The sequence below is a fragment of the Rhinolophus hipposideros genome (assembly GCF_964194185.1).
Source record: "Rhinolophus hipposideros genome assembly, chromosome: 20".
Taxonomy (NCBI): domain Eukaryota; kingdom Metazoa; phylum Chordata; class Mammalia; order Chiroptera; family Rhinolophidae; genus Rhinolophus; species Rhinolophus hipposideros.
In genome coordinates this window covers 8162216-8306394 of record NC_138066.1, presented here as the reverse complement: position 1 = coordinate 8306394, position 144179 = coordinate 8162216, and the positions used below count along the sequence as shown (strand labels likewise).

The 144179-nt window shown below is 41.8% G+C and overlaps 3 protein-coding genes and 1 pseudogene across 4 annotated transcripts; all 4 read right to left on the bottom strand.

Moving 5' to 3' along the window:
• Positions 1 to 6675: 6675 nt before the first annotated feature.
• LOC308488408 (peptidyl-prolyl cis-trans isomerase FKBP3-like) lies at positions 6676 to 7377 on the bottom strand (annotated as a pseudogene). Its single transcript has one exon. The product of its transcript is annotated as a peptidyl-prolyl cis-trans isomerase FKBP3-like (transcript).
• A 19054-nt stretch (positions 7378 to 26431) lies between these two features.
• LOC308488405 (myosin-13) lies at positions 26432 to 76813 on the bottom strand (the record flags this gene model as incomplete). Its single annotated transcript, XM_081028076.1, has 39 exons — positions 26432 to 26490; positions 26893 to 27027; positions 28437 to 28532; positions 28635 to 28739; positions 30652 to 30822; positions 31118 to 31243; positions 32747 to 32950; positions 33031 to 33339; positions 34103 to 34227; positions 34901 to 35066; positions 35444 to 35627; positions 35992 to 36188; positions 38355 to 38473; positions 38558 to 38684; positions 40973 to 41362; positions 42352 to 42442; positions 42564 to 42709; positions 43669 to 43845; positions 45430 to 45672; positions 47168 to 47423; positions 48890 to 49026; positions 50150 to 50273; positions 51580 to 51697; positions 56388 to 56475; positions 56571 to 56644; positions 58499 to 58808; positions 59561 to 59731; positions 59850 to 59999; positions 60728 to 60846; positions 63538 to 63676; positions 66984 to 67087; positions 67189 to 67287; positions 67385 to 67448; positions 69289 to 69381; positions 70387 to 70498; positions 70588 to 70615; positions 74453 to 74609; positions 74695 to 74838; positions 76610 to 76813. The coding sequence occupies 39 exons, from the start codon at positions 76811 to 76813 to the stop codon at positions 26476 to 26478; spliced, it is 5817 nt and encodes a 1938-aa protein (XP_080884202.1). The 3' UTR covers positions 26432 to 26475.
• A 25427-nt stretch (positions 76814 to 102240) lies between these two features.
• On the bottom strand, positions 102241 to 129222 carry LOC308488406 (myosin-8-like; the record flags this gene model as incomplete). Its single annotated transcript, XM_081028077.1, has 38 exons — positions 102241 to 102390; positions 103403 to 103498; positions 104057 to 104161; positions 104353 to 104523; positions 104614 to 104739; positions 105722 to 105925; positions 106595 to 106903; positions 108191 to 108315; positions 108413 to 108578; positions 108663 to 108846; positions 109948 to 110144; positions 110272 to 110390; positions 110722 to 110848; positions 111244 to 111633; positions 111724 to 111814; positions 111898 to 112043; positions 112122 to 112298; positions 112390 to 112632; positions 114311 to 114566; positions 116089 to 116225; positions 116323 to 116446; positions 116809 to 116926; positions 117014 to 117101; positions 118731 to 118798; positions 118908 to 119217; positions 120127 to 120297; positions 121431 to 121580; positions 121695 to 121813; positions 123025 to 123163; positions 123358 to 123461; positions 123553 to 123651; positions 124262 to 124325; positions 124454 to 124546; positions 124637 to 124745; positions 124846 to 124873; positions 127652 to 127808; positions 127890 to 128033; positions 129019 to 129222. The coding sequence occupies 38 exons, from the start codon at positions 129220 to 129222 to the stop codon at positions 102241 to 102243; spliced, it is 5808 nt and encodes a 1935-aa protein (XP_080884203.1).
• Positions 129223 to 137108: 7886 nt separating this feature from the next.
• On the bottom strand, positions 137109 to 137720 carry LOC308489281 (peroxiredoxin-1-like; the record flags this gene model as incomplete). The annotated part of the gene is made up of 1 exon (XM_081030163.1): positions 137109 to 137720. The coding sequence occupies one exon, from the start codon at positions 137718 to 137720 to the stop codon at positions 137109 to 137111; it is 612 nt and encodes a 203-aa protein (XP_080886289.1).
• Positions 137721 to 144179: the final 6459 nt, after the last annotated feature.

Below are 144179 nucleotides of genomic sequence, written 5' to 3'. Positions count from 1 at the left end.
GCAGGTCTGTGCATCAGAAAAGAACTTTCCAGATCTGGGGAGTGAGAAGGGGACAGATCCTACCACAGGGTGCTACTATTAAAATACCGTAGATGAGGCAGGCTGAAGATGAAAGAATCATAGTAGGAAATTTCACAAAACCTACTAGGCAGAGATCAATCTTAACCATGAAAGGAAGAAAGAAAGAGAGGAGAGCAAAGCAGAAAAGAGCGACAGGGGTCTGAGTAGCATGTGTCCAAGCTGCTGAGAGAGAAAAGGGTGGTAAAAGAAAAGCCTTAAAACACTATCAGGACAGAAAGAGGACCAGTGGTAATGAAAGGGACTCTTACAAGTGCCTGGAAATAGGCTGGAGATGATTGTACAGGCAAAGGCTTAAAAAAGCTTTGTTCTTCTGACTGATAAGGAAAGTCACTGGTCTGCAGGAAATAAGGAGCTCTGTGTGTGTGCCTGTGTGTGTGTGCGCGTGTGTGTGACAAAGAGAGAGAGAGAGAGAGACAGAGAGAGAGAGAGAGACAGACAGACAGAGAGAGACAGAGATTGAGGGGTGGGGAGCATTCTTTCACCCCAAATGCAGGATGATTTTCAGTGTCTATTCTGTATCTTGCGCCTGCCTGAGCGAAGGAACTGGAACTGCCCCCATGAAATATCCATGATGAAGCCAGGCCCAGGGGTAGGAAGGTGGGGATGTCACGATGTGCCTGAATCACAGCACACAGTTTTCTGTGAGCAAGCACAACTCTGCTGGACCAGCGTCTGGGCACTGAGCCCCTGCTTTGGGGTCCCAGAGCTTACCAAGTGGGAGTGTGGATGCGACAGGGAGAAGCAGGGACTGCTGCAGCCCTTATATCCTGCCCCAAGGCCCTCTGGGTAAGACAGAGAACTAGTGAACATGGTACCCCAGCTGTCCTTTGTGACCCCAAAGGCCATGTGGGTCGTATGGTCTGGCTCAAGTGACTTCTGGAGAGTGACCTGAGGGCTGCAGAGAACATGAGGCTGGGATATTCTACGTTTCTTGCATCCCTGCTATGAGAGTGGCAGTGTAATGAGGTGCTGAAGAATCTGGGCTCTGGAGTCACTTCCACGATCAAATGCAGGCTCCCTCCCTTTTTCCAGGCTGGCTTTGGGCAAATTGTAACCTCTATTTCTGCATCTACAAAATGTGCACAGTAGTGCCCCCTCATGAAATTCTAGGGGGAGTGAAAATCTTACAAGGTATAGTAAGCACTTAATAAATATAAACAATAGTTGTTATTATTATTATTGCCCTTGGGGGTTGTTTGGCAAGGAAAAGACACACATTCTTTGGAATATACCATTCCCCCTTTTTCCTTAGTTTCAAGGGCAATCAAAGTTTTTCGGTACATGATGAAGTCTAAGGACAGACCCTAAAATGAAGTCCCAGAGCTCCAGAGCTCCCAGCTGTCACTTCCTTCCTCCTTTGTCCTGGGTAGTAGTAGTTAGTCTCTTCAGGTGGTGTAACCCTGGGTTAATAAGTGCCAGGAGGTGTGCCTGGATATAAACAAAACTAATTTGCCGCTCTTCTCCAGAATTTGAATAGCTGAGTGACATTAGTTGGGTGATCTGGGCTTCAGTGCCTCCCCCCCAACGGCACCCCCCACCCCCGCTCCCCCTTGCCCCACCCCAGGCACTTTATGATGAGGAGAAACTAATAGTTCTCCAAGTCCCAGACCCCAGGACGTGCTGCCTTCAAGGCTCTGCCCAGCCAGAGGAGCCCTTCTCTTTCTCTGCTCACTGCTTAGTTTTTTCCTGGTCCTACAGAGGAGGCATGGGCAGGGCGGTTGATTTGCATAACATTTGAAAACAGAATTTGGGCAGCTCTTGTAAGATGCCAAGGGTCCTGTGAAGGGCACACTGCTAAAGAGGAAAAAACAAAAGGAAATATTCTGGGAATTCCCAATTTGTTCTTGGCATCAGGAGCAATCCTAATGTACTAGGAAGTTTCTCTCTGCACCCCCATCCCCTCCACCCACCCGCCCCCTTCCTCCTAATACTTCCTGAAGATTGCAAGTGCTTGGGGCTGATGATTTTAATCTGAAACAAGCCCCAAGTTGTTCCAGTAGTTAGTTCCCTTAGGTTCACCTCAGGAGATAACTTTTGTAGAGCAGGTGAGTTCAGATGGGGAGCTCAGCGTGTGTCTTAATCTCTTGGAATGTGTTGGCAGCCAGAGCCCTTTGGGGACCGGGCATTCCACTGTGGGCCTTGCCCGTGGCCTTGTGCTCATTGATATTCCTTGGCTTTGCCTGCGACTCCCTAAAGATGTTAAATGAGGCAATAATGGTAGCTAGGTCTTTGAAATGTTGTGAGGATTGAACGAGTATATATACAAAACAGGCGTAGCACCAGTGCCTGGCACATATTAGCACTTAATAGATATTAGTTATTTTCTTTTTACTTTCGTTAAAAGTAAACACATCTTTGTAAAAACACATTCTTCCCAGTGCCCCATGGATCCCTTTTGGAAGAACAAATCTTTCCACTTTATTCTTTGAGACTGCCTAGTGTTATTCTTGATTTTTTTGCATTGCCTTATAAAATTTAGAATTAACAATTTGTTAACTTCTGCCAAAATAAAGAAAGGCCAGGGGGATGGGCAGGTAGGGAGAGAGAGATAGAAGGAAGGTGGGAGGGAGGGAGTAAGGAAGACATTCAAAAGGCTGTAGAAATTTGGGAGGAATTGATACCTTTATACTATTGAGTCTTGTGATCAATAAACATACTATATCTTTGTTTTAGGTCTTTTTAAATAGCTCTAATGATAAAGTTATTTTATCTGTACAGGTCTTATATATGCTTTGTTTTATTTGCTGCTAGGAACTTGAATTTTTTATATTCAATTATAACTAGTATAATTTAAAAAATCATTTTCTGCCTGTTTAGTGCTGGTATACACAAGTACAGTTGACTTTTGTATTTTGATTTAAAATTTTTTTATAAATAATATTTTTGTTTTGGATTAATTTTAGATTTAAGAAAAGCTGCAAAGATAATACAGATAGTTCCTGTATACACCAATTTTCCCTGATGTCAACATCTTGCATAACCGTGGTACATCTATCAAACCTAAGAAATTAACAGTGAGACATTATTAATAAATAAACTCCAGATTTTATTTGGATTTCACCAGTTTTTCCAATAGTGTTTTTGTTGTGGGTGTTGTTGTTACAGGATACAAGCAAGGATATCTCATTGTATTTAGTGTATTTTGAGTTTTTGAAAATAGCTATCTTGCTAAACCCTCTTATTGATTTCAATTTACCGATTCCTTGGAAAATTTTATGTGTATCAGCAAATAAATGCAATTTTGTTTCCTCCTTCCCGATCCTGGTACTTTTAATTTCTTTTCCCTGCTGTATTATATCAGGTAGGACTCTGATTAATAGAAATAATGACGGTGGGTATTCATGTCTTATTCCTGATCTTAAAGGAAAAGCTTTCAACAAGTCTGATGTTTTTATAAGCCTTTGTGTTAGAGACTCTTTATCAGATCATGGAAATTCCCCTTTACTCCTAGTTTAACAGGAGCATTTTTTAAAAATGGTGAATGGATGTTGAATTTTATCAAAGTCTTTTTTCTGCAATGATCATATGATTTTTCTTTTTTAATCTGTTTATGTATTCATTTTCTAATGTTAAATCAAATTTACAACCCTGGAATAAACCCAAGTTTATCCCAGGATATATTATCTTTCTTATACTGTATATTTAGTTTCCTAGTATAATTTTTAGAATTTTTTGCATTTATGTTCACATTCATGGTTGAGATTGACATATACATATATACATATATATGAAGTATGTATTTATTTATATCAAAGATTGCTCTGACCTCATAAAATCAGCGGGGTGCTGATGGTGGTATACCTTCTTTTTTTTGTTTTCTGGAAGAATTTGGATAAGTTTGGAATCATTTCTTCATTAAATGTTTCACTCCCATGAGTGTCCATAGCCAAGAAATATGAGATCCCTGAGTGTCTCACAACCATCTTTACCGCACTATTTCTTTTCAGAGTCTTAGAGCACCTCTCGTGAATTACACTAATCATTCACAGTAACCTGTAGAGCACATGTTTGTCTGGTCTCTCCTGGCTTTGCAATGCTGGAGGCAGTGGGGTGACCCCCGGTGACTTACTCCAGTATTTCCTTGGTGGAAAAGGAATTTTTGTAAGCTTGTGGGATAAGTGGTGGTTGGCAGAGGTGCCCATGAGCTTGTTTTTTGGGGATGGGGAGGAGATGGAGGACATACAAAGCCAAGGTATAGAGCCCCAAGCACCCAGTATGGGAGCTCAAACATCCAAAGCCATTCATTGGAGTACTGGCTAGAAGGAGAATCAACAGAAGTGTGGACGACAAGCAGTGGTCCTTGTTCTCCGCGGCCTCCTTCTTTTCCCTACTGGCTGGCTGAGACATTCTCAGCATTTTCCGTGATAGGGAAACCTCCACAGCCATTTGTTTGGGAGGACAGGGTGTGACATTCACAGGGAGGCTGGTCAGGGCACATTCCAGGAAAGGAAATGAGAGAAGGTTTCCTTTTCCCTTTTCCTATATTATGCTCTGGGGGTGTCTGCCTCACTGGGGGCAGGTTGAGGTTGTTCTAGGACAGGAGTGGAAAGAGCTATCTGCTTTCCTTTCCAAAGCTTTGGCCACAACAGGCCCTTCGAGGTTTAGTTAAAATTCCATGCTAGTGATTTTCATAAGTTTTGTTCTCCAGATCTCTTTATACATTAAAATGATTGAGGACCCCAAAGCACTTTTATTTATGGTTGGATCCTATTTATTCATATTTACTGTTTTAGGAAAGAAACTGAGAAATTTAAAAATATTTAATTTATTCAGAATAACAATAATTAACCCCTCAAATTAACATAATCTACTTTTATGAAAAAATTATTTAGAATAACTATATTTTCCAAAATAAAAAAATTAATAACTGACATTGTTTTACAAGTCTGTAAATCTCTTTAATTTCTGGCTTAATATAGCTAATTCTCATGTCTGTTTCAGTATTAAATCTGCTGAAATAAGCTTTTCTTTCTTTTCTTTTCTTTTTTTTTTTTTGGCTAAGCTATGTTAAAAAAAATTCAGGTTTACACACATATGTGGTTGGAAAAGAAGGAATATTTTAATAGCTTTTCAGATAATTGTGGATTTCTTTTTTGACTGTTCAGTAAAATAAAAACTGGTAAATTTCTAAAAGTTAGTGCAATGTAAAAATCTAAAACCATATCATTAAACTTTTCAGACTCTGTTACATTAAAGTCCACTGGTCTGTCTTGCACTTTGCTTTTTTTTGACATTGAATATTATTTTATATTAATTTCAGGGGGACAGCTTAGTGGCTAGACATTTATATAATTTAAGAAGTGATCCCCCTGACTAGTCTAGTACCCACCTGGCACTATACACAGTTATTACCATATTAGTGACTGTATTCCCTATGTTTTACTTTACTTCTCCATGACTATTTTGTAACTACCAATTTTTATTTCTTAATCCTTTCACATTTTTCAACCTGCCCCCAAGTCCCTCCCATTTATCACCCTAAGAAATCTAGTACCCCTCTGATACCAAATAGTTATTAAAATATTATTGACTGTATTCCTTATGCTATACACTGCATCCCCATGACTACTGTGTAACAACCAATTTGTACTTCTTAATCCCTTCCCCCTTTTCATCCACCCTCAAGTCCTCTCTCATCTGGCAACCATCAAAATGTTCTCTGTATCTATGAGTTTGTTTCTGTTGTGTTTGTTTATTTTGTTCTTTAGATTCCACATATAAATGAAATCACATTGCATCTGTCTTTGTCTGACATACTCTCCTCAGCACAATACTCCCCAGGTCCATCTATGACACCACAGATGACAAGAACCCATTCCCTTTTATGATTGAGCAATATTCCATTGTACTATCTCCTCTTTATCCATTTATCCATCGACAGACACCCAGGCTGCCTCCACATCTTGGCCATTGTAAACACTGCTGCAATGAACATATGGACGCACACGTCCCCCTGAAGTAGTGTTTTGGGTTTCGTCAGATAAATACCCAGAAGTGGGATTACTGGTCCTTCTTTGGCTCTTGTTATAGTCTTTGTTTTAAAGTCTATTTTGTTTGGTGTGAGTATTGCTACCCCAGCTTTTTTTTTTCTTCCAATTTTCATGAAATATCTTTTTCCATTTCTTTACTTTCTGTCTGTGTGTATCTTTCAATCTGAAGTGAGTCTCTTGTAGGCAGCATATGTACAGGTTTTGTTTTCTTATCCATTCAGCCTTCCTATGTCTTTTGATTGGAGTATTGAATCCATTTACATTGAAAGTTATTGTTGATAGATATGTGGTTATTGCCATGTTGTTCATTTTTTTTTGATGCTGGATAAATTTTTATTGAGCCTTTTAGTTTACAACATGAGGTAAAAGGAAAATGAGTTCTCCTTAAACAGTATTTTATGTAGTTGTAGTAAAATATTTTAAACTTCAGGGATTTATAACGGATTACGGTTTTTAAAAGTTGAGGGATCAAGTAAACAAGTTCTAACTTAGCTTCTTGAATCTTTCAGTTGACTTTTCCCTTACCACAGTAACCAGGTGTAATTATTTACATAAGTTTATTCAAGGCCATTTCTGATGTCTTTAGATCTGAAGCATTGCTATTTCAATCAATATCCACTAATTCCACTTCAAAAATGAGTTTTGCATTTGGTGGAATTTTGGCATCAGGCTGTCCTTTCTTTCCATAAGGCCATTCTTGTTCAATCTCTAGTCGAGCCTTTTCTCCTTTACTCATCGTCAAGAGTGCTTCATCCCATTCTCTGATAACTTTGCCTATTCCAACCTTAAAACTTAAAGGCTTGGCATTTTATTCTTCTTTCAACTCGTTTGAATATTGGTATCAAAACAGTTTTGTCCTGTAGTGTTCCTGTATACCAGCAGTGAACAACATCTCCCTTTTTGGGGTAGTTGGTTTTATCCCCCTTTTTAAGAACAGATTTTGTGTATTTTGGTGGACCCTCATCCAGAGTCTCTTCAGACTTGGTTTCTTTGGCTTTATCTTCATTAAGCTTCACATTTTTCACCTGCTCGGACACTTTACTTATACTTTCAGTACCCTTGAAATGCTTACTTTAAAAAAGATGGTTATAGGCTGTAACCAAATGGCTATAACCAAATAGGATGTAACCTTGTTAGCTGTCTTGGCCACATTTTTAATGTTTCCTGATAACTTATATTCTGCAAGAAACGAATCTGAACCGTGGCCCTATAGAAATTTGATAATGTCCTTCTTGGGTAGCTGCTCTCTGCGCAGCTGCTCCAAGGTCCAGGCCCGCTGTGGAATGGCAGCCGCCATCTTCCCCTGCTGCCTCTGCTTTTGTTTATATTTTTTATCTTAAGTCCCTCTAACATTCCTTGTAATACTGATTTGGTGGTAATGAACTCCTTCCTTTAGCTTTTTCTTGTCTGGGAAGCTCTTTATCTGTCCTTCGATGCTAAATGAAAGTTTTGCTGGGTAGAATAATCTTGGTTGTAGGCCCTTGCTTTTCATCACTTTCAATATTTGGTACCAGTCCCTTCGGACCTGCAAAATTTTTTGTTGAGAAATCAGTTGACAGTCTTATGGGAGCTTCCTTGTAGGTAACTATTTTTCTCTTGTTGCTTTTAAGACTTTATCTTTAACCTTTGGCATTTTAATTATGATGTATCTTGGTGTAGGCCTATCTGGGTTCTCTTTGAGACTCTCTGCACTTCCTGGGCTTGTATGTCTATTTCCTTTGCCAGATTAGAAAACTTTTAAGTCATTATTTCTTCAAATAGGTTTTCAATTCCTTGCTCCTTCTCTCTTCTCCTCTGGTACCCCTATGATGCGAATGTTGTTATGCTTAATATTGTCCCAAAGACCCCTTAAACTGTCTTCATTTTTTTTTTTTTGATTATTTTTTCTTTTTGTTGTTCTGTTTGGGTGTTTTCTGCTACTTTGTCTTCTAAATTGCTGATTTGATTCTCTACTGCATCTAATCTACTGTTGATTTTCTCTTATGTATTCTTCATTTCAATTATTGTAGTGATTATTCCTGATTGGTTCCATTTTGTGTTTTCTATCTTCATTTTTATGTTTCCTATCTATTTGTTGAAATTCTCCCTGAGATCATTGAGCAGCCTTTATAACCAGTGTTTGGAACTCTGTGTCTGGTAAGTTTCTTGTCTCCATTTTATTTAATTCTTTTTTTGGAGCTTTGTTCTGTTCCTTTATTTGAGACATGTTTCTTTGTCTCCCCATTTTGGTTACCTTCCTGTGTTTCTTTCTATGTATTAGGTAGGGCTGCTATGCCTCCTTGTCTTAGTAGAATGGCTTTATGTATTAGGTGTCCTATGGGGCCTAGTGGTTTAGTCTCCTGGTCACCAGAGCCGAGTGCTCCAGGTGTGTCCCTTGTGTATTGAGCCTTGGTTGCAGTTTGACTTTGGGGCTGATTGGTTTTGAGGACTGGCTGTGACTGCAGTGGAGGAGCTGTTGTGCAGGGGCTGACCCTACAGAGGAAGATTTGCTTTAGCAAAGCTCTGGTGCCTGCCCAGTCCTTCCTTTGGGTTTGTCATCCTTGGAGGCAGCTGGATGATGCTCTGGCTGGGACTGAAGCTGGCCACCAGGTGTCCCAGCCCTGGGACCTCCTGAGAGGGAACCTACTGCAGGTCAAGTTCAGCCACAGCCAGTGACTTGCCCAGGGCCACCTGGTGTGAACCACAAAGCAATTTGAAGATGGTCACTGCCCACACTGGGCTTGGAGGTGCCTCAAGAGGCCAAGCCACAAACAGGCTGGTTTTCACTAGTGCCAGGCTTAGGGATGTTCAGTCAGACGTGTGGGACATGCTGAAGCCAGATGCTGTTTGTTTGGGTTTTGTGAACCTTTGAGAGATTTTCGGAAAATCTGCAGCATGAGCCAAGACATTTGTTTATACGGGCAAGCCACCCGAAGTGGCATGGGTGTGTCTAAAGTTGGGTGGGGCAGGGTCTCAGGAAATTACCAGGGTGGGATGAACAAACAGTGTTAGCTTGGTTGATGGAGACTCAGATATGGTGGCCACCTGCATCTGCACTCTCGGATTGGGGAGGGCTCAACAAAGAAACAATGGCTGCTGCTAGCTCCTCCATCCAGGAGAAAGCTTCCCCTCCAGACCTTACCCTGGAGCCAGACAACTCAGTTTCTCCCCATATGTCCTTGGCACCTTTCCAGCTGCTGCCCTAGTATTGGAGCTCAGAGTGAGTGAGTCCATTAGCAAGTAAATCCATGAATGGGTCCTTTAAGAGGAGTGCCTAGGACTGCAGTTGCCCCTTGACTCACTCAGCCACAATCTATGCTGGTTTGCACAACCAGAAGTTATGGGGACTTCCCTCCCCAGGACTGAAACCCTGGGCTGGGGAGTCTGGTGTTAGGATGGAACCCCTTGCTCCTCAGGGGTGGGGACCTTCACAGCTGAGATACCCCTCCCAATTATTAATGGTCACACATGGGTGCAAGACCAGCTCATTCCGCATGTCTGCTCCTCCTACCAGTCTTGAGGTGGCTTCTTTGTATGTCCTTAGTTATAGGGTTTTGGTTCAGCTAGACTTTAGGCAATTCTCAATGATGGTTGTTCTGTAGTTTAGTTGTAATTTTGATGTGGTCATGAGAGAAGCTAAGCACAGCATTTACTCTGCCATGTTGACTGGACTATTTTGTACTTTGTGTGCATCTTTTACTCATGGATGATTTTGTAACATCATGCATTGGTCATTGGGAAATTATTGGTTCACTGAGTTTTGCAGATATTTCAAATGTTAACACATTTTAATATACAGTATAATATAAAAATCATTTATTAATATCACTACCATTCTCATCAGAAATGTCTTTAAGTATTGGGAAGCTATCAATCGCTTTCATGGTAGAAGATACAAATTTTTCAAAAATTCTAGTTTTTCATTTGAAAGCTCAAATTGTATCATTGGCCACAAGTATTATTATTATTATTTTTATTAAATATCATTTGTTTTTCCTTAAGTGATAAACATGCTTCGTTCACTTTCAAGACATGGTCTGCAAAACACACAGTTTGTAAAATCTAGCCTTATAATAAAATAAAAATGGTGTTTCATGAAAAAAGTAGCTGGTGCAGCTTGTAACTCAATTGCACAAGTGCTTTTACTCAAGAAAATCATCATACTTCAGTTTGCAGAAGTCCTTTTGTATTCTTTCAATTTAATCACACAGAATATTTATAAAAAGTATTCAAGGATTGTGGTTTAATAAAATTAATTATTTGTACTGCCTCATTAAGGACATACTTAAGTGAAACTGAATTTTGTGTTTTCCGAGAGTATCTGGCAGAGAGGAATACGAGTACAATGATGCCACTCATTGTTTGGTAGTGCAGTTTGGTTCTACTGCCTTGATGTGGGCTATGGCATCAATAATTTACCACTGCTTTTGTACAGTGTTTTGTACAGTGCTTTGTACACTGTTGACATCAGTGTCAATGTCAATACAGTGAAAAATGGAAACGATGTCTTGGAATTATAATGAAAATGGTTTTGACCTTGCAGACCCCCTGAAAATGACTTCAAGACTTCCAGAGGTCCATGGAACACACTTTGAGAACTGATACACTATGATATCAACTCAACTGGACCTAAAAATATTTGATAATTCCCAAAGAACAATAAGCCTTCAAGATGATGATGATGATGATGATATCTGCCATTTATTAATGCTGACTGTATGCCGGGTCTTGTTTAATCACTCCATATGAATTGTCTCTTTTAATTCCCACAACAGACCTGTGAAATGGACTTTATTATTTTTATTTCACAGATGGGAAAACAGGCTTGCTATACCCAAGACCATAGCTAGTAAGTTGGGGACCTGTGAACTTTATGTCATTGGTTCTTCTGAACAACCTGTGGGGAAATGAAGGCAGGAGGGTTGGTCATGGGAGAAGTGAACTGAGATGCAGTCACGGCAGTGGTCTCAGCTGATTCCATGGGCGTGGGGTGATAGGGGTGGGACTCTCGAGTTGGTATGGTTTTTAGATTTGAGCAAGGGGATTGTCATTTATCTCCTCTTTGTCCGGTCATTGGATACAGACTGCCCTGGGTAAGGGAGTATGATTCTGGGTGAGGTGGTTTTCTGGGGTGGAGGGCAATTCCTGAGGAAGGACTTAGCTGAGAGCTATCAGCCACCAACAGTCCCAACAGTGGTAGTAATAAGTGCCTGGTTATCTCAAAGGAGGGCTTGGAGGAGTGCCACAGCACCCACTATAGGGCCTGAGGCTCAAGATGTAGTCAAGTGTCTGGCTTTCAATTAAGGGATTCACTTCTGGGAAAAAAAGATAACTGGGATGATAGATCTATAGGAGCTCCAGTAAAGGCAGCTGGCTGGAATTCATGGAAGAGGAGATTCCAGATTCTTCAAGGTAAGAGAGGTCTTAAAACCACCAGACCCAAGCTGCCTAATGACAGAATCCCTTCAGCATCACTTGAAGAGATGCCCTTCACATTCCATCGGAACTACTAGGTCATGTGGACTTGTTTTGCTGTTTGACATTGGGTAAGTCAGTTTCCTCATCTTTAAAATAGAAATAATAATATAACAACTCACTTCACAGGAGTATTGGGAGGTCGAAGGGAGATAGGGAGGATTAAATCATTTTGTAAATAGTGAGCTCACCTGTTGCTGTGCTAGACAATGTTAGAACATTCTTCTTTACATTGAGCAGAAATCTGGGTCCTGTAACTCTTACCCACCGGTCAGTACCCGTCTTCTACTCTACAGCAGTGGTTCTCACTGTATGTTCCCAAGACCAGCAGCATCAGCATGATCTGAAAGCTTGTTAGAAATGTAGATTCTCAGGCTCCTCCCCAGAACTAGTGAATCAAGACCTCTGGAGGTGGGGCTGTACTTTAACAAGCCCTCCTGGTGATTCTCAGACACAATGAAGTTAGAGGACTGCTGATCTGGAATACAGTTTCTCAAACTGTGGTGAGAGATTTTTTTTCTTCAACCCATGTGGACCTACTGGGCAGGACTATGTAGCACCCATCTCGCACTGTATACCAGACTCCCAACAGCACTTCTGCAATACTGACGATGTGTCCTATTCACTGGTATGGGTCCACTGGATTCACAGCAATATCACATTATTTGAAAAGCTCCCAAACACTCTTCTGTACTTATCCCATGGGAGACCATTAACAAACAGTTTAGAGGTGGGCACTGGACTCTGGACCACATCGTGGATAGAATTGCTCCGGATCTGTGCTCCTCAAATGGGATGTGCTCACGAGTCACCTGGAGATCTGGTTAAGGTGCGCATTTGGATTCAAGACATCTGGGAGGGGCCTGAGATTCTGCCCAGGGGATTCTGTTGCTGGTGTGTATGTAGAATAGCAAGGCTCTAGACTAGAGCAATGCATAGCACATTCTACAATATCTCTTTCCTCTTCAGTGTCTACCTAAATATTTGAAGCTAGGAATTGTACTTGCATTTCCAGGCCTCTTCTCAAGACTAAACATGACCAGTTCCCCCAACTGTTCTTTAGGTAGCAATGTTTCCACACCCTTACCCTCCAATCCAGCCTGCCCCTATGCATACTACCCACTCCCCGCCTCTCAGTTCAGGCCATCTCTTTTCTCTTTACCTCTTTCACCTCCTCCAGCCATTTGGAACTATTTCTTTCAGTATTTCCTGGGCTGGCTCCAGTCCCGGGAGGATTTTCAGATCAGTCCTGCTTCTGGAGAACTCTCGCGTGAGCTGTGTATCTGCCCAACCTGGACTCATGTCTTGGTGAGTCTCCTGTTCCCACCTCCCCTCTCCAAAACCTCCTGCCTGCCCATCTAGCATCACCTGAATTCAACATCAGTAACCTGGGCTTTCCTATCTCCATTGCCCCTTAAAGCCACCCTCAGGTATTTGAGGGACTGGGAGAATAGCACAGAGCAGAGAGGTGTCCTTCCTTGGCTGGGGGGAGTTGTCTCTCTCAGCAGGCCAAGAGGAAGTAGCTTTTATGACAAAGTTGACACTTTTGTGACATTCTTCACAAGGCCCCCCCATCCCCCTCATCCCAAACTCTCCTCCTCCATCTCACAGGACTTCCCAGAGCCCATCCTACTCCCCCAGAGCCAGCCTTCAACTAAGGCTTTGTTTCAGAAGATCCCTGTAAGATGCATTTGCTGGGAAGGAGTAGAAGTAAGCCAGCTGCACGCCTTAACATCTCAGCAGGGATTCATCTATCAAATTAGTGAGTAGTTTGCCCAGCCTCAAGGGCATACAACTCAGGGCTAGATAAGTTTAAAAAAATTATACAGAGCTTTACAGGGAAATGAACACTCAAAGAGATTAGAAACTCCATTTCATTACCAGGATTGTGGGCTTGTCTGACATATCCATAGATTTTCATATGGCTATGATCAGTATGTATATATTAACTTAGGCTTTTTTCATTTGACTTTATTTAGTAAACACATTAATATATACATCTCGATGTAGCCAAATGTTGTTTGTGCTTTTGCTTCTTAAAGTATATACATAACTCTCGAAGTATACAAACCCTTCAAGTAATCCTAAACTAGCATGGTGGTTGCAGGTTCGGGCCCCAACACTTACTAGCTGTGTGACATTAGGCAAATTCCTAACCTCTCTTAACAGCTATACCTGTGAAATGAGATAAAATAAGATTTTCCAGCATAGAGGTTTTTTGAGAATTTAAATGAGATGATCATGTAAAGTTCTTGAAACAATACCTAGCATATAAGAAATGCTCAGTTAAGGCTAGCTGCTGTTATTATAGTTATTACCAGAAGGCATTCAGGCAGTCCTCTATTACTAAGCACTTGAGTTATTTGACTTATTTTATTTTCAAAAATGCCATTCTGAATGTTCTTTCTTTCCAGAAACCTCTAGGGACTGCCTCATCAATGCTAGAAGATTCTAAGGTTATGAAGAGAGTGTCCCTTGATGGAGTTGGCAGTTGAGTGGTGGAGAGAAACCAGGAAATGAACGGGCCTGGATAGGAAATGTTGTGTGTCTGCAGAGGGATGGGAAAGAGCAAACGAGGCAGGTGAGAATCAGGAACTACTTGGAGGAGCAGTTGACATTTGAAGTGAATTTGGAATATCTTTGAGAGAAAGGCACGGCTGACATTTGTTATTTCCTTCACTCCTGCGTTCTGAGTGCTTAGAACTGCTCGTGGCACGTCACAGGCCCTCAGTGAATTCACTGTTCAATGGATGAGTTGTCTGCTTGCTCCTCAGAGGGAGCAATGGCTCTGCAGTACCACCAGCCTGCTGTGAGCTGTCCCTGGATTCAGATCCCAGCCTTGTCCTGGTTTGGGTCCAGATGTTTTGTCTGGCCCCACCCAGACCTCTCCTTCCTGACTCATGGGACAGGAAAATTCTGACTGTAGGGCAGTGCTTCTGAGCAATGATTTCTCCCTGCTCCTGTCAGCAGTGAGAGGCCCTACATGGAATTCAGGTCATTGTGGGGGAGGAAATGATGTTATGTTATGAGAAGTAAGACTCTTAGGAAGTGTTGAAGGATAGGGGGTGTCTGCTGGGTCTGAGTGCCAGCGGTTCAGTGAGTGAAGAAAGATATACCATACATAATCCTATATTTTAGAATCTTTTGTTCACAATGGTGTCTCTTTTGTGGGAAAGAGGCAAGTGAGAATAAGTATGGAAGGAAGGGAAATGCAAACTGGCATTCCAAGATAGCCCACTTTGTGCCGGGGAGTTTACAGACGTTGTGTGGATTTGTTCACACTCTGACTCTGTGGGAATGCATGGCCAGCCCAATTCCAAAAGTGAGAAGCCGGCTCAACAAGCCCACAGAAACATGCTAGTGAGCCCCCATAGTGAACAGTTGGTGCTTCCCTGTCCCCTTACCCCCCTCCCCCCACTGGTTCTGGGAAGAGAAACTTGACCTAGTGGGAGGAAGTGGAAACATCCCTCTGAACTCTCAGTTCCTGGAGTTTGGGTGGGGTTGGTCCCTCATGACTCAGACCTGACCTCTTAAAGATCCAACCTCTCCTACCACCTCCTGACCATGGGCCCAAGCATCCCGGGCAATCAGAGCCAATGAAAACCAGCCCTGGGACTTTTGCTGGAACTCCTACGGCAGAGAAGTTGTTTTGTTTAGGCTGCTAGCATAAGACGGTAAGATATGGGACCTAAACTGGCCATTTTATAATCCCAAAGGGGCAGGCTTCCTGGGAATAAAGTTAATATAGAGGAAAGAAAGCAGAACTGTGGAGGAAAGAAAGAGAGAAAAAAGAAATCAACCACATATCCATGGGTCCAGTCAGCCTCACGATTGACTACTCTGCAATTTTTATTTGGGTGAACCAATAAATCATCTTAGACACTTGAAGCTGACTTTCTACCACAGCTAAGTGAGTTCTTTTCTTTTTTTAAAAAAAGATTTTATTTTTTATTGGGGAAGGGGAACAGGACTTTATTGGGGAATAGTGTGTACTTCCAAGATTTTTTCCAAGTCAAGTTGTTGTCCTTTCAGTCTTAGTTGTGGAGGGCGCAGCTCAGCTCCAGGTCCAGTTGCCATTGCTAGTTGCAGGGGGCACAGCCCACCATCCCTTGCAGGATTCAAGGAACTGAACCAGCAACCTTGTGGTTGAGAGCCCACTGGCCCATGTGGGAATCGAACCAGCAGCCTTCGTCGTTAGGAGCACGGAGCTCCGACCGCCTGAGCCACTGGGCCGGCCCTACGTGAGTTCTTATAACCAGGGAACAGCAGTGGAATTGGGAGGTGAATGGCACTTTCCTTCCTATCCTTGCCACTTCCCGGCACTTTGCAGGATGTAAATCCGCAGCCCTGAAAAGTCCTCTCAACTTGTTGCCTTGAATAAGCTGATCTAGTAGGACTGGTAGGAGGTTGGGGGATGGGCTTGGCCCTGCATGCCCCACTACCCCTATATACAAAATTGCAGATTTGTTTTTACTTGGATTTCATTGGTTTTACTTAGTGCTGTGTGCTGGTGAATGTTTAATGAGCAAACAAATAAAAAAGCCTTGTTTCATCGTGTTTGCCAATTTCTCTGGTGTGAATATTTTCATCATGGTGTGTTTCAAGCTATCAACATGACACCACTGAATGGGGAGATGGGACAAGAATGAGAGTAACAGACTGTTAGATGGTATTTCCGCCATACATATTTATTACTTGTAAACAATCTCAAGAGCAGAAATAATAATAAAATGTAGTAAATAATTAGGAAGTTATGAGTTTTGAATTATTATTCCCTTTGTTTTTAATATAATTTATCTCATTGTAAGTTTATATAAATTAGCTTTTAATAATGTTTGTGTATAACAACTGGCTTACAAAACTTCTTTTCTAAAAAAAGATTTTTATTAAAAATATAGCTAATATACAATATTATATTAGTTTCAGGTATACACCATAGTTATTTAACATTTATGTACCTACACAAATGATCACCGTGATAAGTCCAGCAACCATCTGACACTGTACCATGTTATCACAATATTATGAACTATATTGCCTATGCTGTACGTTACATCCCATGGGGACAGAGCCAGGAGTGGAGTTTCCAGGCTCTTGGCCTCACGTGGAAAGGTGCTCACTTGTGTAGTATATGGCCATCAACTGTGATTGGATGGCCATCAGCTGTGGCTAGTTGGCCGTCAGCTGTAACCAGTGAGCCATTGGCCACTAATATAACTGCTGTGGCTACACTAGCAAAAAATGAGGGCTAGCAATAAGATGGTGGCTGAGCTAGCAAGAGCGGATTGCAGAGAGGCGGATGCCGCCGGTGAGAATATAGTGATATGACTCCCCTACTTATGGCTCCGTGGGTGTTCCTTTTTGGCCTCACCATGTCCTGGGTTCTTATGTGGGGAGTGGGACCAGAGACCCCGCCTGTCACCCTGCACGACACATCCCCATGACTTACTTGTTTTATACCTGGAAATTTGGACCTCTCATTCCCCTTCACCTTTACCCCCCTTTTTAAAAGTTTCAATTACAGTTGACATTCAATATTATTTTATATTAATTTAATTAATTTAAGGTGTTCAGGATAGTGGTTAGGCATTTATATAATTTAAGAAATGACCCCCCTGAGTAGTCTAGTACTCCCCTGGCACTATACATAGTTATTACCATATTATTGACTATATTCTCAATGCTTTATTTTACATGCCCCTGACTATTTTGTAACTACCAATTTGTACTTCTTAATCCCTTCACCTTTTTCACCTTGCCCTCCCAAGTCCCATCCAATCTATCACACCAATGAATCTAGTGCCCACCTGACACCATACATACTTACTTATTACAATGTTATTGACTGTATTCATTATGCTATACCCTACATCCTTATGACTATTTCATAACAACCAATTTGTACCAATTAACCCCTTTCACTTTTTAAACCCCCAATCCTCCTCCCATCTGGCAACTATCAAAATCTTCTCTATATATCTATGAGTTTTTTCTGTTTTGTTTCTTTTGTTCTTTAGATTCCACATATAAGCAAAATCACATTGCATCTGTCTTTCTCTAGCTGACGTACTCTACTCAGCATAATACCCTCCAGGTTCTTCCATGCCACTACAGATGGCAAGAACCCATTTCCTTCCATGCCTGAGAAATATTCCATTGTACCAGGTCTGACAATTAAGTTCACAAACTTGTTGCAACGATGTTGCTAACCTTTTATTGATGTCAGAGAGATTATTCATTAAGAATTTGTACAAACTGGACAGTTAACCAAGTTTACTATTTGGAAGTGTTGAAAAGGCTGCGTGAAAATTGTAGACAACCTGAACTTTCGCCAACAATTCATGGCTCTTGCATCACGACAATGCACCAGCTCACAGGGCACTGTCTGGGAGGAAGTTTTTAGCCAGTAAACAAATAACTGTATTGGAACACCCTCCCTACTCACCTGATCTGGCCCCCAGTGACTTCTTTCTTTACCCGAAGATAAAGAAAATATTGAAAGGAAGGCATTTTGATGACATTCAGGACATCAAGGGTAATATGCTGACAACTCTGATGGCCTTTTCAGAAAAACAGTTCCAAAATTGCTTTGAAGAGCAGACTAGGTGCTGGCATCAGTGCATAGCTTCCCAAGGGGAGTACTTCGAAGGTGACCGTAGTGATATTCAGCAATAAGATATGTAGCACTTTTTCTAGGATGAGTTTGCGAGCTTAATTGTCATATCTTGTATATCTGTAACACCTCCTCTTTATCCATTCATCCATCGAGACACCCAGGCTGCCTCCACATCTTCACCACTGTAAACAATGTTGCAATGAACATATGGATGCACATGTCCCCTTGAAGTAGTGTTTTGGGTTTTCTTCAGATAAATACCCAGAAGTGGCATTACTGGGTCCTTCCTTTGTCTCTTGTTGTAGCCTTTGTTTTAAAGTCTATTTTGTCGGGTATAGGTATTGCTACCCCAGCTTTTTTTCATGATATATCTTTTTTCCATCCCTTTACTTTCAGTCTGTGCGTGCCTTTCAATCTGAAGTGAGTCCTTTGTAGGCACCATATATAAGGGTTTTGTTTTCTTATCCATTCAGCCCTCCTATGTCTTTCAATTGAAGCATTTAATATATTTACGTTGAAAGTAATTGGTGATAGACATGTAGCTATTGCCATTTATTATTCATATTTTTTATTTTTTATTTTCATCTTAGAGAAGTCCCTCTAAAATTCCTTATAATACTGATTTGGTGGTGATGAACTTTTTCTTGTCTGGGAAGCTCTTTATCTGTCCTTCCATTTTAAAAGAGCTTTGCTAGATAGAGTAATCTTGGTTGTAGTTCCTTGCTTTTCATCACATTGAATATTTCGTGCCAATCCCTTCTGGCCTGCAAAGTTTCTGTTGAGAAATCAGCTGACAGTGTTATAGGAGCTCCCTTGTAGGTAATTAACTGCTTTTCTCTTGCTGCTTTTAGGATTCTCTCTTTGTCTTTAACTTTTGCCATTTTAATTATAATATGTCTACGTGTGGGCCTGTTTCGGTTCATCTTGTTTGAAACTCTCTGCACTTCCTGGACTTGTGTATCTATTTCCTTTGCCAGGTTAGAAAAGTTTTCAGTCATCATTTCTTCAAATAGGTTCTCAATCCCTAGCTTTCTTTCTTCTCCTTCTCCCTATGATGCAAATGTTGTTATACTTGATGTTGTCCTAGAGGTATCTTAAACTCTCCTTATTTCTTTTGTCTTTTTTTTGTTGTTCTTTTCTGATGGGGTATTTTCTGCCACCTTGTCTTCCAAATCATTGATTCAATACTCTGTTTCATATAATCTGTTGGTGATTTCTTCTAGTGCATTCTTTATTTTAGTTTTTGTGTTCATTTCTGACTGGTTCTTCTTTTATGGTTTCCATGTCCTTTTTTATGCTTGCTATCTCTTTGTTGAAGTTCCCATTAAGTTCCTTGAGCATCCTTATAACCATTGTTTTCTACTCTGTATCTGGTAGTTTGCTTGCCTCTATTTCATTTAGTTCTTTTCCTGGAGTTTTTCACGTTTTTTTCATTTGGGATGTATTTCTTTGTTTCCTCATTTTGGCTGCATCTGTGTGTTTATTTCTTTGTGTTAGGTAGGTCTGCTATATCTCCCAGTCTTGGCTGGGTGGCCTTATGTATTATGTGCCCTGTGGGGCCCTGGCACAATCTTCCTGGTCACCTGAGCTAGGATGCTGGAGTGTCACTTGTGTGTGCCCTCCTGTTATAGGTGAGCCTTGATTGCTTTGGCATGTCAGTGGGTGAGATTGACCCTCTGGTTGATTGGCTGTGGGGTTTTGTCATATCCACAGCTTATGGGCTGCTGTGTGAGGGGCTTACTCCACTGAGTGGGATTTGCCCCAGGGGGCTCTTATGCTGTTGAGACAGCCCTTTGGACATGCCACTTGTGGGACTAATTGGATGCTCTGCTGTGGTCTGAAGTTAATCCCCAAGTGTGTTGGTTCTGGGGCCTCTTGTGAGGGACTCTGGTGCAGGCCCCGGTCAGCCACTGCCTGTGACTAGCCAGGGACTACCTGGTAGAAGCTGCAAAGCAATCCATGGTTAGTTACTGCCTGTGCTGTACCTGGAAGATGGTGGGAGATGCCATGCTGCGAACTGAGAATGGCTGCCACCAGTACCGGACCTGGGGGAACACCACAAAAAGCCAGGGCACCCAGAGGCCTGCTGCCACCTGCCAGCTCCCTTAAGGTTCAACTGCTGATAAATCCTCATGTGGTACACGAGTTGGGTGTGGCAAAGTTTCAGGGACTCACCAGAGTGGGAAGAGTCATACTTACCAGGTTAATGTAGACTCTGGTGTGGCACCAGTGCTGAGCCTGGAGTTACTCAGGAAAAGTCTCAGAGCATGCTAAGGCCAGTTGCCACTCACCTGGGGTCCATGGATTCCAATAGTTTTCCAAGAGAGTTCAACGTGGGCAGGGCTCGCTGCTCCCCAAGAAAGTGCCACTGTTGTTGGGGGAGTTTGGTGGTCAGGATCCCAGCAGAGCTCACCAGATCAATTCAGTTCATATTTGGTCATGTGGCCAGATTCAACACAGGAAAGATGGCGTCTGCCTGTCAGATGGATGGGAGGACCCCATACAGGGAAAATGGTGACTGTCCCTCCAGTCCTCACCTCAAAGCCACACAACTCAGTCTCTCCCAGTATGTCTCAGATGTCCCTGGAGTCACTGTCCCTCCACAGGAGCCCATGGTGAGTGCCTGCGAGTGAGTGAGTTTATGTGTGGGCCTTTAAGAGTATGTCTGGGTTTCCCGCAACCTACCGCCCACCTACACGGTCAGAATTCCCACTTTTTCACAGCCAGATGTTGTGAGAGCTCCACTTGCCAGCACCAGTACTCTGGGGGAGCCTGGTGTGGGGCTGGAGTACCTTGCTCCTCTGGAGGTGGACCTCCGCTACTGAGATATCTGTCCCATGCTAACCACCATACGCAGGGGTGGGGTGAGCCCGTTCCATGTCTCTGCCCCTTCTACCAGCCTCAACGTGGCTGTAAAAAAAAAATACATATCCTTGGTGATAGAACTTCTGTTCTGCTAGGCTTCAGATGGTTCTCCAGGTTGATTGTTCTATAATTTAGTTGTAATTTTAATGTGTTCAGGGAAGGAGGCAGGCACAGTGTTTATCTACTCCACCATCTTGGATCTGTAGATCCAGTTACAATCTTAAATGAATGATCTGTGGGGTCAATAAGGACCTATGTCAAACAACCTCTCCTAGGTCACCAGTTTATTATAAAAGGATCTAATTCAGGAACATCCAGATGGAAGAGAGGCATAGGCAAGGTATGGAGAAAGGGCTCTGAGCTTCATGCCCTCTTCATGTGCTCACAAACACAAAAGATCACAAAATTTCATAAAAATTATAATTGGCTTTTGTGAACTGGTGTGAGCTGATGCCAGTACACAACTGAAGCTACGTAGATCTCAGAGGAAATGACTGCTTCTTCCTGGGCTCAAAAACTATGAGTGTGAACTCTGGTTTAAATAAAATAAGGGACTTGGAAGCAATCCTAAAATCTTGATTTTGATGAAGGTCTGTGCCAAACTGAAATGTACAAGGAAACTGAATGTGTCATTAACTATCTGAATGGGATTTATAACATGGAATTGTCCACATGCTACAGTGAGGTAGCACTCTTACTTTGCATGGTTGTCTGGTCCTGCTCCATGGGAGGGGACATGGAGCAGTGAAATAGATGTCCTGGGCAGAGGTCCCATATAAGTTAGGGTGTCAGCAGGAAATAGATGGCACACTTAAATTAGCATAATATGAGGAGTGTTTAAAGAAGGGACTTTACAAAGATGTGGGCATGGGGTGAGGTGACCAGTTACTGGAGGTGGAGAGGGCTGGGGAAGTGGGATGTCTGTTAGGAAATGGAACCTTTGACTGCAGGGAGGGACACAGGGAATAAACACCCTTGACCTCAGTCTCCTTCCCTCTGTTCTTCTATCTCAACTCCCCACTGGCTGGGCCCAACCAAAAGCCAGAGGGCAAGGAGGCCTACTGCTTCAATCTCTTGGGGCACTGAAAAAAGTTGGAAGGGGTCTGATGGGTCAAAGGGCACAGGTCCTGACCTTGGGTATCTCTCTGTGGAATGGACACCCTGATCCTTTATCTTGGGTCTTTGTCTTGGGCTTGTTGGAACTGCCATGCGCCACCTTCATCTCAGAGGCATTTAGTTCTGGCCACTTTCACTGCTAGGGGCAATAGGCAGTTTGTGGAGGTGCACTGCCTTCTCTTCCATCCTGGCAGAAAATCCTAGGATGAGGAGAATGAGGTCTGGGGAGGAGACCCTTGACCACGGTCCCACCTTCCATTACCAGGGCCATTCTCTCTGCCCAGTTGGTCCTAGCCCACCATCTCGAGATTATGCAGGGTCCTCTTTCTTCTACGGACATTCAGTTGGGGGAACCCTGGCCTGGGAGCCAGGAGACCTGGGTGTCTAGTTCTGACACTATATCCTGAAGGTTACCCGATACTGTCACTAATCTGAATTTTCTCCTCTGCAAAACCAGGGGCCTGGGCCTGATGATTATGATTCCCAAACATCTCTGTCTAATGTCAAGATTTTAGGAGTGTAATCTCTAGGTCATTTGCATAATGAAAAGCATGTCTTTCCACAGCCAGGAGGTGGCAGCAAAGCTCCTCTTTGAAAGGGCCTGTAGGCCAGGGTAGGCTCTGCTCTCCAAGTCCCGGGAGCTCAGAGTCCAGTTTTGCGCCTAGGTTTCACTGCTGAATAACAACAATAATATCATCACCAGTTTTCTTATCACTATTGTTAATAAAACAACCAAAATGCCATCTCCGGTTTGGGCAGTACTGCATAGTTGAGGAAACCTGCACAGTATCATAGGAATCTTTCAACAACCCCATTGTGTAGACAGGTAGTCAGCTTTCAGCCTCATGCTGAACCTGAGACATCCTCTGACTTACCGAGGCCTCCTGGAAAGTATGTTGTGCCAAGGCAGGAACCCGAGCTTTGGTCCTGTGTACTCTCTATCTCACTGGGTGGGAGATCCCAGGCAAGATCCTCTCTACCTCCTGTTCAATTTAGAGGGGCCAGGGGTACCCCACCAAAGAGCCTAAGAGCTGGAATTTGGCTTGCAGATGCTGGGGAAGAACACGCAGGACAGGAGTCTCATGTTCACTCCCTTCTCTTTCTTCCAGTCCTCAGGAAAAACAAATTTTATTCTCATCAGGGCATACTTGATGTCTAGGTATGAAATATTCTCATTCATTCATTCATTCATTCATCATCTCCATTCAATAATTGGGATTCTTAAATAATTAATGGAATCCTGGCTTCTGCCTTCTGTTTGTTTATTTATTTATTTACTAAATTTTATTGGGGAACAGTGTGTTTCTCCAGAGTTCAAGCTGTTGTCCTTCAATCTAGTTGTGGAGGGCGCAGCTCAGCTCCAAATCCAGTTGCCGTTTTCAATCTTTAGTTGCAGGGGGCACAGCCCACCATCCCATGTGGGAATTGAACCAGCGACCTTGTTGAGAGCTCACGCTCTAACCAACTGAGCCATCCGGCCGCCCCTCCGGAAGCTCAGTGGCAGCTCATTGTCTTCAATCTAATTGTGGAGGGCACAGCTCACTGGCCCATGTGAGAACTGAACCAGCAACCCTGTCTTTCAGAGCTCGCGCTCTAACCAGCTGAGCCAACTGGCCACCCCCAATAATTGGGATTTTGATGCGGTATTAAAACACTGTTATGAACTATGAAGGGTACAGGAATGTTTTTTCTCTTTTAACTCAGAGATCTTTTAACTTTTAACTCTTTTCTCTTTTAACTCAGGGCTGGGATGTCGAGGGCCAGGTAAGTCAGAGACACTTGGGGGTGGCTTCTTCCTCGGGATCCACAGGTAATTTGGGGGGTACTTGAGCAGATGGAATTCAGACCTGTTTTTGTCAGGGAGTAGTGATTCCATAGGAATTTTTATGTTTTTTTTTTATATAACCTTCAATTGCCTGGTGTATTAACTCCTCAAACCAGAGGAAGTCCCTTAGAGACACAGCAAAAGCCCCCGACTGTTGTCCATCTGGACCTGTCTTACACTCTACCTATGTCCTGAGGTCATGTTTCCCCCTCCCCATTATGATAACAGGTTGCCAGAGTGCTAACTATATGCCAGGCTCTAGATCAAGGGCAATTCTTCCATATTCTTATTTACCTCTCAAAACAACACTATAAAGTACATTGTTATACACCATTTCACATGCAAGGAAGCTGAAACTTAAAGTTGTGAAGTAATTTGCCTCAAATCACAAAGCTAGTGAGTGATGGGGCAGGACCGGGACCCAGGCAGGTTGGCACCCAGGGATTTTACCAGTACAGCACACACCACACAGAAGGAAAACCCACCACTGTGAGACTCTGTGCTGTATGGCAACTTTGAAGAGCTGCCCTCTGATTCCCTGCTCAGCATTGGGTAAGCTGTACCCTGTCTGCAACATGTCTAGAAAACGAGGGTATTAATACCTGTCCGATCTCCTGGTACATTTGTTGGGGGACTGAAATGGAAAGGAGAAAAACAGACATGGGACTGCTTAACATCGTACACAATTTTTCTTTGTATACGAAGTGGCATTATCACTCTTATTGGGAGAGCAATGTGGAGTGGCAAGAGGGCTGGACTAGGGACTGGTATCTGGGGACTTTGAGAATGGCTTCAGTTTCCTTGCCTGTGAAACTGAGGAGCATAGATCATTGTTAATAGACTTTTTCATTCCTAAAGTTTAGCAATGGTGATGATGATGGTGGTGGTTGTGGTGCCCATGGTGGTGATGATGATAGTGAGGATGGCAAAGGTGAAGGTGGTGCTGATGATGGTGATAATGGCGACATCAGACATCTGAGGTCACCTGACCTCAGAATCATTTCCTGCCACCATCACTGCTGCCAGGACTCCTCAACTTTCAGCCCCATTGTGTCAAAGGCACTTGGTGTGGGCTGGTGATGAGATGGAAAAGGCAATCTAGAAGGCCAGACAGAAGGGATGATCCAAGATGTTAGAGGACAGTGTACTTATCTCATTGCCTAGTACATTGTAAGCCAGTACTTACTACCAGTCAATGATTGTATTGAGACATAATTCACATACTGTACAATTTGATGGCTTTGAGTTTACACACAATGATATATCCATCACCATAATCAATTTTAGAACATCTTCATTACCCCCAAAAGAAACCCTGCACCCTTGTCACCCAACCCCCTCATCTGTTCCAGTGAAGCTGTAATTTTTATTGTTATTTCTGCTTTATAGAATAAGAAAATTGGGCTCAGAGAAGAGAGTATCTTGCCCAAGGACACACAGTTGGCATGTGACATCAGGATCCCATTCAGGTTTCTAGAACCCACAGCTCCTGCTCCTGACCACACAGGTCAGTTTGAAGCACGTCAGGTTCAGAGAATGTGTGTAACCAACCCAAGGCCACACAGCTACAGCTATTAATGATCAGCCTGGGACTTAAATTTAGTCTTGCCTCCCAAGCCTGTCCTTATTCCAACCTGCTACATTCCCACCCCTTCAGGGTAAGTGAATTAACATAATGAGTATCAGTGGGATGTTAGGGTCCAGGAGTGAGCCCTAAAACTAGCAATTTCTTTTTGAGTGCCTAGGCCCAGACTCAGTCTAGACTTTGGAAGTGAATAGCTCCCCAGGTCCAACTGTTCCCTTCACATTTTGGCCCTGAGCACCATGAGATGGATCCAGGTAGGAAGAGAGGAGTGATCCCAGACAGAAGGAGAAGCAAGGCTTGCAAGATAGGCAAGCCACAATCCAGTCTTTCCCAAAACACCTGCCCTCCGAGGAGTGCATGCATTTGAGAGTACCTACCACCTGCTCAGATGTTATGGGAGCTGTGGGTGGGTCTCAGTGCAGACATGATCCCTAAGAGGGGTGGGATGGAAAATCAGAGATGTTTGGTGGAAAGAGCCCTGTGTGGGAGTCTGGGATATTGGGGTCTAGTCTCCACCCTGCCATGGACAACTACAGCCAGCGTACTTAATCTATCTGAGCCCAGTTTCCCTATCTGAAAATTCAGGGAGAAAATGGGTAACTGAATTTGAAAGAATCATGAGTTCCTAGGAAGAAAACGTGCTATAGTTATCTGAAAGGTTCTTTATTTTTAAATGCCTTGGAAGCTGGTACTTTATCTGGCAATGGGCTGGATTTCCACCTTTCTGCATGCGGCCAGGAGTCTCCACTTTCATATTCCTTACTTTCTTTACGGGAATAAGAGATCAGGCAAGGATCTAAAAACCACTCCATGGAAGGGGAAATGGACCACAATAATAAACACAGTACAGCTGAGTATCTGAGTAGTTAGAGGAATTTATTTCTCACAATATCTTCTCTCCACTCTCCCAGAGGTGCCCATGGCAACGGGCATCAGGAGGGCCTCACTCTTCCATCTTCTGTGGGAGAAAAAAAATTGTACACAGGATTTGAGTCAAACAAAGGTGAGGCTGAATATCATCTTCAAGTGGGGCAGCAGGACAGGCTGCAACGTCAGATAAATATTAAGGAATGGCATTGTAAAAACAAAGCAGGTAAGCCCCTGGAGAAGGGAAGATGCATTCCCTGGAAAGCAGGGCCTTAGTTATTGGGCAGAGCCTCCTGCAACAGGGAGGGATGAGTTAATAAGATGTGTGGCTTCTGGTCCCTCTCTGTTTGTTCTCCTGTGAGCCTAGAACCACAGGGTCCTGGCTAAAGTAGTGACATTTGTGAGTGGATGACCAGCATCAGGGAAGAGGCATCCACAGACACCCTCTCTTGGTCCTGGGCTCAGGACTTCTGGGGAAGTAGTCTGCTCTCACCTGGCCCCCCACATCTCGGTTCTTGACTCTCAGCTTGTTGACCTGGGACTCAGCAATGTCGGCCCGCTCCTCAGCCTCCTCTAGCTCGTGCTGGACTTTCCGGCACCTGGACAGCTGCGTGTTGGCCTGCTCCTCCTGAACAGAAGATGAGGGGTAGGAGGTTGAGGAACCTCTACTCTGTCTCTGAGGCCCTCAGTCCCTGCAGGCCTCTGGGGAACTGGAGAACAAGGAGAGCTTGGGCTCCAGACCTGACAGTAGAGGACAGAAAGCTGAGCTCTCAGCACCTGCACCTCTGTTCCCTTACACCCCTCCTCTATGCTGTCTTTCCCACTGGAGCTCTTTGAATGAGACTCAAGTCCAGAGTCTTTCCAAGGCAGTTGGAGGTGTCAGGACATATGGCCCAAGTCCCCTTTGCCTTATTTCTGCACCAGCACCATCTGCCTGTGACCAGGGCATTGTGTGGGTCTATTTCACCATGAACCAAGGGTTCCTGACAAAGGTGACCTCCTAGGCAGTCCTACTGTGACTGTACTAATGCAATGGACATGAAACTCTCCCGACATGTAACCAGTTTAGGTCTGCCTCCTTGAAATCAGGATGGAACCAACCAACCTCCTGGGCAGGGAAGAAAAAGGACAAGGAGAGAAGCCATGTGTTGTCCCTTATCTAGGGCAGAGTCCCCCAGTTTTGTTCTTCAGAACACTAGTCCTATGGGATGCTCTGCATATAATAAAAAGGTTCCCAGGTCCATTAAGGGTAGGAAATGCTACATTCTAGAATGCCTCTTCCACTTTGAAGAGTCAATTACATATGCCCTACAAAATCTGAGAAATCCTGAAGGAAAGCAGTCACTTCAGCTTTGTTTAACCCAGCATTTCCCAAACTATTTCTTTTCTGTAAAAGAAAACACCGCCGCCCTGCCTCCCCGCCAACTCCCAGCCCTGGTTTCCTGCTAACATAACCTCAGACCTAGTGTGTCCAGAAGATTCTTTGGGAAATGTTGGTTTTAGCTGATTCCATTTTCTCCCTGTTGGTTTCCCCTATTTGATCAAGGGCAGATGAAAAAGATGAACTAGAGTGGTGGGAGTTAGGGAGAGCTGAAAAAGGATGAAGTGGTGGGGACCAGGGAGGAGGGGGTGGGCCGGGATGATGTGAACCAGGGTGGGGTGTCTAAGGTCAGGTCATGGGGCAGGGAGGGCTGGCGGGGTGTGCCTAGGTGATCTGAGTCAGGGTGAACCGAGGCTGGCAGGTGGGCTAAGATGCTTTGGGATGGGTGAGGTGAGATAGAGGTGGGCTGCAGGAGTGTGAAGGGAGCAAGGGGGTCGGGCCATGTGGGATGAGGCAAGCAGCACAGAGGAGGTGATGAGGCAGGATTGTGTAATACAGACCAGGGGAGAGAGGAGGACAAGCATCCTTGTGTTTATAGCCTGTGAAAACTCAGGCCTCAGGTTTGTTTTGTGTACTCCAGGAAACAGGAATGCACTCTTGCTCAGGGCTTGGGGACACGCAGGCCAGCGTGGGCTCCTGGGATTTCCAGTACTCACGGCCTCCTCAGCCTGTCTCTTGTAAGACTTCACTTTAGCCTGAAGCTTGTCCACCAGATCCTGGAGCCTGAGGATGTTCTTGCGGTCTTCTTCAGCCTGTAAACAGAACAGCAATGCCAGGGGCTCCCTAGCCCACTGCTGAGTCTGACAAGGTCTGATTGACAGATAAAGTGTTCACTGAGGTTTTGAGATCTCTACCTGGTACATCATTTCCTTGACTTTTCTCTCGTATTTGTGGGCCCCTTTCAGAGCTTCAGCTCCTCTCTTCTGCTCAGCATCAAGCTCATTTTCCAACTCCCGCACCTGGATGTGGTGAAAAGAACGCAGAATTCAAGTCAGATCTCCCAGGCTTCTCTCGTGGTCTCATGTGTCTGTCATTTTAGGGTGAACTCAATATCCTCTAATTATAGTTTGCAAAAGTGTCTCCTCCTAGGGCTCAGAAACCACATTTTATTCACAAGACTTCTTAATAGTGGCTTTGCACAAATGAGAACAAGATGCCCCTTCTTTGGGCAGGGGCAGCCCCAGGCGCACACAGCTTGGTTATTGGGTCGGACTTTGCAAAAGATGTCCCTTCCTCTCAGGCCACATAGCATGGTGAGGCTGTGCTTCAGCCCCAACTTCTCCCCACAAGTGAAACTTGCACAACTCTTCATGGTGGCCTTGATTCCTGATCAAGTAAGGCAGCAGGGGTCATGGAGAGAACCTGGGCATGAGTTTCTGTATATTTAGGCTGAAGATTATAATTCCTGCCCAAGTTATCTCAAGGTGGGGATCAAATTAGACAAAGGATGTGGAAGTAATTTTTAAGTGATAAAGCGCTACACAGGTGTTAATTTCATAGCTGCTTCCACCTTTCCTGACGTCTTGAAGGGAGAGGATACCACCGAGAACTCAGCTCACCAACTCTGGCCCCAACTCCATAATCCAGAGAGAGCCAAGAAATGTGGGTGGCGGGCAGCCACCCAGAATCCCAGCCACCACAGATAGGGCACGCCTCGGCACTTGCAGACTCACCAGATCAACTTTGAAATCTACTAGTGGAACAGGCTAACTCTGGGCACTCTTTCAAATAAGACTCCCACCCCTCACCCCCTGCCTCACGGGTCCTGGGAAGCTTCCTTCCATCAGGTTCTATAAGACATCTGTTTCCCTGGGAGTGCTCTCTAGGCCTCTGTAAAGTTTATGAAACCAAAGTAACTGGGCAGCTGGGAATTTGAGGACTTTCAAGGTTCCTCACCATGCAAGGGGGAGGCTGGCTGAGGGCTCCCTGCCAACCCAGAAATCAAAGAGGGTGGTATGGGATCTAGTCGCTCCCTTGAGGGTGAGATCCATAAGGACAGGCCTAAGCTCATTTTAATAGAATAGGACTGGGAATAATTAAAAATAAGCATTTAAATAAATTTTTTGGTGAGCTCTAACTTCCCTGGTGTTTGCTTATTACTCATGCCTTGTAGATTTTAGCCTTCACATTTAAAGTGTATAAGTACTGGTGATCAGTCGTTGGGAGACTGGCATAAAGAATGACTGTATTTGGGTCTTTCCTAGTGGGAAAAGTGGTTTCCTTCTCTGCCTCCTCTTTCCCTCCCACTCTTTCATTTGCTCTCTCCCAGTTACAACAGAGACATTCTGACAATCTCCTCTGCAGAGCCCTTCCCCAAAATGTTAACTGGTAGTAGAGCCCATTCTGACAACAAATGAAATAAACCATCACAGGTCTAAAGGGGAAAAACAAGGGTAACAGAAAACAAAGGGAACGATCAGCAAAGAAACTAAACAACTACAAAATACCTTCCCAGGTGAAGCAAAAGCAGGACAGTCCTGTGTGACACATTGACTTTCCTGGTGAATTGCACTAGCCTGGAGGAAGTGCCAATCACTCTCCAGGATGCAGTGAGAAATATACCGGATTGCAGATTGTGTTTGGAGATTAGGAGACCTGGGTAGGGAATAAGACCCAGGAGGGGGAGAAGGAGGGAGACTACAGATTTCACATCTGTGGATTTGTGTGTGTTGGAGAGTAGGGGCCAGCAAAACTGAAATGGGTGGGAAATTTGGCTCCCAGGGAGTTTGGTAAGTAGTCCTCAAACTAAGTTTGCAGTCTACTCAGTCAGTGGCCACTTTCCCACCATCTAACTTTCCGGATTGTGGTTCTGCCTGAGGCTGCTGAACTGGATATCACTTTTAGAGTAAGAGTCCTCTGTAGCCACTCTACCCGGTTCTCCAGTTTCTGGATCTGCTTCTTCCCGCCCTTCAGGGCCAGCTGCTCAGCCTCATCCAGACGGTGCTGCAGGTCCTTCACCGTCTGCTCCAGATTCTTCTTCATCCGCTCCAGGTGGGCACTGGTGTCCTGCTCCTTCTTCAGCTCCTCAGCCATCATGGCCGCCTGGTAAAGTTCACAAAAAATATCAGTGGGCTATCCACCCCTCCCTACCCAGACCATACAGGAGATGCTCTTAAGGTTGGCACTGTGCTGACATGTGCCTCCCTCCCGCAGCCAGCCATCACTGAGCACGCCTAGCCCTCCTCCCCACTTTGCCTCTGCTCATTTCACCTCTCCAGGAAGCCACAACTGACTGCCTGTGGGTCTTGTGGAGATAAAACCTACTTGCCATGCCCTGGTTTAGAAGCCCCTTTCATATCTCCCAACGGCCTCTCTGAAAAGAAAGAACAGAGCTCACATCCGTGATAGCTTTCTTGGCCTTCTCCTCTGCATTTTTAGATTCTTGGACAGAGTTCTCCACCTCTGCTTGGCACTGGGCTATGTCAGCTTCCAGTTTTTTCTTGATATTTATCAGGGTTGTGTTCTACAAGAAAAATTAGAGACCAGAACTATAGGTTATATTTGGACACTTAAAACAATTGGAAGGGAGAGAGTTGGGTGGGGAAGGATATAAATCACGATCATGTCTCATTTCTTATTTTTCACATGGGGGGATTTGCTATTATAGATATTGTTTCATTTTTGACCAAATTGAATGTCCCGAGACAGACCCAAAAATTGCACATAAAATAATTGAATAAATGATCAAGGTAGACTTTCAAATATTTGAGGAAGAATAGATCATTCAACAAAAGGTATTGGAACAAGAAAATGATTGATAGATATAACTATATCAAATGAAAAATAATTCTAATGATCAAAATATACCATAAACGGAATGGCAAGAGTGAGGTCAAACTGAAATACATTTGCAGTGTATATTACTGAAAAAAATATTCCCTTCCTTAACATATAAGACAAATCAATAAGAAAACAGGGCAAAAAGTACAAATAGATAAGACACACTAGAAGAAATACAAGTGACAAAAAAATATGATGAAATGTTCTGCTTCATTAGTAATCAAAGAAATAAAAATTTCTAAGATGTATTTTCAACAATAAAATTGGTGAAGATTAAAATAATAATAGCTCAGGTCTTTGAGCATTTATAGGAAAGAGCTCTTATATAGTTTCCCAGTGGGATTAATTATTGGGACAACCTAATTAAAGATCAGTTTACAACATATTACAAGTTGTAATAGTATCTTTGCTGTTTTGACTGTGAAGTTTTACTTCTAGGAATTTTTTCACTTACAGGAATATTAGGAAAATAATAACGGATATATGTGCAAAATTAGTTATAAAGAAGTTCATCATAGCGAGCTATTTAATTGTGGGGGGAAACAACGTAAAATATCCAACCAGAAAGAATTGATTAAATAAAAGTGCCATAATACACAACTGTAACGGACTACTTTTCTGCCATTAAAAATAGTCATAGAAGATTAAAGATGTAGAAATATGTTCATGACACACAGTTCAATGAAAATAAGTTGCAAAAACTTTGATCACATTTTTACAAAAAAATATATTTATGCACAGGGACAAGGGCTTAGAATGAAAGATCTCAAAATGTTAACAATAGGTTTGGTATTTTCCTTCTATTTGTTTGCTTGTATTCTCCATTTTTTTATAACAAGGAATTTTTTAAAAACTTGGATAAAAATAATTCTTTGGAAAGACGATCCTAATTTTCTAAGATTGTGGCTTAAATGTTACAGCCTCCATGAAGCCTTTTCCAGCCCCTTTGTGCAACAACCCACCCACCCTTCTTTCCTCTGATTTCCCCACAACGTACGTGACCTTTTATCTGCAGATGGAAGAAAGCTCAGAAACCTGTCCGTCAAGAGTCAAAGTTATTCCAAGTACGAAACTAAACCAAACTGTCCTGACCGCGGGTCTGGGAGGAACAGTGGGTGCTCTTTTCCATGTGCCACTGTCCTCCCTGCCCCCAGGAGGACCTCAGGTGGAGGGAGGACGAGCGCACCTGGGAGTGCAGGAGCTGCACGCGGTCGCTGGCATCCAGCAGCTCCTGCTCGGACAGCCTGCGGGTCCGCTCCGTCTGCTCCAGGGCCGCCTTCATCTCCTCCAGCTCCTCCAGCAGGAGCCCATTTCTGCGCTCCGTGATGGCCAGCTGCTCCTTGAGGTCGTCATTGTTCCTCAGGGTGTCGTCCAGGTGCAGCTGGGAGTCCTTCAGGGAAAACCAGCAGTGAGGCCCCAACCCAGGACAGGCGGAGGGCCCACCCAGACCCGCCAGAGGCCACGCCTCACCTTGAGCTGGCCCTGGACTGCGCGCAGGTGTTTCTGAGTCTCTGCCAACTGGCGGCTGGAGTGGCTCAGCTGTATCTCCATCTCGTTGAGATCTCCCTCCATCTTCTTCTTCAGCCTCAGCGCGTCATTCCGGCTCCGGATCTCCGCATCCAGCATGCTTTGCATGGCTTCTGCTGCTCGCTGGCTGTTTCTTTTCAGCTGCTCCATTTCTTCATCCTTCTCAGCCACCTTGCGGTCAAGCTCGGATTTTGCCTGGCTCAGCTCTAGTTGGACACGCAAAGTCTTGCTTTCTTCATGTTCCAGGGAACCCTAATAAAAAAGCAAAGGAGCGACTGGAAGTGCTGAGGATAGCCATCTTCTTGAAGAGGTATTTTCATGTCCATTATGATAACAGGTGTATGATAATACCCATTTTACAGATGAGTAGAACAATACTCAAAGAGGTCAAACCATTTGCTTCCAAATGTCCCTACAAGTAATGAAAGTGGAACCGAAACTTTATTATTAACAATAATGTCTTGAGAGGGATAGAGCATCTTTGAGAATTAATGAAAATTTTATCGAGTGTGTCTGTTTATATGGAGCCATAAGTCAGGAGCCAATCTCTTCTCTAAAATGACAGAGCAATTGCTCTTCTGTTATCCTGACTTATGCAAATTTCCCCAGAACCATCTCAGTCACCCGCCCTGCACTGGCCACAGTTGATTATGACATCAGGACACTGCACTATTTTGACTGTGCAGAATTCCCAGTAGCCAAAGAGGATTGTGTGCAATTGAAGGCTTCGGAGCCAGCTCTTGGGATGTTTGATGAATGATTTCTTGCTTTCTGGGAGGAAGACATTGAGGACATAATGAACAAATTTATTTTTAAAAGGGGGGATATGGTTGACTAGAGGACACCAGGAAATGAAGCAGCAGAACAAAGCTGTTTCCCCCGGGGCAGCTAGATGTTCTTCCCGAAGGAGCTTCAGTGCCCCCTGGAAGGAAGCGCCCCCAAACGAGTGTCCTGGTTCCCCTCCTTCAGGGTCCTGCCCTCCTGAGCTCCTGTGTGTCACATCTAAGACACTTGCCTCCGCCTCTTCTAGGGCAGCCTGGAGATCTGCCTTTTCTTGCTCTACTTGCTTCTTGGTCTTTTCCAATTCCTGATGATTCTTGCCAGTTTCTGCAATCTGCTCGGTTAGGTCAGAAATCTCTTCTGCAAAGGACAGGCTTGGATTAGGCCGTCGCAGTGGGTTTTGTTTGACAGCACAGGCATTTGCCAGGCAGTTTAAGGACTGGCGATTCATTCACGACATTTATATAGGAGACAATACAATGTGTGAAGTCCTTTGGGTGAGGTGTCGGTGAGACACAGGTGGGTTGCTTCACCTGAAGTATGCAGAGAGACTGGTGACAAGAGCACTGTATAGCCCCCAAACTTCAGCCCCCAAACTTCTCTCTGGTCCAGAGAGGACCAGAGAAAAGAACTGTGGAGAAAATCCATAGAATCGTAGTCTTTTGGAACTAGACTTTAGGGGCTTTAGGGGGCATCTGGTCTGGTTTAGTTTTGAAGGTCAGGAGTCTGGGGTCCTAAGGGATTTACTGATTTGCCCAAGGACACAAAGCCACATAGAGACAATCCATGGAAATCTTTTTTCTTTATCAGTGAACTTTGCAACCCACTGTGCCCTCCGTTTTCAACAATGGGACTTTGCTGCTACTATGCCTTACATCAGGAGGGTTCAGGCTCGGGGTAAACTGAGTAGATGTGAGGATTTTGTGGGGCGGTGGGAAGGAGGAGGGGTTTGGAGGTGGCTGTGGTCACATGGGGGAGGGGTGACCGGAAGAGAAGGGGAATATTCCACACCTGTGGTGGGGAGAGAGCTCACCTTGCAGATTTTTATTCTCCCGCTTCAGTGTCTCTAACTGATCCACCACCTCCTCATAGGCATTTCGCATCTTGAAGATTTCAGTACTAAGTGACCTGGACTCTTTCTGAGCTGCTTCCAGTTCAGCTTGACTCTCATCCAGCTTTTGCTTCCATTCTGCAAGGACCTAGGAGATGACAAAAGGATATGTGAGAAGCAGACAGGGCCAGGGGACGGTCAGGAATGCCAAGGTTTTACCCTTCTATCCTTAGGGACAAGAAGAGGCCTCATTCTAGACCAGGGGCTCTAAACTCTGATATCCCTACAGCGATCTGCTGTCTTACTAAAGATGTTTTAGTCTCAATGTAAGATGAATTAGCTTTAACCAAAATTAAAATTCCCTTTGTAGGGACTGTCACAAAAGTAAAGAGACATTGCAAATCCCCAAACCTCCCCAAACTGGGACTTGAGGCTCTGACTGGGTGTGAATTTCACACATGTATGTGGGCGTGAAAGATTGTCACTTTCAGTTCCACTCCGATCAATCGATCGGTAGGGAAGAACCTTGTCAAAGTTCTTCTGCTTCTTGTCCAGGGTGGCACAGGCTGTGTGGGCCCGTTCCAAATCCAGCATCAGGTCGTCCACTTCTCCTTGAAGCCTCTGCTTGGTTTTCTCCAAGGAAGCACACTTGGAGGTCACCGCCTCCGTTGTTTCCTCTGCTTCCTGGAGCCTCTGGGCCAGTTTTTTCCTAAGGGAACCAGATTTATTTTTCTTGGCAAAGGTGAACTATTTTAGAAGTATCAGGTGAGAAGAGAAACAAACAGTCTACAAGGGATTGGAACTTGATAAGACCAAGACCTAGAGTTTGATGAATGGAGAGGATTTAAGTAGCATCTGAAGAATCCCAAAGTGCTTAGTGGCAAAGCAGGCCACCAAGGAGGCACCAAGGAAACCAGGTGAATGGACAGTACCACACAGGAAGGACAGGGAGACCCTATCTGAATGCTTAAAAACCCCAAAAACCTGGGAAGAGAGATCCTCTAGGAAGAAGTCTCTGTTCCTTCACTTGTGTGTTAGGGTCACCTCTCCTACCGTAACCTGGGAGCCCGTACTTGGCCTCCTCCAGCTCCTCTGTGCGCTGGATGGCGTCTGTCTCGTATTTGGTCCTCCACTGGGCAACCTCGCTGTTGGCCTTGGACAGCGCCCTCTGCATCTCAGCTTTGGCTTCCTGCTCCTCCTCATACTGTTCCCGTAGCAGGTCACAGTCATGGCGGGAGGACTGAAGGGCGTGGGCCAGGGCGTTCTTGGCCTGCAGAATTACAGTGGTGACAAATTGCAAAAATGTTTGGCCATTTTCCAAGTTAAGGTATTTTCACTTAAACCAGCATTTCCCAAGTTGCATCATTCCCATGCTGCTTTCACAAATTTTGCTATTGCTGTACAGCATATCACCTGTTTTCTTTACTTAATTTTTTAAAAAGTTGACTCCTTTATTATATTTAAATATATTTATTTAAAAAGTAAACTATTACATTATAGTAGATGGGAAAACATTAACATTTGCCACAAACACAGGTAAGCATAAGAATAAATGCAATGGGGCCAGCCTGGTTGCTCAGGCGGGTAGAGCTCCATGCACCTAACTCTGAAGGCTGCTGGTTTGATTCCCACATGGGCCAGTGGGCTCTCAACCACAAGGTTGCCACTTCGATACCTTGACTTCCACAAGGGATGGTGGGCTGCGCCCCCTGCCACTAAGATTGAACACGGCACCTTGAGCTGAGCTGCCGCTGAGCTCCCAGATGGCTCAGTTGGTTGGAGCACGTCCTCTCAACCACAAGGTTGCCAGTTCCACTCTCACAAGGGATGGTGGGCTGAGCCCCCTGCAACTAGCAACTGCAACTGGACCTGGAGCTGAGCTGCGCCCTCCACAACCAAGATTGAAAGGACAACAACTTGACTTGGAAAAAGTCCTGAAAGTACACATTGTTCCCCAATAAACTCCTGTTCCCCTTCCCCAATAATAATAAAAATCTTTTTTAAAAAAGAATAAATGCAATGGAAAAAGCATCGTTATCACCTTTTTAACTAGGTACTTTTCTGCTGTGGCTCTGTGCCCGAGACCTACTCTCTATGTCTTAACAGGGAAAATAAGAAAGTGCTAGAGAGATGGTATCCAAATCGAGACTGTGACCTTATGTAATCAGAAGAATTGAAACAAAATTAGAAAGGGAATAATTCTCTCACTATTTGATGCAATGTTATGGAATGCTATGATTATGAAAAACCCAGAAGCATCTTTTGGTGTCAACAGTGGGCTGTGTCCCCACACTGGCGAACTCTACGTGAGCTGTGCCATTTCCACGGCTCTGCCTCCTCTTCCTGAGCAGGGCAGGACATGCCCAGAGGCCTCCATCACACACTCTTATCTGGTCGGGACAGACAGTTTAGCTCTCATCATTATAGTCAAAAAACCCTTTCTGGTGCCACCATCAAAGAAAGTTTTGTCAATTAAATGCAGTAATTCATGCATTTCATCCTTTTTAAAGATACAAATAAACAACAAACTTTGCCCAAGAAGGAAAACTTAGTCACTACTGTATCCTGGCCGAGGACATTCCTGCTCCTATAATGGCCTTCTCATTACTTGATGAGGATCTGGTTCTCACCACTCTCCTCGCCTCCCTGCTCTCCACATCCACCAAAGAAACGTACCACGTAATAGAAAGATGGGAGAGAAACATAGCACTTGCTCTTTTTTACATGGTGCTTGGGAAAAGTCCAAAAGATTGCCCTGTAAGTCTTAGCTAGCGCATGCTAGCCTCAGAATTACAATTATACACTTTTGTGGACTCCTGGATTCTCATTCTAATGCTTGAACACACACTGGCAGCATTCACTAAGCCCCCACAGTGTGTACTACTGTACTGTGCACTATACTACCTGTTTACTACTACAGTGGGGAAAAATTATTCTTGCCCTGTAGGAGCTTACAGATCAGTGGGGAGACCTGGACGATAAACATAAATATCTAGATATTCCCAAAGTTCATGTTTATGCAGCTGTCCCAAGGGAGCCCCTAAAACCAGAAGGTCTTTTTGGAGGGAGGGAGCCTACAATTGGGTGTTGTAGCAGGTGACACAGAAAGTGTGATGAAGAAGAAAGAGGAGGACTTTTTTTAGGGGCTGGGATGAATTTCTGGGCAGAGTGAAAGAATACACAGGGGCCAGAGATGGGCAAACTGGTGCAGCGATGTGGGTGGGGACACACGTGCCCGGAGCGGGGAGTTTATCAGACCACTCTGTGGGGGACAGAGGAGCCCAGAAGGTGGAGCAACCTGAAAGGATTTTCCTTCTCTGAGGAAGGACATCCAATACCAAGGTCCTCTAACCTCAAGACTACCACACTCCCACTGCCTCCAGGCAGCTTCTTGGGTACTATCTGACTTTGCCATGCCAAGAAGAAGTGTCCCTACCTTGGTTTCTTCTTCCAGTTGCCTCTTAAGCTCCTCCAGCTGCTGGGTGAGGGCCTGCTTGCCTTTGGTTAGCTGTGAAACCAGAGCCTCCTTCTCTTCCACTTGGTGGCTCAGCTCCCCTACCAAACAGGGGTGGCCCCCATGTCAGGCTGCAGCTTGCCCTCTCCCCTGGCCCCTGACCACAGCGCCCTGCCCATCCTCACCATTTTGGGTCTGCAGTCTTGCCTTCTGCATGTTCAGATCTTGGATTAACTGCGTCTGTTGGTCTTCCTTGGCTTTGATTTCATTAAATTGGTCTTCCACAGTCCGGCACATTCTTTCCAGGTTACTCTTTGAAAAGAAAGTCCACATGCATGAGAAAAATAGGTTCCTGGTGTCCAGTATTGAACTGGACAGTTTGATAGGTTAGCTTTTTGTCAGATAAAATAAAAACAAAAATACGAAACACATAAAGATCAGTTTAGAAAAAGACGAATTTCAGGTTTGCTTTATTTTTTTTTCTGTTTGCTCCTTAATCGCTAATAGCCTGGAACCTCAGCTTTTGGGAGATGAGTATTTAATGACTGGTAAACAAACCTTTGAGAAGGTGCCACTCAAAGGAACCCCAGGATCTTCTTGTAATACAAGTAATTCTATTGCCAGGTGAATAATATTCCCTTCTGTTGTATCTGTTTGCAAGCAATAGATTCAGGTGACAGTGTTGAGCATTTCATTTAGTTATACAAAAGTTCCCTATGGTGATGGTGGCATGTAGCGTCACCCACCGTGACCTCTAGTTGGCCTGTATTTTCATGAAGTTTGTTTAAAAATCTCATATATGTTATAGACCTTTTCCCTCTCCCTCCCACCCCGCATCCCATAAAGTAAATATAGTACGCTTATTTGTCCTTAGGCTGCAAAGTGAGATGGTAGCAGAAGAGACAGGGATACTAGATTGAAAGCAAGTCCTCAAGGAGCTTAGGATATCTTTGAGAAGACAATCTATGGACATGAAATATATGGTGATGGAAGGAGAACTGACTCTGGGTGGTGAACACACAATGGAATTTATAGAGGATGTAATACAGAATTGTACACTTGAAACCCATGTAAGTTTACTAACCATTGTCACCCCAATAAGCTTTAATTAAAAAAGAAATAATTAAATTGGGGGGAGTTGCAAAAGGGATGGGGGGACTCAACAAAGAGAAAAATCAAAGGATACAATGACTTAAAAAATATAGGGCAATATAAAGTACTTCTTACGTGGGATTTAAAAAGTGAGACCCGAGAGCATGAACCAATGGTGCAGATGGGGAGGGTGTAGGGAGGCTTGGTTATAGGCGCAGCATGTGGGTGATGCTGGGTGTCTTGTAACTCAGCCAACCCCACAGCCTGTTTTGGCTTGGCTTGCTACAGGGGAGAAAGGGGTTGAGGGTTTGGGGAAAGGGAGGAGAGAGGGAAGGAAGGAGGGAGGGAGGGAGAGAGGGAAAAAGGGAAAAAGAGAGGAGTAAAAGGGAGGGAGGGAGGGGAAAAGGAAGGAGGGAGAGCAAGAATACATACAGACATACTTCTTAGGGGAAGGAAAAGATGAGACAGCCAGAAAAATAAACTATAAAGAAAGAGAAAGGATTTTGTAACCAGGGAGTGAGGAAGAAATCAAAAGAATGAATGAGCACTGTGAATCCAGACGCTAAAGACAGAAAGAGGGTCCACAGAGACCAACTTAATTCTCTGATCCATGTCTCTCATTCCTTTTCTCCATGGACACCCTGACCTTCTGGGCAACCTTCTGTAGGAAGTGCACGGCCCCACATCTGGGGTCTCCACTTCTTGCAGCCCAGCTAAGCAGCCCAAAGTACAACTCTGAGCTCCCCAGAACAAAGGCAATGCTTGAATCTAGGAGCATACAGTACAATCTTTGCTTAGAAGTCACACACGGAGGCCAGTTTACCCAGAAGCTGCTGAAGTTGAAGCTTCTATGCCCTTATTTGCATGGTCTCCCATTATGCTGGGAACTGTAGGCTTCAGGTGGGGAGGCGAAGCCAGTCACAGAAAGAATTTGTTTCTAGGTGGGCATTTCTGGCCTAAAGAGGTCTCAGAAGACAGGAACCACAGTCTCCAAGGTGCCAGTAATTTGTGACTTATTTGTCTCATTCTAAATAAATATTTACTTACATGCTTAACTTTGTATTCATATTTTATGTATATTTTCTTAAAGAGGCCCTTTCCTCCTAAGTTTTATATGTTTCAAGTGCCACAAAACCGGGGTCCACCCCACTGTCAGCTAGAACCTTATATCAGCTATGCCTCGCAGAGACTAATATTGTGGACTAAGAAGGTTCCGTGTAGATAACCATACCCAGCAAGGCCCGTTGGTACAATCCATCCACAGGTTTTGGTCTAGAAAATGCTAGATGGATTGGAAGCTTTCTGAAAACCTCTGGAAGGATGACGAGACCTCGAATCATAGCAGATCATTACATCAAGTTTGACTGACTTGCATGAATTTGGGGAACTGGGAGTGGGGAAAGTTTCAGGTTGGAACATGCAGTGAGTTTGGGGCATTGAATGACACATGCCCACTGGGCAGGTGGATATGGCTGCCTCACATTTGCCAAGTGCAGAGGGTCAGGTACCTTCGATTTGGAGATGGTCTCGATGTTGCTGGTCAGGTCATCGATCTCCATCTTCATCTCGCTCTTCTCCTTCTCCAGCTTCTGCTTGACCCTCTGCAGGTTGTCTATCTGCTCCCCGAGCTCAGCTACGCTGTCCGCGTGCTTCTTCCTCAGGGTGGCCGCGGTGGCTTCGTGCTGCAGGGTGGCTTCTTCCAGGTCCCTGCGTAGTTTCTGGAACTCAGCCTCCCTCTTCTTGTTCATCTCAATTTGGACTGAAGTTGCCCCGCCAGCTTCTTCCAGCCGCTCGCTGATCTCCTCCAGTTCTCTGGCCAGATCTGAGCGCTGCTTCTCAATCTTGGCTCTGAGTGTGTGTTCTGCTTCAATCTCTTCCTCCAGCTCCTCTGTGCGGGCCTGAAAGGGTCATTGTATCAGGAATGTTATGGGGAAAACAGCTCACCTTGGGGAGGGGAGGGTGGTGAGGGATAGGATGCAGGCATCATAAAGTAAAGAATACATTGTAACATTAAATTAGTGAAAAAAACTTGGCAGCAATCTAGATGTCCATCAATAGGGGAATGGTCAAATTAACTGTGAGGGAGCTATGCTATCTAGGAGTCCATGAAGCAGTTAGATGTCAACCCATGTCTGCCATGGACAGCTTTGCAAGACACAATGCTACATGAAAGGAGCAAGCTGCAGAATGACAGTCTCAGTGTGATAATATTTTTATATCCGTATACTTATATATTTTGTTTTTGTTCCTTTATATTTTTATGTATATATAAACATACTGTGTGTAACATATATGTGACCCAAAAATGTATACACATTTTAAGAAAGGAAAAATCTATATTAAAATTGTAATACTCAATATATACTAATAACAAAAGATGAATACAAGTCACATTTGACTTCTGCAATTACAAGAGGTGTTCAAAGTGGTTACTATTAATGTCCACACACTACTGCTTGAGTAATGTTGACCACCTTAAGATGTGTATACATTTTTTTGCACCCCCAGTATATATCATATATTTTTGGGGTGTTAATTGGGTACATAAATCCATAGCAAAATATCCAGAAGAATTCACATCTGACTGAAACTGGTAGTGACTTTTGAGATGATGGTGAGGGCACTGGGCTTAGAGGGGTGGTGATCAAAACACCCTTTTCAATAATATTCAGACTTATTGATAATATTTTAATTATTTTCAAGGAAATCTATTTATGTGTTACTTAGAAAATTAAGTTATTAATTTGAAAAAACAAAAGGAAGGACATGGCATTCTCTTCAGCTCCAAGGGGAAGTGGAAAAGAAGAAGCTAGAAACAATAGAGGGGAACAGGGAAAGGAGGGCTGGCAAAAGGGTTTCCAGGGTCGGGAAGGTTCCACACTTTCACCTGCAGTTCTTTAATCTTCTTTTGTAACTGCAAACTGTGAACTTGTTCGTTGTCAATTTTGGTTTGTAATTGACTAATTTCAAACTCCTTCCTGCAAACAGATATATATATATGTGTGTGTATTTAAAATAATATGAAATACAAGCCTTTTAAAGGGGAAAGTTGGTTTTGGGGCTCAAACACAGAGGTGAAAATGAAAATGAAATATCTACTTCTTCAGCTTCTCCTCTACTTGCTGCTTGTCATTTTCTAGGTCCATAATGGATTCCTGAGACATTTTCAGATCTCCTTCCAGCTTCCTCTTCACTCTCTCCAGGTCAGCCCGCAGTTTCTTCTCCTGCTCCAAGCAGCCCTCAAGCTGGGAAGATATGGGTGGGAAGGTTGAGACCCTGTTGGTGAAATGAGCTTGCCCGTCAGCCCATTGCTTTCTTGGGTTCCCTTAAGGTGTGACTGTACGTCTCTGGCCCCAGGAGGGAGCAAGCAAGTTCTCCCCTGTCTCTTCATTCTACTCTCTTCTAGCAAAGGCTACCATAAGGGGCTGGAGCCTCTTTCAGCTGATTCCCACTTGATCTGTCCTGGGCCATATTCCCTGTAGAAACATGGTGCCCATAGGTGCATGCTCTTGGGCTTCTCGAAACAGGCACTGCTACAGTTGTGCCTATGAAGGTCCAGACAGCATGTGATCGCTCCTCTCCTATTTTTCCCATGCAACTGCAGGGAGACTTAGGCAATGAATGTGTGTGTGTGCATGTGCACACATGGAGGGGGGATGGATGTAGGGGTGGAGCACACCTGCTCTGACCTCAGGAAAATTCAGGCGACTTGGTAAAGTCCTAGCCACCGTTGTCAGTGAAACCTGAACACTTTGAACCTGCCTCTTACCTCAAGAACAAAATGCAACGTGAAGGGGGAAGGGATGATAATTTTCACCGTCACAAATGGAACTCACGTTGAACAATGTTAGAACAGACCTGGAGCTTTTGGAACCCAAAGGCCCTAGAAATGGATGCTAAGTTGGATGACGGTGATGACATTTGCTGCTAACCGTTTTACTAACACTCTCTACGTGCTGAGCTTTCCAGGGGAACTTCCAAGGCAGCGCTGGCTGTACCCCCCTTTCACAAGGTGGAAACTGAGGTTTCAGAGTTTAGGTGGCTTGCTCAGTGTTCCAGATGTATTTGGAGTGGGCTGAGAGCCCAAGTGAGTGACTCTGATTCCAGAGTCTGAACGCTCCACCCCTGAGCCTTGTATAGATGCTGCCTTGCATGAGCCCCCGCAAGCAATACGTGTTAGAGCACAGCAGTCAAACATCCTCACGTCATCTACTTGCTGCTCCAGCTTGACGTTTATTTTGATGAGACCATTGACTTTGTCTTCTTCCCCTTGAAGGTCATCCAGTGTTTGCTGATGGGCGTCCTGCAGAGATTTCTTCTCCTTGCTTAGTTTGGAAATGGTTTCTTCAAGGGCTGTCATTTCTTCAGAAAGATTCTTTACCTGGGAAAATATATGGGATGTTGAAACAATGAAACCGGAAGTTTCCAGCAAAGGCTGTTGATTATTTTATTGAAGGACACCGTTGAATGCACAATTGCTGGCTCTGCAGAGCAACCCATCCATCTATACTCATCATAACACATCCACGGGCATTTGTTTGTTGGGTTGGCTGATGGGGGTTTAGAATGAGGCAGGAAGGAGAAGGAGAAGCATGAGATACTCTCAAGAAAATCCAGAATGGGAGTCCTGTGTTGTCAGGAAGCAGGATAAGGGCATCAGACACGGAGATTTAAAGCCTTAAAGTGAACTTTCCCCGTGTACAACATCCTTCCAGGTCAGAGGTTGCTAACTCTTTACCCATAGGCTGAATCTGACCACAGACACCTTTTCTTTAGTCCTCATACTGGTTTACAACTTTAGACGAAGTTGTCAACCTTGAAAAGCACGAGATTTCACATGAAATCCGGATTTCTGGCTTAGAGAAAGTTGAAAGTGCTGGCAACGGGGGTTCCCATTCCCACCTGGTGACAGTTGGCTGGAGCTGAGTCGTGGCTGCCACTGTGAACAGGGTGAATGCTCTACAGTTTGCCACAGGCTCCGCCCCTCCCTGTTGTCTCCTTCCACCACTCCCAGTTGTCCATCCAACACCGACTGAGTCATCTCACACCTGGCCGACCTCATCCTTTGCTCCACCTCATGGGCGACCATGATAAAATGAATCATCTATTGTGTTCTTCATTTAGTTTTGTAAAATACTGACTATGGTGTGTGCAAGTCATTTTAGTCTTCATGTGGTACCATGCTGTATGTTTCATTTTCTTACTATGCCCCCCACTCAGTACTAGGCCTTTTATATCTATCTTGTGCTTTGCGCGCACAAACCTGTTTGTGCTGTGTAGCACTCCCTGGTGTGTATCCACATCTCACCTCTCCATTCCCAGTGTGGACCCCCATACTGCCTCCAGCTCTCCCTTACCACAAGGAATGCTGCCATGAACACCCTTGTATATGTCCCCTTACGGCCTGGTGGGGAGATTCCCTGGTCTATACCAAGGAGCAGAAACACTGAGTTGAAGGATATATGGATTCTTAATTCGACTAAGTATTTCCAGATGGCTTTCCTGAAGGCTGCGTCAGTTTATAGTCTACCAACACTGCACGAGGGTCCCTTTACCCCCAGCTCCCTGCCAGTCCTTACCACTGTCTAGCTTTCTGCCTCCTTCCCCACCCATCTCCCTCATCTGTCTGGCCCCTGGAGACATTCTTGTTTACTCTTCCTGTGTCAAGTGTGGTGAGAAACAAAGATGAATAGGACTCAAGGATCTCCTGCTTTGTGGAGGAAGGGCTGGGACTGGAAGTTTGTGGTACAACCAGGCTGGCAGGAGAAGGATGGAGCAAACCTGCGTGGTAGAGAGGAAAGCAGAGGACAGAACTTGATGTGGCCAGGGCACCCATCTACCTACTCTTGCCTCTTACTTCACAGCAATGTTGGGTTAATGGGGGCACTGCCATGGTTGTCTCCTCCTTACAGAGAGGGAGTCAGGATCATTCAAAAAACTGTGGGGATCCCTTGGGTTTGCCCACCTTGTTCTCTGTGGCATGCTTCTCCTTTTCCACTTTCATTAGGGTCAGCTCCAGGTCGTCAATGTCTCTTTTGAGAGAAGAGCAGTTATCTTCCAGGTTCCTCTTCTTGGCAACCAGTTCAGAATTTACTTCTTCCTCCTCTTCCAATCTCTCATTCAGCTCCTTGACTTTTGCTTCCAGTTGAATCTTGCATTTGATGAGGCCCTCACACCGCTCCTCAGCATCCATCAGGTTTTCCATTTCCTGAAAGAAGCGGAGCATTTTGTCTTGATCAGCCTTTTGATCAACCTTAGCTAGGAGGGCAGGGCTATACCCCCCAAAAGCCCATGAACTAGACCTAAGGAGGGGTCTAGTGTACACATACACATACGCACACACTTATATATCATCCACATACTTTTTTTGTTTTAACCATGAAAGAGATCATCTACTTAATCAAAATTCACCCAAAATAATTTCAAGCAAAGGCATTCATGAAGTGTATAAAGCCTCTGCAATCTGGGAATTCTGGACATCTGGCCATCTCACTCTTTCTACCACCACCAGCTGAAAAGTGACCCATCTCCTCTAGGTTATCAAAAGCTAAGTAACATTTTCAAAACATTACTACCTTCTAACTTTCAACAGAAAAGTGCTGCCTTCATCTCCTTAGCCCTGCCTCCTTGAGCCATAGAACAGAAAATTCAAAGTCAACAGGAATAAGTGATTAAACAAATACATATCCCAGGAGACTCTGTAATGAGTCTTTAGGACAGACTGAGATTAGTTTTGAAACTTAATTGGGTTATCGCTTCTCGTACGAGAGTATCGTAAGAACTGGACACACATTTCACGGTTATGGATGAAAAGATACTGGCAAGACTAAGCATGTGTGTACTGATTATGTGCTGTGTGCCGGGCATTTTACATGCATGGACTCCTCCGATCCTTTCAGCAACCCTGTGAGGCGGGTACAATTATTATGCCCGTTTTACAGATGAGAAAATGGAGGCACAAAGAAGATAAGTAACTTGCCTGAGGTCACACAGCTATCAAACGGAGGATCTGGGATCTCAACCCAGTGATCTGGTTCTAAAAGTTGTTCTGTTGCCTGCTATGCTTGGGAAAGTGCTCCTAATAAGCACACTATACTGATTGGGAAAGTGGAAAGGGGAGGATAAAATGCTTTGCATATCAGGCGAAAGGTAAAGGTATTAGGGAGTTTATTAAAAAGGGCAAATGATAAATGCCTTAACTCTCTGAAATGGTACTATTACACAGCCAGAGTGTTACACACTGTATATATGGCTTTGTTGCCTCTATTCCTTTGATTGAAAATGCATATCTTTAAAGCATTCTTTGACTATAAGCATGTCACTGAAAATCATATGTAGAAAATTACTCTTCTACTGTGAATCGTTTAATTTTATGGTTTATTTTTATTTACATGATTTTTAAAATACTTGGTGCATTCCTGACAGCTTTTATTATGATGATACATACCACTCATACCTACAGCAAAATAGATCTAACTCTGCTATGAAAGACAGGGAGAAATCAATCAGGGCTAACAGAAATTGACTTTGAAGACACACGCTCTGGTTCCCCTAAGCCCAGGGCCAGGTCTTCCATTTACCGGTTAAGGTGGTGAGGCAATACTCTGTATGACCACTGGGTGGCACCAATGCCCCTTGAATAGACACCTGATGAGGCCTCAAGGTTGCTCCTCCTTTTCTATTCTCAAGAAGAAGGTACTTACAGACTGGACCTGCAGCTGGAGGTCATTCTTTTCCTGCAGCAGGGACACCATTTTCTCCTCCATCTCCTTCCGACGAGTCTCAGACTTGGCCAGCTCATCTTTGGCCTTCTCGAAGTCTTCCTTCATGGTGGCCATCTCCTTCTCCGCCTCTGCGCTCTTCAGCAGGGGCTTGATTTTGAAGAACAGGTTCATCCAGGGCCAGTGCTTGACGTTCATAAAAGAACGGATGTTGTACTGGATGCAGAAAATGGACTCCCTGTACATCCATTAGGACCGGGATTAATGAACCACAGCAAGGTCTCGTTTCCACCCCACACCGCCCTATGGACCTACACCCTCCCCGGGTGGGTGGGAAGGAGGTACAGCGAAGCTGTGCAGATCCTGTGGGCTCCAGAGGAGGTTCTGCAATGGGGGCAGAGGAAACAGCACGTGCAAAGGTTGGGAGGTGAGAGGGGGCACGGGCCTTGTGTGGATCTCCCATTTACCTAGCTTCCATGATACAGCAGTTTTTATGTTTCACAGTATTTTGCTACATGATCTCCCTCTTTCTGCTCAAGTGTTGGTGTGTACCAGAACCTGTGTTTAGTCCACTGGTCATCTCCCAGACGCTTGCCCTAGTAGAACTGATCTATTTTCTTCATTTTGACTGTTGTCTATGTCCCAGTGACACCCGTACACGGTTTCCCAACTCATCCTCCTCTGTAGCTTCATATCGCATAGCTCATGTCTACCAGAAAACTTACTTTTCTTTTCTTTAAACTGGCCCCTTCTTGGGGATATTTTTGATATCTGCGCTGGCTTCCGTTCACTCCACCAAGCTAGTTGCCTGGGAGATGGTCTTGACCAATACGTATTGGCGGCCCATTACGGCAACGACAATGTTAGAGCTACACAGGGTATCAGGGCACTGTGGAGGATGGGTTTCCATCCAAATTCCCCTCTCCTTGAAATTCCCATACATAACCAGCCATCAATGCTGCTATTCATGCTGCTGAATTATTGAAGGAATAAAACTCTTAAATATTCCTTCAATCTATCACTTCCTCTCTTACCCATCGACTGTTTCCTAATTTAGGTCCTTATCATCTTTTATTTGGACTTTTGCAACCACTTGGTCTTGGTCTCTCTTGTCCTCTCAGTTCTGCTCTCCTGATAGCCCGGGTGACTTCTCTGAGCTGCAAACCTGATACTCTCACTCGTCTCCTTGTACACCTTCCACAGCTCCCCCATCAACCAGATGATCCAATACGGGCTCATTAATGTGGTACAGGGGTGCCTTCACAGCCTGCCTCTCGATCCTTGCTCCAAACACTATGACCTGCTTGTTGTTCTCCCTCTCCCAGGCCATGCAAAGCTTATGTCAGAAAGTTCTTTTTTCTTGCTGACCCCTTCATGCCAACTCCAACCCCCAGCCAGGTTGGGGACTCATTCTCAATAGTCCTCCACTGCCCTGAATATAACTCTGACATTGTACTGGTCACAGGCATTAAAATTCACTATGTACTTGTCTGCTTCCCACTCATTGTGAGCTCCTGGAGGGCAAGGTTCATTTCTAGCATATCCCCAGTGCTAAGCAGAGTCCCCAGCATGGTATTCCTGCTCCGTAAATGTTGGTTAAATGGCTGAACAAGAACATTAATATCCCAAGACTAAAATCAGGAAGTGACGAGTAGCTCCTACGTAGGAAGGGCAGGGTAAGGTGGAGGTGAGCGTCTGCATCACCTTCTCTCCATCATCTTCTTGAACTCCACCCGCATCAGGTACCCCCGGCACAGGGCCTGCGTGCGCGTCATCAGAGTCACCAGCTTCTCATCCCTCATCTCCTCCAACAGTCCCAAGAGCCCAGCTTTGAAAAACACCTGTGTTAAAGGAGAGACAGCCCTGCTTTGTTCTCAGCAGATGTTCAACAGTGGGCTCTCGCGAGAGCCTGTTTCTGCCCAACCCCAACCCTTGACCTTTGAGTCTTGGGTTGGGACTGGCAGCCATCTGGCTCCCAGGACCTGCTTCTCAGTGTTCTGGTCTCTGCAGCAGCCCCCTCTTATGTTTTGTTGCAAAGCATGTTCCAGGTCCTACCAACCCACATGGACATAGTCTAACAGAGCTCACATTCAGGAAGCAAAGTGAGTCCAGAAAGTGACCTCAGACTCAATTGTGCCCACATTAGGACAGATTCACAGACTTATGCCTTCTTGTCCTCCTCCTTCTCTGCCCACCTGAGAAGGCTGGTCCCACCTCAGGCCTATTCACGCATGTCCACACTGGCAGAGCTTCCTCGGCTCCCTTGATGTTCCAAAGAAGCAGGGTACCCTTGGTGGCAGCAGGCTCCTCCCTGGAGGGGTGGATGCCCCCAGCCCCAGCCTGTCCCTTTTGGGGACGAGGAGCTTCGGAATCAGAACAGAATTAGAAGCCGGCCTTTGCCACTCACCATCCATGTGACCATGAGCAAGTTTCTTGTCTCCTGGGATCCTCCATTTCCCCACCCTCCCAACAAACTCCTGAGATCAGTATCACCTTTATCACCATCAGGTTTTGCGAGGATCAGTGAAATGTGTATAGAGGGCATGTCACAGAGCTTAAATGCACACGTGCTCAATAAATGGTAGACATTTTTATGGGTTATAATTATTCTTCTAAGGTCCTCATTGTCCATGGAATTCTGGGTTCTCTCTCTTCAGCTCTTTCATCTCTTTTAGAATGTCTTTCCTTTGCTCCCTCCAGGACACCATGTTTCCCATTACTCTCTTTTACGGCTGGTAAGGCTCCGCCTTTCAGTTAAGCCTCTAGACTCTTCAAAACCAACATGGAGATGGAGCTCTCTGTACCCAGATATAGGGATTCCTCTACCTGGGCTACTAGGCAAGGGGTAGCCAGGTTGACCAGGCAGGGAGAGAGAGAGAGACCCATTTCCTCCAGGCAGCTAAAAAGCAGCACAGGGCTGTGGTTACATGGGGTTGGGAGTATCCCTGCTTCACCTGTTCTCACCTTGGTGTTGCCAAACCTGTACTGGTCCCGGTCCACATCGATGGAGTTCAGAAGCTTCTCAGAAGCATTTTTACTATCAATAAACTGCCCCTCTGGAACGGCACTGGCATTGAGGATCCGGTACCTGAAGAGGGAGTATGGTGGGTCACTTCCGGGGCCTGCGGGCAGCTGGGTGTGAGGGGGAGAAGAGCCTCTGGCTGCACAACCCTCTCCTGAGGGCTGCACCCTGCTTCTCACTGCTCAGACCCAGGGTCTTAGAGCCCTGTGGGAGCCCAGCCCAGTCATCCTGCAACGACCCAGGCCAGAAAGGCCACGTCCTCCCTTTTTCCATGGGTAAGGCTCCGGCAGGAGGAGTGGTGTCAATTGTACTTGGGGAGGGAGTGGGAAGCTGAAGGAAGACAGACTCCAGAGAGCCACTGTGGCTTAGGTGACGAGTCTGCCGACAGTTGGCCTGGCACACAGGAAGCTGCGATGTCACCCTCACGAGAGCTCTGCATTGGGAAGCTACATCAGGCCTCACATCTACATTATGCCCATCATCGGCCTGATAGTGCGGGCTAGGCTGGTGGTTTCAGTTAAGGGACGCAATTCCCCAAACAGATTCACCCCCTGAGAAAATCCCCATACCCGAGGCCAGGCCTTCTAGAAATTCTCCCTCTCTATCCTTAGGAGGAAATGGCATATTGTACAGCTAGTCGGACAGAAGGGGAATCTAGGGATTGCTTCTAGACAAGCAGGTTGTGGCATGAGAGAGAGAAACATAATAGAAGGAAGTCCAGCTGAGTGCACAGCTGGCATTTTGCTTTCAGAGGAACTGGTTCTTGTTGACTCAGCAGAGCCTTGAAATCAGTTGTGACCTGCAGACCTCTAGCCCTCCTGCCTTTGCAGGGTCCTCTCCCCTCCTCCACTCCAGACAAAGCCTGGATTTGTGGACCCAGATAGCAGGTGGGAGGAGATGTGGTCTAGAACAGTGGGTCTTCACGGGGGAAGAGGGGTGATTTATCCCCCAAGACATTTGACAATGTCTGGAGACATTTCTGATTTTCACAGCCTTTGTGGGCGTGAGGGGTGACGGTGAGGGGTATGATTTGCTACTGGCATCTGTGCGTAGAGGTCAGGGATGGTGCCCCAAACCTACACAGCTCCACAACAAAGGACTATCTGGCCCCAAGGTCCGTAGTGCTGAGGTTGAGAACCTCGGGTCTAGAGTCTCAGTCAGGTCAGAGGGTTTGGGCTGAGACCTTGGAGCCACTTCGGCAGGCTTAGCACTCACTCTGGGTAGGAGATCACTCCCCCTCCCACAGCAAAAGATGAAGCCCGTGACACCCTGCGGGGTCTGTGGACCCACCACACACCTAGCCCAGGGAGCTCCTGTGGAGAATGCCAGACGTGCCCTCAAAAGGAGAGACTGATAAAGACAGGTGACCTACCGCTGTTTGAAGTCCGCATAGAGGATCCGGCTGGGGAATCCTTTCCTGCAAATCCGGATGCCCTCAAGGACCCCATTACAGCGCAGTTGATGCATGACCAAGGAGTGGTCCATCACGCCTGGGAAAAGAGTGTCCCGGGGTGTGTCGGTGGCTCTTTCATTGTTTTCTTTGATGGTCAGGGCACCTGGAGACACTCTGACACACCCAGACTAGCGTGGAAAGGGTTAATGCCAACTCTATGGTTGGGAATGGCCGGGGCCTGCCTCCAGTCTCACAGTACAGACAATCACAACCTCTCGAGGCAACTCTAACACCCCATCACCATGGGAATAAAATCCAAAATATTGATCTTTATCCTTGACTCTGTAGCTAGGCGCCAAGGGAGGGCAGAATGAGTGTGAAGTCCCCTTTGGGCTTCCCATTAGACATAATAATTTGAGATGCCCTCTGCCTCTACTCAAGGATAGGGACGTGAAATCTGCAGGCTGTGCCTTTCGTGGTGGAGGAGAAACAGAGGGAATAAGGAGGGCTGTGGTAGGGGGTGGAGGGGGTTGAATGCAGGACAGTCATCTGCTGGCTGTTGAACACCTGCTGTGGAAAGCAAGGAGGGAGCACTGTGGCTGGGGTGGAAGAAGAGAAGCCAGAGAGACAAACCTCCGTGGGGGAAGCAACATGGTCACTCTTAGTAACCATCGTGGATCAGGCACACATCAAAAGCAGACTGAGAAAATTCTGTCTCGTGGCTGTGTGAGGGGTTGGAGGAGAGGTCTGTGGATACCTAATGACTTCTCATTTGGGGTTTCCTAAGTTGCTGGGGAGGGGCTAAACTTGGCTTTGATTTAACCTCATGGAAACTTCTAGAATGCTCACAAGTTCCCCTGGCTACTGTGAGGAGAGATGATGATATGCTTATACATTTTTCAAGATTCTGCTAAAGCTGCGCTACTGTCTGATCCAGAAGGTATTGACCACACATGGCTATTTAAATTTGAATTCATTAAAATGAAAGATTTGCTTTCTTAGTTGCACTAGCCACATGTCATATAACTAGTGGCTACCATACTGGACAGTGCAGCTATAGAATATTCCCATCATTTCTGAAAGTTCTAGTGGACAGTGATTCTCTAGAGGAAGAAATGATTAAAAGCAAGGGGGAAAATGCATCAGAAATTCAGAGAATCACTGATGTGAGAGAACTTTAAAATTCATCTAGTCCCGCTCCCATTATTTCTCGGATGAGGATTATGACAGGTTCAGACCTCAGCTGTGCCATTTACTAGTCGTGTGAACTTGCACTTTCTATGCCTCAGTTTCCTCATTTGTAAAATAAGGCTAACGACAATCTCTACTTCATAAGACTGTTGAGGATTAACTGAGTCAATACGAGTAAAGAACTTAGCCCCTGACATGCAGTACAAAGCGTATTAGATTGTTGTCCTATTGTTGTTCTTTGTTTGATGTACCAGGCATGCTTACAGACATGGCAGCGGCCTCTATCTCCACAAGGGCCAGGAGCAGAGAAAAAAAGGTGTAGTTAGAGGAAAATTGACCATTTTAGAGACAGAAGAAAACTTAAAGACTATCATTTTATGATGGGGAGATTAGAGCTGCCATTCTGCTTGCCCAATTTGTACACTCAGAGGGGAGAATTTTTCTAGTTCCCACAAAGCTATCCTACAACATGGAAGGACACTGAAGGAGGCTGAGACTAGATAAGTGCCTTGCGAGGGGTAGCAGAGCTGAGACTGGACATTCTTCCCTCTTGGCGTTCTTCCTGTTCTGCAGAATTCTGGGTTGAGTTCTCTTAGTGTTCTCCCTACATCCCTCCCAGCTCAGGCTGAGATGGTTTCTAGAAGGTTCATAAAAAGTTCTCCTTTGCCTTTGTACCAACATGCAAAACTTCTAAAAAGTTCCCTGAGCTATTGCCTCATCTTATGTTACATTTGCTGCAGGATTTTTTCCCTCTTTATTGCCCAATTATTTATCATTTCCATCCCACTCCTTTCTCCAGTCATCTCAGCCTTCACGAGCTGAGATGTTATACTAATCATGTTTTTTATTTCCTGTATTTTATGATGCTTTGACATCTTGGGACCTTGCTGGCTTGGGAGAGACTGCCCTTCCCAGAGCTAGCCAATTCCTAGAAATAGCAAACTAGTCCCCTGCAAACACACAGTATTTACACGCAACCCAAACAGCCCAGAGCTCACGTCCGCCAACCACTACCTGTACCAGGATCTCACACTCAGGGCCAATACTCCTGTGCCCTGATCACAACAGGGCCAGGTACCAGACAATGAGAAGAGCCGCTGCTCCCCAGAACCCACTGAAATTATTCACACTAGCCAATCTTAAACCTGCTCACACTGCCTTGCCCATCCATCCTATGGAAACTACAGCAAAGGCTCTTGTCCACGGTTCTCCTCATTCCCCCAGACTTTGACCGACACTGGTGCTTCCCTAAGTGGCCCGGCATGGTATGATGGGCCTTTTCCTTTTGGGCATGATGAATAACAATCTTTTCAATGGCAGTTATCTCCTGATCTGTTGGCCTCACCATAATTGAATAATAAGAAAACTTATATTTTAAGGCAGCAGTGAGTCAACCATTGGCCAGTCAACAGCATGCATTTGGCAGGACCCAGGCTGCCACAGAGGAGGTGAGAGGACTGGAGCCTGAGCCCTGTTCCTGAGGGGCTCCAGCTGGCAGGAAGAGAATCTGTACATGTGAACCCTGGAGGAGAGTGGGAGAACAGCTACAAAGCACCAAATGTGCCGGTGGGTGAGACAGGGGGCTTTGCAATCCGATCAAGAGGCCATGATTCCAGTCCCAGCTCTGACTGCTCTGGGGTGAGGCACTGAAGTCTCCATAGTCCCAATTCTGTCTTCTAGAAAATGAGGAGGTCCTATTAGGTCTCTTCCAAAGGATCACTCAGGCTCCTGTATCAGTGTGTTAGTCTATTCCCAGAAGTGAAAAAGAAAATAGAGAGAAGCCAGAGCAAAGAAGACACAAAACGGAGAGGAAGGGTCAGAGATGTCACCGAAACATGCCTTCCAAAAGGAAAAGCAAACCAATAGATGACCAAAAATGCTGAGGCCCCTGGAGGCACAGTTTGAACCCACAGAGGTTCAATTTATCCTCCTGTCACCTGATACTCACAGGGCATGTACCTTATATTCATAGAAGACTCATGCTGCATGCACGTTTGATTTGTGCAAATATATACTCAACAACAGTAATGGAAATTGATTTTCTTTATGACAAAAACACTGCCATACAAGCCATCGGTGTTGTCTGATGCTTAACCAAAGAAACACCTCTGTTCCTACACCGAAGGAGAACTTGGCTGTGCTGGGATCACCGGGAGAAAGCGCAGCCTGCCCCAGACATTGGGGGTCAAAACAGCGCAGCTGGTTTTTGCCTTTAACTTAGACTTTAGAACCTAACTTCCATTAAATAACTTCCATGGAGAATAAATTCCTATAAGTAAAGTAGACCAGGTTGTTTGGAGAATGAAAGTTTCTGGTTTCAAGTAATAGTAACAATACTAATAATTCCCATATGATTATTCTCACTATTATCATACATAATATTATTCTCATAATAATAATAATTATTATTACAACTGACAGCCAACATTCACTGTTGTTCACATAATCGCCCTGTTTTAAATGCTTGACATGCCCTCATTCATTTCATCTTCACAACCCTCTAAGGCGGGTGAAATGAGTTAATATTTATAAAGTGAGTAAACACTTTATAAGCACCCGTTAAATAAATAAACGAATAACTAAATGAATGAATGAATGAATGAATGAATGAATGAATGAATACGAGGTTTTTGCTTGCTTTTGTAGAGCAGAAACCTGAAGTACTTGGCTTAGGTCCCATGGGTAGGAACAGGTGGAGCTGGGGTTTCTTTTCTTGACCACCTAACTGCTCTGCTCACTTGTAATGATGTCGAGGCAGGACGTTGACTCATGGGCCAGAACCCCATGATTGGGATAGAACAGCTTGGCCAGAGGAGTGAGCTACTTTGTAGCTGCAGCTCTGTGTGACAGTGTGTCCTTCTCGTTGTGACAAAAGACCCTGAAACACAGCTGCGCTCTAAGAATACTTTTGAATCCAGGACTGGGTGGTGGTTAAAATTCTATTGCACTGCACAGTGTTCTCTCTATATGTGGTCTCATTCTCAGTTTTCTCATCTATAAAATGGAGATCATTACTCTTAACTTGCAGAGAACTATTGTAGGCAGTAGAGATAATATGATAAAGTGACTGACATACAGTATAGGCTCACACAACAGTTGTTATTGATGCTGTTTTTCTTATAGAATACCTGAGACAAATGTTTGCCAAATCTAGTGGTTCTTCATTTTGGGGGCAAGGGAACCCCAGAGCCCTTTAAGAACCTCATAAAAGTTATGCATCTAATGTGTCTACACACTTACATACAATATTTTGGATATGATTTCATATTAGGGGTGCCAAATAAAATAAAAGATGCCCAGATAAATTTAAATTTCAGATTAACAGTGAATAATTTTTTAGTCTAAGTATATCCTAAATATTGCATAAGTCACACCGAGACCTATTTCGTTGTTTATCTGAACTCAAATTTAATGGGGTGTCTGGTATTTTTATTTGCTAAATCTGGCAGCCCTACTTCATAGACTTCTTAGAGAAACGATAAAGACTATAATGCTTTCCTCGGGGAAATACACGGGCATATACACGCACGCACATACACACGCATGAGTGTATGCACACATTTCAGGGAGTCCTGTTCTGATGGATTCTTACTCACCAGGAGTCTTGGTTTCATTGGGAATCAGACATCGTACAAAGTGAGGGTGAGTGCTCCTTAAGTTGGTCATCAATTTGTTTAAATTTTCCTGGGACACAAAGCAGAACAGGCATATTTACCTTAGCAAATGCTATTTCACTGGGCAAAAACACAATTGAACACGGAAGCTGCCAAAATACAAACCCTGAACACCGCTGACACTGTCTGGAAAGAGGAGCCCTTCTTCTTTCCGCCCTTCTTGCTTCCCCCAGAGTCACCTGGAGACAGACAGAGACGGGGTATCAGATGCAGCCCCGAGGACACATCGGTAGCTTCTTAAACCACCTCTTCCCAGCCCCGAAAGTTTTGGTTTGCTTTTGACATAAGAGACCTTAGGGTTGTTTGTTTTTTGTTCTAAGTGCCTCCAAACTACTCAGATTTAGCAACACTCATCTTTGTCACTGTGGAAAGGGGTGGGGTGGGATGTGGGTGGCATTTAACTGGGAGTCTAACTTCGATTCCAAGGAGAATCTTTTCCTGTAGAAATCAGACATGAAGTCCCACTGAATAGGTGACAAGATGGAAACATTCCTCCTGATGACTGTAGCTTCTTTCACGAGTTGTCTCCTTTTAGGCCTGAGTCCCTTTATCTCTTAATAAGGAAGTGACTAAAAGTAATACAACTGAAGTTTCTCAAGAATATTCTATGGGTTTTTTGTTTTTTTTCTTTTCCAAAAGAAACAACTGAAGTTGCCAACTTAATTTGGAGTCAGTGATATTAGGTCTACTCTTTCTGAATGGCTCCGTTTCAGATTTGGGTTCTGATACATAATCAAGATTCACTCCTGGGGGAAATGTCATGTCTCAGTTTCCCCTATACTCCCCTCATTCCACTCTCCTATTCCTAGGGTCTAGCAGGAATGTGTGTTTGGGGGCGGGGGTGGGGAAGAGAGGCAGGAAAGCCACTTCCCCAGATCCACACTGACATAGGGACTTGTATTTAGAGTCTTGGTGTTATCCCTAAGTGAATTTACGCAATACACTTACAAAGAAACCTTGATTAGATTCAAACAGGGTGGTAGTTACCATTCAAGTTGAAAGTTGTGCCCAGTTTTTATATTTCACTGCTCAGAGTACACTAGGTATTAATTTTTTTAAATGATCTAATTATAGAATGAATGATTATATTGCATTTATTTTCAAATTAAAGATAATTTGTTAAATTTATGCGTTTAAGATAGTCCACGATTTTTAAACCCTATTTGGTAATTATTTAAAAATATGTATGTGAATAACCTTAAAAAGTGATACTGGCTTATGCCGTCACCTGGGAAAACAATCTAGAAGTTCCTCAAAAAGTTAAACAGAGTTACCATATGACTCAGCAATTCCACTCCTAGGTCCATACCCAGGAGAACTGACACTGTATTTCCACATAGAAACTTGTATACAAATGGTCACAGCAGCATTATTCACAATAGCCAAGACATGGAAACAATCCAAATTTCCATCAACTAATGAGTAGATGGACAAAATGTGTAAAATCCCTACAATGGAATATTACTAATATATAAAAGGAAGTGAAGTACTGATACGTACTACAACATGGACAGACCTTGAAAACATTAGGTTAAGTGAAAGAAGACAGACACAAAAAACCTTACAGTATATGATTTCATTTATATGAAATGTCCAGAATAGGCAAATCCGTAGAGACAGAAAGCAGATTAGTCATTGCTAGGCTGAGGGATGGGGGAGGGAGAAGTGACTGCTAATTCACAGCGTGAATGAAAATGTTCCTGAATTAGATAATGATGATGGTTGTACATAAAAACCATTGGATTTTCTAAAGGATGAAGTTTATGGCATATGAATTATATCTCAATTTTAAAAAGCTATTAAAGAATGTGGTATTGATTATCATGTCTACTGAGAAGTCTTGTTAGCTCCAAAGACCTCAATCTCTTAAGGAAAAGGAAGACTAGGAGAAAGAAAAATGGAGCTCAGAGACAGATAAATAAATCAAGCTCAATCCAAAGCTTGCGTTTGACTACTGGTTCTTTATAAGCACCTTTGGGTTATAGGTAATTCCACAAAGATTTCCACAGATTAAGAGAAAAAAAGACTTTCACCTGGTTCTGCACCAGCATAGTTGGAAAAAAGGAAGGACAGCAGTTTCAGTGAAGACTTCTGGTACAGCCCGACCACGGTCTCGTTCAAGGGGTCTTTGTTCTTGTCAAGCCAGCCGGCAATGTTGTAATCCACGGTGCCCGCGTAATGCACCAGCGAGAAGTGGGCCTCAGCCTTGCCTTTGGCAGGCTTGGGCTTCTGGAAGTTGTTGGACTTGCCCAGGTGCTGGTCATACAGCTTGTTCTTGAAGGAAGTGTCCGTGGCCTTGGGGAACATGCACTCCTCTTCCAGGATGGAGAAGATACCCATAGGCTAGAAGGAGGATAACAGACTACATGTCAGCATTTAATACCAGAACATTCCAACGACTCCATTGTCTGCAGGAACCAAAGACAACCTCCTTGGTGCTAGTGCTGGGTTACTAGGAACATTGGAATGCAAGTGCTGTGAGAGCAAGTCTCCTGGTCTGTTTGGTGTGATGACAGAACAGTGTTACCTATAATATGTGCTTAATTCACATTTGTTGAACAAAAGAACATGAAATGAAATTATGTACATATAAATGTGGCTCACTTTGAGCAATAGGTTTACAAAAATGTAAAGGTATGTACATAGACATAAAGTAATATTTTAAACAATAATGTCTGGATTTCTCAGTAGTCACCTGAGGAAGATACGTGCATTCCAACATGACCAGTGCTCAAAACATTATTGGAATTCCTTTTTAAAAAGGTAATGTCATCTGTTGTTTTTGTAGTAACATTTCCCCAAAACCCCTACTGCTCTGTAATCCCTCCTCCTTAGGTCTTTGGACAAGTCAGAAAGGTATGAAATGCTACAGTACCTGCTCTGTTCCCATCATATTCTTGGGAAAACTGATCTTAACCACCCATTCACCTTTCTAGGTGACCGAACAGATTCTGGGTGTTTTCCAGACACTTACCCTGTATGCACAAGGGGATCTCGCTATCTAAAGGCTCACAGCCTGGGAGCGGGGTTAGAGGCAGCAATGATGGTTCCAACCAAAAAAAAGCTGTACCTGGGAGGGGCATTTATTTCTCTACCTTCTCAATGAGCTCGATGCAGGCAGCCAGGTCCATCCCGAAGTCAATGAACTCCCACTGGATGCCTTCCTTCTTGTACTCCTCCTGCTCCAGCACGAACATGTGGTGGTTGAAGAACTGTTGCAGTTTCTCATTGGTGAAATTGATGCACAGCTGCTCCAGGCTGTTGAACTGGGTGTTTTAAGTACCAAACAGTTTGAGTGGGTTTGGAAAATGCAGTGGGGATTCAGCAAAGCAGATACACAGTGGAAGGGTCTTTTTAGGCCAGCCATTTAGCCAAACAACTCACATCAAAGATCTCAAAGCCAGCGATGTCCAAGACCCCGATGAAGTACTGCCGGGGCTGCTTGGTGTCCAGCTGCTGGTTGATACGGGTGACCATCCACAGGAACATCTTCTCGTAGATGGATTTGGCCAGAGCGCCCACCGAGTTGGTCACCTCGAATTGGAACTCTCAAATTAGTGTTTTTATGGTTGTATTAAGTCAAGACATATGAGTCGACATCTTGAAGGTTCGAAGCAGTTGGAAATTGACAATTTCATATGGCGCAACCTCACGTGAAGTATTTCCTGAGGCATTCCCCCAGCTCATGATGTTCCCCTTTCTCTGAGAACTATCCCATTTACAAAGATAGTTTTCTAAGAATCATGGTGATAGCACATGACTCTAGCCCCTGGCCACACTTAGTTGTACCAGAGGTGGACATTTGATCCAAGTTGGGTTCAAGAGAGTGTCTCTCCTAACAATTTGGAATTGGGCTCAAAAGACACTGGCCTCAGTCGCAGGGTAAGCCTGGAGCCATAGAGATATAAACTTGGGAGCTATGGGGTGGCTGTGGGCAGGAGAGGTGGAGAATGCTTATCTGCCTAGTGAGGACACACAGAGAAAAAGAGTGACGATGTCCTATAAAGCTCTAGAGAAGGAACAAGAGAAAGGCTGCCTGGCTCCAAGGGCTCCTCAGTTCCTGGCTCCAGGCCCTCATGACACCCAGCGGCGCTCCGTGCTTTACATCCCTTGGTTTACCCTTGAGGCCTAAGAATGAATTCCCTCTGAATGCTGAAGCCAGTTTCATTTCTAGCTCTGACACCTGCAACCCAAAGAGCTTTAAGATGATGGTGAAAACAACATAACACCTGAGTTGACTGGATTCAGAACATCTCCATTACCTGCTGGACATTTTGCCCTTTAGTGACATATTCATTCCCAACCTTCACTCTCGGACAGCACAGGCCTTTGAGCATTTCTGCAGAATTCAGACCCATCAGGTATCCAGCTTTGTCAGCCACTAAAGGAAGAAGACAAATGGCATCACACAAAACCAGCAGTTGCTAAAGTGTCCAGTCAGGCCCCTATGTTCTCCCAGGATTGTTTTCTATAATCCTTTTGGGCAGCAGGTTTGGACATGTCCAGTGAAGCTTCAATAACATAGTCTGGGGAATCCAGGTTTTCAAGAACTTTAATTTACCTTCTTGATGCAATCTTTAATTATAGGTTGATCTACAGCTGTTCAAAAATACACTTACACAGTCATATTGTGGTCTAATTCTATAACACAATGGTGGATAAGTAAAAGCGGCATCATTTGGACAATTAACATACGTTAGCACCTTCCTAATTTATGCAAGATTGTGCTAATAGCGGAGAGAGAAGTACAAAACCTCGACTCAGCCCTCCAGTGTTTGGAGACGGTCAAAAGTCGTTGAATGTGAGCAATTTATAGTTCACTGGGAGTTCAGTTGACTTTGGGATGAACCTGGCTCCCTGCACTGAGTTCATTAAAAGGTAGAGAAATGCCGCTCCCAGGGCAGCTCCTTCTTGGTTGGGAGAATCACCTTATTGTTGGTTAGGGAGACAACTTAATAAAAATCCAAGGCAGTATTAATTAAGTACTTAATAAGAGCCCAAATGAGTACTTTACTCTTTGCTCAAATGAATCCCTTTTTCTTGCTATGTTCATTTTGGTGGGTGGTACCATTATCCTTCTACTCACTTAAACTTGAAAGTGCGGTGTGATTACATGTGTCCTTCTCACCTCTGACGTGCCTGCATTCAGTCGGGCACCAGATCCTGCTCATTTCACCTTCAAAACAGCTGGCATCTCTAATGTTCCCAAGAGTTGTAGAATAGTAGAGGGGCAGAGAGCCTGGACTCTGGAGTCAGAGTGCCTGGATTCAAATTTTGGTTTCACTTCCTTATGCCTCAGTTTTATCATTTGTAAACTGGGGGGGGGGGTGGCAGTACCCCATTGCATGGGTTGTTGTGAAGTGGGCCTGGTGCAGAGAGAGGACTCAGAGAATATTAACTTGGATTGGTATCATCATTGGAGGAACTCAGGCCTGGATCACAGCCCTCTACTTCCCCTTTTCCAGGCTCTTCCTGCTCCTAAACCCTGAGCACAAGGCTGCCAGGTCTGAAAAGAGCCTGAGACCCCGCTGTGATATAGGTCAATATGGTCTGCTGTTGCTGAGGAGCCTGATACATTGTTTTTCAAGGTTCCACGCTCTGGTGAGCCTGACTGCTTACGGATTAATTCCCGGTGGTCCCATGTACTTCTCCTGCTACTTGGAGTGTCTGTGGCTTTTGGTGCCCACCACAGACATTCTAAACCATTTATCCTGGCCCTCAAGGCCTTCCCGAACTGATGCCAAAATAATCACTTTTTATTCTCATCTTTTACAAATCTATTACACCTATCCTCTTCTGTAGCCAGTGGACCACTCTCCGAGCCTCAATCCCCATCACATTCCTTCCTCTGCCCCCTAGTTCATGACGTTTCTTCTGGCTAGACTGCCCTCTCACCCACACCTTTCAGAATCCTACCCATCCATCAAAGTCCATGTCAGTGCCCCCTTTCCCCAGGAAGCCTTCCCTGATTACCCCAATCAGAAGTGCTTCCTGCTCTGACACTGAGTTTCTCTCCTGTTACAGAGCATGCACCACGGGGATAGGCAGGATTCCCAGACAGTCCCCAATATTTGCACTTTCTGGTGTATTTACCCTGTATAATCCTTTCCACGAGTGCGTGCGCGTGTGTAATCTGTCAATGTCATAGGATATTACTCCTGTAATGAGGTTACTATTCAGTTGACTTTGAGTTAATAAAAAGAGATTATCCTGGGCAAACCTAACCTAATCAGGTGAGCCTTTACAGACAGTAATAGAGTCATATATGTTTTCCAGGCCTTAAATTCAAGGCTCTGGTTTCCTTTTACCATATGGGGTTCAAGACACACTGCTTCACACAGTGTGGGGATATTATAAACAGTAGAATTATTAGGGACAAACCAGCCCTATGAAAGTTAAATCCCATTTTACTGATGGAGCTTGTAAAATGCAGTGCGAGAGACATGAAGCCTGATGAGCAGGGCATATGGTGGGTGTGTCCTGCTGCTGTAAACCCCTCCCACTGCTCTCTGCTTTATTTCCAGGCCTCTTGGGGATGAGACAGAGGTGGATGGTGAGATCATCCAGACGAGAGTTATGGGGAGGAAGATTTGTATACCAGGCCTGGTTCAGGGTCAAGTTCAACAGATATCAGAGTGAAAGGGAAAGCATTGGGAGGAAGAAATGTAGCTGCCACTTGACCAGAGGCTTCATCTTAGGTCTGGGTGATGAGGCACGTATAATGGATATTAATAATGATATGCACAGAGAGAAAGTGAAGTTCACTTAACCGTATCCTCAGATAAAAGTCCACCTTAAAATAACAGGTAAACTGTGATGGTTGAGAGATAGGAGTGTGGATGGGGATCATTCATTTATGAGAAACAGGCCTTTTATTTTTCAAGGATTCACCAATATCAGATTCCTTGGCAGAGTGAATAAACTTGACCAGAGCACGCACAACGAGCTTTGGACAAACCAAATTCCGTTTGTACAATTTTCAAAGAGCAGCTCTTGAGATGAACATCAAGTTTATCTCACACATGAACACAGGTGGAAAGTTAAGTCCCAGTCCCTTTCCCGACATGCTTACCTTCGGTGCCGTCTGGCTCTGCCTGCTCCTCACGCTGCTTCTGCTTGAATTTCATGTTCCCGTAATGCATCACGGCCCCTGTGAGCTTATAGATCCCAACTTTCTCTTCAGAGCTGAAGCCCAGGATGTCAATGGCATTCTGAGAATTTAAAAAAGGACAGGGATCACAGCAGGACTCAGGGATCCAAATGCAGCTTTCCCTGGCAAAGACCTCATCATTTTTGTGTATCACGGGGGATAGCGTTTGTCCACATAAGTGGATGACTGGGGTGGGGTATGGTAAGATAGAGGTTCAAAACTATTTCTTTAATTTAATGTGCTTGTATGGGTGGGTGGAGATTATGGGAAGAAAATGGGAATAATCTGTTTTCTTCCATCTGATAAGAACTGATTTTAATCCTTCCCCACTGTACATAGATTTGGGGGCTGTTTCCTGATTGAGGCCATTGGGAGCCATTCATTGATACTGGGGGAAGAAAGTCTCACGGGTAGTGTCTGAGAAATAGTGTCCTACAGCTTGACAGGTTGGCACCGTAATCCAGGAATTTTAGTGTTGTTCAGAATCGAGACAATATGGCATTGTAGAATATTAGAACTGAAAGGAAAGATCATTGAAGAGAATACCATCATTTTTCAAACGAGAAAGAAGCAAACTTTCCCCCCGTTTTCTTCCCCCCAGTTTTTAATGAGATATAATTGACCTATAGCACTGTATTCATTTTAGGTGTGTAACGTAATGATTTGATAGATGTATATACTATGAAATGATTACCACAATAAGTTTGGTTAACATCTCTCATCTCATGTACGGTAATTACAAATTTTATTTCTTGTGATGAGGGCTTTTAAGATCTACCCTCTTACCAGCTTCCTTGCTTAAAATAGATTTAAAAAATTTTTCAATTACAGATGACATACAATATTATATTAGTTTCAGGTATACAACATAATGATTAGATATTTATATAACTTATGTAATGATCACCCCGATAGGTCTAGTACCCATCTGACATCATACATAGTTATCCTAATATTATTGACTATGTTCCCTATCCTGTAGTTTACATCCCCATGACTGTTTTTATAACTGGCAGTTTGTACATCTTAATCCCTTCCCCTTTTTCACCCATCCTTCCAAACCCCCTCCCATCGAAATGTACTCTGTATCCATGAGTTTGTTTCTGTTTTGTTCAATAATTTTGTTTTTTAGATTCCACATATAAGTGAAATCATATGGTGTTTGTCTTTCTCTGTCTGACTTATTTCACTTAGCATAATATCCTCTAGGTCCATCCATGTTGTCATAAATGGCAAGATTCCATTTTCTTTTATTTCCAAGTAATATTCCATTGTATATACGCACGACTTCTTTATCCATTTGTCTATTGATGGACACTTAATTGCTTCCATATATTAGCTATTGTAAATAATGCTGCAATGGACATAGTAAATAACGCTGCAGTTCCACTTCTGGGTATTTATGCAAATAAACCAAGACACTAATGTCTTTTTAAATTAGTGTCTTGGTTTATTTGCATAAATACCCAGAAGTGGAATTGCTGGGTCATATAGTAATTCTATTTTTAATTTTTTGAGGAACCTAAAAGAAGCAAACTTTTGCAGACCCACTCTGTGTGTTAGGCTTGGGGTTAGGCACAATCCGTGTATTATCTCATTAAGTCCCTATGAAGACATTCGAAGTGTACAGATTTGTCCAAATTTCCAGGGGAAGAACTGGGGTTCTAAGAGAGTAAGTAACCTGCCCAAAATCATATAGGCAGGATGTGATAAGACTGAGACTTTTGCTAGCACTGGTGAGTTCAAAGATTACAGCAGTTGCTGATTTGATTTTATAACCACTTGGCCCATTTTCTACTACAAAGATTTCAACTAGAAAATCCTTCTCTGGAGTATATATATTGATTATGTAGCCTGGTTTGCAGCCTGAGCCTAAGCACTGTCCCTTGGTGGAGTTGAAACCTATCTGGACATGTCTGGTGAGCTGGTGGGGCAGACTCAGTGGGTCAGGGTCAGCAGGATGGTATGGAAGAGTGAGGCACTCTTGGCAGGGCGCCCCCTTTTGGGGGTGAGGGGAAGAGTTCATGCCAGGAAGTGACCAAGGGGAGGAGAGATTCTGAGGCGTGGCGGCTCCCCTGGAATCCAAATCCCACCCCAGCAGATGCATATCTGTGTATTAGGGAGGGATGACTGTAAGTTAAAAGAGAAAGAGCTTTTCTCTGAAAAGAACCAGAGGACGCGTTACTGCCTGGGGAGCCTCTTGGAGAACGCTCCCTTGGAGGGAGCAATCCCTTTTCACTTGACCTTAAACCTTCGCTCAGAAGAGGCCCCACGGGAGGGAGGAACAACAGCAGACCCTGACAGCAGAGGATCTGCAGGGAGGACCTGAGACAACTCTGAGACTTTTAGAATTATGCAGGAGGGCCTTTCTCAAGGGCTGCAGCCACGCATCGGTCGTTAACCTGCCCTTTCTGTACTCATCAGTCAGGAAAGGCTGGGGAAATCTGTTAAAACGTATAATGGCTAGACTGAAGTTGACTGAAGTTTATTTGATCATGAACGTTTCTACCTGCTTTAAAACAGTGTCACCTGGAAATGTCACAAACTGAAGGCCAAGAAGATGGGCACTGGGCAGTGCCCCTCGGATGTTGGAAGAGCCCCCTTTCCAGAAGGTCTTGCAGCTTCTGTGAGGGCAGAGCTAGCAGGGATGGAGATTAATTGCTCAGAGATGGTGTATTTTAGTTAAAAATGCACACTCTGGGGTTGGGAAGACCTGGATTCAAACACTCTCTCTGTCATTTACAAACTCTTCAAGCAAATTAAGTATTTTTTCTAAGATCCCGTTTCCACTTTTATGAAGTGGGGGCCATAGTGGTGCCTATCCCAGAAGGGATAAACATTTGAGGCTAAAATGAGACAGTGCAGGTGAAGGCACCTACCTTAGTTCCTAACACGTGTTAGTGTAATAACTTAATGAACTGAGTTATTGTTATTGTTATTGATACTCCCCAGAGCTAAAGGCCAGAGTCCTGCCAGGCCTGCCGAGCTGGGAGTCTGATATGAGCCTTAGGTGGTAGGCAGCAGGAAGAATGTGTAGCTGCTACATAGTGTGTTGTTTGCCCCCCTTTATACTTTTCCACATTTTCTACATTTTCTTAAAGAATCGTGCAGATGGTTTTGTAACCTGAAAACTTCCAACAAAACCTTTAAAAACCTTATACATGCAAACATTTGCTCTAAAATGCTAGAGAACAGAAGTCTTGTTTTGGAGAACTTGGGGAGCGGTGCAATCTGCTAATTCTCTGAGAGCTTGGGTCTCATGCTGCAGAGCCCTGGATCCTAGTTTGCTCATTAGATCGCTAAGGGGCCTCTCAGTTCATAAACGTGATAATTCTATGCTTAAATAAATAAGTAAACACAATGCTTACATCAGTTGCCAGCAGTTCTTCACTATCATCAATGCCGGCCACGGTGACCTCTCCTTGGCTCACAAAGGGAAAGTCAAAGGGATTGGTGGAAATCAGAAGCAGGTCTGTGAAACATGAAGATTGGTTTAGTGCCATAGGCACAACTTGGTCGTTTTTTTCCAATCTGACTGCTTCGGAAGATAAGAACAATGTTCTAAGAACTTACCAATTAATTCTGGCTTCTTGTTCGACATGATTTGGTAAAAAATGTGGTAGCTTCTCTCACTGGATAATTGAAATGTCACTCTGGATTTTTCTAAGAGATCTAAGGTAACAAAAAAAATAATGTGATTTCAGGTTCCAAAGAGATACATGCCTTTGTGGACAAATAACAAGGTACCAAATAGAGTGTTTGGACTCACAGGTTTCAATGTCTGCCGATGCCAGTTTTCCTGTAGCTCCAAAGTGAATTCGAATGAACTTCCCCTGTCCAATGGCAGGTTGACAAACACCAGTTATTTTCTTTAGATGGTACTGTGGCTAGCCTCTGCTAGGTGCTACCACAGATGGGTGGGAAGTGTAGGGTAAGGGAGGAAGTGATGCCAGAAGTGTGAGGACTTCCTTCCTATCCGTTTGCCTGGCACCCAGAGTCCTCAAGCTTGCTCAGCCAACACTCAGGTAGCTGTACCCAAAGCGGCTCTGGGGATGCCCCATGCTCCCTCTCTAGCTCTCTGCTTGGGGCCACCTCACTTCTGACTTTCTCCTTAATTTTTATCTTCCTCTCATGTCCTTGGATTCTCTAACTCTCCATAACATCCTTTGATAGCCTGGTCGGACCATCTGTCTGACTTTATTTTTGCCTCTGGGTGTTATTTCTGAGGTTTCTTGCCTCTGTTTCCCTTAATGCTTACTACAGGCAAACCTATCTCCCAGGTTCAGGCTAGGCTCTCTGGCTCTGAAATGACCCACTAAGAATCTGATTACCCCCTTTATGGGGTGCAAGAGGTAAAACTGTGTGTGTGTGTGTGTGTGTGTATTCCCTTCTTACCTTGTCTGCTTACGTGGTCTCTACCACACTGTGAACAAATTTGAGGGCAAAAATGTTGCCTAACTTATTACCCACAGTCTGGCATGTAGTCAGAACTCAAAAATATGCTGAATAGTTTATGAATGAAGCTTACAAAGAGTTCATGTCTATGTGTGAATTGTAAGCATTGCGTCTTCAGTATTTTTATCTGCTTAATGCAAGACAATGGAAGTTTTAGCCGCACATGTTTGATTGGAGGGTGAAAAGTGGACAGAATGACCAGAATGATTGTGACATCTGGGTCAGGGCCAAGAGGAGAGGCCTATGGTCTAAACAAATGGGAGTGAAAATAGGGAGTACCTGAAAATAGGCTGGTGCCCGATTAGTGCAATAACTAACTTGGTCCAAGTACATGTAATATATCTCTGCTGTTTAACACGCACCCAGATCCCCTACAAGGAAGAGCTTAGTTGTGCCCTGGGAAGACAGATGTGCAATGTGCAGAAGAGCAAGGGAAAGAAAGAAACGTCAGGGCGTGGAGCCGCAGTCTTTGATCGATGCATCTGTTTTCATCAAAGACCATTTTAAAGTTGAGAGGTAACAATAGAATGCAAGCTTGAGATCATCTACATATTGTGATGTGTGAAGTTTCGATGTACTTTTGCATTACAGGCATACATGAAGGCTTCACCTTGGGGTTCTTGCTCCACTGGCTGATGTTTGTGTATTTGCCAGTGTGAAAGTAAATGTCTTTTTGGTTGAGCTAATCCTAAGTGAAATGTTGAAGGACAAAACATATCCTTCAATATCTTCAAATATCAACTTATTCCCAATTTGTAGGCCCTTCTGCCTTCATCAGCTTTTCCCTAAATCCTAATGCCTCCTGACGTGGAGGAGTTCAAATCTGCTAACTTAATTCACACTAAGGTTTCCATGGCTGAGAAGTCAATGGATATTGCTTGATGGACTTCCGCATGTTAAAATGTTTCCACCTAGGGAGACTGATTTTAGCATAAAGGAATTGTTCTCTACTTGTGGAATTGGAATCACTGTGACTTCCAGATGCTCTGAGGTGATGTCGATTAGTTAGAGAAGGACAGCTAAATCCTTCCTCTGCTGGGAACAAGCCAACACGGGTCTTCAAAGTGTATCAGAATATCCCAGTTGGGTAGATTGATCTGAATCACTTAGATAGAACAAGGCCAAATATATCCTAGTTTATGTGGCAATGTTTCATATCCAGTGTTAGAGGAGAAGATTTGGTTTTGGGGGATAGTTGAAAATTGGACTGGGACTTACAAATCTTGAGGAGTTGTCATTCCTCACGGTCTTGGCGTTTCCAAAAGCCTCCAGCAGGGGGTTGGCCTGGATGATCTGATCCTCCAGGGTCCCCTAATAATAAACAAGAAGAAAAAAAAAGAAGACGTCGGATACCTCCTGAAGTAGTCCCAAGGTGACTCAAAAGTATGGCTACTCTGGGCAGGTTCCAGGGAGAGATGCATACCAGCCCAGCCTGGGGGCCAGCGCAGACCGTTAGAGGTTTGGAGGCGCCCACAGCCCCACCCCACCCGAGGAGTCTACAAAGTCCCATCCTAGAGATGGTCTTGTTAGCACAACAGGACAATGTTTTCTGCTACACCAGATGCCAAGCTCCATCTTGATTGCTCAGACTGACTTTCCTCTCTGATAACATTTCGTTATAAATCATGGATTTTTAGAACGTAATGCATTATGACCCATCTCATATAGACATCAGGTTCAGAAATGTAAATAGAATGTGAGCAATGAAAGTGACCCAAGAGATCATAGGATAGAAACAATGATTCTCAAAAAAAGTTTCAAGTAGCAAAATATGTTTTATGAGAATGATTGTTCAGAAGTCTGCTTATAGAAAACAGAGTTTTCACCCTCACTTCCCTGCATAATTGCTTATCCTCTGGCTCCAGAGCAGTTTGGAAACTGCTGTCCAAGCCCAGTGGTTCTCTTTTTTCTTTTTCCAGTAGTTCTCAATGTGTGATCCCTGGACCAACAGCATAAACAGTGGGAACATGTTAGAAGTGCAAAATAGCAGGACTGTGAATGTGAAATAGGAATTTCAGTCAGAGATTCTGGGCCTGCGTCCCAGCCATGGAGTTGTGACAAGCCCTCCTTATGATTCCGATGTGCACTCCAGTTTGAGAACCACTTGCCTAAACCATTCCTTCTCCAGTGGAGGATGTGGAGTTGCTCAAGGTCACGCGGCTGTTACTGATGGAGCCGGTGCTAGAGCCTGAGTCCACTTGGTGGAATCCCATAAGCACCCTTGGACCATATAACCTTTTGCTGTGTATCTCTGCTGAGCACACAGCCCTGCATTGCTCTCTCCCAGCAAGCCTCAGGGTACAGGGGGCGTCTCACCTGCATTTTGCCTGGCTGCTGCTCCTTCTTCTTGTCTCCAGTGACGGCAATTGTTGCAAAGTACTGGATGACACGCTTGGTGTTCACCGTCTTCCCAGCCCCGGATTCTCCGCTGTTGGTTTAAAAGTAAGTGAGGTAAAGGAGGGTAGAAGGGGCAGCACGGGCTTCTGAGTCGTCACAGTGCAAACACGGGTGACTCACGTGATGAGAATGGACTGGTTGTCTCGATCTAGAAATGCAGAAGGAAGCAAAACAGAATAAATGAACAATAAAAATAGGATATAAAACTTGGGCCATGCTGGGGTTGGTGAGGGTCTCTGAGTTTCAGCTCTGGCTTTGCCTTGAACTAGCAATGCAGTGATTTGAGCATGTCTAATCTTCTCTGAGACAATTTATGCAGATTTCCCAAATGTGGGATGTGTAACGTGGGCAGCATGGGACACGAACAGTGTGAATCCCACAATGTGAAAGTTATTCGTGTTCATAGATCTTTTACTTCTCTGTAGCACTTTCTCATCTCTCTTTTTAATGAAGAAAGTAAGTCTCAGACTCAGAGCTTGTGAAAAGCCACATCTTCTGATTAGAATTTGGGAATACTGATCTGTTTCATTGCATTTTTCTTTTGCCTTTATCTTCTAATTGAGGAAAGTGATGGTTTTCCATTTACAGTAGTGTTATGGGTTGAATTGTGTCTCTCCCCCTCTCCCCAACTCATATGTTTTTAAGTATATTTTTTAGATTTTTATTAAAAGTACAGTTAACATACAATATTATATAAGTGTCAGGGGTACACCATAGTTATTAAACATTTATATACCTAAAGAAGTAACCACCCTAAGTCTAGCAACCATCTGACACTGTACCACACTATCACAATATTATTGACTATATTCTCCATGCTGTACATTACATCCCATGACTTATTTGTTTTATACCTGGAGACTTGAACCTCTTATTCCTCTTCCCCTTTAAAAAATTTTCGATTACATTTGACATTTAATATTATTTTATATTAATTTCAGGTGTACAGCATAGTGGTTAGACATTTGTATAATTTAAGAAATGACCCCCCTGACTTGTCTAGTACCCACCTGGCACTATACATAGTTATTACCATATAATTGACTACATTCCCTATGCTTTACTTTATATCCCCGTGACTATTTTGCAACTACCAGTTTGTACTTCTTAATCCCTTCATCTTTTCACTCTGTCACCCAGCCCCCCTCCCAACTATCACCCCAATAAATGTAGTACCCATCTGACATCATACACAGTTACTGCAATATTATTGACTATATTCCTTATGCTATAACCTACATCCCCATGACTACTGTGTAACAAGCAATTTGTACTTCTTAATCCCTTCCCCTGTTTCCCCCACCTGCCCAACCCTCTTCCCATTTGACAACTATCAAAATGTTCTCTGTATCAATGAGTTTGTTTCTGTTCTGCTTGTTTGTTTATTTCGTTCTTTAGATTCAACATATAAGTGAAGTCACATTGCATCTGTCTTTCTCTGTCTAACATACTCCACTCAGCAAAATACCCTCCAGGTCCGTCCATGCCACCACAGATGGCAAGAACCCTTTTGCTTCCATGGCCAAGCAATATTCCATTGTATATATGTACCACCTCCTCTTTATCCATTCTTTCACTGACAGACACCCAGGCTGCCTCCACATCTTGGCCATTATAAATAACGCCGCAATGAACTTAGGGATGCGACGTCCCCTTGAAGTAGTGTTTGGATTTCTTTGGATAAACACCCTGAAGTAGGATAACTGGGTCCTTCATTGTCTCTTGTGATAGCCTTTGTTTTAAAGTCTGTTTTGTCTGGTATAAGTATTGCACCCCAGCTTTTGTTTTGTTTTGTTTCCATTTTAATGAAATATCTTTTTCCATCCCTTTACTTTCTGTCTCTGTGTGTCTTTCAATCTGAAGTGAGTCTCTTGTAGTCAGCAAATGTAAGGGTTTTGTTTTCTTATAAATTCAGCCCTCCTATGTCTTTTGAGTGGAGCATTTAATTCATTTACATTGAAATTAATTGTTGACAAATATGTAGCTATTGCCATTTTAGTATTCATACTTTTGATTTTTTTTTCTGTCTTAAGTCTCTGTAAGATTCTTTGTAATACTGTTGAGGCCATTCTTTGTAATACTGCCTGTTGAGGCCACCTTTTGTGTATGCCACTTGGGGCTGGCTGGCTGATCCCTGACAAAATGCCTCAGGCATTAGGGTGGGAGTTGCATAGGTCAGGTTCCCAGTGAGTCAGCAGGGTGGAGCAGCGTAGCTCTCCAGAACACATTTGGCCCTGTGGGCTCAGCACAGGAAAAATAGTGCCCACCTGCTGGCTGCATAGGAAGAGGACCCTTCACAGGGAAAATGGCAAGTGTCCTCCAGGTCTTGCTCCAAAGCTACACACCTCAGTCTGCCCTCTGCCTGCCTCTGATATGACCTGTATTACTGTCTCTTCACTGGAGCCCAGGGTAAGTGCCTGTGAGTGAGTGAGTCTGTGCGAGGGCCTTTTAAGAGGACATCTGCAGGCTTCCATCCCACCCAGATGGTCAGAATCCTATTTTTCAGAGTCTGATGTTGTGGGGTGCTCTTCTTCCCAGCTCCAGTACTCTGGGCTGGGGAAGTCAGTTTGCAGCTGGGGATCCCTTGCTATTTCGGGGGGGGGACATCCGTGGATGAGATATCCCTCCTGATTCTCAATGGTCACATAGAGATTTGGGCCCATTCTATGTCTTCACTCCTTTTACCAGTTTTGATGTAACTTTTCTTCTTTATATTTTTAATTATAGAACTGCTGTTTGGCTAGACTTTAGATGATTTGCTGCAATTTAGTTGTAATTTTAATGTGTTCATGGAAGAACTCAGGCACAGCGTTTATCTATTCCACTATCTAGGATCCAGCTCCAACTCTTATATTGAAGTCCTAACACCCTCTATGAAAAAAATGTGACCTTATTTGGAAATAGGGTCATTGTAGATGTAACTAGCTAAGATAAGGTCATACCAAAATAGGTAGGCCCCTAATCCAATATGACAGGTGTCCTCATAAAAAGGGGAAATTTGGAGAGAGATGCACACAGGTAATACACCATATGAAGGTGAAAGCAGAGATCAGGGTGATGCTTCTACAATCCAAGGAACACCAAAGATTTCCAGCAAACCACCAGAAGCTAAAAGAGAGTCATGGAACGGATTCTCCCTCTCAGTTCTCAGAAGGAATCAATCCTGCTGACACCTTGATCTCCGACTTCCAGCCTTCAGAACTGTGAGAAAATACATTTCGGATGTTTAAGCCCCCCAGTTTGTGGTACATTGTTACAGCAGACCTGGGAAACTATTATAAATGGTGCTACTAATCTTCCTCTTAAAACTTAAAACTTTAGTCAATTTGAAGAAAATATTAAGTGTGCAGAAATGGCTAGGATTATGAATATGAGATAAGAATGACTAAAGTTTGGACAACATTGTACTAGGTGACTTTTAAGTGTCGTCAGATCTCAGGGGCTTCTACTTCTATCTGGCCCAAGTCACGTCAGGTGAAAGTTAAACAGGCAGAAGTGACATTAGACACGACGGTGTGACACTATTACCACCTCTCTATTTCCTGTGCCATTCTGGAAATTTAGTGGGAAGAAAGAGAAGCCCGAATTTGGGAAGGAAGACAGGTGAAGGCACACTGCTATGTCCCTTCCTCCAACTTTGCGTTCTTACATGGCTACTAATATAGACTCTCTTCCAAGTGTGCCCATGTTGGGGGGTTCTTTGGATGTGAGGGCAGGGCATCTCCTTGTAGTCCACATTCTCCCAAATAAGACATGCTTAGTGTCCTATGGCCTATGTACCATGACTGGTAATGAAAGACATTGCATCCCTGGCTCTCCATCCTGAAAACATCTGAATCTCCCAAGGTTACTTTGATCATTGCCCCATTCGGATGACCTCGGCCTGTGAAAGGCTCGAATAATTAGCTAAGAACCTGCTCAGTTAAAGGAATTGAATAATTAACTAAAAACTATTTTAAAAATGTGGATTGAAGAAATTACTCACCAGTCAGCATGAACTGATAGGCGTTGTCAGAGATGGAGAAGATGTGGGGCGGGGCCTCCTGGCGCTTTTTGCCTCGGTAGGCAGACACCACCTCGGGGTTGTACACCGGCAGCCACTTGTAGGGGTTGACGGTGACACAGAAGAGGCCCGAGTAGGTCTGAGAAAATCAGACAATGCAACATGGGGATCTTGTTTTCACTCAGAGAGATAAACGGAATACAGACACGCTGAAGGGCACTCACGTAGATCATCCAGGCTGCATAACGCTCTTTGAGGTTGTACAGCACCGCGGGCTCGTGGAGATGGGTCATCATGGCCATGTCCTCGATCTTGTCAAATTTGGGAGGGTTCATGGGGAACACCTGATCACTGTTCAAAGTGAGTGTCTGGATATTGATAGGAAGAGCACATGATGAGCGGGAGAGCTGATGGTCCATATCACACTCTACTGGTGTGATGGAGGCAGTGAGTGATGGTGGCACCATCTCTCCCCATTACTGTGGTAAATTTGGTAAATTTATCCCCATTACTACGGATAAATTTATGGATCATTTCCATGCCCAGAGATGATCCACAAATAACTATCCTTGATTAGGCTAATTCTGGTCAGTCTGCATAACCCATTCAGGTCCAATGTTCCCAGTCAGCAGCCATTCTGTGCACCAGGAATGCATCACAGGTGTGCCAAGCGATAGAGCTCTCCAGCCCTTAGGGGGTCCAGGTGGGACTCAGGATGGTCAAGATTGCCTCTATTTACCCCATTTCCTGTGAGTGCTGAGATGAGACAAAGGTTGGAAGGTTGGAAAGAACTACTCCAACGTATTCTGTACATCTCCACCTCAATACCTCAGCTCACATGGGTTCCTTTGTCTGGAGTATCTTTATTGAAATGATGTCTAGAAATCTTCAAAATTCAGCTCAAGTGCCATCTCTTCCGTGACCTGTTTCCTCCCTCCCCTGTCTTTTCAAGGCTTGCATAATTTTGTGCACCTCTGCTCTAGTAGTTCAAACATTTGCACTTGCATTATAGTCCATGGCCGAACAATATTTTGAGACTATCACTTAATTTTTCCCTCTCTGTGTTTTCCCCACTTTCCTCCCCCATTCAAGCATACCACTGGTTCTGCACTCCACTAATCAGGAGAAGTAGAAAGTAGGGCAGAAAAGAGAAAGAGCCTGTAAGTCTTTCTGGCTTTTGATTTCCCAAAGCCTAAGTCTTTAGGAAAACTTTGAGAGTTTTACCAAAGAGAGGAAAGGAAGGGGATTTGTTGGTACATATCAAATCTCTTGAAGAAAGGAGACTCTTCTGCCTTACTACCCTACATTAGAAAGAAACACCCAAGGTAGCACAGGGGAGATGGAAAATTTGTGAATCCTGAAGCTTCTGGCACTGGGACTTGTTTCTTAGCAGATCTTTCAGGGAGGCAGTGAAACCCCAGTGGGGCTCCGTGTAAGGTTTCAAAAATGTGGCACGATCCTGGGTGGTGGAACCTCAAGAATGGTTGAATAAAGTTTGCTTTTTAAATTTATAATTTAAAAAGTGAAAAGAGGCTGAAATCAGAGATTAAGTTCAATAATTAAAAAAAAAAAAGATCTATTCTGTATGCCTGAGTTTGTGAACTGAGAGTCATACCTACCATGTACATTTTAATTCCTAACTAGATGGTAAAGTTTGGGAAAACAGGTATGCTGAGACTTGCTTATATTTGCCAAGTGACAGACACTGTGACCTAGACGTGGTAGGTGTCCAGTAAATATTGCATTGAACAGTGCACTGTAAGTCTCTACATTAAACAAGGCATTGTCTTCAGAACTTCCTCTGTAAGTCTCTCTGCAGCCTGGAGAGCTATATTTAATCATCCTACCCAGTAGTGATCAGCACGAATCTCTCCCTTAAATAATCCAAGTCTTCCACCCTCACCTTGGCCTTTCTCCAAAGCAAACATCACAAAAACTCTCAAAGCCCACGTCTTTAGAGAAGGAAAGATTCAGGAGCAAAGGTGTATGCAATGGTCCTTTTCACCTGCCACTTCACTACAGAATAGATAAACATGTGGTGTCTTCAGATTCCTAGGGGCTCATGCAATTTCTAATATTCTACTCCAAAGGAAAATGAGGACGCCCTTATTATCAAGGACATCTGAGATCAACACTTACCCGGTCATCCAGAGTCTTGACTGTCACTTTGTCATCTTCCCTGCTCTGAATCATACCTTTCACATATAATTCCTTATCATCCACTACAAAGCAGGCTCTCTTAGAATCGAATGGGCGATTTTGAGCTTCGATTCTCTCCTTCTCTGGTTTCCGCAGGTATGGAGCTGCTTCTCCAAAAATGGCCATCTCTGCATCAGAGCTCATGACTGCAGGGGGCTGGGAAGACCAGAGAGGGACTGCTGAGTCTGGAGTCTAGGGAACAGCTGAATCTAAAGGGCCCCACCTGGTTATTTCCATTCAGACAGGGGGCCAGATTCAAGAGGTCCTGGGATTTACCTAGGTCCTGGGGAATCTAGGATCAGGTCTAGGGACTTAGAGTGGGCAAACGGAATGAGCTCAAGGGAATATTTTACTCTAGGAAAAATGTTTGAGGGGTTGTTTTCATCTCTGGTGTTGTTGATTTTGGGAATCTCTCTTAGTTCAGTCCCATGCGTGGAAGTCCCAATTAGAGGAAGTCAAGGTGAGCCCAATAAAGGAGGCTTTCCTTAATTACACAGCATGTTTGAGCCCCATAACCTTGGTGTCATCACCAAATCCTAAGGGTGTCTGAGAAGAATTACAGGAGTGTTGATAATTTCTAGTAGAAATTTCAGACAGCACAGTGAAAGGTAATGAGTGGCGCAGCAAGTATTGCCACACTTGTTTAGCTAATTATAGGTAACTGTGATGGGAAGTATCACGACCTAGTGCAATGCCTCCAAACCTTAACATGCACCAGAATTACCTGGAGGGCTTGTTAAAACACATATCAGTAGGGCCCAACCCTGGAGTTTTTGATTCAGTAGGTCTGGGGTGGGGCCTGAGAATTTACATTTCCAGCACGTTCCTAGGCGATGCTGCTAGTCCAGGGAACACGCTCTGAACTGCAGGCATAGAGCCTTCCTACCGCAAGTGTGGTCCTGGAACCTATTACATCAGCATTACCCAGCAGGTTGTTAGAAACTCAGAATCTCAGACCCAGCCAGGTTACAGAATCAGAAGCTGCATTTTAACAAGACCTTCAAGTGACTTCTATGTATAGTAGAGTTAAAAAGTATTGGGTCTAGTGCAGCGGTCTCCAAACTTTAGTTGTGTGTAGCAGTGTCAGCGTGTGACAAGCAGTGTGTAATTAGATTAATGCATGCCTTAGAACTCACCGCCTGGTTAGTGCGTGTGTGTGTGTGCGTGTGTGTGTGTGGTCGTGGTGTGTGTGTGTGTGTGTATGTGGTGTGTGTAGTGTGGTGTGTATAGGTAGGTGTCTTTCTGCCTCTCTCTCTGTCTCTGTCTCTGTCTCTGTCTCTGTCTCTCTCTCTCTCTCTCCCTCCATCCTTCCCCAACCTTCCCTCTTATCCTTCTTGTCACTCTCTCTTCAAACCAGCTCCCTCCTCTTTATGTATTTTCCCTGCGTAAAGCCAGAAAATCTGGCTTAAAATCAGAGCACTAAACTTGGTCAAACCAGTTAACTTTTCTGGGCCCCTGTTTATTTCCACTTAAAATGAAGAAGCAAGCCTAGCTCATTTCTAAAGTTCCCTGCAGGTTGTATGGTTTTGTGATTCCTTCTCATCTGCTTTTGCTTCTCCCATTCCCTCTTTTCCCACCCTTCCTGACTCCTGTACTTCTTACCCCACATCTCTTCCCCTCCCTTTCTTTCTCTCTTTTTTCTTTTCCTTTTCTTCTCCTATAATTAACCATCAGATGGAGTTAATTTTACACACATGTATTCCCATACCTTTCTTAAGAGTCTATATTTTTTAACAACACCTTTTATATTCCCTATTAAAAGTGAGAAAGCTGAACATTTTATAGTTCTCTCTTGGAAGTCGCCCTCCCCCATCTTACCCTTTATGAAATGGCTCTTCACTGGGAACTGCTGCTTCAATATCCCTTCCTGCGATTTTGTGGGGCTCTGTTCTTACAGAAAGAGAAGCATCTGGTTCCCTCTGTGCTCTATTTTGATAAGTTGTGTTTTAATTTTACTTTGGCCACTGGGTCTGCTGAACCATCTGTGGCTCGTGGTTAAGTTTTCATAGTGACAGGTTGGAATTCAATATAGCACCTACAAAAAGGTCCCCTGGCCTGTGGCCATGATGCAGGTTTAAATTTCTTCCTCCTGGGTGATGAGGAAAAATTCATCCATATTGCCTGCCCCTTCTCTGAAGGGGGTCCCTTGCGTTGTGGTTTAAGTGAGTTTTATTGTAGCAGCGGTTCTCAAAGTTTGTGTTCTCAGAACCCCTTAATATTCTTAAATAGAGAATCTAACAATACTTGCTTTATGTAGATCAGACCTACTGATACTTTCTATATTCTAAATTATAATGGAGAAAATTTAAAAATATTTATCAATTTATTTAAAACTACTATCTAATCCATCACATGTTAACATAAATAAAGTTTTTTTTAATGAAAATGACTATATTTTCCAAAACCAAAAAAAGTTAACCAGAAGAGTAACATTGTTTTTCACTTTTGCAACTTTCTTTAATGTCTGCGGTATAAAAGACAGCTGGATTTTCACGTCTACTTCTATATTCAGTCTGTTGCTGTAAGTTTTTTGTTGTTGTTAAAGTAAATATAGAAAATTGGCTTTACATAGTTATGCAATTTGGAAAAGAAAATAGTATTTTAATCACCTTTTCAAATAATTGTGGATATTTTTCTTAGATATCATACCAAAACTTGACAAGTGAGAGTTTCATAAAGGTTGGTTGCAATGTGAACTCTGAAACTATACCCTCAACTATTTTGTACTCTATTACATTAAAATCCATTGGTCGGCATTTGAACTTTGAGTGGATCTTTTTCCTATGTATTGTATGTTAGTCATTTGGAAAATATTGGGTCACTGACTTATACAGAACTTCCAAATGTTGACACATTTCATTATAGAATATAAACCAGTCATAACCATTAATATCACCACTGATCTCATTTAAAAATTCTTTAAGTTTTAGGAAGTTGTCAAGCTAGTGGTGACAGATAAAAGTTTTCCAAAATTCAAATTTTTGCTGGAAAGCTCTAGTATATTGCTAGTCACAAATACTGTCAGTTGTTTTCCTTGAAATGACAAGAACACTTCATTCTGGTTTGAGAAAACATCTGCCAAATACCCACATCTGAATAACCATAGTTTGTCCACTAGTTGTTCTTTCAAGTAAAACTGATGCTTTGTGAGTAAAGTGGCTAGTTCATATTGCAACTCAAACAACTGTACATGTGCTTTTCCTCAAGATAACTATCCAACTCTGGTTTGCAATTGGAGTGGCTCATGAGAACTTCCCATTTCATCACCTAGAATATTATAAAGATGTATATATAAGAATTGAAATATAGAGTTGACCCTTGAACAACGAGGGGGGTCAAGAGTACTGAACCCCCATGCAGTAAAATATCCGCATATACATTTTGACTCCCCCAAAACTTAACTACTCATAACCTACTGTTGACCAGAAGTCTCACTGGTAATGTAAACAGTCAATTAACACATATTATACATATTACATACTGTATTCTTACAATAAAGTAAGCTAGAGAAAAGAAAATGTTATTAAAGAAATCATAAGAGAAAATACATTTACAGTTCAAACCCATGTTGTTCAAAGATCAACTGTAATAAAATTAATAACTTTTACAGCTTGCTGACAATTTTAAATCATTTTTAAATGAAGCTATCTTTTTAAATTAAAACAAACAAACAAGCAAACAAACATGTTTTTCAGTACCAGTGTATGACATGAAGGATGCAATGACTACTAGTACAATTTGGTGCTATGCCTTAATTTGTAATAAGGCACCAGAAGTGTTATCTATCCTTGCTTTTGCATTACTAGGTCAACACAGTGAAAAAGGCGATTAGCACTTGGGTGTTATTATGAAAATTGTTTTGACTTCCTGAAAAGTTCTCAGGGCCACATTTTGAGAATAGTTGCACTGTATAGTCTGAGGGAATCTTGTCAGGTGACACATTTACGATCTCACATTATTTAACTTGGCTTAGTGTTAAGCATGGTACCCAAAGTGTTGGAAAATGATTCACATCAAAATCAACAGAATCTCTGGGGTTGGGACCGGAAAACTGAACTTTTCTCAAGGGATTTAAACACAGTGATGTTTGGGAATCACTGGTGTTTGAAGCATTATTTTGTTTCCTATAGCCACTTTTTCCAAAACTACGGCACGATTCTATTGGTCATATACAAAATGGGTTTAGGCAAATATTTCTTAATTTTAATTCAACTTTAGTGTGCATTTAATTCAACTGTAGTCCCCAACTGGGAGTATTGTTGAAAATATATTGTGATTCAGCAGGTCTGGGGTGGGGTTTGAGATTCCGAATATTTAACAAATGTCTTAGCAGATGCTGATGGTCCACACTTTCATAGAAGGCATAGACGGTAACTTAAAAAAAAAAATCTAAGAAAAAAAAGGAATCAATGTAAGTGAAAATATTAAATGAATTAATAGTACTGTTGTTAAATGGATATTGCAAAATCTGTGATTGTAGTATAAGCATATATACCACAAGTTATGAATTTTAGGCAAATGAAACGTTGTGGAAAAACTACAGTAGCTCATGATCAAACTATATTTTTAGGCATCTTAGAAAAATAAGACTTTCCATCTGGATTTCAAGTCACTAGCAGTTTTGAGGTGGAGATTTTTCTCCTTTCGTCCACTGCCCTAACTATGACTCAGAACCCTGTCTCTCCTAACTTTACTACTTAGATAATGCAAGAGTTGTCTCAGCAACAGTCTTGCAAAGGAGTTGTCCAGCCTACTCAACACCTTCAGGGACAATTCTTCTTCATCTGGGGCAGGCTTCACAAGCTAAATGTTCATCTTGCTTTAAACTAAAAGCTGGTTTTCTGTAATTTCAGCATGACCGATCCTTATTCCAGCTTTGGTATCAGCAGGAAGAGTTCAAACCTTCTTCCTACAAGAAAACCTCTTCACCCACTTGATGGCTGTTCAGCACTTTTCATTGCTTTATGTTCTCCATGCTAAATAGCCCCTGCTCCATTTTCATCTGCTTCTTCCGTGATGTGCTTCTGAATCTCCTCTGTCATCATGGTGAACCCACTCCTGTTAATCTCTTAAAGTGTGACATCCAAATCATATGTCATCTTCCATCATCATCTGGCCTCACCTCTCTTGACCTAGGTATAATGACTGAGGTGGTGACTGCCTTTTGGCAGCCTCGTCACACTGCTGACTCACCGCTCACTGTCGAAGCCCCTCAATCCCCTGCATACGTGCAGTTGCTAAGTCAAATCTTCTCCTCATATTTATGCAACTGTGTTCTGGGACCCAAGGGTAAAATCATTTAGTCTTGGCTGATAAACTTCACCTTGTTAGGTCTGATCCAACTCTCTAGGTGTGACCCATGGTGCCCTCCGAAAGTCCCCTCATTAGCCTCTTCTCTGTTCTGAGAGCTTGACTTGCTTCAAACCCTCCATGTGTGTCCCTTCAACCATCAACTCTGCTCCTGTCTTTGGTGGGTCTTCTAATTGAGATGGCCATACCAGTTCACCTAACCTCCATCACCACCTTCTCAGTGCTTCCCCCTTCACTGCCCCCAGTTGCTGTCTGTGTACCATGCATGACACTGCTCTTGACTTTCATCCCTCTCCTGGGAATTTCTCAGCCACTGTATCTTCTCAACAATGGTGTGGTCATGACTCTAGTAATTTTGGTTTTCTTTGTCCTAATTCATCTGGAATTGCCTTTAACAAACATACATTTTTCAGGGGAAAGGGTAGTGGCAGGAAAGGGATTTTATTACCACACTAGGAATAAGTTTGAATAGATTTCTCTTTATTCTTTCAGCATTACTTGTGAGTAAAGGCACAGCTGGGTGGATTTAGAGGTGCAGACTCCGCTCGAGGAACAGCAACATTTGCCTGTGTGTGAAGACTGAATCTTGACCTTCTGAAGGTCATGTTCTGGGCCAACTAAGACCTGGGCTTGCATGTCAGAGCTCTGCACTGTATTTTTTAAGGAGGGCGCAGCTCGCAGTGGCCCATTTGGGGATTGAACCAACAACCTTGATGTTATCAGCACCATGCTCTAACCAACTGAGCTAACTGGCCGCCCCCTGCATTTTATACTTATCAGCATAATGAGCAAAGTTGGGGAACCATTCTTCTCTTGGTAAAATCTGCATATTTTGTAATCTTCCCCTAAGAATACTTAAATAATTCATTTTCAGCTCCTTATGAATGCAGCAAGAATGAGGATGTGTAAAACAATATTTGCTAATTTCACCGATTTCATTCCCAATCAAGCTGAAAGTAACTCTTACCTTCTTACTTCTCAAAAGTGATGCTCAGTGTCCTTCAGGAATGAAGTGTCTTCTTGGGGGTTATTTCAGAAATAAAAAACAAAGAACAAATGACCTGCAAAGAGTTTAAATAAAAATAAAAACTGTGATTCTTCCAAGTTTAGCTACATTTCAATAGGTACACCATAGATTGTGTGGGATGGAAATAAATTTGCCATTTTTCCCTTTGGGTACATCGTCAATCTTTAAATAATTGGTTAATTACAATGTTTGATTAATGCTTTTTGTTTGGAGTATCTTTCGTGTATGCAAAGCACCATGTCAGCTCCCTAAGGGGGAACAAAGTAGGAAAAAACCAGTCTCTGCCTTACAGGAATGCTGAATTTAGTAAGGGTTAAGAGAAATACTCAAAGAAGTCTTTGAACAAAGAAGAATAAGACAAGTTCTGGAAGAGTCTAAATGAAGTGCTGTGAGGACTTAGGGAGATGACGTTATTGGCTGAGAGTAGGGGGCTATGAGGGATCAGGGAAAAATGAAAGAGGAAGGAGAATGATCCAAATTGTAACTTGGATGCTCAGAGCCAATAGTTGTAAATTGTAGGCAAAAGAAGAAAATCTGTGAATTGTGGGTAAGGCATTCTTTAAGAGAACTAGGAAGAGGACACTTAAATATCCTCAAATTTCCTGGAGAAGATGAAGGTAGCTAGGGCAGCTGAACACTCTTCCAGCACTAAGGAATCTTAGGTTTAGGAATTTGTAACCTATGTGATGATCTCAAGGGACCATAAGAATCTGAAAAATTTTGATATCAAATTTAATTTAAACAAACTTCCCATTTACTATGCGCTACCTTTATGGAACCCAGGGAACATGTCATGAAATATCATTTAGGCAGGAGGACACATTTGAACACTTGGTTTACTATTTTGGTTGACTCCTGCCATCTTTTTCTGACTCTCTAATAGTCTCCAGCTTTACCCTAAAATTCTCACAAATTTCTCAGGAAAAAATGAAATGATTACGTATTATATTCTGAATCTTTAGCTCAAAAGAAATCAGACTTGGAGGCAGATCCTCAGTTTTCTAATAACAGTTTTGTTAAGTAGCTGTTGTAATTTCTTTGGGTTTTGGTTTCTTTCTGTAAAATGAGACAGACGGGCCAGAAGATATCTCCAAGATTCCTCTTAGCCCTGTCAATCTATGATGGACAGTACTCTGGTTGAAACAGCCTGAAATCAAAGAGTCACAAATCTTCCAAAGCTGGAGTCCCTCTGAGGGATGGTACTGACGTATCAGACATGACAGAGCGCAAAGCCAGTCGGAAACTAGTCAATAACAAGCAGACTACGATGGATAGGATGGAGAAAGTGCATGGGAGAATTTCTTCTCGCAATCATCTCCCAGAAATCCTGACACGGGGAAAAAAAATTAAGTAACATAAAAATTTCAAATAATAGTTGAAGGCAATTACAGAAAAGATATCACAAATTAGCATATTTATTGCTAACTGCCTGGTTTAACACCGATCTAAACAATTAGTGGGGATTATGATCATATGCAGTTTAATTCTGCAGGTTAATTATTTTTGTCTCATGATTGCTTGTATTCTTGTCTTTTTACTCCTTGTAAAAGCTCATCGAAAGGTAATTATCTGTCTTGATTTCTGGTCCCCCATATTGCTTTTAACATAAGACCTTATGCTTAGTAGGCCTTCAGTAAAAGCTACTGTGTTGCCTTCCCTCCTTGACTGATAACTTGATCAGGTTTAATCACAACTACATGGAACAAAAAAGTGGGCACCTATGAGCACCTCACTTACCTTGAGATGCTGTGGTCAGAGCGGTTTCAAGAGTGTGACCCCCCCAGCGCTCTTTATACTCCCAAATTTGCCAGCCCAGCACTCTTACTTGGCTGTAATTTTGGGGATCACCATTTACTCCTTAGATGTAAATGCGTCGTTGTCCTGATCTGTCACTCTTGTTAAGTTACTTGGATAAATGACCAGCGGAGGCTGTATAATGCCAAGTCAGCTGTGTAGGGATTTTGATGCTGGACACAGATCTTTGAGACTTAGAGAGTCCTAGGGGCTAAGTGGAACTGGGGCAGAGTGTGCTAAGAAGGTCAGTAAAGGGCAGAGCCACAGGATGAATTGTCAAGCAATGAGTGATCAATAGCATGGATAGTGCCTACATCTCCTCTACCCGACACTGATGTGGGAGATGGGATGGTGTTGCCTCTTCTCAGAAATTTCCGGAAAATTAAAGATTGACCGTTAAACATAACCAGTGTTAATGACTGATTCAATATCAAAAAATCCAATGATGAAAGAAAAGTTTTCTAAAATGTATTACATGTTATCTTGTTTCATTCACTCTAGTATCTTGAATAGAACTTAACTTTTTCTTGATCATTCCAGGATCTGGGAGGTGATGGATGAAGTCATCAGGAATGTTAGTTTTTTAGTGGGTTTCGCCCTGCACTAATTGCTCCTGGATTGCTATGAATTTTTGTGTCTACTATTTAATTTGTATATATTCACCTTCATGGCTAGCCTCTCAGGTGCGATTCTTTCTGTAGTTAGTATGTTGCCTCTAATAGCCTGATTTTGTTTTTTCTAATCTGTTATAGACTGGGAAACAGATTACAAAATTAAGATCAGGCTAAAGTAAGAATCAATAAGTTCTAAGTGAAGTTCTAGAATGTTCTAAATACATTGTCTTTGTGACAATTCATATGATTGCTTGGGGTACTTTTTTTTCCCTCTAAAACCTAAATATATTTGATGTAAGAACAACCATACATGTACAAGCTGGAGCCATTTAACGCAATACAGTCTGACCTGTTCAAATCGTACATAATCAATGATTGCTGAATCAAGATTCTCTATTGAGTCCTCCAGGGGATAGTCTCATGTAAGTGAGGTATTTCCAAAGGTTGCATTGGTCAAAATGAGATATGGGCAGAGGAGGAATAGATAGGAATAGGACTTCCATGTAGCGTTTTCCAAAGTAGATTTCACAGAACGCTGATTTTGAGAGAAACTATGAAATAAATGGTCCTGTGGTTAAATGAGTTTAGGAGAGTGGAAAATTTTATCCCCTGATGTTAGAGATTCACCATAAATATTAGCATATGAAGGGATCTGAGGTGATCCCTTTCTTTTGGTACCTGGTGATTTAATGTTGGAACACCATCTCCTTCTCTGCTTCAGGAACCAAGACGGGAAGCTGAAGGCTGTAATCCATATAGACATTGCCTCTGTTTCTTAGCAGCAGAAGAAAGCAACAGAGAGATACCAGACATAAACACGACTGCTTTTATTCAAAAGCTTTTTGTGTGTAGCAGATACTCAGTAAATGTTTGCTTGGTAAATAAACGAATCAAGAGGAATCATGGGGAATCTGTGTTGACAGAGGGCTGAAGTGATGAGGCAGAAAAGAAAGGAATCCAACTCAGTCTCACTTAATAGTAATAGTTTACATTTATTAAGCACTCACTACTTGCCAGGTGTTATCCATACTGGCCAAATGAAGTTTCCTGACAGTTCCGTGAGGTAGGTGCTGATATCATTCCCAGTTGATAGTTGAGGAAACTGGATCACTGAGCGTTTACCTAACTTGCCCAAGGCCACACAAACTAGTAAGTGGCAGCGTGGCAAACACTCTCTGGCTCTAAATCTTAGGCCTATAACCTTTCACTTCTGCAAGCACATCACTTTTGAGTGCCTACTTGGTATAGGGCTCTGTGCTGAAGAAGGGGGATGGGAAGACGAAACGGGGTCACTGCCCCAAAGGAGCTGACGATGAACAAGGGAAGAGAGGATATAGGCAAGAAAAGGATCATTCACTTTTTCAAGGTTAAGCTAAGTTCCAAGATGAGTGGGATGCACTGGATTAAATGTGAGTACAAGGTATTTGAAACTCATAAAGTGTGCTGTTTGGGTGAAATATTATCAGAATTGTTATTAATAATGATTATACTGCTTTGGAGGAGAGGTTAGTGTGGAGATAATATGGCCTTTTAAAAATACCTTTCAGTTTATATAGAATTTTTGTATATTTCATTATGTTTGTACAAGCCTCAGGGCTTTATACTATTATTATTCCCATTGTCCAAGTGGAGAAACTGAGGCCTAAGGGGGTTAAGTGGTTGGCCAAAGGCCCCACAGCTGGTAAGCAACAGAGCCAGAATTGAAGTCCAGGGTTTTTGATTCTAAAGCCTCCCTTTTTCCTCTATCCTCCACTTTCTCTTAGAGGAGGCAGACTTTTACATGGGTAAGAGGAACAGGGAGGAGGCTCTAAGCTTAGAGAAATGAGGGATTATCACTTGGAAACAAAGCTTCCCAGGGTGTGTTTCAGGAAGGTTGACCGGGCAAGCCCGGAGTTAAGGTTTGGGGTGGGGCGGGGGATAGTACGGAGGTAAAGGCTGGAGAAATGGGCCAGGCTTGTTTGTGAGGGGCTTCCAATGCCCAGTGAAGGAGACAGAACATTCTTCTAAGATCATCGGGAACTTTTTGAGGTTTTTGAGCAGAAAAGTGTGTGTATGTATATATATACATACACACACTTGTCACTTGGAATATATATATATATATGTATATATATCATGGAATATATATATATATATAAAATCATGGAATATGATATCCATGATAGGATATACTGGAGAAGGGAGAACCTGGGGGCCTAGAATCATTTATCAACTATTTAAAAAATCTTGGTGTAGGGGAGGTCGGTTAGCTCAGTTGGTTAGAGAGCGGTGCTTTATCAACAAGGTTGCTGGTTCGATCCCCACATGGGCCACTGTGAGCTGCGCCCCCCACAATTAGATTGAAACAACTATGTGACTTGGAGCTGATGGGTCCTGGAAAAACACACTTAAATAATAAATAAAAGTTAAAAAAAAAAACTTAAAAAAAATATTGGTGTAAAACTTTCCAATATGATTACACAGGCTCTGATGAGTTATGGACATTTAGATGGTTAAAATTAATCTCTAGATACTTCTATGAATTCAAATCTGTGTTATAACTCTCCATAGGATCAGAGGACTGGCTTTCACAGTGGCTGTGCCCTTCTGTCTCTGAATTCATCCTGCAGATTCAAAGAGAAGTGTGTTGTGTGGGCTCAAAGTTTTCTGCCTCATTGTCCCATTTAGGCACAGCAATAAAAGAAAACTTTTAAATCCCAGGAAGTGAAAAGACCTCTGTGAGCTACAGCTTTATTTTTTTGAGGCCCTATCCCACATTATATTAATATATTAAAATCCACTCTTTCTCTCTCTATATTAAAATCTACTTGGATTGAGTATAAAAAATAATCATGGCATAAGACAAAGAAGGCCTTGATTAAGTAGGATAGAAATGAGATTTAAAAGGAAAGAGAAAACCCAAGGTATACCCCAAAGGCAGGGTCCACAGGACTTTGATGACTGCTGTGTTTGAGGGGGAGCAGGAATCAGAGAATCCTGCCTTTCATCCAGCCCTCATTTTAAGTCTGGGAAACTAGGAGCATGAAACCAGCTCAGAGGAAATACTGAAGCTGGGGGAGGAGAGTTTAGAGATTAGACATTTGAAGTTGAGAGAACGGAGATGATCAGCTAGAAGGGAGAGGTAAGGGTTCAAAAATTTAAAGCAGAAGTCAAGGCTCGAGATGGTTGTGTTGGGGGGAGTAGCGTCACTTGAAATCATTAAGGAGGATGAATTCTCAGAGGAAGGCTGTATGTTTAGGAAGCGGGAAGAGAAAATGAAGATGCAAAGAGTGGAAGAAAAAAAAAAAAAAGGTCATTTTCCAGTAAGCAAATACCTGTGTGAGATCTTGTTGGAGCCAGAATAGCCAAATGGGTCCATATTTTACTTCTGCCATTTACCAACCGTGGCAAGTCACATCACCTCTCTCAGCCACTGTGGTGACTTTTCCGTCAGCTGAAAAATCAGAAAAATAATTCTGTTTCTGCCTGTCATGAGGATGGTGTGGGGATCAAATGAGACACTATCTACACCGTCTAGATGTGGTTGTCTCTGCACGCAGCTGTTTCCAGACCATGCCAAACAGTATGTTTTGATCTGTATCAACCTTGACACAGACTTCAGCAAATAACTTATTAGCACCAAAGCATAAGAGACCAATGTGGACTTTACTGAGGATTTTGTGGGGGAGACATAGAAAAGGATTATATCGCATCCCTTAGAGTAAAGTATGGAAAGTTTCCACCAGAAAGGTCAGTTACACAAAGTCCATTTTCCTTCACACTGATGCTGGTGGTTTTTTTGCCTTTCTTCCCCCAAGTTGTCTTCCCCACACCTACTGCTACTCAGTTGTTCCTCTATTATGGGGAGCCAGATAGCTTTGCCATAGACCTGTATTCCTACACACCTGGTTACATAATAAAATAAAAGACCTCAAGTAAAGAAGATCATTTGCATCCTTAGACAGTCCAGTAACCACCTGTTTTTACTCACCTCTGCCCTTTTGGGGGGGGTCTCATCTTTTATCCCAACACTAAGTCCTTAGTCTATAGCTCATAGCCCATACCATCATCCCATCTCTCCCAAACCTGAAAGGAATTCTGTGAATGAAGGTTTTCTCCATTCTTGTCACAAAATAATTTCGTGAATTCTAAAGTGAAGGGAACTTTATCATTAGTGTCAAAAAAAGCCAAGCGAGGTCATATTTTCAAGAGAGAGGATATAATGAAGAGCACTATGCAGAAGATGAAGAAAAAGAGGATGATGAACAGGAAATTGGTTGGTCAGGGAGGTGATCCTGACATTAACATTAGCAGGATGGTGAGGGTGGAAGCTTTCAAGGTGAGGGATTAAGCAGTGAGCAGATGTTAAAGAGGAGGAAAAGTTTTCCTGATTTTCCTAGGAGCAAATTTCTCCACCAATCATTCTATCAGATGTACTCAGAGGAAATGTACTCTTGGACAGTGCAGGAAAGAGAAGGAAGTAGCAGGACCAAACAGAGGTCTAGGAAACAAGTGTGATCAAGGTGATCAGAGGGCTACTTGAGAAGAAAGGGCAATTAATTGTGCTGATAGCGGATCATACCTTACCCCTTACAACTATCTAAGAGCTTATATAACAGATGAAATTTAAAAATGCAGCGGGAAGTTCCCTAGACAGGGACAGAAATTTCTGGGTGAAAGTCATAGGATAGTTATAACCACTAATTCATTTTATTTATAAATAAAATGAACTGTGTATAGAATATATATACACAATTATATACATATATACACAATATATATAGAATATATATATACACACACACACACACACACACACACATATATATATATATATATATATATAATTAGTTTCAGGTGACACTAATTCATATTTGAATCGAATTAAAGATTTAAGTGAGAATATTAGATTTTGGAACTAGAGGAGGCCTGGAATTTTATCTAACTTTACAGAATCAGAAATTCAGGTTCTGGGAAGGTTGCCTAATAACGTTAAAGGTAGAAACAGACCCTTTCCCATTCTATTCTCAAACCTAAGGGAGCTACTTCAGAACTTTTTCAAATGCAATACATAATCTCCTTCACTGCTGGCATTTATAAACTGAAATTTTGCAAAGCAAACCGCTGATAAGGAATCATCCAGAGAGCTATTTAAATGGATTCTTCTTATATCTCAATGAGGAGATAGGTTTACCAGTCCTACATATGGGAAAACTGAGGTTTGGCATGGTTAAGTGACAAGCCATACAACTAGTAAGTGGCAGAGTGGGAACTAGAACAAACATCTTAGACTCCAAGTCCGGTTTGTCGTTTCACTACAAGACAGCTGCTTCTGGCTTTGCAAGATCCTGTAAGACACTAATGTTCTCAGAATTATACACACTTCTCAGAGTTACACACAAACCAGGCATCCTTCTCCAAAACAACACGGAGACGTTGTGTGGATGGCCCGGGAACATTGCGTTCCGAGAAGAAATCCTATCAGCTAGGTCTGCTCGGTAAACTGAGTACTTCCCTGCCTGCCCTCATAACCTTAACTGATTCCGTCGAGAGTTTGGGTCTCTGTCAGTTGCCTTTTTCTGTTAGCTGTGTTTTAGTTACTTTGGTTGCTTAAAGCCTCATTAGAACTAAGAAAAACATGACTAATTACTTTTAGTTACTACTATTGGGGTCTTAAATGATGTGTCCTACAGACATACACACACACACACACACACACACACACACACACACACGCACGCACACATTTCCTTTACCGGACATAGCCAAAACATGCATTTATATTTTTAAAATTTGCATGATAGTGTAGTAACTAAAAATGGACCTTGAGAATCAGACTGCTGGGGTTCAAATCCTGACTTCACCATTTAAACTATGTGCATTTGGGCAAATTATTTAACTTTTTCGGAGCCTCAGTTTCTTCATTGGTAAAATGGGGATGATAACTATACCTCACTCATGGGTCCTTGTGACAACTGAGTTAATGAACACATGGCAGGGTTCTGTTTGGAAGTGACATTTGGAAGTCATAGTTTCGGAGAAGGGAGAGTGGTGGGGCCATGTCGAGAGTCTGAAATTTAGAAACCAGGAGCTTTCTCTAGAGAAAGCACCAACCGCTGCCAGTGCCAGAGGGCCCTGGAAGGCAGGGCAACATCTTTTACCGTGTTTTCCCAAAAATAAGAGCTAACTGGACCATCAGCTCTAATGTGTCTTTTGGAGCAATAATTAATATAAGACTCGGTATTACATTACATTGTATTATATTATATTATAGCCAGTGTTATATTATGTTACATTACATTACATTATTCCCGGTATTATATTATATTATATTATACCCGGTCTTATATTATATTGAAATAACATCAGGTCTTATATTAAGTTTTGCTCCAAAAGACACATTAGAGCTGATGGTCCGGCTAGGTCTTATTTTTGGGGAAACATGGTATGTTGTTCTTTCATGTGTTCTATGTTGCTGTTTGGTGAGACCTGCCCGCTGACAACAGTCTGACCACTGTTCATCCAGTTCTCACTGCATATGGCCACTTTCCTGTTCGGATGGCTCAGAACACTCTTAAATCAACTCCTCAATCCCCCTTACCCACCACACACACAACAATAAAAGAGAACAAGGAAGATAGAAACTGGATACCTGAAATCAGGATGACCAACCATCCTAGTTTGCTTGGGCTTGCAGTTTTAAAATCAGGAGAGTCCTGGGCAATCTTAGATAAGTTCATCACCCTACCTGAAATGTTGTTGGGGATAGGATGGCAAAATTCTCAAATCTGACCAAGAGGAGGCTAGATGGAACCAGCTAGAGATCTCCCACCAAGCCAAGACGGTGACAAAACTCAGACCTAGTGCTAATTTAGAAGCTGTAATGCTCAGAGCCAGCAACATAATGAGCAAGCACTCATTCAATTGTTAATTCATCACACATTCACTGAGTGCTGCTGAGAGGATTTTAAGTGCTGGGAGACAAAACAGGCAAAGTCTCTGCCCTCATGGAAATTCTAGTCTAGTGACTATTTGGGACAGACAACAAACAGATATCTAATGTCAATTAGTGATAAATGCTCTAAAGGAAAGGAAAAACAGGATAAGGAAATACTGGCTGTGTGGTGTCTAAATAGATTAACCACGGAAAATTTCTCTGAAGCGGTGATATTTGAACCGGCATTGAGTGAAGTGAGGGAGTAAACCATGAGAATATCAGTGAGAGAATATCAGTGCCCCAGGCAAAGGAAACAAATGCAAAGGCTTTGGGAGGTGAGTGTACCTGCAGAGGAACAGAAAAAGGCCAGTAGGGCAGGGCTGCAGGAAGTGAGGGAAACTGTAATAGGGAATGAAGCAACAGAGGTGGCCAGTGCCAGCTGGTTGGAACCTCGCAAACTAAGGTAAGGATTTCGGGTTTTAAATGTTGGCTGTTATTATAAAGTCACCTTTATTCTTCTCTATTGTGTGTTGAGTGGTGGCCCTATTATCTAGTTTTTCTACTCAGCTTTGCTTCATTCTGTCAAAAAAGGAAAAAAAGAATTTATTGAGGGTCTGCTCGCCATTCAACAAGTAACTTGTAAAGACACTGTTCTAGGTATTGGGGATAAAAATGTGGTTCTCTCAAATATTTTAGGATTTCGTTGGGGGTGAGTGGGTGGATCGCAGTGCGGACCACGCAGGAAAAGACAGCAGCCTTGAGCTTTGACTACTGGAAACAAACAAGGTTTCAATTTTCCAGAGAGGGAGGAGTCACTTCCAGTGTGCCTCAGGGCATCACGGGAGGAGCAAGACCTGGGGAAGGAAAAGCGGGACCAGTCAGCCTGGAGGCGATGGTAGGTCTTGGCTGGTAAGTGTGCGTTTGCCAGTTTGTGAGTGAGGAAGGCCTTGATGGTCCTCATGAGTTTTTACGGCCCTGCGATTCCATAGAGTAACTGTGTGAAACTGATGGGGTGGGTGAAATTGGACATGGAGAGGAAACTTGAATGCAGGGCTCTTGATGTGACTGGGGCAGAAGTAAATGTTTGAAAAATTTCTTCAGTCACCAATTCCACTTGAAAATTTTTCAATACACATGTAGGCATGTTATTACATTGCACATACATCTATATCGTGCTAAATCCATTTTAAGTACTAAAATCTGTACCAATTGAATTATTTTTCAGAATATTGGAAAAATTTATGATTCATTTGTTCAAACGGTACTACCTTTCTCATTCATGCTCTTAACAAAATTTCTCATAATTTGAGCCCTTGCACTGTGTTGTACCTCAGTTCCCGCAAGAGAGAGCTATGAGCCACAGTTCCTGTGAGGAGCTGAGAAAATAGTTCACCCTGTTACTAATCTAATAAAAGCCCTGTTTTGTGTGTGTTCTCCAAGGAGAATGATTTTCTTCTTCATCACAGGAGAGGCTTTCTTTTTCCTTGTGGGCTCCCGGAAGCAGCAGCTTGGGTGCCCTGGGAACCAGGAGGGAGGCATAAGGCCGGTAAATTCCATCCTTAAGTAAGGTTCTTTCCCTCTGCCCACAGCTGACTCTTCTGCTTCCCACTTAAGAAAGTGTGACCTATGAAGTCTGCTGTGAAGGTGCCTGGGGACACTGGTATGTGTAACATGTGCCCAAATCTCTGCCACAGCCAGGAGGCAGAAATTGTTGCTAACACAGCTGCTGTGTTAGCTCTGGAATGTTAATCCTTCCTGAAAGCTTGGATGAAAGGCAACAGCTTTTAGCAGCTGTGCTAATGGTCTCATCCATCAAATGACCCTCTCCTCTTCACTTTTCTGTTGTCAGTTACATCTATGTCTATGATGAGAAGTGGATATGAAATCTTCTTAAGAAGCAGCTTACTTTTATTTATTGAAAAAATATGAGCCTTTAAAAAAATTCCAAAGGTAATGTACACATTATAGAAAGATTAAAAATGTAATCAAACATACTGAAGGAATTTTTAAAATCACTCCTAATATTTTAGCTTAGAGGTACTTAGCTACCTAAATTTTGGTTTAAGAATTTTCACACTTTTTTCCCCTGTGTTTCCATAAATGCATACACAATCTTTTAAAACACAGGTTTCTAAACACATGCACAATTGGGATATCAGTCTCTAAGCATGGTTTTGTGTTCTGCCTTTAAAACTTAACAAATTATGAAAATTTTCTCATGGTATCAACTCTTCTTTTACATCATGATTTTTAATAGTTACATAGTATTCCATCCTATAAATGTACCACGATTTATTTAACCAGTTTTCTATTGTTGGGAGCTTAGGGTGCCCTAATTTTTTTCTTTTAAATATTCTAGTAAACATGTGCGTAGAAATGTTTATGCATATCTTTAATTATGAAATTTATAGAAAAGAATTTCTGGGCAAAGGCTATGAATGTGCTAAGGTTTGCAGTAGTGGAATTCCTGTTTTTGGAGTCCCCACAGTACTGAAGTTGCGTATGAAAACATAAAGTATTCACTGATGATTGTTCTGATAGTCAGATGTTGTAAATATGCAATAATCAATGTAACATGACTGCAAAATAAAATGACAGATCTTGCATAAGTTGCAGAATTTAATGAAGTTGATGAAAGTGGTATTAGAAATCTGCTTGAATTTTGCAAAGCCATCGAGCAGTGTGGATACAGCAATACTGAAGAACTGAGAATTGACAAAGATGATGATGCAATAAGTGTTTCAAGACAGTGAGTTCAGGATCAAAGGGTTAGGAAGACCCTTAAAAATATCGATGAAACCATCATACATTTTTTTTTTTGCAAAGAAGGACATTCTTTATGATTGCATTGCAAAAAATTAAAAATAAAAGATGTCACATCATACAAGATTGTGGAAACTGTGTCTCTTTCCTCCCAACTCAACTATCAATTCATTCTTTTTTCTAAGAATTAGCAAAGAGTTGCAATTGTTACTTAAATGTTGTGAAATAGAATAAAGTTATTTTAATACTTTTGCTGCATTTTTAAGATAAAAATCTCAATCAGACTTCCCCCCCCATTACTTAGTATGTAATTTTGGACCTCATTTTAATTTAGATTCACTTTCAATGGCTGCTTTCCTAGATTATGTTTTGTCTATGTAGAAAATCCCAAAGAATTTAGAAAAACTCAAAACTATTAAGTGAGTTCAGTAGGGTTTCAGGATATAAGATAAATATACAACAATCATTTGTATTTCTGTATGCTATATACTAGTAATGAACATGTGGACATCAGAATATAAATAAAATACCATTTACAATCACTTAAAAACAAAAAGAAAGAAAAAAAAGAAAAATTAGGTTTAAATCTAACAAAACCTATATAGGACTTGTATGCTGAAAACGACAAAACACTGCTGAAAGAAATCAAAGATTTAAATAATGGAGAAACATACTGTATTCATAAGTTGGAAGAATCAACATAGTAAATATCTTAATTCTGATAATAAAATTAATCTAATTCTATAAAAAATTATAATGCCAGCTTTAAAGTCTGACATACAGTATTCTAATTGCTATTTTCCTAAAGCACTGTAATTGCAGTATTTCTTCCACTGAAAAATTTTAAACAGCTTTATGGGGTATAAGTGACATATAATAAACTACACATATTTAAAGTGCATTGACATGTGTATACACTGTGACACTATCATCTGAATCAAAATAATAAACATGTCCATCATCCCCAAAAGTTTCCTTCTGCTTCTTTTTAACACCCCTGGCTGTCCCTTTGTGCCTCCCATAAAACATACCTCTCCATCCCTAGGCAACCACTGGTTAGTGTTTGTCACTATAGATTAATTTTCATTTTCTAAAATTTTATATAAATGGAATAATAGAGTCTTCACTTATTTTTATTTTTAATTTTTGGTCTGGCTGCTTTCACTCAACATAATTATTTTGAGATTTGTCCATCTTTTTTTGTGTGTGTTAATAGTTTCTTTTTTATCACTGAGTAGCATTCCACTGTATGGATTTACCATACTGTGTTTATTCATTCACTTGTTGATGAACCTTTGAGTTGTTTCCAGTTTTTGGCTATTATAAATAAATATTCTGTGAATGTTTGTGTACAATTCTTTGTGGACTGGAACAAATGGACAATTTCATAACTTTTTAAGAAGCTGCAACTTCTTTCCAAGTGGTTGTGCCATTTCACATTGTCACTAGCAGATGTGAGAGGGCCAGTTCCTCTGCCTCTTGGTCAACACTTGGACTGTTAGCTATTATGATTAGTGCATGGTGATAATGCATTAGGCTTTTTTATTTTAAAATATTGTTTTATTTTTTAATTACAGTTGACATACAATATTATATTAATTTCAGGGGTACAACATAGTGACTAGACATTTGTATAACTTATGAAGTGATACCCCCAATAAACCTGGCATCCATGTGATACTGTACATAGTTATTAACCATATTATTGACTATATTCCTTATGCTATACTTTATATTCCCATGGCTGTTTTGTAACTAACAATTTGGAGTTCTTAATCCCTTTCCCTTTATCACCCATCCCCTCAACCTCCCTCCCGTCTGGCAACCATCAAAATGTTCTCTGTATCTATGAGTTTGTTTCTGTTTTGTTTGTATATTTTGTTTTTTAGATTCCACATATAAGTGAGATCATATGGTATTTGTCTTTCTCTGTCTGACTTATTTCACTTAGCATAATACTTAGTTATCCTGTCGGTCCCAGTGGCACACTCTTCATGGTCACCTGAGCTGGGTATCCAGGTGTGTGCCTCTTGTGTGGGTTCTGTGTGTCCTCCTAGTGTAGCTGAGCCTTTAAGTCCATCCATGTTGTTGCAGATGGCAATATTTCATTCTTTTCTTATGGCTGAGCAATATTCCATTGTATATATGTACCACTTCTTCATCCTTTCATCTATTAATGGACACTTAGGTTGCTTCCATATTCTAGCTATTGTAAATAATGCTGCAGTGAACTAATGGATGCGTATGTCTTTTTGAATTAGTGTTTTGGGTTTCTTCAGATAAATTCCCAGAATGGAATTACTGAGTCCTTCTTTGCTATGGTCTTTGTTCTAAAGTCTGTTTTGTCTGGTATAAGTATTGCTATCTAGCTTTTTCCTTCATTTCCATTTTCATAAAATATCTTTTTCTGTCCCTTTATTTTCAGTCTGTGTGTGTCTTTTGATCTGACGTAAGTCTCTTGTATGCAGCATATGTGAGAATCTTGCTTTCTTATCCATTCACCCACCCTATGTCTTTTGATTGGAACATTTAATCCATTTACATTTAAAGTAATTATTGATAAATATGTAGTTATTTCCATTTTATTATTCATATTTTAAATCTTTTTTTCTTCTTCTTAAAGAAGTCCCTTGAACATTTATTGTAACACTGGTTTGCTTGGGATGAGCTCCTTTAGCTTTTTCTTGTCTTGGAAGCTCTTTATCTGTCCTTCAATTCTAAATTATAGCTTGCTGAGTAGAGTAGTCTTGGTTGTATGTCCTTGCTTTTCATCACTTTGAGTATTTTGAGCCAATCCTTTCTGGCTTGAAAAGTTTCTGTTGAGAAATCAGTTGGAATTGGGAGCTCTCTTGTAGGTAACTAACTGCTTTTCTCTTGCTGCTTTTAAGATTCTCTCTTTATCTTTTTTTTTTTTAGTAAATTTTATTGGGGAATATTGGGGGACAGTGTGTTTCTCCAGAGCCCATCAGTTCCAAGTAGTTGTCCTTCAATCTAGTTGTGGAGGGCGCCGCTCAGCTCCAAGTCCAGTTGCCATTTTCAATCTTTAGTTGCAGGGGGCGCAGCCCACCATCCCATGGCGGGAATTGAACCAGCAACTTTGTTGTTGAGAGCTCGTGCTCTAACCAACTGAGTCATCCGGCCGCCCCCATTTCTCTTTAACCTTTGGCATTTTAATTATGATGTGTCTTGGTGTGGGCCTGTTTGGGTTCATCTTGTTTGGGACTCTCTGTGCTTTGCGAACTTGTATAATATATCTGTTTCCTTCACCAAGTTAGGGAATTATTATTATTATCCATCATTATTCCTTCAAATAGGTTTTCAATTCTTTGCTTTCTCTTTTCTCCTGCTGGTGCCTCTATGATGTCAGTGTTGGTATGCTTGATGTTGTCCCAGAGGCCCGTTGAACTATCCTCATTATTTCAGGTGTTTTTTTTTTTGCCATTCTGATTTGGTATTTTCTGCTACTTTATCTTCCACATCACTAGGCCAATCCTCTGCTTCTTCTAATCTACTGTTGATTTCAATGTATTCTTTATTTCAGTTATTGTATTCTTTATTTCTGACTGGTTCTATTTATGTTTTCTATCTCCATTTTTGCATTTCCTATCTCTTCGTTGAAATTTTCACTGAGATCATTACATACCCTAATAACCAGTGTTCTGAACTCTGCATCTGGTGGATTGCTTGTCTCCATTTTATTTAGTTCTTTTCTGGAGCTTTGTTCTTTCATTTGGGACATGCTTCTTTGTCTCCCCATTTTGGCTGCATCCCTGTGTTTGTTTCTATGTATTAGTTAGAGCTGCTATGTTTCCTGGTCCTAGTAGAGTGGCCTATGTAGTAGTTGTCCTGTGTGGCACAGTATTCATGGTCGCCTGAGTTGGGTGCTCCAGGTGTGCCCCTTTTGTGGGTTGTGTGCCCTCCTGTTGTAGTTGAGCCTTGATTGCTGTTGCCATGTCAGTGGGAGAGATTGACCCTTATGCTTACTGGTTGAGAGGACTGGCTGTGACTACAGTGGAGGAGCTATTGTGCAGGGGCTGACCCTACAGAGCAGGATTTGATTTAGCAGGGCTCTGGTGCCTGCTGAGTCAGCCTTTTGGGTGGGTTGTTTGTGGAGGTAGTTGGGTGGTGCTCTGGTATGGTGTGAAGCTGACCACTGGGTGTGTTAGTTCTGGGGCCTCTTGGGAGGGGCTCTGGTGCAGGTAAAGTTCAGTCTGCTGCCTGTGCCCTGCCTGGGGCCACTTGGTATGAACTATAAAGTGATCTGCAGATGGTTGTTACTTGTGCTGGGCTTGAAGAAACTAAGAGAAAAACCTAGGAGAAACTAAGCTGCCAACTGAGCCTGGCTGCTTTTAGTTCTGGTCTTGGGGCTACTTAGCAAGAGGTACAGGGCCTGCTGAGGCCAGATGGGGTTTATGAACTTTTGAGAGATTTTAGGAAAGTCTGCAGTATGAGCCAAGATATACTGTTTATATGGAAAAGTCATTGGAAGTGGTTTAGATGGGCCCACATGTTGCATGGGAGAGGGTCTCAGGGAATCACCAGGGCAGTCGAATAGTGTTAGCTAGGTGAATGGAGGCTCAGATATGGTGCCCACTTGCACATGCAGGCTGGGTGGGGGGAGGGCTCAACAAAGGAATAATGGCTTCTGCTAGCACTTCTGTCTGAGAAAAAGCTGCCTCTTCAGCCTTTGCCCTGAAGCCAGACAATTCACTTCCTCCCCATATGGCCCCAGCACTGGAGCTCAGAGAGAGTGAGTCAGTACGTAAGTCCTTGTGTAGGCCCTTTAAAAGGAATGCTTAGGACTCCAGCTGTCTCACTCAACCACAATCTCCACTGGTTTTCACAGTCAGAAGTTGCAGGAACTTCTCTCCTTGGCACTGGAACCCTGGGTTGGGGGGCTGGTGTGGGGCTGGGACCCCTTGCTCCTCAGAGGGGACCTTTGCAACCAAAATACCTCTCCTGATTTTTAACCTCCACATGTAGGTGTGGGATCAGCTCCTCCTACCATTCTTGACTCAGCTTTTGTATATTCTTAGTTATAGGAGTTCTGTTCATCTAGACTTCAGGCAGTTTCAATGATGGTTGTTCATATTTTAGTTGTAATTTTGATGTGGTTATGGGACAAGGTGAGCCCAGTGTTTACCTACTCCACCATCTTGATCAGAACTCTCGCATTATGTTTTGTTGTTTTCATAATGACTTCATGGTGTTGGGCATTTTTAATGTGCTTATTTGCCATCTGTATATCTCTTTTAGTGAAATGTTTGTTTAAATCTTCTGCCTCTTTAAAATTTGGATGATTTGTTTTATTTTTTAATTTTTACATTTATTTATATATTCTGGAGAAACATTCTTTATCAGGGATATAATTTGCAAATACTTTCAGTCTGTGACTTATCTTTTCATTCTCTTTAACTGTTTTTCAAAGAGCAGAAACTTTACATTTTGATGAAGTTCAATTTATCAATTTTTTTCTTTCATGGTTTGTGCTTTTGGTGTAGCTAAGAAATCTTTCTGTAAGCCAAGGTCACAAAAAATTTACTCTTATATTTACATGTAGAAGTTTTGGTGATTATAGTTTTGGTTTCTTCTTTGATCCAAAATTTTATTTAGGAGAGTATTTTGAAAATATTTTTGTTTTAAAGCTTTGTTATTCATTTTAGACATATTTGAGATTGTGGCCTGTACAATTTGTACTGTAAACAATTGAGACTGATCAGGGTTGGGAAGTGGGGGAGAGTAGATGGTAGAAAGTGAAAGAGGGAGAGGGGTGCATAATACACAATTTTTTGTCTACGTTGCATTTTTGTTCTACTGCTTCCTCTCTTTCTGGAGACCAAACTCCTCATGTTCCTATTCCACCAAATCATCTTTCTTGTTCTATCCTTCTTTTCATAATCTCTCTCTCTCTCTCTCTCTCTCTCTCTCTCTCTTTCTCTCTCTCTCCCTCCCTCCCTCTCTCCCTCTCCCTCCCCTTCTCCCTCTCCCTGTCCCACTCCCCCATCCAATCTATCAGAAAATCCTATGCATGCTACCTTCACTGTATATCTAGAATTCATCCACTTCTCATCATCTCCTAGTGCTATTTCTCTGGTCTCAGTCACTGTCATTTTTTCATCTTTTATTTTACAGTAGTCTCCTAACTGGTCCCCCGTTTCTACCTTTGCCTCCTTCAGTCTATTCTCAATACAGCAGCCAAAGTGATTCTTTTAAAATGCATGTTAATATCACTCCGCTGCTCAAAGCTTTCGCATGTCATTCAGAGTAAACATAAAAACCTTTATGTGGCCCCCAGGCCCTACATGATCTCTGGGACCCCTGGTTCCTCTCTTATAACTATCTTGTTTATTCTCCTGCTCTGCTGGCCTCCTCTCTGTCCCCCTGATATGCCAACCTGCCCCTGCCTCATGGCCCTCGCATTTTCTGTTCTTTGCCTGGAAATGCTCCACCTTCGTATACTCCTTTGGCTTACCCTCTTGCTTCCTTTAGGTCTCTTCTCAAATGTCTTTTCTTATTAGAGAGGCCATCCTTGACTATCCTACTAAATAGTAACTGCCTCCCCCAAACTTTTAAATTTCCCATTAGAACTTACCATCTTATACATTACAGCTTCTTATTTGTTGATTGCCTTTCTCTCCTTATAGAATATAAGCACCCAGAGAGTAGGAACTATGCTTTGTTCACTGCCATACCCACAGAACTTAGAACAGTGTCTGGCACATAGTACATACTCAGCAACTATTTGTGGAGTAGTTAAATGAATGGGTCCTGTCTGAAGGGGTAGTTGCAGGCAGTGTTTTCTTTAGTGATTTTTAACAGTTTAAAGAGATTTAATAAAATCACATCCAGCATAAGATAATTGTGTGTGTGGGAGGACGGGAAAGGGAATGCTGGATGGTGATGGAGGTACAAAATATTGAACGCTCTGCAAAACCATATACGATATTTTTAAAAAAATACCTAGGTGAGAACTGTATTTGACAGTCAATAATTTTGGAAATAAAAAAGCGACAGTTTGGTTGAATTTAGAAGTTTACTGTAGTTTTTATTCAACAGTAAGAGAAAAGTAAACATCATAAAGCAAGTGACCAAAAATAGCACATTTTGTGCATTTCTTCAGCCACTTGGCAGCATCGGGCAAATGTGTTCACTCTGCACTGAATTTTGTGTGAACCTCACGGCTCTTCGCCCGCAGCTTGTTGACCTGGGACTCGGCGATGTCAGCCCGTTCCTCAGCCTCTTCCAACTCGTGCTGGAGCTTGCGGAATTTCGTGAGATTAGTGTTGGATTGTTCCTCCTAAGAATAGAGATAAAAATGCGAGAATTAGATTTTATGGTACTCCTTGCACTTGTCACCAAACAGGATTGTTTTTTCAACTCACATATTTCCTTGTTATGGTCAGTTTACCATATCTGACTTCAAATCTGCACAGAACTTACAAGTTTAATTACATTTTTTACTTTAAAGAATGAGAGAAACCATTTCAAAATGGAAGGAACAACCTTATGATATCAAATCTATATATACTTGAAATCCATTTTTGATGTATGGAGTGGAGGCAGAGACCGAGGTACCCTCCCTTACAAAGTTTAGCGAGAAAATGTAAGGTCAAATTATAACTTTGGGGAAATCCCACTTTAAATTTTTTTGCCATATATTTTAACTCTGGTATACAGAGAAGGGAAAACGTGGGGCTAGGAAGAAAGTAGGCCTCATTGGTTGAACTTATTACCATTCGTACCTCTCTCTCTTTTTTCCTTTCTTTACTTCCTACTTACTTCCTGCCTACTACATTGTACCTGGAAGAATGAGGAACATACTAGGGAAAGTAAAGCTGGAGAATCTTCTAACAAACATGTCCTTATTTGCTATGGCATAAGTGGAGAGATGATCCCCAATGATGATATTGGTAGTGAGCGAATAAATCAGTTGGGGTGAAATAATTATATTTGGCTTTTGAAAACACTTGAGTTTGTGCATTTCTAGAGGGAAAATAATATTTATCATGGTGTTATTTAGAGTTTCTACTGTATCTTCTTTGCAGCTATCAAGTAAGGTGTGTTATGTAGAATTTTCTTTCTCCGCCCCCCCCCAATCTTTACAAATTGTGCAATAATAAAAATGTCTTCTCTTGAAGTCTTATTCTGTAATTAGGATTTGGAGGTAAATTTGTATTTATAAAATCATCTCAAAATGTGAGTTGTCTATGCTTACTTTGTCTCCTTCTTTCTCATTAACATATTTTCTTTATCCATTTTCTACCCCCAAAGAAGTTTTCTTCTTCCCCCAAAGGCATAAAGATACTTACAGCCTCCTCAGCTTGTCTCTTGTACGATTTCACCTTTGCCTGTAGTTTGTCCACCAAGTCCTGCAGCCTGAGAACATTTTTGCGGTCTTCCTCAGTCTGAAAGTTGGAAAAAATGATCTGCATTCAACCCAATGAAATAAGCCTAGTAGAGGTGGTAAAATAAGTCCCTTTGGTATGACGGCAGTGGGCCTGAGGTAAACTTGGTCAATTCTGAGGCTTCCTTCCTAGTAATAACAGTCACCACTCTTGTTCTGTATCCACTGTGTGCAGGCACTGTATTAGGTAATTATACACAGCTTCTCTAACCCTTATCTTCCTACCATGGAGAGTAGATGTTGTTATTTTATTTTATAGGTGATGAAACTAAGGTTCAGAGTGTTAAGTAACTTACCCCAGTTCAAAAAATAAGAGAGGCCAAATCAGGGCTCATACCTAGTTTATCTGGCTTTAAAACCTGTATTTGTTCCTCTCTTACGCTATTATCTAAAGGCCTGTCTGAGTTTTCCAAGCCTAGTGTAGGTGTGTGCTCAGCATCTATGTCATTTGCCCCTTGTATGTGTCAAGTTCATGTGTCTTTGTGAGTGCCACATAAATCATCACCAGGTTTTCCCACTGGGCAGGAAGTCTGGATAGTCTAGAAAGCTGTTTCCTTACCTGGTAGGTGAGTTCCTTTATTCTTCTCTCATGTTTCCGCAAACCTTTAACAGCATCCGCATTACGTTTCTGTTCATTTTCAACTTCTCCTTCAAGCTCACGTACCTGCATCCAAGAAAGATACTTACTTATAGAGTCAGTCTTGGAGGATATTAATTAGCTCAGGATCTACTGGAAGATACTGGATGGATGTCCTCAGCCCCAGGACAAAGATGGGAGCTGATACGCAGGAAGAGAGAAAGGCAGAGAGAGTGCCCCTTTTCCCCTCTCAGAGTCAGAGAGATTGAGACACCCACCCTGGCCTCCAGTTTCTGGATCTGCTTCTTCCCGCCCTTCAGGGCCAGCTGCTCAGCCTCATCCAGACGGTGCTGCAGATCCTTCACCGTCTGCTCCAGGTTCTTCTTCATCCGCTCCAGGTGGGCGCTGGTGTCCTGCTCCTTCTTCAGCTCCTCAGCCATCATGGCCGCCTAATTAGCAAAGAACTCAAGATAATAAGGAAACGTGGTAATGGAGGGTAGCGTACCTGTATCAGTAAAACAAGTGCTCATCGTGCTCACGTCAGTGATGGCCTTCTTGGCTTTCTCTTCCGCGTTGCGAGCTTCCTGGACAATGTCCTCCATCTCTCCCTGGATTTGGGAAATGTCTGTCTCCAGCTTCTTCTTGGTGTTGATCAGGCTGGTGTTCTGTTAAAAATAGTGGAAATTTGTAACATTTACAGTTTGCCCTCTTGAGGTTTTACAAATATCTGGCTCATGCAAGAGACTAAGGGGAACATTTCACTAAACTTTAAATATTTTGTAGTATAAAATCATTATTTGCAATGTTGGAACCCCTCTTCCCCACCAATTGCCCCAAATTCCATCTAATTTATGCATAGTGACTTCTGAGGTTTAAGAATGCCTATATTAATTAATTGCTCTTTCAATTATATTTCAACTGGACACCACTAGTATTCTATCCTTAAAAGGTTGGAAATATTAGAAAAGAGTAGATTCTTTTTGTGAGTGCCTGGCACTGGGAGTTTCTCAATGAGAAGGAATTTATTCTCTGTGAACTTTCATGCTTTGGCCCCTTAGTTCAGAATGCTGAAAGTCATATGGAAGCATTTTCTTAAAATGTCAACCCAGTGGTCCTCAGAGCGAAGCACTACTGCCCCAGTGGGTATTTGGAAATGTGTGGGGATGGATATGTTTCATTGTCAAAGTGACGAGGGAATGCAACTGCTTTTAATATTTGGGCAAGTCAGGGGTGCGAAATGTCCTGCAAAGCATTGGGTCAGTAAATACAAAGGGCTAAATGCCGAAGAGCCCCTCATGGGAAACACTGCATGAAACCTTTTCAGATTCTGGAGTCTACAGATATCTTTATTCAGGTTTGGTCCACATGATGGTTTGAAAAATAAACAACCAAACCTTGTTTTTAAACAAAAAGATAATACCCTCTTTTTTGGGGGGAAAAGGGTCGAAAATCTAAAAAAGACAAATAGGAACACAGACATAAAACCACTTTTAACCCCACATCTCAAGATAATTGCAATTAATATTTTAGAACATATCCCCCATCGTTTTCAGACACATATATTTATAAAAATGGAGTACTTTTACATTATAATTCTGATTCATCACTTAATAATACACCAGCATTTATTTGATGTGAGGGTCTCACCTGGGTGTGCAGGAGCTGGACGCGCTCACTGGCATCCAGGAGCTCCTGCTCTGCGATCTTCCTGCCCCTCTCCGTCTGCTCCAGAGATGCCCGCAGCTCCTCCACCTCGGCTTGCATCAGGTTGGCTCTGCGCTCCACCATGGCCAGCTGCTCCTTCAGGTCCTCCTGGCACCGGAGGGCGTCATCCAGGTGGAGCTGGGTATCCTGTTAAATAAGAAAAACGGCCTTAGACACTCTTAAGAGGATATGAACATCTCTGGAGATGAACTGGAAGAATGTACTGGTGCCAGAACAGGAAATGACAGGCCTGTCATTTGAAAGATCACGAAAATGGTGATGTCACCAGCTCAGGTAAGAAAGAATTATCAGGAGACAGATTCTTCTGTTTATTCCATTAACTGGTTATTTTTTCATGTGTGAGTCACTAATGGCTATTATTTATGGAGCATTTACCATTTGCTCTGCCCAGGACTTGACATCGTGGTCTCATTTGATCCTCACAATAACCCTATGAGGGTGGGTAGTTTCATTCTTATTTTGTAGAGGAAGAAACAGAGATTCTAAGAGGTTAAATAACCCACCTAAAATCAGGCAGCTAGTAAGTGTCAAAACTAAGACTCAAACTCAACGCCTGTTGGTGCCAGTCTTACAGTTCCTCTCATATCATACCTTAGTTTGGGCTCTGTTTGTTCTTTCATATAACATCTCTTTAAAAATATTATGTTCTATGTGCATTTAATTTAGCTACCTCCATACTATGAGCTGTATAATTTTTTTTTTTTTTTAAAAGGGTGGTTTCATGGATGGTTTTGAGGAATGGAAAACAGGTAGCTTACCTGACTTATCCAAATGGTTAAATGTGGACTCATTTACCTTCAGGATCCCTTGGGTGTTTCTGTAGTTCCTCAGGGCCTCAGTAGCCATGCGGTTGGCGTGGTTCAGCTGGATTTCCATTTCATTCAGGTCTCCTTCCATCTTCTTCTTGATCCTGATGGCATCATTCCTGCTCCTGATCTCAGCATCCAGCATGCTCTGCATGGAGTCCACAACTCGAACGTGGTTTCTTTTCAGTTGGTCAATTTCCTCATCCTTTTCAGCAATTTTCCTGTCAATCTCAGACTTGACTTGGTTCAGCTCCAGCTGGATGCGCAGGATCTTTCCCTCTTCATGTTCAAGAGATGCCTTAACGACACAGTGATCAATTAATAATGGAAAACAACTTGAATCTTTAGACTACATTCCCTTGTGAGCCAAACTTTTATTAATACTAGTTTATGTAATTTTGCAAAGAACAATGCAATGGTTCCCGGAGTCTGCTAGGTAAATCATTCTTTTGTTTATTTAGTCATGAATTATATAGGGCAGCTCTATAATAAAGGTGCTTTGTAAAGTGCTATGCAAATATTATTCATATAAGTACTAACAAAAATTACATGATTAAACTTATGTGTAGTACACATGAACTCTTAACCTTTTTTATACATTAAAATGTTCATATGTGATATTCTAAGTCCTGTTGTAGAAAGTTTCAGTTTTAAAAGATACATTTTTTCTGATTTCATAATACATGTTCACTGTAGAACATGGGGTGATATATAAAAGCAAAGAAAAAACTTTGTTATGCCCCCCACTCAAAGATAACCATTTTTGCCTAGTCTTTTTCCTACTTATGTATATTTATACATAATACAGTTATATTGTTTATTCAAATGTGTATGTTGCTTTAAAAATTATTGTCTACCATAAATATTTCCCCATACTAATTATATTTAATCTCTGTATAAAACTGCATCCTGTGGATCTTGAGAGTATAATGCTAAGCGAAATAAGTCAGACAGAAAAAGCAGAGAACCCTATGATTTCACTGATATGTGGTATATAAACCAAAAACAACAAAGGAACAAGACAAACAAATGAGAAAGAAAAACTCATAGACACAGACAATAATTTAGTGGTTACCAGAGGGTAAAGGGGTGGAAGATGAGGGTAAGGGGGATCAAATATATGGTGATGGAAGGAGAACTGACTCTGGGTGGTGAACACACAATGGGATTTATAGATGATGTAATACAGAATTGTACACCTGAAATCTATGTAAATTTACTAACAATTGTCACCCCAATAAATTTAATAAAAAATAATAATAAAAAAAATAAAACTGCATCCTGTGGGTGTTCTATAATTTTTTTAATCTTGTTCTTGTATTGGACATCTTTGTGCTTAAAAGCTTTACTTCCATTTAAGATTATTTTGTCAGGATTGTTACTTAGAAAAATTGATGGGTCATAGTATTTACATTTTTAAGGCTTTTGATTACTGTTGCCAAATTGCCCTTCCTAAAGGTTATACGAGTTCAACTTCTCAGTAGCTCTGTAATAATATATCTATTTTACGGTATCATTGCCTACTTTCAGTGTTTCACTGATGTTTGTCTTTGATTTTTCTGCCCCACTACCTAATAACATGTACCTCTGCTTCCTCTAAGGCAGTCTGAATGTCACATTTCTCTTGGTCCAATTGCTTCTTTATTTTCTCCAATTCATGGATTTGCTTCCCACCCTCAGCAATCTGGTCAGTGAGGTCAAAAATCTCCTCTGTGAGTGAACAGACAAGGGAGAAGTGGTCAGCTGATGGCAACATGGGAAGGTGCAGCCAGTGCCATGTGGGGCAGGAAAGTTCAAGAGGACTCACGCTGTAAGTTCTTATTTTCTCTCTTTAGTGTTTCAAGGTGATCCAGAGATTCCTCGTAGGCGTTCTTCACCTTGAACAGCTCAGTGCTGAGAGATCGGGCCTCCTTCTGGGAGGCCTCAAGTTCAGCCTGAGTTTCCTCATACTTCTGTTTCCAATCTGCTAGGACCTGAAAAACAGTAAATCATCAGCTGAAGCGAGGAGAAAGGGAGACTAAGTAAAACAATGATAAAGTTTAAGTAGGCTGGGCTACCTTGTCAAAGTTCCTTTGCTTCTTATCAAGAGCTGCACAGGCAGCGTTTGTTCTCTCCACATCAAGCATGAGGTCCTCCACTTCATTCTGGAGCCGCTGCTTGGTCTTCTCCAGGGAGGCACACTTGGCATTCACGGCTTCTACATGTTCCTCTGCATCTTGCAACCGCTGGGCCAGCTTCCTCCTGAAAAGTTAGCCAGGCCGTTGATGAGAGTGGTCAAGGACAGGGGCAAACGATCACCTTCTTCATCCCCTTCACAGTCCTGTTTCCATAATGGCAAGTAACATGGTTTTCAAAACTGGTAGCCAGAACTGCTTTCTGTATGAAAAGGTTCAAAGTGGTGAACAACTGGATTCAGATCCTTGGTATGCTACTGAATTCTTAGAGGCCGCTGTTGTTAGTGTTCCATTATTTGTGTCTCACTGTATAAGTAATTCAGAATCTTTAAAACTTCTGATTGAGTATGATTGGGGAGAATGTGTGGCCAGAACAATTTAATTGATTGATTTATATATCTCATCTCATTTCAAAACGGATTCGAGGCTAACGAGGTATTTTATGGAACAAAAATCTATTGAGCATATACATTTGCTTTTGCAGACTTTCCACTTCATTGTATGTATTTTTTCTCAAGGGAAAATAGCCAGTTTCTTCTAAGCATGTATATTTGGACAGTCTCACCAGAGAAAGAAAATGATGGGTAAATCAGGACAATTCATGCAGTTTAAGCAAAAACAGGCTGGTTTTTTTCCCTTCTGAATTACCTACATTCTTCATTCCTAATTGTGTACCAACTATACATCCTTAAGGTACAGAACAGTCTTTAGCTCTGAGGCCCGAGAAGATCTATTTGAAGGTCCCCTTTAGTCTGTATACAGGCTAAGGCTTTACTTGTTTTCGACCAATCCTGGATGTTACGTATTGTTTGATGGCCTCTAACATGAGTTTTAAAAGCCATCTCTTTATACTGCAATACTTAAGGTGGGCTCTGGAGTCAGAATGTCTGGTTCTAATCCCAGCTGTCCCATGTTTTTAATCATATGCCCTTGGGTTAGTTCGTTAATCTCTCACAGCCTCAATTTCCTCATTTGTAAATAGGGATAAGAACAATAATACGAAAATAATGTTGGTATGAAAGCTAAATGAACTAATGTACAAGTATATATAGTACTTGACACATAGTAGGCACTCAGTGTTAGCTTCTATTATTGTTACCAACACCATCACAGAGTGGGCAGCTCAGAAACCATGTCATGTTCCTCCCCCAGAGTTCACAGTACGTACTTGGCCTCCTCCAGCTCCTCTGTGCGCTGGATGGCGTCTGTCTCGTATTTGGTCCTCCACTGGGCAACCTCGCTGTTGGCCTTGGACAGTGCCCTCTGCAGCTCGGCTTTACCTTCCTGCTCCTCCTCATACTGTTCCCGCAGCAGGTCACAGTCGTGGCGGGAGGACTGCAGGGCATGGGCCAGGGCGTTCTTGGCCTGCGGAAGGACCAGTTCAGTGACTTAAGTTCATTTATTCAGTGATATTTAATTTACACACCTGAAGTAAAACCTAAGTGGACATGTTTAGATTTGATTAGCCAAGAAGGTATTTGGTAAAACTCACTTTAGTTTCTTCTTCTAGCTGACGTTTCAGCTCCTCAATCTGCTGAGTAGATGCTTGTTTACTCCTTGAAAGCTGAGAGACTAAAGCATCTTTCTCATCTAAATGTCGGGAATATTCACCTAAGAATACCAGAAGTAAAGGACTTTGTTAATGACCTTAAAAAATTAGCCTAAAGCTTTTATATTTATATGTATTTGTATAATATCAAATATATACTTCTAAATATTATAGAACAAGGTAGATTTGGAGATTAAAGAGCAGAATTGCCATAGGAGTATAACAAGTAAATTTGCTTGCTGATTCTTGCTTATTTTCTTTTTCTTTTTGACCTGCTTAGCACATTCGGATAGTTTGTTTATCCTCTAAAACGAGAGTGTTGCTATTTATGAAGAACCCCTGGAATTGCTTTTATCTGGTACAAAGTTTCAGGACTCAGAGCAAGGCCTTCACCTGCTTCCGTCTGCAGGCGCGCTCTCTGAGACGTCAGGTCGTTGATCAGCCGCTGCTGCTCTTCTTCCTTTGTCTTAAGTTCACTAAGTTGATCTTCTAGAGTGCGGCACATCTTTTCAAGGTTTCCCTATGAGACATGTGGCAATGAAGGATGAGACATTGTATGCAGTAAAAAAAGGTAAGGCTTGATTCTTAAAATAATTTTAGATTGACTAAATTGATGTTGTGTGAGTAGAAAGTTATGGCACCAACTCTATGGGACATGCTGGGATTCAAGCCTGGTGAGTGCATGACGTCCCTAAAGAGGTCACTGTTGGAGCCCATCCATTTATCCAAATAAGACTGACACCCCTTTAAAGTGGATTTTGAAATAATCTTAGTTGGTCAGAGCCAGTGTTGAAAACAATGAAACAGAATGGAGTATATTAGAATAGAAAACAATAGATTAGTGTTATAAACTGCCTGCAAACAATGTTTAATGACAGAGAACAATGGACCTCATTTAGAAACGGAATTGGGTACCTTGGCCTTAGCAATGGCCTCTGCGTTACTGCTAAGGTCATCGATCTCCATCTTCATCTCACTCTTCTCCTTCTCCAGCTTCTGCTTGACCCTCTGCAGGTTGTCTATCTGCTCCCCGAGCTCAGCTACGCTGTCCGCCTGCTTCTTCCTCAGGGTGGCCGCGGTGGCTTCGTGCTGCAGGGTGGCCTCTTCCAGGTCCCTGCGCATTTTCTGGAACTCAGCCTCCCTCTTCTTGATCATCTCGATTTGGACTGAAGTTGCCCCGCCAGCTTCTTCCAGCCGCTCGCTGATCTCCTCCAGTTCCCGGGAGAGGTCAGAGCGCTGTTTCTCTGCTTTGGCCCGAGAGGCCCGCTCGGCCTCGATTTCCTCCTCCAGCTCCTCAATGCGGGCCTAGGAGTGGTGAAAAGCACATTAACATAAACTCATCTCAATTTCAGGTTACTCTAGGGTGCATAAAAAAATGGAGGTCAGATGACTCACCTGCAACTCTTTGATCTTCTTCTGTAGTTGAATTCCTACTGCTTGCTCATCCTCAACTTTGCTTAGAAGATTGCTGATTTCAAATTCTTTCCTTTATACAGAAGAACAAGACATTAGTACCCATATGAATTGAAAGATGATGTCACATAGAATTTTTTTTTCTTTAGTTCCTACTTTTTAAGCTTTTCATCAAGTTGCTGTTTGTCATTTTCTACATCCATTGTGGATTCGTGGACCAATTTTAGGTCACCCTCTAGTTTCCTCTTTGCTCTTTCTAGATCCATTCGAAGTTTCTTTTCTTGTTCTAGAGACCCTTCAAGCTAATAAGAATGTAAAATGTGTTAAAAACTGAAAGTGTATTAAAATTTTTTCCAAATGGTTATTAAAAATACACTTACATCATCCACTTGCTGCTCCAGCTTGGTTTTAGCTTTGGTCAGGGTGTTGACTTTGTCCTCTTCTGCCTGCAGATCATCCAGGGTCTGCTGGTGGGCCTCCTGGAGGGCCTTCTTCTCCCTGGTCAGCTTAGCTATGATCTCATCCAGGCTTGCCATCTCTTCTGTGAGGTTTTTCACCTAGAAGGTTAAAGAAGGGATTGTCTGTACTATAAAGCAGCTTACTGGATGGTAGAACTTCTATTTTCGTAAAGCAGAATATGATTCAGACCTTATTTTCTGTGGCATGTTTCTCCTTTTCAACCTTGGCCAGTGTCAGCTCAAGGTCATCGATGTCTTTCTTCAGTTCTGAACATTCGTCCTCCAGTTTCCTCTTCTTGGCCGTCAGCTCAGCATTGACCTCTTCCTCATCCTCAGCTCTCTCATTCACCTCTTTGATCTTGGCCTCGAGCTGGATTTTGGTTTTAATCAGTTGCTCACACCTTTCTTCTGCATCAGCTAAAGCATCTGCTTCCTGTGGGGAGATTCAGTGAGATATTTAGAGAATTTGTTATTTAATTTGAACTGGTTCTTTGTATAAAATAGTAATGTTCACTGAATATTGATGAATTTTCAGTATGAATATAAATTAAACTTAATTGGATATTATTATACGGCCTGGGGAAATGCAGCTCATTACAAGTGCGACTATAGCTTTAGAAGCAAATCAGTCTGCAAAATGATTGGGTTGGAGCAATTGACTTTTAAAAAGCAGTGCGTGGAAGAGTGGAGGAACCAAAGGAAGCCTGGTTTCTTGTCCCAAATTTGCCATATGTATGACCTTTATTGCTTTATTCCCCTTATGTCCAATTATCTCATATATAATTAAAGGGGTTGGAATAAATGATTGCTAAGAGCATTTCAGCTGTAATATTCAAAGATCATGACTTAGTTAAATTGGTTAATTTGGTTTTTGAGCATTCCCTACTCACCTCAAGCAACTAGTTACTAGATTAAATTTAAAACAGAAAAGAAAAAGAAAATAAAAAGTACGCCTATGAGTACGTTTCCATGCAGCATTGATTTAATACCGTCAAAGCTTCCTCATAGTCCATAACAGAGCTATAATTGTCTGTAATTTTCATTTCCGTTTTACTAATTACCTATTAGTCTTAAAACAAATTTTAGAATATATAAGAATATGTGATTTTGAGAAACCATATAATTCAATAACATTTTTATAAGTGACTAAAGGACTCACATAAAAATCAGTTCAGCCACTAATTTATTAGATTATTCTTGCCTGGGGAATTTCTTGAATATCTCAGTGCTTCTCTTGTTCATATGTTAAATTTTTGAATGCTTAAATGGATGATAGTGGGGACTTCCCAGGTTCCTTTGCATGTCTTTTAAACAGTGAATGCACTCAATAAACTAGTGATAATACCTATGAAAGAGGTTAAGATGAAGAAGTGTGATCCTATGATTTTGGGAAAACGTAACTTTCCCAAAGTATAAGTAAAGTTATCATAAGGAAAAGTTGAAAATAGCTTCAACATTTTAGGGAAACTATCCTTTTTTACAGGTTTCTTCATGACATTTTTGGGTGTGTTGGACCAAGGAAATGGGACGTTGTGTTTGGCCAGAATGCAGGTGCCAAACCTACCCCCCACTCTGATTACAACTCCTTCCTGAACCAATAAATAGAGGACTTAAGAACTCTGAATCTGTGTCAAAGAAAGAATCATACAGGGCATTTATTTACCATATACCCTGGTAGTTCAGTTCAAGTACCACAAATAAATTTTCTGAGCTAAATCTCAGGGGCTGGGGAAAGGAGATAATAACGGTCTTGAATTTAAATACTAGCTCATACATTTGCATTCAGAAAATAGGACTATATTTTAAGACTGGGATGTAGCAGGAAAGGCAAATGGACACAATGAGATTTGGGGACTTGTCTATCAACTGCCTCCTTCATGTTCAAGTTGTGATTCGATCTTCCCTTTTCCATTTGTAATTTGGAAGTAATTGTGCCTTCATGAGAATATTGAAGATTAAGTGAAATTCCAAAAAAAAAAAAAAAAAAAAAAGAAAGAAAGAACTTGAGATTTTCTTTTTCAAGAAAAGGCCATTTGTAAATCCAACGTATGTATGAATTCCAGAAAAACTGTATTCAGTAACATGGTATATTCAGAATACAGAGTACTCACAGACTGAACCTGGAGTTGCAGGTCATTTTTGTCTTTCAAGAGAGTGACCATTTTTTCCTCCAGTTCCTTTCTTTTTGCCTCTGACTTGGCAAGTTCTTCTTTGGTTTTCTGAAACTCTTCCTTCATGTTGGCCATCTCCTTCTCGGTCTCTGCGCTCTTCAGCAGCGGCTTGATCTTGAAAAAGAGCTTCATCCAGGGCCAGTGCTTGACGTTCATGAATGCACGTATATTATACTGGATGCAGAAAATGGCTTCTCTGAAATGGCATTAAAATATCAGTGTAGATTGATCTAACATTAGAGACAATGTTATTGGTTTTGTTTTTCTATTACACAAACTCCCCTCTTAATGACCTCCCACATATGGATATAAATGACATGTCAAATTCTGTGTATGTTAGATGCAGGGCACACACACACGCACACACACACACACACACACGCATGCATGCACATGTGCCCTTACCTTTATACTCATATATCCTCAGTATAAACACTTTACTAATGTGTGCTGCTCATACTGGACAATTCTGGGTTCTTAAGTCCCTATCAAACTAACAAAGAAGTGGACTTTTGAAGGGGAATGCTTTACATGGCTGAGCGTCATGTACATTCTAAGACCATTGAGATATCACAACATTAGTGATTTGAGAATGGACGTGGCACTTGTAAATTGATTGTGCTGCTTGGCTATCGGCATACGGCTGTGAACTGTGAAATGGTAGAGGTTGCTTTCTGAATTGCCCACCTAAATTGAGCTTATGATTTGTCATGTATTCCTTGAAGCCTCTCCTCTTATTTTACTCACCAGCGAATTACGCATCGTGTAAAGTTCTTTTGTTAGCTTCTTCAGAGAATATACTGGCTTTTTCTCAAATTCTTTCAAATGCCTCATTCTTACCTGCTCAGTTAGATTTTTAATATCTACAGGGGAGTTAGCATGGACTGAGCTCCAAAATTTGTTTCATTGAAATAAAATTGTAAAATAGTAATAAAAGATATCCCTTCAGCAAACTGTACCAATAGACAGCAAGATTTGATTGCTTTGTAGCAATGTGTATGTCTCTTCAGGCTTGCTGAAATGGAAATTATATTTTTATAGGTCCAATTTATAAGAACCATAAAACTCTGAGAAGGCAGATACCACGACACAAATCATAGACACATGCAAAAGACTTGGGAATACTTATAATGCAGACCTAAATAAGTACTTAATAAAGAAAATAAATGCAAAATGTGTGTGTGTAAGGACAGGAAATGCAGTAGTGCCGTGTAGATAGAGCTGGCTGAGGTTAATTAGAGAAAGGAGGAGTGGAAGTTCTGAATTCATAAATAAATAAATTAGGATGAGGAGAGAGAGCTTGTACAAACCTGAAAATAGGAGATAAGCAGATAATTTAGCCTGGCTGGAAAAAGCTATGTGGTTGGAAATGACAGATGAGGTGGGGGATAGAGAGAACTTGGACAGTCACGCAAGGTAACTTGGATTTGACATGGGAGACTATGGGAATCCCCAAACTGAGATATGGCGTGCTGAAAATAGTGCTTACTGAAGTTATTCCTGCAGCTGTATGTGAGAAGCTGTAAGAGAGACATTGGAGGGAGAAGAGAAGTGTTGGAGGGAATCCAAGTGTAAGCAAAAGCTGATGTGTTGCAGGAGTGAGTTCTGAAGTGGGTGTAAAGCACGTCTTGGCCACAAAATGAACGTTAATGAACAAGGAAGGCTGACTGACAGTCCCCAAGGGACCTCACAGTCTTGATGTCTTGCAAGGTTGTTACCTCCTTTGCAACATCTTCTGATATTCTACCCTCATTAGGAATCCCCTACAGACGGCTTGAGTTCTTGTTATAATCTGGGCCAACTTGTCATCTCTCATTTCTTCCAGAAGACCCAGGAGGCCAGCTTTGAAGAAAACCTGGAGAAAGGGAGAGTCACAAATCATCCCCATACTGCAGGAGACGCAGAGAAGACAGAAGGTACTTGAATCAGGTGTAAATAAATAACAGTTATACCTTGGTATGTCCAAATTTATATTGGGTGTGGTCAATGTCGATAGACCCTAGAAGTTTCTCAGAAGCCTTCTTGCTGTCAATGAACTGTCCCTCTGGGATAGCACTTGCATTTAGAACTTTGTATCTGTTCAGTCAAAGAAAGAAAGATTAGGAATGTGTGATCATGTATGAAAATCAAGTGACACCCAAAAGAAAGATCAATAAAAGTCTCAGAGAAAAAGTAAAATTAAAAAAAAACACCAACTGTCCTGTAAGCTCAGATAGTAAAACAGTGTGACTTTCCCACTGTCTCATGCATGCCTCCTTCCTATTTTTAAGAAGTGCCACTGCTTCTAACTGGTTATTATGGCCTGCCATGAGACTGTTATTTGGCCTCTTAATTTTGCAATATTTACTAAGCAGGATCCATGAACTATGATGAACAGAAAACAACAGTTAAGGTGATGCATTTTCACAGCATTCAGTGAACTACAAGGAGAGACTGACCTTTGTTTAAAGTCCCCATAAAGAATTCTGCTGGGGAAGCCCTTCCTGCAGATACGGATGCCTTCCAGCACACCGTTGCACCTCAGCTGGTGCAGGACAAGTTGATGCTCCATGGACCCTAAAAACATACCAGAGGACTTCCTATGGGGCACTGAATTTTCAAACTTGTGCCTGTCTGATTATTTCATGATTATTTCTGTCTTACCAGGAGTTTTGGTTTCGTTGGGAATGAGGCACCGTACAAAGTGAGGGTGTGTGCTCCTCAGGTTGCTCATCAGTTTATTTAAATTCTCCTTGAAAACCAGATAGAAGAGACTCGGTGAGAAAGTTCTGTTTCAGATTTCTTTTTGGTAATTATATGGAATGAACCGATGAACATTCTTAACTACTAGATATGTCTGTAGGGCTTCAATTGCACCGTATTTTAAAGGTCTCAAGAGTTCTAGCCTGCCAAATAACCAAAAGGCCAAAATACTGAGAAGAAATGCAGCCGTCTAAGGTAATACTTTGTAACATTTAGGATCTGTCCTATAAACAAACTGAAAATTCAGTAGCCCAGACGTGTTCTCGACTGGGAAACAGAAGACAAAGGACTGTGCCCTTGTTCTGCCAGTAAGGAATTGCTTGACTCTATGAAACCCCTTTTGTCTCTCTGAGCCTCATCTGAAAATAATTGAGTTTATCTCTAAGGTCTCTTTTGTCTCTCTCTCAGTGCTAATGCTTTTCACAGCAGTGGTTTACAGGGGTAACCTAGGTTAGCAATTGTTCCAACTTTTGTCATTCCTCCCTTGAGTTTATTATTCTCTGGGAACTGTAACCTCTTGTTTTGTATGGTTTTTGTGTTTTTTTGAGTCTAAAATCATGAGACCATATAACCTTGGGTACCTGAGAATGATCCACAGCTTGAAGCATATAGGGGGAGTTATTCCAGAAATAGAGTAATTGGTTATGACAGATGATGATGTTTTACTCAACCAGAGAAAACTCACATATAAACAGTTCTCAGTGTTTCTTAGGTATACTCTTTGAGAAGGCAGAGTTGGTTTCTCCCCCACCCTCACATCTCAGTTAACCATTAGGAAATAAACAAAATAAGTAATGAATTTTTCATCTTGAAAGTATGTACAAGGATAAGTTGATGTCACAAGAATCTGTTGGGTGATTCACAAGAATACTATTGAGTATTTGAATGCAGATTGCTAGTGAGAAAGAAAAAGAACAGGGCATTGTTCCTGTTTCGGTCATAGGTTATAGCTGCATTTTAGTTTGAAAAGGAATGAGACTTAGCCATTTAAATTCGGACAAAGCAGTCATCAGGCCGTACATTTAGTATACTCCTCTTTAGAAGAGCCAGTTCTTAGCCACTTAAGAAAATCACAGTATTTGTAGTAAAGTTATTATTGTTCTTTTAATCTCAAGAGATTTTTTTTTAACTTAATCATTCATCTGAATCACTAGCCTTGGCTTTAGGTGCTTTTTATACCTAAAAATTAAATCCACTTTAGAGGACAAAGACGTGTTTTGATGGGAGGATGTCCTAAAGGGTGTATCTCAGGCTCATTGTCAAAGAGGAATTCGGGAACATTCTCAAAGGGCAACATTAGCAGAATAAAGATATGACCTTCCACAGGGATAGTTTGGGGGGTCAGCTATGCTTCCTTAAAAACAAGCCTTATTATATAATAAGAAAGCTTCTAAGGACATTTTGACATTCCTGAATGCATTAGATGGTCATAATAAGGAATAATGGGTAAAGCGTCTGACCCTACAGGACAAGTATTGCTTTAGCTATACCCTGACAAGATTGAGTATTTGAAGTGATTCCTATTAGCATTCCATTCTGTCCTAATTTATTCTGAATCTAATAATTATGATAATTCATAGAAACTGAACAGGTTTCTCGAATTAAATTTGTACTTTACCCTGAAAAGAGCTGACACAGTCTGGAAAGAAGAGCCCTTCTTCTTAGCAGCTTTCTTTGTACTACCATCTGAGGTAAAAAGAAAACCCATCAATTAAAGTAGAATCCCAGAGGCTAGAATGGTGTGTGAATATTTTGTGGGAATAGGTTTAAGTTAGATTAAGGGTACAGAAAGTACCTGCTTCAGAACTAGAATATGTGGAAAAGAGACTGGCCAGAGTCTTCATTGAAGACTTCTGGTACAGCCCGACCACGGTATCGTTCAGGGGGTCCTTGTTCTTGTCAAGCCAGCCCGCGATGTTGTAATCCACGGTGCCCGCGTAATGCACCAGCGAGAAGTGGGCCTCAGCCTTGCCTTTGACTACCTTGGGCTTCTGGAAGTTGTTGGACTTGCCTAGGTGCTGGTCGTACAGCTTGTTCTTGAAGGAGGTGTCTGTGGCCTTGGGGAACATACACTCCTCTTCCAGGATGGAGAAGATGCCCATTGGCTGAATTCAGAAAAGAGACATTGGTGTCAACCTATTTTCTCTCAAAAGATATATATATATCATATATATATATATATATATATATGAGCTGTCATTGGATCAATGATCATTCCCCAATTAAATGTATTTATACAGTAAAACAGGGTCACGCTCTAGTGCTATCACTAGAATGACTTTTCCACCATTCCTTCTCATATTCAAACCACAGCATCATTTTCATTAAAAGAGTAGCTGGATATAAACTCCAGATGTCAGCACAGCATGTGGGGGGTGATCTGTTAAAAAGGTTTGTATTTATCACACTGTTTTTCCTACTGAGTGAATTAATCTATTGTCAAAGTTTTATTTTGCTATGAAAAGGACTTGCTGACTTCAATGTTTACTTTATAGGCAATAATTAAACAGTATAAAAACTCAAACCTTATTTAAGACAGTCTGTGTATTTAATCTCCTTAAAGATAGATTAAGAAGCATAAGCAACTTGACTTCTTGACTTCCAAACAGATCACCTTTCATATAAGCCCTAGCTGTGTTACCTGTGTATTCATTTTTATTTAGAGAAAAGAGACTTATTTCTATTGCTGATATCTTGTATCCTAATGGAGACAGATTTAGAACCAATGAGATAGTTCCTCTCATGAAGCAGATCAGCTCAATAAAGCCTTCTGTGCAGCTTTAAAATTGGATTGGAATCAGCGTTGAACAAAACTGTTTTAGAACAAAATGAAACCAAACATTCTGATCCCTCTGATGTAAAAATTGAAAAGAGAAAACTGTTTCTAAATGGTAATTTTCTAATTTGTTCTGAAATCAATCTATTGAAGATTAAAGTCATACTTCCTAGAGTTGCTTAAGACACTTGGAAAAGTTATCCTTCCAGTCCAGCCTTTCTTGAGAAGTCAAACAGACCTTCTCGATGAGCTCGATGCAGGCAGCCAGGTCCATCCCGAAGTCAATGAACGTCCACTCGATGCCTTCCTTCTTGTACTCCTCCTGCTCCAGCACGAACATGTGGTGGTTGAAGAACTGTTGCAGTTTCTCGTTGGTGAAGTTAATACACAGCTGCTCCAGGCTGTTGAACTGGACAAAACAAAAATTTCAACGTTAAATGGATTTTTATAGCAGCAAAATTCATTACTGAAAAACATATTTTATTGAAAAAATGTGGAAGATAGCTAATGAAATAAAATTTAGACTAATTTTATTTCCTTCAAAAATTCCATGGAAAAAAATGATTGTTTTTGACATGAACCCTTTTCATGAATTCTGGGCATTATTTAAAGGCATAGATGTCAATCACACCAGGAGTCTGGTAGAATCTACCTCCTTCCACCTCTAAGATTGCATGGACAGTAATATACATTAAAAGTACAATCATGATCCTTTGAGTTATGGTTCAGATTTAAGGGTGAAAGTAATTTATTGGACAACCTCACTTCTTTTACTACCCCACTCTCTAATTCAAGATAAAGTTCACATTTTCACTTTTGGCTGTCACATTATTAAGGAAAGCTTATCTAATTTATCTTCTATGCATATCAAAAATTTGGCAAATCGTCCTTGTGAGGTATGTGAAAGCAGAGACCTGATGTAGTGTAACAATTCAAGATCTGGAAGAGTCTTTGTAAAAATTTACATCCTCATTTTATAGATGATGAAGCTGATGCCCCAGAGGGGAAATGGTACGTGTCACGTGAACCTGGAAGAGAAAGACTACGAACTGTCTCTATATTTCTACCTTTAGGCCCTTTCTTCTCTATGGGCGATGCCTTGTGTATGGACCAAATGCCCAGATCTTGGTTCCTGCCCTGGCTTTGCCTTATATGGTCGTAGAATCTTCAGCAAGTGTTTTGATTTTCCTGACCTCAGTTTCTCCACATGTAATTAGCAATAATATCAATTACTCCTTCATGAGTTGTTTTGAAGATTAAATAAAGTAACATTCTGAAGTGCTTCATGTAATGCCGGAAATACACCCAATTCTCAATAAATCTTAGCTGTTATTATTATTATTATTATTATTATTATTATTATTATTATTACTACTACTACATTCTGTTACCTCCCAGATATTTTGGAGATAACTCTAGGTGCATTGCTGGAGAAAGCAATGTAGAAACCACAAATTTAAACAACTAATGATAATACCTAGTATATCAAAGTCCAAGTTACCTTCCTTCCTCCCACTTTTTATTAATATGAAGATATCTCACATCAAAGATCTCAAAGCCAGCGATGTCCAAGACCCCGATGAAGTACTGCCGGGGCTGCTTGGTGTCCAGCTGCTGGTTGATACGGGTGACCATCCACAGGAACATCTTCTCATAGACGGCTTTGGCCAGAGCGCCCATTGTATTGTACACCTTCATGGACAGGGTAATGTTTTTGGTGTTACTAAGGCATTATTAAAGGAGTAATGTTTGTTGGCATTATTACAGGGCTGGGATGTGTATGATTCACTGATGTCATGAATTTACCTGCTGTACAGTCTGGCCTTTGGTGACATACTCATTGCCGACCTTGACCCTGGGGTAGCAGACAGCTTTGAGCAGGTCAGAGGAGTTCAGATTCTGGAGGTAGGCTGCCTTATCAGCAACTGCAGAGACACAATTCAAGAAATGTTATTTAAGGGTGGATATACTTTTTAACCTAATCTTGCCATTTTTCTCCAATCCATTTTTTTATTATTTAAATAAAACCTTTAAATAATTCTATAGAAGATCAGATGATCACTCTCTGTACATTCGAGGATGTACTTGCTAATAAATGGTCAATCAGTTATACTGGCCTTCGGTGATTTATTGCAGGTTGTTTTTGAGAAATTCATCAACAATAAACACATTCACTGTTTATGGAAATACTTTATGTCTAATCATTATGTTGTTTTGTACACCTGAAACTAATAAAAAAAAGAAATACTTTATGTAAGGTACAAGCCATAGTCCCTGCTCTTAAAACACCTTAGGTGTCATTGGAAGTATAAGATAAATAAATCTTAGTATTCACTGGTAGGGACACGTAAAAGTCAGAATATTTGCATCTTTATCTCAGTTTTACACCTCCCAATTTCACCTTCTTGGATCAGTTTCTTTATCTGAAAATGCGGGAATTAAATTTCACTACAGAGTCCCTTTCTAAAATCCTGTCGGTGACTATAATATAAATGCCATATGTCAGGTACAAAAGTAACTGCTGAAAAATGTAGAGGAGAAGGGCAGGAAGGGCTTCAAGGAGCAGATAACTTTAGCTTCCGTGGTAGGTCCTATACCTACGTTGCAGGTTTCTATACATAGAGTATATGATTCTTCTTTCTCAATTCCTTTTTCATCTTATTTGCTGCCTAGACTGTCTACAGGCTTAAATATAGACAACACACACATGTACACAGATATCTAGGGACGTTCTTCACCCCCAGCTATGTTTGGGCAGATCCTGTATTACCAGCCACTCGGTAGTGCTGAACTAGGCCACCAGGCCAAGTTATCTTGTATAGCTGCCCGCCATTGCCAAGGTAAAGCAGGAGCACTGTTCCATCTCCTTCTCTCTCTAATGATCTGGCCCCGGGTTGTATTTTTTTTATGTATCTCCTTAAAAGTGGCGATTAGGGTTCATTTGAACATATTTGGGCTGGATAGAAATGATGGAGACATGGAGATGTGAAGGAAAGGGGATGAGAAAAACATGTAATGTGTATAAATGTGTATAAGCACTTCAGAAGTCCAGCTACAAAGGGCACGTGAGTTTAGAATAGACTTTTTTTCTCGCCATATTCTCTAATTCAAATCCAGATGGAGCTTCATTTGGTACCTTCGGTGCCATCTGGCTCAGCTTGCTCCTCACGCTGCTTTTGCTTGAACTTCATGTTCCCATAATGCATCACTGCCCCTGTGAGCTTGTAGATGGACATTTTCTCTTCAGGAGTAAAGCCCAGGATGTCAATGGCGCTCTGCCATGAGAAATGACAGGACAAAGGTTAGGGCAGAAGAGACTAACTTATTTAGGAGGATTTATATTTTTATCCTAAGGTAACCACACTTACAGCGGGTTGCTATTGTCACTCCCATACATAATGGATTTTTTAAAAAGTGTGTGTGTGTGAGTGTGTGTGTGTGTGTGTGTGTGTGTGTGTGTGTGACTTACATCAGTGGCCATCAGCTCTTCTTGGTCATCAATGCTGGGGACTGTGATCTCCCCTTGACTGATGAAGGCAAAGTCGTATGGGTTGGTGGTGATCAGGAGCATTTCTGGGTACACCGAATTCAGGGGATATGTTTTACATCAGAAGTTGTTAATAAAAATATTATCTTTCATCTGTGAATTTAAGATCTTTCTTACCAATCAGTTCTGGCTTCTTATTGGAAGTAATCTGATAAAAAATATGGTAACTTCTTTCTGCCTTTAGCTGGAAAGTAACTCTAGACTTTTCTAGAAGATCTGGAAGGAAAGGGAAATATTGAGTTAGAAAAAATATTCATGCTGCTAAGATATTAAATGAACGTTAGTGTCTCTGCTACAATTGGGGACATTACAGAGGCTCCATTGAGGTTTGAATTTGGTGATGAATCCTCTTGGTGCTACATATATGAATTCCAAATACATGTGGCAACTGCCCAAGGTTCTCACCATCTAAGAACAAAGACTAAAGCGACTGAAGCATACCTACTCTAGAAAAAATAAACTTTTCCTGTGGGTGCTCCGTGGCCTCTGTGTTATAATTTATCGTTAACATCCCTTCCTTCCTCAGATCACCTCAGACTGTGTCAGGGGCTTCCTTGCAAACACCTCCCAAAGCTCAGATCAAGAGCAAATCACAGAGATGTATTGTAAACCTACAGGTAACTTGTAGGAATGCATAAATAGCCCTAGTGTGTGTCCTAGAAAAAAATGTCATAGTTGCTTCTGAGGCAGGAATTCCAGAATGAGCTGTGGCATTGGCTCACAGGCAACACTGGCAGCAGGCTCAATGCATACCAACTGTTGCAAAATATCCCTGCCAATGAAATCACGTGTCTCTGTTTTGATTTTCATTGGTCCTATTACTCACATGTTTCAATATCTGCAGAAGCCAGCTTCCCTGTAGTACCAAAGTGGATTCTAATGAATTTACCCTTGGAAAGAGAAAAATTATTTTGTATTTAAAGGTTGAAGCACACAGTGATGCAATTGAAATGATAATTCAGACATGGGTACTCTGGCATTTAAGGGCAGAGAAAACCCCTCTGTGACTGAGACTTACAAAGCGAGAGGAGTTGTCATTCCTCACAGTCTTGGCGTTGCCAAAGGCCTCCAGGAGGGGGTTGGCGCTGATGATCTGATCTTCCAGAGTCCCCTGCAAAGGCAAGAGCCGTCCTCACATCTGGGACTCCAGACTTCCTGAGAGCCCTGGCAGTCTTGATGCTGACTCTGCTGTCAGACTCACCTTCATTTTGCTCATTTCCTCCTTCTTTTTCTCTCCAGTGACTGCAATTGTTGCAAAGTACTGGATGACACGCTTGGTGTTCACAGTCTTCCCTGCCCCAGATTCTCCACTGTCAAACAGAAACCAGAGAAGAGATCAGAACTGCAGCTCACATTGCCAACATCTAAGACAATCACCACAAATGAGAGAAGAAGAAACAAACCACATACGTGATCAGGATGGACTGGTTCTCTCGATCTGTGAAAGAAAAATCAAGACCATCAGTTAAAAAAAGAAACAAACAACAACAAAAAAATCCCCACAGTCAATATGAATCAGTTTTGAATCAATTTTTGAGTCAGTTCAGATCAAACACAGCCATTTTTTTTTTAACATTTTGAAGATGTTCCCTATGGTTTTGTTTTTGTATTGAGCCCCCAAATAGCACTTACCTTTGGGAGTAAAATTTGTGAAAATGAGAGGAAAAGAATTATCTATTTTTTGTGCTTTATTAATTTTTAACTTTTGTTATGAAAAATTTCAAGCATACATAAAAATAGAGACAATAATTAAAGAACCCTCATGTACCCATCATACAGCTTCAGCAGTTATTCTCATTTGGTCAATTTTATATAATCTATACCCCCATCCATCTCACTGTAGTATTTTAGAGAAAATCCCAGGCATTGTATAATTTCATCTGTAAAAGAATCATAGAGGAGGGTAGGGGGAGGTAGGAGAGGATAAAGTGGGTCAAATATATGATGATGGAAGATTTGACTTTGGATGGTGAACACACAATGCAATATACAGGTTCATTATAGAATTGGATACTTGAAACCTATATAAATTTATTAACCAATGTCACCCCAATAAATTTAATTAAAAACACCCCCCAAAAAAGAATCATAGAATTTTGAAGTTTTCAAAGATAAAGAAGCTAAGACCCGAAGAGGAATAAGTAACTTTTCTCATAATTACACAGCTCGTTAAGGTCAAAGATATTCAGGTCTTTGGACTTCCAATATATATATTTTTCTGCTACTGTACTCCTAGTCCTTGATATCAATAATTTGATGCTGGTGATACTAAATAAGGAAGAGATCTGGAATTGTAAATGTTTGTGCTTATTCACCTTTTTTTGAAGGAATTTTTTTTCCAGATTCACTTCATTTTTATTATGAACAAGCACAATCCCACATTAGTACAACTAGCTTCAGAGCTGATAGTAGAATTATTCTAAAATTATTCTTAGGTCACAAATAACTACTATCTCACACAAAAAGGGAAAAATCCCACCCAATCAAGGAAAAGATATCCTGTATGTTTCCATGACGATGAGTTTATGCATTCTCAAATTTTGTCTGGCTAGTTATCCATTACTTATCTAGTGGATTCATCAAGTCTTTCAGAGAGAACCATATAGACTAATGATCGTAACTGAGACTCACAGGCATATCAAGTTCATGATGGATACTTCTTCTATAAAAATACTCAGGATTTAAGAGAATTCTTCTGCTGAAGGATCCAAAAATGCTTTATAAAAAGCATTTACTTTGGTTTTCCTTTTTACTTTATATACATTTTTAAATAATAAAAACAAAAATTGTCACTGGTTATATAATCAATGTATTGGATTTACACCAATTTTCTGATTTGTGAAAGCTCTAATTTTATATTGATAGATTATAGATTTTTGAGAATTCTCAAATTTATAAATTATTCAGAGAAATGGGTACAAATCTGCATGTTATTTAGATGTAGATACAGATTTTAGAGAACTTTAAAGTTCTATTCAGGGAAGTAGATACAGATTTTGGAACATATTCAGATTGATTTCTTTTTCCAATAGAAGAAAAATCATGAAGATCACACCACATCTAGTGAGAGCATAGATAATAATGTTCTAGTCTCTTCTGGCAATGCCAAACTAACATCAACCGGGTCCAATATCACAGTTTTGCCTGGTTTTATATGAAAATCATGTTTGGAAGTCATAAGCAATCTTGAATTTGGAGCAGTTCTAAAGCTGCTGGGGTGGGGACCTTGGTAGGGGCGGAGGCAGTGTAAATGCAGCTGCTGAGTATTAAAACCTCTGAAGTGAGCCAGCATTTGGATACTTTTTGGAAGGTGGTTAGCTTCTGTTCACAACCAAAGAACAGTTTACTGGCATGAAATCCATATAGAACTACTGGCCTATTTGTAATAAAAGATTCCTATTTTATTCCTTTTTCTTCTTTCTTCTCCTTTAGAGGACAATTTAAAAAACAAGTGCAACAAAACAGACACAAAAAACAGAAAGCAACAAAACACTCTCAGTTTCCAAAATCCCACGGACCAACGGGAAACTCAGGAATTTAGAATATTTCCAAAAGCAATACATTTGGTGTGTGAAGATAAAAGGTTTTAATACTGAGTTTGGGCCTATAATGCATATCAAAGCTTTTTATACTTTGATAAGGCAGTAATAACAGACTTTGAAAAAATTAAGAAATATATTTTCAGAGAAAGAGGCATCTTTGGGAAAAGTCATAGCTCTTTCTTTCTTTCTCTCTCTCTCTTTTTTTTTTTACCCTTGTTCTACCCCAAAAGCTGGCAATATCAGCTGTGTCATTTCAAGATAAGGCTTTACAAAGCTTTCCAGCTAAAGCTGGTAACTGTTTTCCTTGATTGCTGTGGATGCGGATATTTAAAATTAATCCATTTGAACTTTTTTTCTATCCCAAACAGAAAGTAAAAAATATGGGAAAGTAACAGATATGTTTACAGAGTTCTGTTAATTGTTTCAACGAGGCTTCCGGTGACTAGCTAGGTTTGCTTGGGCAGGTCAGTGAACTCAGCTTTACTTTATTCATCTACAAAATGGAGATGGCTGCTGGGAAGCATCTATGACAGTGCGGCTCTGAAAGTTCTTTGAAAACACTGAAGCCCCACGTGGCTGCAGTGTATTATGATCATCAAGGCCCAGACAAAGTCTGTTCGTTCATTCAAGAGTCTATTGCCACATTTTTGGAAATAGCTGCGTCATTCACTTACCAGTCAGCATGGACTGATAGGCGTTGTCAGAGATGGAGAAGATGTGGGGCGGGGCCTCCTGGCGCTTTTTGCCTCGGTAGGCAGACACCACCTCGGGGTTGTACACCGGCAGCCACTTGTAGGGGTTGACGGTGACACAGAAGAGGCCCGAGTAGGTCTGAGAAAATCAGACAATGCAACATGAGGATCTTGTTTTCACTCTTTAAATGGAACAAAGAGAGGTTGGAAGGGCACTCACGTAGATCATCCAGGCTGCGTAACGCTCTTTGAGGTTGTACAGCACCGCGGGCTCGTGGAGGTGGGTCATCATGGCCATGTCCTCGATCTTGTCGTATTTCGGAGGGTTCATGGGGTAGACTTGGTCATCTTTGACAGTTAGAGTCTGGCAAGTAAAGTTAGAGACCAGTTTGTATTAACGGTTGGAGGTAGGGTTTCTGTTTGCCTGTTGGTTTGGGTTATAAAACTACACTTGCAGACAGTCTCCTTTAAATAAAGTCATGAAAATAGATTCATTTCAGAAGTTGGTGTTAAGCAAATCTGTTTCCTATGACGAGCTAGGACACTACCTTTTTAAAAAGATTTTTTTCTTCTGTCCCCGGTTTACCCGATTACGTCCTTTCACTCTTGTTTGAAAAGGTTATTTTTAAAATTTGTCCTTGCCATTCATTTCAAGAAACTTGTATTTGGGGGGAAGTAATGGAAGATATTAATACATTATTTAACTCAGTAAATAGTACTTCTGATAGGAGAAGTTAGCTTTGATCTCCCCAGGTGTGGGGAGTTAGACTGGGAAGTGGGGAATTGAAGGGGAAATGGTGCAGGCTGATACTAGTGGGCTAAAGTCCTGTGGGCAGCTGGGAAGGTGAGAAATGAGGTTACTACTGAGAATTCTTTTGCTTTCTAAATCTGGTGTCCATAAATGGACTAGAAGGGTGCTTGTATCAGCAATAGATAAGGCTTCAGCTCTAAGTGAAGAGATAAAAAAAGGGGGGAGGGCCGGCCCGGTGATTCAAGCGGTTGGAGCTCCATGCTCCTAACTCCGAAGGCTGCCGGTTCAATTCCCACATGGGCCAGTGGGCTCTCAACCACAAGGTTGCCTGTTCGACTCCCACAAGGGATGGTGGGCTGTGTCCCCTGCAACTGGCAACTGAGGCTGGACCTGGAGCTGAGCTGCGCCCTCCACAACTAAGATTGAGAGGACACCAACTTGACTTGGAGAAAAGTCCTGGAAGTACACACTGATCCCCAATAAAGTCCTATTCCCCTTCCTCAATAAAAATCTAAAAAACAAACAAACAAAAAACAAAACAAAACAAAAAACAACAACAACAAAAGGGGGAGTATTTTCTCCTTATGTTTTTACTTACTGCTCCACTTTCTGTCTTTACAGTTACTTTTCCTCCATCCTTGCTTTGTATGGTGCTCTTTACGTAGGATTCCTTGGGCTCCACGACAAAGACTGATGTTTTAGCATCAAAGGGCTTGTTTTGGGCCTCAATCCTCTCTTTTTCCGATTTTCGAAGGTAGGGGGCGGCTACGCCAAAAATAGCCATCTCGGCATCTGAACTCATGGCTGTGCTTTATTGAGCAGAGGATTCTGCCTTGGGGAAGAAATGGGAGAGCTGGAGAAAAGGAAACCAGAAGTCATACGTGTGAGTTAGGATTTGAAATGAATGTTGAACCTCTACCGCCTAGGCTGTAACTATCCTTCCAAGCTGCCGTTACCCGTTCTAATACAGCAGCACTAACACGGGACTGGTGTGGGATGAGATTGTCGTTTCAGTCTTCATTTTCAGGACTTTGAAAATCCCCTTCCCAGTGTGCATGTATGTTGATCCTTCTGGCTAGTGTGCCTACAGTTGAATGAGGATGGAATCCTTGCCGGTTTTAATCTCTAAACTGTAACAGTATCAATAGCTAAAACTGTTGCTGGATTGTTTTATAGCAACTGTCATTCTTTAATCCCCACTTTTCCTTTTGCATAATGTTTGCAACTGCCATGTGCTAGAGCAATCATAGAGTTAGGAAGAGAAGCTTGTCTTGTGCAAATGAAGGTTGATATTTTCAAAGCTATCAAAAACATCTTTGCCTTTTAGATGGTCATTTTTTAACTCATAAACCACATAATTATTTGTAACATCTCCTTGATGTTAATATTTGGTGTTGCGTCTCTCAGTGGGTCATTAAAAGAACCTCATAATAAATTCTCAGTACTCGGGATTTGTAGTCATTTGTCTTGCTACCAAGAGACTTAGCATTGCCTTAATTCCAAAATCTCTTTTGACAATCTCTTTTTGGCATGAGAGATTTCAACTGCAGGCTAACCACAGAGAAATGAGAGCTTCAGCACAGAGAAGGCCCCTTCTTTCCACATAAATTCCACAGGCTTCTTTTCTTTCCATCCAGAAAAGAGGAGATAAAAATTTAAGAGTTTATCACACGCATATAAGCCATTATCCTGTGATTGGTAGATATGTCCCTGCAACATTAGTCTCTTAGACTGATCGAGTCTTTCCTTTACTTTCAGGTATAATTACTCGGAGAAGGGCCAGGATCTCTTCCAATTTAGGTATATATTTAACACTCTGTGCGTGCAATACTTGTGATCTTTTAAATGAACAATGAATTTAAATGAATCTTTCTAAAAACAAATAATAGTGAAGCATCAAAAAGGAGCTGAAATATTATGGTTTTAAACAAGATGTTTGTTTGTGTTAGACTTTTAGATAAGAATTTTCCCAGAGTGTTTAAAACATATTGGTGCAATGTTTAAGTATTCATCACTTTGCAGTAAAGGGAAGCTGGCATGGAACAGCTTGCCCTGGACAGATCTCAGTGCAGCTGAGAACTCACTGTAAAAATTCATTCTCTCCTTAATGGTCCTTTACTCCTGGAACTCAAGTGAGGGTCGTTTCAGAGAATAAGATATTCTGAAAAAACGACTTGCTAGCATTTATAAGACTATTCGGAAGCACCACCTACTTACATAGTTGCAAAAACATAGAAGTGGTGTGTAATTAAGAGTTGTTCCCTGCTTCATTAGATCAACAAATGAATAAAGCTGAGTCTTACCTCTGGAGTTCCAGATGAAAATGCAGGTTCAGAAGTATCTAACACTGTAAAACAACAAGTTTTTTTTTTCTTTTTTATTATTAGCAAAGCTCTGAATTTCCAGTAAGATAGTTATAGAATTAAAATTCCCCTGCTTCAAAGCTTGAATCTATGAAAATAAAGGTCAGAGTTGGGAGGAACAGTTTCAGGCTCAGAGAAGGGTCATGGGGTAAGCTCTTTCTGCCCCCGGGGGTCCGTCAGGTCCCAAGGCTCCCATCACTTACCTCTGGGTTCTTGGTGGCAATAAGGCAGGAGCGATCTCTCATGCTTATATAGGAACTAATGTGCTGATGCTGCAGCTATCTTCTCTTTGTTAGGGCAAGACATTTGGCAACATGAACCCTCGGCATAATTTGTACTGACATTTGTCAGGTTTGGATATAATTAGAAGTATTCATATCATTTTGAGTATGTGAACCAATCTCCTATAAATAATTTTACAAGGGCCATTCTGCCGGCAGAGAATGCTTTCTAGTATGTTAGGAAGGTAATCTTTGACAGTGCCTGGTGGGGCCTCAAAGTAAGTTCCTAAGAGCTATATTCGTTTTGGCAAACTCTTTTGTGCATGCCTGTGGTAAGTCCGTGATCAGATACTCGGCAACACATCGCTGTCAGGGCCCTAACCACTTTTCCTTATTTGATACCATAGGGACCCCCCAGTTCATTCCTTGGGTCACTGCCGAGGGTTACCCTTGGAGTCTGGGCTTGGGCAGCAGAGCCAGTTTGCAAGGAGATTCCACAATGGGTTTCCACCACATATGGGCCAGTGCCACATATTCAACGTTGAAAATAATTATTATTTCATTAGAAAATAACGTGGATTCATTGTAGAAGAAAATCAGTAAAGAAAAAATGTCTACAATCCCAACATGCAGTAATAAAATAACATGTAGACATATGAGTCATACTGTATACACGTATAGAGTATATATTAATATACGCCTTGTAATCTGCTTTCAACATTAATGTACCACTATTGTAATGTATATCCTATTCTTTAAACAAATTATATTGTAATCATTCCTTTTAATTAAAATCTTTCTTTTTGTAAAGGTTAGGTACACTGAGGTGTAAGTTATACACAGTAAAAAATCATCCTTTTTAGGCAACAGTTGTATGAGGTTTCTTCGCTTCTATAAAAAAAATTTAAATTTTATAATAAAATTCACTTCTTTTGTTGTATGGTTCTGTAACTTTTTACATGTGCATAGATTTTGTGACTACCACCACAGACAGGATGCAGAACAACTACATTTCTATGAGTTTTGATAAATATATACAGTTGTGTAACCTGTTACATTTTAATTACATGAAAAATGAAAGCCTTATAGATTAGGCTAAAATTCCCCTTTGGTGAACACTCACAATGCAGGTACCTCCCTTCTCTCTAGAGTCAACCATCGATCTCAGTTTGGTTTATAATATTTCAGACCTTTTCTGTGCATTTACAAATTTATATTTAGGAAAATATAAATTAGTGAAACCGGCCCAAGAAAACTGTCCCATAGAAAATTTATAATACAGATATTTAAAATGTAGTATAAATAGTTTATGTATTTACCAACTTGCTTTTATCATTCTATACTCTTGGATCACTTGCCATGTTAACATATAAACAAAAATATGGAAAATTTTCAAAAATATGCAGAAGTAAAGAGAATGGTATAATGAACCCATTGTACGTCTCACCCAGCATTAATAATTACCAGTTCATGGTCAGTCTTGTTTCATGTATATGCCCCTAACCATTCCCTTCATCCCTGGAGTATTTCGATATTAACTTGTGTAAAAATTTCTGTGTAGAATTCTGTATGTTGTAATTATAATCATATCTTTTTTTATACATGTATTAAAGGTTTCTCTTGGCTTAATAATGATCTTAACTTGACATCTCAGTCTTATAGAAGTTCATATTTTTATCTCATCAAAGTTATAAAAATATTTTCTTTATATTTTTGCTTTGTGTGTGTGTATTGTAAAAAGCCCTTCCCTAACTCAAGGACTCAGGGTCGTAAATGTGTTCTATATTTTCAAACTAATGTTTTTAAAGAAAATATTGAGATTTATAATCTAACTATGTGTATGAGAGAGAGGGAGAGAGACAGAGACACAGACACAGAGAGAGAATGTAATCAGTTTCTAGATTCCATATTTTGTACCATATTTCTGTGCCAATAACATATGTTTTACTATCTGATAGGGCAGATTTTCCCTAATTATTCATTTATTTCAAAGTTGTCTTGACAATTCTTGCACTCTCTTATACGAATTTTAGAATCAGATTATATGGAAAATCCTGTTAGGATTTTGATTTAGATTAAATTGAATGAATAGATTAATTTGATGACATTTGATACCTTTATAATAGTGAGTCTTTCAAGTATGATATATTTTTGTTTATTCCAAGTCTTTATAAAAATCTTAAGTCATGTTTTTCTAGTTTTTTAATTTATCAAAGTTATTGGGATAACATTTATTAATAGCATTGTATAAATTTCTGATGTACAACTTTGTAATACAGCATTTGCATATTCTATTGTGTCCTTACCATCTAAAGTCAAGTCTCCTTCTGTCACCTTGTATTTGACAGCCTTTACCCTCTTCATCCTCCCCTCACCCCCCTTCCCTTCTGGTAACCACCATTCTGTTGTCTATCTATGAGCTGGGTTTTTTATTTGTTGCTTTTTGTTCCATATCCCCTATATGAGAGAAGTCATGTTTCTTGTTCTTTTCCATCTGACTTACAATAAAAAATATGTGAGTATTGGATGGCTGCTGCTGAGTGCCATCCAACAGAAAGGCAGAAATCTTCAACACGGGAAGCAGCAAGTTGAATCTTAGTAACAGTGTGTGACAAGTTTCAACTTGTTCGGTGCAGTCAGTTGGGTGTGAGCTACGGTTGAGAGAAGGTGTGTTTTAAAGTGGGCCATGAATCATGGATCACAAACAATGCATTAACGTGAAATGGGCAAACGGTTTCATCCTCCATTATGACAACGCTTGTGTCACGCATCGCTTCTGGTATGGCAAATTCTGTCAAATAAAAACATTACGGTGTGTCCCCATCCACCTTATTCACCAGCGATGCGATGTCATCACCATGCGATGTCTGGCTCTTCCCCAAAGTCAAAATGACCATGAAAGGTAAATGTTTTGACTCAATTCAGGACATCGAGGCAGCCAAGACAGCGCAACTAAAGACACTCAGGAAAGAGGACTTCTAGAACTGCTTCAGAAAGGGGCAAGAAGGATGGGATGAGTGTGTTCAACGCGAGGCGGAGTAATTTAGAGGTGACTTGTATATGCCCAAGAAAATTGAAAACATATGCTTGTATAAAAACTTGTACACAAATGTTTGTAGCAGCGTTATGAAACTGATATTTATGTTGTGGAATTAAATAGTGGTTATAGTTATATAACTGTGAATCTATTAAAACCACCAAATTGTATATTTAAATGATGAATTTTATGGTATGTGAATTATATCTGAAAACACATTTGATTTTATCAGTGTGTATTTTTTTTCTTTCTGCATCTATTGAGATTATTATTATTTTTTTCTCCTCTAACTAGTTAATGTAGTGAATTTTGTGGTATGTTTTCTCACTTTTAACATTCTGGAATTCATGAAAAAAACCTATTGACACAATATTGTTTATTTCCCAGCTGCTTTAAGTTTACTAATTTTTATGTGGGATTTCTACATCTGAGTTTATATGTGACTGGGTCATAGTTTTCTTCTGTTATCGTTTTCTAGTTTTTAATTTTTTTATTTTTTTTTATTTTGGGGAAGGGGAACAGGACTTTATTGGGGAACAGTGTGTACTTCCAGGACTTTTTTCCAAGTCAAGTTGTTGTCCTTTCAATCTTGGTTGTGGAGGGTGCAGCTCAGCTCCAGGTCCAGTTGCCGTTTCTAGTTGCAGGGGGCACAGCCCACCATCCCTTGCGGGAGTCGAAACCGGCAACCTTGTGGTTGAGAGCCCGCTCTCCAACCAACTGAGCCATCTGGCACTGGACCATGTGGGAATCAAACCGGCAGCCTTAGGCATTAGAAGCACGGAGCTCCAACCACCTGAGCCACCGGGCCGGCCCTCTTTTCTAGTTTTGATATCAGGATCATGCTAGTGTAAAATGAGTAGCTTTCCATTTGAGTCTATTTTCTGCAACAATGTGTTTATGATGTGAATAATCTGTTCCATGATGGTTTGGTAGAGCTCCTTCATGAACTCTTTTGGCCTATTGCCTCTTTGGAGGATATTTTACTCTTATTTAAGTTTTGTCATGACTGTTGATTAGTCTATTCAGAGTTCCTACTTGATTTTGTTTTTGGGGGGGTCCGTGTGGAAAATTTATATTTTCTTAGAAAATTGCCTATTTCTTGTGAGATTTTAGATTTTTTTGACATTTTTGTGCATATCTTTTGCAATTAAAAACTCCTATGTAGTCATCCACTCCTTTTTATTCTTTATATAATTTAATTTTGTTCTTTTTATTTTAAATCATATTTGCCAAATTTTTGTCACTTGTGCTGGTGATTAATTTAGTTTTACCAAATAACCCTTTTTTATTTTATTTTATTGTATTCTACTTTCAATCTTATTCATTCCTTTCTTTTATTTCTTTAAGTTTATTTTGTTTGTCTGTATCTAGATTCTTGAATTTAAAACTTACTTCGTTTATTTCCATTTCATGTTCTTACAAGGTTATTCGTGGTTATAAAATTTTCTTTGATTACTACTTTGGCTGAATCCCACAGGTTGGTATGTAATACCCTAATAGTCCTTTAATTATATTATTTTAAATTTTCTTTCAATTTCAACCCCAGAAGTATCTAGAGCATATTGGTTTATTTCTTCTTTTCTTTTTTTGTTATTGAGATTTTTATTAAAAATATAGCTAACATACAATATTATATTAGTTTCAGGGGTTCACTATAGTTATTCAACATTTATATACCTAAAAAAGTGATAAGTCCAGCAACAATCAGACACCATACCATGCTATCACAATATTATTGACTATATTCCCCATGCTGTACATTACATCCCCATGACTTATTTGTTTTATGCCTGGAAACTTGGACCTCTTATTTTCCTTTCCCTCCCCACCCCTTTTTAAATTTATTAGTCACGGTTGACATTCAATATTATTTTATATTAATTTCAAGTGTACAGCATAGTGGTTAGACATTTATATAATTTAAGAAGTGATCCCCCTGACTAATCTAGTACCCACCTAGCACTATATATAGTTATTACCGTATCATTAACTATATTCTCAATGTTTTTACTTTATATCTTCATAACTATTTTGTAATTACCAATTTGTATTTCTTACTCCCTTCACCTTTTTCACCCTGCCCCCAACATCCTCCCGTCTATCACCCAACAAATCTAGTATCCATCTGACACCATACATAGTTATTACAATATTATTGACTATATTCCTTATGTTATACCCTACACCCTCATAACTTCTTAATCCCTTACCCTTCTTTCCACACCCCCAACACCTCTCCCATCTGGCAATCATCAAAATGTTTTCTGTATTTATGAGTTTGTTTATGTTTTGTTTGTTAATTTGGTTCTTAGATTCCACACATAAGCAAAATCACATTGTATGTGTCTTTCTCTGTCTGATATACTCCACTCAGCACAATACCCTCCAGGTCCATCCATACCACCACAGATGGCAAAAACCCATTCCCTTCCATGGCTGAGCAATATTCCATTGTATATATTGTATGTACCATTTCCTCTTTATCCATTCATCCATCGAGACACCCAGGATGCCTCCACATCTTGGCCATTGTAAACACTGCTGCAATGGACATATGGATGCACACATCCCCTTGAGGTAGCATTTGGGTTTTCTTCCGACAAATACCCTGAAGTGGTATGGGGTCCTTCATTGTCTCTTCTCATAGCCATTGTTTTAAAGTTTATTTTGTCTGGTATAAGTATTGCTACCCCAGCTTTTTAAACTTTCTTTTTCATTTCCATTTTCATGAAATAATTTTTTCCATCCTTTACTTTCTGTCTCCGTGTGTCTTTCAATCTGAAGTGAGTCCCTTGTAGGCAGCATATGTGAGGGTTTTGTTTTCTTATCCATTCAGCCCTCCTATGTCTTTTCCCCCCCTCAGTTCCAGTTTAATAGAAATTACTAAAGATCAAAAGTGATGCCTCACTACTGTACACATCAATTGGTCTGCCTCACAGCAAAGTTCAGGCCATTTCCTCCACAGGAATAAAGGCCTGTCTATCCCATACCACATCTGGGCTAAATCTAAGGACTCGTGTTTTAAGCATGATAGTAGTACAAGAGGTTTTGTTCTCATGGCTATCCACTAGCCCAGCACTTGTTTCTGCTTAGAGAAATATTCTTTGCTCTTCTGGACACCAGGCTTGATGGTATCACTGCCAGGCTTCCAACCAGCTGGGCACACTTCTCCATGTTTGTCAGTGAACTGGAAGGCCTGACCTAGTTTCAGAGTCTCAACCACAGAGCAGCCAACAGAGAGGCCATTTACTGTGATCTGCTGAAGGATACCTTTATCATCAGTGATAAAGAGGCCCCTGAACGAGATGCCTTCATCAGCCTTTAAGACCCCATAGTCCTGAGCAATGGTGCACTTGGGGTCTGACATCAAGGGAATGTTCATGGGTCCCAGTCCTCCTTGTTTCTTGGGTATGTTGATCCATGCCAGGTGACAGAAGTGAGAATCCACAGAAGCACCAATCACTTGGCAGTTGAGTTTCTTAAATTCTTCTGCCCTATCACTGAAAGCAATGATGTCCGTGGGGCACACAAAGGTAAAGTCAAGAGGGTAAAAGAAGAACACAATATATTTTCCTTTGTATTCAGATAGACTGATATCTTTGAACTGACCATCTGGCATAACAGCTGTAGCTTTGAAGTTGGGGGCAAGGTGCCCAATTTTAGCATTTCCTGAAGACATCTTGCTATCAGCAGCTCTAAGTCACCAAAACCACTCAGGAAGAGGACGCCCCTCCTATGTGTTTTTATTGGAGAATTCAATCCATTTACATTGAAAGTAATTGTTGATAAATATGTAGCTACTGCCATTTATTATTCATATATATATATATATATATATATATATATATATATTTTTTTTTTTTTCCATCTCAAAGAAGTCCCTCTAACATTCCTTTTAATACTGGTCTGGTGTTGATGGACTCCTTTAGCTTTTTCTTGTCTGGGAACGTTTTTATCTGTCCTTCGATTTTAAATGATAGCCTTACTGGGTAGAGTAGTCTTGGTCGTAGGTCCTTTCTTTTCAACACATTGAATATTTCAGGCCAATCCCTTCTGGTCTGCCAAGTTACTTTTGAGAAATCAGCTGACAGTCTTATGGGAGTCCCCTTATAAGTTACTAGCTGCCTCTCTCTGGCAGCTTTTAGGATCTTCTCTTTGTCTTCAACCTTTGCCATTCTAATTATAATGTGTCTTCGTGTGCGCCTGTTGAGTTCCTCCTGTTTGGGACTCTCTGCACTTCCTGGACTTGTATGTCTGTTTCCTTAGCCAGGTGAGAAAATTTTCAGTCATTATTTCTTTAAATAGGTTCTCAATCCCTTGCTTTCTTTATTCTCCTTCTGATGCCCCTATGATGAAAATTTTGTTATGCTTGATGTTGTCCTGGAGGTCTCTTGAACTATTCTCATTTTGGTGGTGGGGTGGGGGGGGAGGCAGGGTCATAGAATAAGCATTTATTATCAGAGTACTGATGGTCTGAGAAGGCAGCAGGTTAACACCCCCCAAAACTGCCTTAACATTCTCAGACCAGCCTGAGATATTTAAGGGAAAATCTGGGCCTTCCTCCAGAGGCTACATGATGGTTCTGGAGGTCTGCATGGAGCCTCCCCTGTGGCAATGTGGCTCTCCAATGTGGTCATCAACACAGGAGCAGGGATGACAGTAGCCTGGAAAGTATTCTAGGTCATGAAGATTGTAATCGGCAAGCACAAGGGGACATTGTGACTAGTAAGCAAGCATAAGTTTCAGGGTAATTATTTAAAGCAGGGAACTGGGACAGGGATGTTTTAAGGTCAAACTGCTGGGAGTGGGTTGATCAATTGTTAAGCTCTGGGGCAGGGAGAGGTGAGGCTAGGGATATTGCAAGGCCTCTGTTTTGGGAGTCCCAACCAGGTCCTGCTTATTACCTTTTCATTCGTTCAGACAGAATAAGTAAAATAATGCTCAAAAAAGTTCAAGAATAACTTTTTAAAATCATTGCTAAAACTGGTAATTAAAAAAAAGAATAGCTATTTTTTCAACTCTGATCTACATGCTGTTTTATAGCAAGCTGAACTGATAAATTATTGTTCAAAATTTGAAATTATTGATCATATTCATATTCTCTAGAAATTACCTAAATACATGGTTTTGATACTTCTGAAGACAGGTGGAATTGTTACTGTGAAGAGGGCCCTCCTCTGTGCAGTGTCCAGGTTCTTGGCATCTCAAGCAAAGAATTGAATGAGATACCAAGGTAAAGTACTGGAAAAGCAGTTTATTAGACGGGATAGTACACTTCAAAGAAATAGGCATAAACATGAGCAGTAGAGAATGGCTCAAGGGCCCAACGTGGCATTATTAGAAGAAAAAGTACACTCCAAGGAGTTTGGAGTGGGCCGAGCAAAAGAAGAGGCTCAAAGGCTTACTCTCATTTTCTAAGTTCTTTTTTCTTTTTCCTATTCCAATTGGGTGTTTTATGCTACCTTGTCTTCTAAATTGCTGATTTGATCCTCTGCTTCATCTAGCCTACTAGTAATTCCTTCTAGTGCATTCTTCATTTTAGTTATTGTATTCTTCACTTCTGAAATCACTTTTATGATTTCCATTGTATGTCCTTTTTAATGCTCACTATTCCTTTGTTGAAGTTCTCACTAAGTTCATTGAGCATCCTTATAACTATTGTTTTGAACTCTGTCTCTGGTACATTGTTTGCCTCTATTTTGTTTAGTTCTTCTTCCGGAGTTTTCTCCTGTTATTTCATTTGGGACACATTTCTTTGTTTCCTCATTTTAGCTGCCTCTCTGTGTTTGTTTGCATGTATTAGGTAGATCTGGTATATTTCTCAGTATTGGCCAGGTGGCATTATGTAGTAGGTGTTCTCTGGGGCCCTGGCACAGTCTCTCTGGTCACCTGCTCTGGGTGCTCCAGGAGTGCCCCTTGTGTGGGTTTTGTGTACTCTTTTGTTATAGTTGAGCCTTGATTGCTATTGGCACATCAGTGGCTGGGACTGATCCTCAGGCTGCCTGGCTGTGGCGTTTGGCCATGTCCACAGCTTATGGGCTGCTGTGCAGGAGGCTTACCTTACTGAATGAAATTCACCCCAGTGGAACTGGTACCTGTTGAGACCACCCTTTGTGCCACTTGTGGGGCTAATTGGGTGGTGCTCTGCTGTGGTCTGAAGCCAACCTCCAAGTATGTTGATTCTGTGACTCCTTGGGAGGGGCTCCAGTCAGGTCCAGGTGAGACACTGCCCGTTACTGGCTGGGGGCATCCTGGTAAAAGCTATAAAGTAATCTGCAGTTGTCCGCTGCTTGTGCTAAACATGGAGGCCTGTAGGAGAGACTATGCTGTGAAATGAGGACGGCTGCCACCAATACCAGACCTGGGGTAAATCTGCAAAAAGCCAGGACACCCAGAAGCCTGTTGCCACCTGCCAGCTCCCTTAAAGTTCAGCCCCTGATAAAGCCTCTTGCAGTACATGAGTTGGGCGAGGCAGGGTCTCACGGAGTCACTAGAGTGGGAAGAGTTGTGGTCACCAGGATAATTTAGACTCTGGTTTGGTGCCAGTACTGAGCCTGGAGTGACTCAGCAAAAATCGCAGAGCACACCTAGCCCAGCCACCACCTTCCTGGGGCCCATGGATTCTGAAAGTTTTCTAAGAAAGAATGCAATATGAGAGGGCTTGGCTGCTTGTGGAGAAAGTGTCCCCAGTGTTGTGCGAGGTGGGTGGCGTGGAGTCCCAGTGAGTCAGCAGGTTGGAGCTTAGAAGCTCATCAGGCCAATCAGATTCAGACGTGGCCTGTCGGGATGGGCTCAACATAGGAAAGATGGTGCCCGCCTGCCGGCTGCATGGGAGGAACCCTCACCAGGAAAATGCTGACTGGCCTTTAGTCCTCCCGCCATATGTCTCCCAGGTTTCATGAGTCACTGACCCTCCGCTGGAGCCCAAGGTGAGTGCCTGCAAATGGGTGAGTCTGTGTGTTGGCCGTTGAAGGGTTTGATTGGGTTTACCACAGCCTCCCATCCCACTGGAACCTTCGGAATCCCCACTGTTTTTCACAGCCTGAAGTTATGGTGGCTCCTCTTCTTGGCACCTATACTTGGGGTTGTGGAGCCCGGTGTGAGGTGTTAGAGTCCCTTGCTCCTTTGGGTGGAACCGCTACAGGCAAGATATCCCTCTGTATTCTCAACCAACACGTGGAGGTTTGGGGCCTTTCCATGTCTCCACTTCTCTGACAAGTCTCTATGTGGCAGCTTCTTTGTATTTTTAGTTATAGGACTTCTGTTCAGCTAGACGTCAGATGGTTCTCCAGGTTGATTGTTCTATAATTTAGTTGTAATTTAATGTGTTAATGGAAAGATGCAGGCACAGTGTTTATCTACTCTACCATCTTGGATCTCTCAGCATGTTTGTTTTTTAAATTTCCAGATTTGGGCATTGGAATGAAAGTTCTCTTTTAGCTGTTAATTTTGTGTGTGTGTGTGTGTGTGTGTGTGTGCGTGTGTGTGCAGTTTGTTTCCTAGCAGGCCCAATAGGAATGAGGAATGTGGTTCCTGTGTCTGTGTTTGTATGTGTGAGTGTAATAAAACAATTTAGATAACATCCACATATGAATATTATTAGCACTCCACAAAAGTAACTATAATTTTTATAATTTTTATGCTTTTCTTTATAGTTTTTTTCATATGTATGCATCCAAAACAATGCATATCATTTCTTTCCTGTTTTTGAGCTTCATATGAATACAACTTTATTTATTCTTCTGTGGGGACAGAGCCAGGAGTGTAGTTTCCAGGCTCTCTGCCTCACGTGGAAAGGTGCTGGCTTAGGTAGTAAATGGCTATCAACTGTGATCAGATGGCCATCAGCTGTGGCTAGTTGGCCGTCAGCAGTAACCAGTGAGCCATTGGCCAATAATATAACTGCTGTGGCTGAGCTAGCAGAAAATGGGGGCTAGCAAGAAGATGGTGGCTGAGCTAGCAAGAGCTGATTACAGCTAGCAAGTGGGGTTGGTTGGTTGGCAGAGAAGCAGACAGGTTGCAGATCGTGTGGATCCTGCTTCCTGTATCTCCAACCCAGCCACCTGAGAGAATATAGTGGTATGACTCCCCTATCTATGGCTCCATGGGTGTTCCTTTTTGGCCTCACCATATCCTGCGTTCTTATGTGGGGAGCGGGACTAGAGACACCGCCTGCCACCCCGCGTGACACTTCAGTATCTCACTTCTTTTACCCAATGTTATTGTGAGACTTTTCCATGAAGTTGCATATAACTATATTTATTTTCATTACTGTACAGTATTACACTGTATGGTATTAAGACAATTTATTAATTCTACTATAGACAAAATTTGGGGCTGTTCCCAGTGTGTTTGCTATAGTTTTAAATTTTGTCTTGTTCTAAAAATAGTTTATATTTATTTTGTGGCTTTGTACATGAGTTGGTTGTTGTTGTTCTTCTCCCTACTCTTCCTTCTTCTTTTAACAGCTTTATTCAGGTAGAATTTTATATGTCTTAAAATTTGTCAAATGAGTTTTATTAAATTTAGAAAATTGTACAACATCACATCCAGTTTTATAATACTTCCATAAACCCCAAAATTTCCCCTCTGCCTTTTTGCAATCAATTCCACCTCTAACCCCAAACAACAGGCAATGACTGATCTGCTTTCTGTCTCTATAATTTTGCCTTTTATAGAAATTTAATATAAATGGAATCTTACAATGTACAGTCTTTTCTGTCTGGCTTCTCTCCCTTAGCCTGTTTTGGAGTTCATGAGTGTTATTGCATGTATCAGTAGTTTGTTCGTTTTTATTTCTTAGTAGAAGTCCATTGTATAGATGTGTCACATTTTGTTTTTCCATTCACCAGTTGAAGTATGTTTGAATTGTTTCTAGATTTTGCTTATTTTGAATACTGTTATGAATATTCCACATAAGGCATTGTGTGGACATTTGTTTTTATTTCTCTTGAGTAGGTAAGTAGGGGTTGAATTGTTAGGTTATATATGTTTAACTTATCTCAGACTTTTTGCACCCCTCAGATCTAATTTTTACTCCTAAAAGAGTGTTGTCACCTCCATTGAAAACACATGTATTAAATCTTTAAAAAGCATTTATATTCTTTCAGTGTTGAGCACAAAATTTTATATTTATTTTTATAATTGAGCTTGTTATTTGTGTTATTTGTCTGTGTTCTTAGTTTTGTCTAGTTGATCTGTTATTTTTCTAGTAGATGTAAGTTAAAATCGTCTACTATGATTGTTCTCAGAGATTTCAGATTTTTGTTTGTATAATTCAAAGTTTGTTGCTAAGACCATAGAAAATTGTGATCATTATATCTTTCTGCTAGATTGCATCTTTTAAAAATAAAATATAAACTATATCTGCCCCTTTTTTTAGTATTATTTTGCCTTGAATTCTATTTTTGCTAATATTTTGCTATACTTGCTTTTACTTTTTGGTAGCATATATATAGGTTATCTTTTCCCATATCTTTATTTTCAACCTTTCTTAGTTATTGTATTTTATACCAAACTTTTAAAATTCAACTAGTGGCTTTAAAAATCCATCATGAGATCCTCTTTTAGTAGGTAAATTTTAGAGGCAGGAAACTGGCTGGCATGCTTTTTATGGTGTGCAAAATGTTTTAAATGTAACTATTTAACTAGTTACTAACAATGTAACTAGCCAGATATTATTTTGTATAGTTTTAGGCAAGTTACCTAACCTCTGTAAACCTCAGTTTCTTCATCTGTTAAAGGAAAATAATAATAATTTTCCACCACTTCACAGGATTAATGTGAATATTCAGTGAGAAATATATGTAAAGCATCTAGAATAGTTTTCTGGCAATGTAGAAAACATTTGTTAAATATTGGCTACTGAAAATTATATAAAAGAGCTCTATCGCCGTGAGTCATGAGATATCATCGGAGTCTTTTACAAGGAACTGACATCATAAGATCTGCATTGTAAACACAATTACGGTAGCAGCATGGAAGATGAATTAGAGGAGTGAGACAGAGATGAAGAACTCAGTTAAGCAGTTGTTGTCCTATTTTAGGAAAGAGTTGAGGACCTGAACTAAGCCAACAGCTCTTGGGAAAGAAAAGAGGGGGAGGAAATCAAGAGGTATTGAGATGGTAGGCTTGATTG